The following is a 144,179-nucleotide window of genomic DNA, read 5'->3' as shown; positions in this document are numbered from 1 at the left end:
AAGTAGTGTTGATCACGAATATTCAAATTGCAAATTTTTATCGCGAATATAGGTACTTCGAAAATTCGCGAATATTTAGAATATAGTGATATATATTCGTAATTGAGAATTTTTATTGCAAATTTTTCAATTGCCGAGTAAAAACATGATTCCTCCCTGCTTCTTGCTTGTGGGCCGATGACTCATTGGCCCACAAGCAAGAAGCAGGGAGGAATCATAACTTTAAATGGGAAAAATGATGAATATTCTAAAAAACTAATATATAGCACTATATCGAATATATTAGTTTTTTAGAATATTCGTAATATTCTAAAACAAGAATATATAGCGAATATTCGAAAAAAACAAATATAGAGCAATTTAGCTAATATAGTGCTATATTCTTCTTTGTCTAATAGTTGTAATTTTTTTCTCATCTGAAGTTCAGATTGCAAAAAAATTTCAACTATTGAAAAAAAAATTGTAGCACTATATTAGCTAAATTGCTCTATATTCGTTTTTTTTCCCCGAATATTCGCTATATTGCTATATATTCCTGTTTTAGAATATTACGAATATTCGAAAAAACTAATATATTCCTTTTTTCGAATATTCGTAATATTCTAAAACAAGAATATATAGCAATATAGCAAATATTAAAAAAAACTAATATAGAGCAATTTAGCTAATATAGTGCTATAATCTTCTTTGTCTAATAGTTGTAATTTTTTTCTCATCTTAAGTTCAGATTGGGAAAAAAAATTCTACTATTGGAAAAAAAGATTATAGCACTATATTAGCTAAATTTGTCTATACTTGTTTTTTTTTCGAATATTCGCTATATTGCTATATATTCTTGTTTTAGAATATTACGAATATTCGAAAAAACAAATCTGTCTCATTGGCCCACAAGCAAGAAGCAGGGAGGAATCATGTTACGAAAATTCGCATATTACACGATCATTACCTTGTCGATTTTTTGAGTAAAAAAATCATAGAATATAACGAATATTCGAATTCACGAATATTCAGCGAATATTCTACAAAATATTCGCGAAATATCGCGAATTCGAATATGACCCCTTACGCTCATCACTACATGTAAGCTGAATATCACACATGGTAACAGCTATAATCACCCCTATGAACAAAAATATACATTATGCTGCCCCATGAATAAAAATATTACTACTATAATACTGCCTGTTATGGACAATAGTGTAACTACTATAAAACTGTCCCTTATGGATCACAAATGAACTTTTATAATACTGCCTTTAATGGACATGATTATGACTAATGGTTAAGGCTGCAGCGCAGCCTGTAATTGTGGGAGGGGCATGCAGCATTTAGGCCGGCTCGCACCTCCTCTCCAGCCTGGCGTTCCTGCGGCGTGCTCAGCGTGCAGTCCGGTCCTCAGCAGTGTCCTCACTTCCGGGTCCGCCCCCTCAGCTTCCTCCAGCTGCGTCTCCAGCGTTCGGCTCTCCTCCGCTCCTGGCGTGTCAAGGCTATCACGGTAGGTTAAGCGCAGGCTCTGCCTGTCACCTCACGCTGCCTGGGTGAAGCGGCCTCCAGGGTATCGGATCCCTCGTCTGCCTGGCCGGGGTCCCTGTCCACTTCATCGACTTCTCCCCTTGTCCTGGGGCATGTAGTCCTCACCACTTCACTGCTGCATTTTCTCTGTCTCACCTGGGCTTGGTTCGGGCCTGGGTGCTTTGTGACGCGCTCCTGCGGGCTGTGTGTCGGCCGACAGGGGGGGGCCATTCATCCCCCGGGAAATGGCTCTCCCCTAGGCGTTTTTTGCAGCACGTGCATCCGTGCTGTGGGACGCCCGACACCCCGGGAGGTACTCGTGCGTCTTTTTTGTGGCATGTTGTCGTGCGTTCCCATAGTCGGGGGGGGGGGGGGGGGCGCGACAATAGGCGTATGTGGTCCTGAGGCCGCATATCCGGCTGCCTACGGCTCGTGCCTGCAGGGCGCGACATCCTGGACGCCCAGGTTTTGAACCAACATCGGGCAGCCCGCCTACCCGCGGCGAGTTGGGGTCGGTCTGTTCCTGCATTCCGCAGGTTCCGTTCCTCGTTTGCGGGTGGATGTGTGGTTCCTGCCGATGTTTTACAACATTCCCGTCCCCCAGCTGTAGCATGTTCTTCCTCCACCTACTGCGGAGTCTTGGTCAGTACTCTGGGTTGCCAGCCTCCGCAGTCACCAGTACACGTATCACGGGCCTCACCTTAGGTTGTCCATTCCCTTACACGACGGCTCTCAGTGTTCCGGCTCACTACATTCTCGCCTCAGTCCCTGTCGTTGCTTGGTCTTCCCGGATCGCCCGGGCTCTCTCTCTCACACGGTGTTCATCCTGTCTCAAGCCTTGGATCGCCCAGGGTCGTTTCTCTCCGGTTCACCCGGTCCACGTTTTTCTCTCCTGGATCGCCCAGGTCTCTTCCCTAGTCCGCCTGGGGGCTTCTTCTTTCTCCTGGATCGCCCAGGTCTCTTCCCTAGTCCGCCTGGGGGCTTCTTCTTTCTCCTGGATCGCCCAGGTCTCTTCCCTAGTTCGCCCGGGGTTTCTTCTTTCTCCTGGTTCGCCCGGGTTTCTTCCCTAGTTCGCCTAGGGTACTTCTTCTCCTGGATCGCCCAGGTCTCTTCCCTAGTTCGCCTGGGGGTACTTCTTTCTCCTGGATCGCCCAGGTCTCTTCCCCAGTTTACCTAGGATTCCTCCTTCCTCCTGGTTCGCCCAGATCTGTTTCCAGTTTCTCGGCCATCTGGTCGCTCTACATGTCACGGGTGTGGGTTGTCCATGCTTCTTGTTTCCAGTCGGCATGTCCCTCGTGCCCTGGGTCATGTCTCAGGCTCTTTCGTTCCCTGGGCCAGCCTGGTCGACTGATCTTTCAGCGTCTTACCTGTCACCACTTCCTTTAGGGGATCGCCTCCCGTTTTTCTTCCCAGCTGTCGGTCACCTGGTCCTCATACACATTATCTTCAGATCGCAGGTTCCGGTCCGTTTTTCGGCTCACGTCAGTCAAAGGTTTAAATCCTTTTTAAGGTAAGTTCAGGTCATGTTAGTTCCTCTGAGGACCGTATTTTCGTTTGCTCTTCCCTTCTGAAGGTCTGGGCTTTTCTTTAGCTTACCGGTTCGTTATCGGTTTTCGGATCTCCGGTTCCTTGGTCTTGGGCTTCTTCTGGTAAGTATTTTTGAATGGTTTTGTTTCCCTCACCTTTCATCTTCATTTTAAGCTGTCCCTTCGTGACCGCAGCTTCGTTTTCCCTCTCATTTTCCTTTTCCGCAGGTTAAGGATGTCGCACGTGTCGGAGATGGAAGACAATATTTCCCTTCCTGGAACATCGGCTTCGGGTCACTCCGTCAGCGCTTCCTTGTGGAGCTGGACTGTGCCTAGGCTAGTCACCGAGCTTAACCGCAGGGGGATTCGTCATCCCGCGTCAGCCCGCAAGGCGGAATTATACCGCTTGTTGATGACGGCCCCGAGTTCAGTGGAGGGTCAGTCTAGCTCACCTTCCATCCAGCAAGCCCTGTCCCAGATTCAGTCCTCCATCAACGGACTTGCCAGTTCTTTATGCGACATTCAGGCCAGGGTTGCAGCCCTCGAGTCCAGACCCTCGGCAATCCCACCCTCCCCAGTGGTGGCACCCTCCCCACCTTTAGATGTGGCAGGTAGGCCAGCTTCTGGTCCTCTGATTGCCCCGTCTCACTTCATTCCCGAGCATATTAAGAAGGACATCCTGGCTGGGAAGGATGTGAATTTGGCCTCCATTCTCATCGCCTCCCAGGACATCTCGGAGAATCGGATCATCAATTGCGGGGAGGTTTCGGTGGTCTTGAAGGCCAAAGACGCCAGACTTAACCGCAAGTTGTCCATTCCCGAGTTTCTCCTGGCCTTTAGCCTGTATCGGGACATTGTCTGTTCTGCCAATCCGTCCAGGAGGGAGGAGCTTGATACCTACCTGTATCGGGTATCGGACCTGGGCCACAAATACGGTGGCTCAGCGTTCTACGATTATCACAGGTCCTTTTCCGCTAAGGCGGCAGCAGCCCTGTCGCAGTTTCAGTTCATGACTAATTGGGCTGATCTCGACATGGAGCTGTTCTGCCGTCATTTCGCCGGTCTCAGAGCTCCCTCCTGCACCTCTTGCCAGTCCATATTTCATTCCTCTGACTGGTGTCCCAATCGGGCTCATCCTTCCCAGCCAGGAGCTGCTCCTAGTACCTCCGGGGCCACCAAGGCCTCGGCAACTCTGGACAAACTGGGCAGACCAATCGTCTTTTTAGGTAGCAGCCAGGTCTGCAACAATTTTAATGCGGGGGGTTGTGCCTTTAACGCCTGTCGAGCTCTTCACATCTGCTCGGCATGTTTTCGGGCCCATCCGCGTTCGGCTTGTTCCAGGAAATCTTCCAAGAGCTCCTGACTAGCCGACATTGATATAGACCTTCTGGCTGTTCTGCTGCAGGATCACCCAGACCGTCTTTTCGTGGCCTTCCTCTTGGCCGGGTTCAAGGAGGGCTTTCACACAGGGCTCATCACCCTGCCTCACGGGTCATGGGAGGGTCCCAATTTGCGCTCAGCGTTCGGTGACCCGGAGGCCGTGGATGCCCTCCTTCGATCCGAAGTTGAAAAAGGGTTCATCATTGGTCCCTTTCTCCACATTCCATTTCAGTCCTGGCGGATCAACCCTATTGGGCTGGTTGTGAAACATTCTTCGAATAAAAAACGCCTCATTTACGATCTGTCAGCGCCTCATATGTCACCCATCCCAAGCCTGAATTCTCTTATCCCTTCTGAGGAGTATTCTATGCAATACTCGTCAGTTGAGGAAGCCATTCAGCTCATTCTCCAGTCGGGGGTTGGGTCTTGGCTTGCCAAGGTAGACATAGACGATGCCTTCAAGCTTCTCCCGGTCCACCCGCATCTTTGGAGATACTATGGCATCAATTGGTCGGACAGGTTTTATTTTGCCAACCGCTTAACCTTTGGGTCCAAGAGCAGCCCCTGGCTGTTCGACCAGTTTGCCAGGGCTCTCCATTGGATCCTGGTGCATCACGGAGGTCTTCCTATGGTAATTCATTACCTGGACGATTTTTTGCTCATTGAGAACCCTCATCCGGTCCCCTCAATTCCCGCTACCCTCTTGGAGTTTTTTTCCCTCCTCCAGGTGCCCGTGGCCTCCACCAAGACCGAGGGCCCTGCCACCAGGGTAACCTTTCTGGGCATCACGTTAGATTCCATCAAGATGGAGGCCAGTCTGCCCCCTGAAAAGTTGACCCGGATCCGCTCTGCCATCTCCCGGGCGGTCAGCGCTCTGTCCCTGACCAAGGCGGAGCTTCAGTCCTTACTGGGTCTGCTGAATCATGCCACGAAGATCATGCCCCAGGGCCGATCTTTTCTGGCCAGCCTGTTGCATCTTCTTTCCACAGTTCCTGACCAGGATTCTGTTGTCCACCTGGACGGCCACGCCATCTCGGACCTTGCCATGTGGAATACCTTCCTTGCAGGTTGGAACGGCATTTCCCTTTTCGTTCCCCGCTGGGACTCGGCTTCCCCGATTATTTTCTCGGACGCAGCCGGTTCCATCGGCTTTGCCGCCATCTTCAGGTCCCACTGGCTGGCGGCCAGGTGGCCTCCGGAAATTCTAGCAGACCCAGCTGCCATCAGTTCTTCTCCCCTCCTGGAATTATACCCCATCGTGGCGGCCGCCTTGGTCTGGGGCAGCTCCTGGTCCAACTTGCCGGTTTTGTTCGTCACGGACAACCTGTCCCTGGTCGATATCATCAATTCCGGCAGGTCCAAATCTCTCCGGGTCATGGCCCTGCTGCGGAAATTAGTGTGGCTGTCCCTCACCCACAACTTTCATGTCCGTGGTGCTCACATTCCAGGGGATTCCAACACTGCCGCTGACGCCCTCTCCCGTTTCTGTTTTTCCACTTTCTTTCAGGAAATGCCCGAAGCGGATCATTCCGGCACTCAGGTTCCTCCACTCAGCTCATTCATCCTGGATTAGCATCTCTGGTGATCCAGGCAGAGAGACTGGTCGAGAGTTCCCTTTCTCACAATACGGCTAGGAACTACCGGGCAGGGTTTACGGCTTTCAGCAAGTTTGCTCGAGAATTCCCGAGGGGTCAGCTGGAGGAAACCTCATATGTCATGGCGTTCATTGCATTTTGCCACACCCGCCTCTCCTTGTCGCACAGCACCATCAAGCTATACTTAGCAGGGCTCCAGCATTATCGCTTGATCGCCAGGCCAGATGGGGGTTCCATCCTCGCTTCACAAGCCGTCAAGGCAACACTCAGGGGTCTGCAGAAGAAGGGGAAGGGTCCACGCACCCGTAGGCAGCCGGTGTTGGGGGAATTGTTCAGAGCCCTATCCTCTGCCTTAGACGGCAGTCCTTTTGGGCCCTCTCTCAGCACGGTTCTGAAGGCGGCTATTTACCTCGGGTTCTACGGCTTCCTCAGGCCTGGTGAATTTACGTCGGGCTCCGGGCGTCATAGCTTCCTCCAGAAACGCCACCTAGTCTGGTCCACAGACCATTTTGTCCTCCATCTCCCGTCCTCCAAGACCAACCAGTTTGGTCCCCCCTCCGAGATCAAGTTTTTCCCTTCAGGTAACCGTTGGTGCCCGGTCGAGGTTCTGTGGCAATTATCATCCTGCTTCACGGGCTCTCCACCAGACTCCCCTCTTCTGCCTTGTGTAGGTAAGCCACTCACCACATCGAAGTTCATGTCCCTTGTCCGGTCCCTGATGCAGGGGTTGGGTCACGACCCCAGTACTATTTCGGGTCATTCCTTTCGCATTGGGGCTGCGTCGGCAGCTTCTAAGCATCAGGTCCCCGCACATGTCATTCGCTGCATGGGGCGTTGGCGTTCGTCCTGCTTCGCCCGTTACATACCAGATCCCCAGGCAGAAATCTCTCAGGCCTTCCGTACGCTAGCTTTGTAATGTATTCAATAAAACTATGTTACCTATTCAGAAGTCTTTGGCCCCTTTTCTTGGCGTACCCGCGATCGTGGCTCCCGGCACACCCCAGCCACTAGGTTCAGGATTAAGGGTTTCCCCTTTCCCACGTCCACCATCCTTAGCCCTGACCACAAATGGTTAAGGCTGCAGCGCAGCCTGTAATTGTGGGAGGGGCATGCAGCATTTAGGCCGGCTCGCACCTCCTCTCCAGCCTGGCGTTCCTGCGGCGTGCCCCTCCCTCCCTCCCCTTTTCTTCCACTCTCACCTTGGGTATGCCCCCTTTTCTTGGCGTACCCGCGATCGTGGCTCCCGGCACACCCCAGCCACTAGGTTCAGGATTAAGGGTTTCCCCTTTCCCACATCCACCATCCTTAGCCCTGACCACAAATATAATATTGTTTTTAGGCAAGTATATAATTACTATAACATCTTCCCTTTATGACCAAGAACATAACAACTATAATATTTACCTCGTATCTACAAGAATATTACTCCATTTACCATTTGCCCCAATTTTCCATTTACCCCAATGGTAAGTAATTCACCTTCTATAATACTGCGCCCTACATCATAGAATATTCCTGATATACTACTACCCTTATTGACAGAATTTAGTGTCGTGACTTACTGGTGATGTCTCCTCCAAAGTTATTGTCCATCTGGTTCAGACCACCATGATGACTTCTCCAAGCCATTACTCGTCTCTGCTGATTTTGGTAGTCTGTGGCCCCTTTATATAGTGCCGCCTGCATTGTGCTCCCTTTATATAGTGCCTTATGCTCTGTTCCCCTTTTTATAAAATGCCTCTTCATCCAGCGATGCAGGCCTGGCCTCTTTCGGCCAAGTCTGCTCCTGCTGAGCGTCGCAGGTGGTGTAATTACATCATCACATTGCCTGCATCACAGAATAGAGCCAGAATGGCAGGGCAGGGGCCCTACAAACCCTGTAAATTGACCCGGTGATTGGGTGCTGGGGAGAAAGGGTCCAAAACACCGATGACTCACTGGAAAACCAGGAGAGTTGGCAGCGCTGTACAACATAACAAATATGTATGTAACCTATGACAGTGTCACTTTTAAAGTAATTGAGACCTTCAGTACAACCCATTGGTTATATGGATATTGCATGGCTATCTGTGTGCTTGATTTTATGTATCTGTTGACACCTGAATTCAGAGGGGTGTCCCCATACTTTTAGCTATGTAGTGTACTTTATGTTTCTACATGTGTAGTCATTTTTATTTATTTTTTATTGAAAACACCTTTATTACAATCAATCGTCATACATACATACTTTAGTACTGTGACGCAGCACAGGCCACGAGGCAGCACTTAATAAATTACTTACAATCTTCTTTGCGAGCATGGTATTGTTATTTAAAGCACAGGCTAACCTACAGTCGTGGCCAAAAGTTTTGAGAATGACAAAAATATTAGTTTTCACAAAGTTTGCTGCTAAACTGCTTTTAGATCTTTGTTTCAGTTGTTTCTGTGATGTAGTGAAATATAATTATATGCACTTCATACGTTTCAAAGGCTTTTATCGACAATTACATGACATTTATGCAAAGAGTCAGTATTTGCAGTGTTGGCCCTTCTTTTTCATGACCTATGCAATTCGACTGGGCATGCTCTCAATCAACTTCTGGGCCAATTCCTGACTGATAGCAACCCATTCTTTCATAATCACTTCTTGGAGTTTGTCAGAATTAGTGGGTTATTGTTTGTCCACCCGCCTCTTGAGGATTGACCACAAGTTCTCAATGGGATTAAGATCTGGGGAGTTTCCAGGCCATGGACCCAAAATGTCAACGTTTTGGTCCCCGAGCCACTTAGTTATCACTTTTGCCTTATGGCACGGTGCTCCATCGTGCTGGAAAATGCATTGTTCTTCACCAAACTGTTGTTGGAATGTTGGAAGAAGTTGCTGTTGGAGGGTGTTTTGGTACTATTCTTTATTCATGGCTGTGTTTTTGGGCAAAATTGTGAGTGAGCCCACTCCCTTGGATGAGAAGCAACCCCACACATGAATGGTCTCAGGATGCTTTACTGTTGGCATGACACAGGACTGATGGTAGCGCTCACCTTTTCTTATCCGGACAAGCCTTTTTCCAGATGCCCCAAACAATCGGAAAGAGGCTTCATCGGAGAATATGACTTTGCCCCAGTCCTCAGCAGTCCATTCACCATACTTTCTGCAGAAGATCAATCTGTCCCTGATGTTTTTTTTGGAGCGAAGTGGCTTCTTTGCTGGCCTTCTTGACACCAGGCCATCTTCCAAAAGTCTTCGCCTCACTGTGCGTGCAGATGCGCTCACACCTGCCTGCTGCCATTCCTGAGCAAGCTCTGCACTGGTGGCACTCCGATCCCGCAGCTGAATCCTCTTTAGGAGACGATCCTGGCGCTTGCTGGACTTTCTTGGACGCCCTGAAGCCTTCTTAACAAGAATTGAACCTCTTTCTTTGAAGTTCTTGATGATCCTATAAATTGTTGATTGAGGTGCAATCTTAGTAGCCACAATATCCTTGCCTGTGAAGCCATTTTTATGCAACGCAATGATGGCTGCACGCGTTTCTTTGCAGGTCACCATGGTTAACAATGGAAGAACAATGATTTCAAGCATCACCCTCCTTTTAACATGTCAAGTCTGCCATTTTTACCCTATCAGCCTGACATAATGATCTCCAGCCTTATGCTCGTCAACATTCTCACCTGAGTTAACAAGACGATTACTGAAATGATCTCAGCAGGTCCTTTAATGACAGCAATGAAATGCAGTGGAAAGTTTTTTTGGGGACTAAGTTAATTTTCATGGCAAAGAAGGACTATGCAATTCATCTGATCACTCTTCATAACATTCTGGAGTATACACTGCGTGCAGAATTATTAGGCAAATGAGTATTTTGACCACATCATCCTCTTTATGCATGTTGTCTTACTCCAAGCTGTATAGGCTCGAAAGCCTACTACCAATTAAGCATATTAGGTGATGTGCATCTCTGTAATGAGAAGGGGTGTGGTCTAATGACATCAACACCCTATATCAGGTGTGCATAATTATTAGGCAACTTCCTTTCCTTTGGCAAAATGGGTCAAAAGAAGGACTTGACAGGCTCGGAAAAGTCAAAAATAGTGAGATATCTTGCAGAGGGATGCAGCACTCTTAAAATTGCAAAGCTTCTGAAGCGTGATCATCGAACAATCAAGCGTTTCATTCAAAATAGTCAACAGTGTCGCAAGAAGCGTGTGGAAAAACCAAGGCGCAAAATAACTGCCCATGAACTGAGAAAAGTCAAGCGTGCAGCTGCCAAGATGCCACTTGCCACCAGTTTGGCCATATTTCAGAGCTGCAACATCACTGGAGTGCCCAAAAGCACAAGGTGTGCAATACTCAGAGACATGGCCAAGGTAAGAAAGGCTGAAAGACGACCACCACTGAACAAGACACACAAGCTGAAACGTCAAGACTGGGCCAAGAAATATCTCAAGACTGATTTTTCTAAGGTTTTATGGACTGATGAAATGAGAGTGAGTCTTGATGGGCCAGATGGATGGGCCCGTGGCTGGATTGGTAAAGGGCAGAGAGCTCCAGTCCGACTCAGACGCCAGCAAGGTGGAGGTGGAGTACTGATTTGGGCTGGTATCATCAAAGATGAGCTTGTGGGGCCTTTTCGGGTTGAGGATGGAGTCAAGCTCAACTCCCAGTCCTACTGCCAGTTTCTGGAAGACACCTTCTTCAAGCAGTGGTACAGGAAGAAGTCTCCATCCTTCAAGAAAAACATGATTTTCATGCAGGACAATGCTCCATTACACACGTCCAAGTACTCCACAGCGTGGCTGGCAAGAAAGGGTATAAAAGAAGAAAATCTAATGACATGGCCTCCTTGTTCACCTGATCTGAAACCAATTGAGAACCTGTGGTCCATCATCAAATGTGAGATTTACAAGGAGGGAAAGCAGTACACCTCTCTGAACAGTGTCTGGGAGGCTGTGGTTGCTGCTGCACGCAATGTTGATGGTGAACAGATCAAAACACTGACAGAATCCATGGATGGCAGGCTTTTGAGTGTCCTTGCAAAGAAAGGTGGCTATATTGGTCACTGATTTGTTTTTGTTTTGTTTTTGAATGTCAGAAATGTATATTTGTGAATGTTGAGATGTTATATTGGTTTCACTGGTAAAAATAAATAATTGAAATGGGTATATATTTGTTTTTTGTTAAGTTGCCTAATAATTATGCACAGTAATAGTCACCTGCACACACATATATCCCCCTAAAATAGCTAAAACTAAAAACAAACTAAAAACTACTTCCAAAAATATTCAGCTTTGATATTAATGAGTTTTTTGGGTTCATTGAGAACATGGTTGTTGTTCAATAATAAAATTAATCCTCAAAAATACAACTTGCCTAATAATTCTGCACTCCCTGTATGCAAATTGCTATTATAAAAACTTAAGCAGCAACTTTTCCAATATTTATGTAATTCTCAAAACTTTTGGCCACCACTGTACACTATACATCATAATGCATGCTACACTAGCATTCCTATTGAATCACAAAACCTTCCAACAAAGCATTTAGACAGTGATGAGGGGAGGGGGGGGGGGGGTAGAAGGAGGTGGTAGGGAGGGGAAATCACATGCCCTCAGCTTTGTTGAGAAGACAGAACCAAATGGGGGAGAGGGGGAAGGAGAGGGGTTTAGTCCTCTTCTTTGTTGTCGTCCAAGATGTAATCCCACAGCAGACTATGGATAAGTCTGCGGCAGTCCAGAATGGACATGTTCTCCCTCCTGAGAATAAGCTGGTTCCTGGCCAGCCATATAGCGTCCTTAAAACAGTTTATAAGGCACCAGGCCTCCTGGATGGCCTCAACAGTATGAATCCCAGGAAATAGTCCGTACAACACCGAAGTGTATTGCAGGCTGTTCCTGGGCAGAGAGTCTTTGAGTTCATTTTCCAGGGCATCCAACAGGCCCTGTGCAAAGGGCCACTCCCAAAACAGGTGGTACGATGTTTCTTCCACGAAAGGGCACCTGGGGCAGTACCGGGTTTTGCACAGGTTGCGGGTGTGCATGAATGACCGAATTGGCAGTCCTCCCTGAATGGCCATTCATGACAAGGCCTTGTGCCCGTTCGTTAACCTGTCTGACGACACATTAGTCCAAACTGTCTCTACGGTGTCGCCATGGATCCCTGGAATTGACTCCACCGCATCCTTTGCTGATGAGCTTGTGGATAGTCTTTGGTTTCCACAAGTCGGGCTTGAGGTTGGTGTTCTCTCAACGAACTTGACGATATCTTCGTAATACCAGGGAGCGTGCCAGTTGTAAGGGATGGAGCTGTCCCACTTGTCCCAGCCCAGACCCCTTCAGAGGGGCAGGAGGAAAAAGCGAGACATAGCCTTGCCCGCAGAGCTGTTAGCTGTTGTCAGAGTCCGACGAACGCTGTCACAAACAAAGGCGATCCGCAGCAAAGTGGGCAGTTCCGGAATGCCCTTTCCGCCCTTGCGGGGCTCTTTGTACATGATGGCTCGCTTCACTCTGTCCATCCCCAAACAAAGCGAAACACTGTCCTGGTGATGGCCCTGGAAACGGAGGCATGAGGGGGCCATGCCTCTGCAGTGTACTGTAGCACAGGTAGAACTTCATTATGCAGGACGAGTGGTTTGCCCTCAATCGTGAGTTGTCTGAGGCTCCACAGTCCAATTCTTTGGTTGACTTTGGCCAAGTGTTCTTCCCAAGACTTGAGGGCTGCGCCTTCCTTCCCGAACTAGACTCCCAGAACCTTGATGAAGTCCAATTTGATGCTAAATGGTAAGGGGGCAGAAGAAGCCAGTTGCCAGTGATATCGCCATTTGCTCCTTTGTCTCGTTCTCACAACCGAAAACGACCGCCAGAAGTACAATCGGGAAATCCTTGGTGTAGTGTGCGTCGATGTGTGCGCAATTCCTCCCAAATAACGTCACAGAGACGTTCTCAAGTAGGATCCAATAATGTGCCTGCTTCCAACAGCTAGGCGAGGTTTATTTATACCAGAAGATGGAAGGCGGTCTTACAATCATGACCAATGGGGAGACAGGTGATTGGCTGGAAGGCGGTCTTACAATCATGACCAATGGGGAGACAGGGATTGGCTGGCGAAGATGTGAATGATCGCGCAAACATAAGTTCCCACACTTATTCGCGCCCTTTTTGTTGCCGCGCTTATCCTCGCGGATGAAGAAATCTTTGTTTGACGGTCCCCATCCCTCCAGCCTCAGCCGGCGCCATGACACTGGTATCCTGTATGTAGTAATACCAGGCCGGGCACAAATCAGCTACAGGTCGGGACGACCAGACCATCGTGTGAAAGTTTCTGCGCGATGCGAACGCGAACGAACCTGGGCATCTCCATAGGATAGATGGCGACCATACTGCGAACAATAATTTTCCACAACACCAGTCCCCGAAGAGCATGGCTTCCGACTTCTTGCAGTTTACTTTGGCCCCTGAAGCTTGTCAAAACTCCTCTCAAGTCTGGACGACTGCAGTCACCGAACGCCGATCAGCGCAGAAGACTGTCACATCGTCCATGTACAGTGAGCACTTGACCTCGTAGTGTCCTCGTCCTGGTGCGGTGATCCCTCTGATCTCTCCATTCTGCCGGATAGACTCTGCGAAGAGTTCTATAACACAAACAAAAAGGAGAGATGAAAGAGGGCAGCCTTGTCTAACCCCAGAGCCCACCGGAAAGGGGTGAGTCTTCCAGCCGTTAACCAGCACCGTGCTGCAAATGTCACGGTACATCAAATTACAAACGAGCAGAACCTCCTGCCTAGACCCAGCTTACGCAAAACCTTGCCCATGAGACACTCGGTCAAAGGCCTTCTCCTGATCAAGTTTGACCAGGGCCCCGTGTACATGGTGGTCTTTGATGTATTGTACAGTGTCTCTCATGAGAGCGAGGCTATCTGCGATCCTGTGGCCAAGAATGCCGCAGGTCTGATCCGGGTGGACGATTCTGCCGATGGCAACCTTCAGCCGGTTGGCTAGCACCTTGGCGAGGATCTTATAGTCCACGTTCAGGAGAGAGATGGGACACCAGTTTTTCAAGTCACATCTCTCCCCCTTCCACTTATACAAGATCGTGATCATTTCTTCCCTCAACGATGGGGGCATTCTAATTCTACCCTCCACCACCATCTCCTCATAGAGTTCCAGCAGGTCCGGACAGATCAGATCTCCCAACGCTACATAGAGCTCCGCTGGGAGGCCATCACTGCCCAGGGTCCTGCCGGACCTAAAGGATCTAGCGGCAGAGAGCACCTCCCCCACCATCAGAGGGTCATCAAGATGGTTAGTGATACTTGACAGGAATTTATCGGCGGCTTTCGGGTCGGTGTTCTTCAGGGAGGAGAGGTCTGTGACGACTCCCATCACTTCCTCCTTCCCTGAACGTATGTTGCCATCCTTGTCATCCTTGTCTCGAAATTCGTTCAGGGACGTGTGGCCGGCGTGGAGTTTCTCTTCTCCAGGTTCTCCACTTTGGAGCGGAAGATGATTCACTTGGATTCCTCCTCAAAGTGCCTTTTCAGGTTCCTTTTGGTCTCCTCCAGCTCCTTTCTAACGCTCCAGCTGCATCGGTGAAGATCTTGCAGGGACCGCAGCTCACGCTCCAGTTCTCTGAAGGTCCTCTTCTTCTCACAAGCCTGTTGTTGTTTGGCCTGAAAGAAACAATGAAACTAGAATTTAACATACTCCCACTAGTCACTAGTCCATTCAAACAAGAATTTGTCATTTCACCAAGCTATGTAGACCTCTCTAAGCTCTGCAAGCACGTCCTCCCGATTCAGCAGAGCGCAGTTCAGTTTCCAGGATTCAGGGACTGGGGGGAACCCATTCCCAAGGATGCACTGGACCTGAAGGCTCTGTGATCGGAGAAGAAGCAGGGGATTATAGAGTGCCTATACCGCCTGACTGCCCGAGAGGTAAACACAAAGTCTATCCGAGAATGTAGTGAGCCATCGGGTCGGCTCCACGTATATTTAATGGAGCCTTTCCCCATGGAGCCCACAACGTCCTGCAAGGACGCTTCGGTCACCATCTCAATAAGCAGTTTGGAAGTGGCATCTAACTTGCTCGACCGTCCTCCTCGATCGGGCAGTTGAAGTCCCAGGCCATCACTACGGCCCTAGTGGTAGCTAGATGCATTCGTAGGGCCTGGAAAAGCTCCAGTCGCTCACCCTTGTCAGGGGAAGCATACACATTGATGAGCCTAACCGGCTCTCCCGCCCAGGAACCATCTACGACAAGTAGCCTGCCGCAGACTAGCTCCTGGACAGAGTCAAGTGTAAAAGCGCTTCCCCTGAGGAGGATGGCCAACCCGGCCGACTTACAGTCGCTACCACCGAACCAGTAGGACGGGCCATGGGACCACCACCTGGCCAGATGGTTGTGATACCTAGAGGGGGGCAAAGCACACTCCTGCAACATGTACACATCGGCAACCTGGGAAGCAAAAAAAGTTAGCATGGGAGCATGGCCTAGGGCAGGTGCCTGCTTACTCGCCTTCCTAGGTGGTTTCACCTTGGGTTTGGTCACCGCCGAAGTTGAGGCTGGGGTGGGGTTCCCGCTGGCCGGAGCTCTGGCTGAGACAGCTTCCTAGGTGCGTTCCCTTCTCGGGCAGTACTTGTAGGCGCGGGAGGCCAGAACGCACAGATTGCATACCGTCTTCTTGGGGCAGTCCTTGAAGTCGTGCCCTGCCACATGACAGATCCTGCAGGTGTCCTTCATCTGGTGGCCCTTCTTGCTGCACTTCCTGTAGACCTGCAGCATATCGGGGTAGTAGATGAGGGCCGAAGAGTTGCCCAAGGAGAATGACTGTGGCAGGTGCTGTACGGCATCCGGGTCTGAAGGGTCTTTGTTGAGGCGGACGATGACAGACCACTTGCCGGTCCAGAAACCGTTTCCGTCCAAGATGTGGGTGGGATCCCTTACCATGGTGCAGAACCGCTCCAGGAAGGTGACGATGTCCTTGCCTGGGATGTGTGGATTCCGCATAGAGATGATCACTCTCCTTTCTGCCCACAAAGCGCCTGAAAGGGGATTCCGGTCTGACCATCTCCCAGTACCTTTTGCAGATGGCCACGGAGGCAAAAGTGATCCAGAACATCCCTGCGAAGAGCGAATGGATGCTCACCACTTCTGGCTTTGCGAATCCCTGTTCCAGGACCATCTTTTTTCCAAACACGTCCTGGCTCATGTCCGGCACTCTCCCGTCCACTTTCTTTAGCTTCAGGACGACGGTCTGCCTCATCCAAGGCTCCAGGGGTGGGGAGCCGGGGCTGGGCTTCTTGCCTTACTGTTGCTTCAGGGGAACGGGTGCCGCAGCGTCAGTAGCCGATGAAGTGGAGGCTGAAGGGTCCTGGTGGGTTTCTTCCGTGGCTTTCCTTGGTTGTCTGGCATTCTTCTTGTTGGTCTTGGTCCGCTTGGAGGTTGAGGCCATGGCTTCTTCCTTCTTGCCTTATTCCTGGAGAATCTTCACAAAGCGTCTCAAGTGGGCGGAGCTATGCAAATATTCTCCTTCTTGCAGGGCAGAGTCCTTCCAGGGAAGGTCTTCACCGAGCTTCTTTTCTTCACCAGGGTTCCCCGAAGTCGAAGACCTTCAGGCCAAAGTCTTCAGTCCTCGTTGTCGGGGCTCCTCTTCGAGTCTTCGCAAAGATCTTCTCCTTGATTGCAGTTGGAGAAAATATTCCAGTCATCCAGAAAGCAAAGCTGTTAAATATTTTTTCCTCCAATGTATTCACTGAGGAAAACAAACTGTCAGATGAAATGCTGAATGTAAAAATAAATTCCCCATTAAAAGTGTCCTGTCTGACCCAGGAAGAAGTACAACAGCGACTTAAAAAGATTAAAATAGACAAATCGCCAGGACCGGATGGCATACACCCCCGTATCCTAAGGGAATTAAGTAATGTGATTGCCAGACCCTTATTTCTGATATTTGCGGACTCTATACTGACAGGGAATGTCCCACAGGATTGGCGCATAGCAAATGTAGTGCCAATATTCAAAAAGGGTCCAAAAAAAGACCCCGGAAACTATAGGCCGGTAAGTTTAACATCTGTTGTGGGTAAACTGCTATCTTAGAGCATCTCAATGGAAATAAGCAAATAACGCCATATCAGCATGGCTTCATGAGGGATCGGTCATGCCAAACTAATTTAATCAGTTTCTATGAGGAGGTAAGTTCTAGACTTGACAGCGGCGAATCAATGGATGTCGTATATCTGGACTTCTCCAAAGCATTTGACACTGTACCACATAAAAGGTTAGTATATAAAATGAGAATGCTCGGACTGGGAGAAAATGTCTGTATGTGGTGTAGGAGAGTACCTGGGGTGGTGGTAAACGGGAGGTACGTGCCAGCGGGGGTCCTGGCTCCGCTGGAGTAAGAGCCGGAAAAGTGCATTTTTTGCAGCGGTTACGCTGTTAACAACGGATCCGGGCCGGCTCTTATTGGGAGCAGGCAGATATGCGGGCGGGTGCCTGTCTCCCCACGGTCCAGGCCAGGTTTTGCAGGGAAGGGTTAAAACCTGACCAGCAACAAGGGTGTGGTGCACAGTGTGGAGCTTCTGTGTTCTCTGGCTGTGAGAGGGAGGAGTGGAGGTGAGCTGGGCTGCGTGCTGAGGCCTGTAAAGGAGTGTGCAGGGACCCGCAGCTGAATCCAGGAGGGATCCATGTCCTGTGGCTAGGAGCCGGACCCATGGACTTACTTCCCCAAGGAGAAAAGGTGACATTACTCCTGGCTTTAAATAGACTTTGCTTTATGTGACTGAAACAGGCCTCAAGCAGCCTGCAGCAGGGACTTGCTGTGTTTGAACTATTATTTTGCTGTGTGTGACCACCCTCCCTATGAACTGCACCGTCTTTCACAAATATGCACCGTGTGAATAAACAAAGCATTGTGTTTTACACTAAGACCGGTCTGTGATACCTCTATACTGCACTCGCTACCACTGCCTACCAGAGCGGATCCCCACAATTGGTGGAGGATGCGGGCAAACAGCAGTGAGGCCGAAAAATTGTGTTGTTTGAACTGTACGTCATATATTAAGCCGGCAAGTTTTGTGGCTCCAGATAAGATGGAGGAAGCCATTAGACACTTGGTGCAAAGTAATGAGGAGGCTACTCGGAGACATGAGGAAGCCCTGAGAGACCAGCGGCAGTTAAATAGTCTACTGGCCCAGCAACTGGCGACTATGCAGGAATCCATGCGTGTGTTACAACAACAAGCCGTCCCAGGGGGAACCGCAGTTCTACCTGCTGCCCGGGATAAGGTGGGCTCAGCGTTAAGAAAGATGGGCCCCGAGGATGATATCGAGGCGTTCCTGATGGTCTTCGAACGCACTGCGGAACAGGAAAGGTTACCTGCAGAACAGTGGGCCGAAGTAGTAGCACCATTTTTAGTGGGAGACGCACAAAAGGCCTACTTCGACCTCAGTCAGGAGGAAGCCAAGAGCTATAAGAGGCTGAAGGGGGAGGTGTTGGCTCGTCTTGGGGTTAATACCTATGTGCGTGCACATCGAGTCTACCATTGGGCCTTCTCTGAGTCCCGGCCTGCTCGGTCCCAGGCCTATGACCTGTTACACCTAGTAAGAAAATGGCTGCAGCCTGAGACATTGAGCCCCTCGCAGATGGTGGAACGGGTGGTGGTCGATCGTTTGGTGCGGACCCTGCCAAGGGCCATACAGCGCTGGGTTGGTCAGGGAGACCCCGGCAACCTGGATCAGTTAGTAAGCCTAGTCGAGAGGTATGTGGCGACCCAGGACTTGGTGCGGGACTCAACGCAGGTACGGGAATCCCGTCAGGCTCCCTCTCAGGCTAGGGATCCGGAAAAAGGGACCCAACCACAAAGGGGGGGGAAGGCTAGTCCTACTCCAGGGAAGAGAGACCGGAGAGGGACCACGGGGATTCAATGTTGGCACTGCCACGGCCTGGGACATAGGGCAGCGAACTGTCCTCAAACACCTGAACCCATGGACTGCGGGTTCGCTCGCCGGTCCTCTTTCTTTGCCCGGCCTGTATGTACCGCAGATGCCTGGCCGGACGCCGATATGCCACCTCTGTGCCAAGTCTTGATCGATGGGCATCCGATTAATGCTTTGCTGGACTCTGGGAGCCTGGTAACCCTAGTGCATGAGTCCTTAGTGTCTGAGACACTCCCAGAGAAGCAAACCCTGTCCATTGTCTGTATCCATGGGGATCGCCGGGAGTACCCCACTGCCAGGGTTACCATGTCCGTGTTGGGCAAAGAGGTGCAGCATGTCGTCGGAGTGGGACGCCAAATCCCTTATGCCGCCATACTGGGAAGGGATTTTCCTTTATTCTGGACTCTATGGAAGAGCGATATGCCTTCCCTTAGGGACAGACGACAATCTGGCCCAGTGCCCGAGGATCCCGATGCGGGGATACCAGCCGTAGGGGTCACCACATCACCTGTAGAGTGTCATCCCGATAGGTTTCCCCTAGAGGTGTTGGCAGGCGAATCAGTGGAAACCCCGTCCATCCCGGACCTGGAGGTATCCCGTGACACGTTCGGGACCGCCCAGCTCCAGGATCCGACATTATTGCGGGCGAGGGAAGGGGTGACAGTGGTAAATGGGGTGGCTCAGCACCCAGGGGCCGACTCGGTGTTTCCCCATTTAGCTTTTAACCAGGACCTGCTGTATAGGGTGGACAAAGTGCGGCACGAGGTAGTGGAGCAGCTGGTGGTACCCCAGCCATACCGCCGTGTGGTACTGGACTTGGCCCACTCCCACGTGCTGGGAGGACACTTGGGCGTAAAAAAAACCCAAGAGCGGATTCTGCAAAGGTTCTATTGGCCAGGGGTTTATGAGGAGGTCAAAAGGTTTTGCCAATCCTGTCCAGTGTGTCAGATGACGAGCCCCCAACCCCACTATCACAGTCCCCTAGTACCCATGCCCATCATTGAGGTCCCCTTCGAAAGAATAGGGATGGATCTGGTAGGCCCCATAAACAAGTCGGCCAGAGGGAACCAGCATATCTTGGTGGTCTTAGACTATGCCACCAGATATCCTGAAGCGATCCCACTACGTCATACTTCAGCTAAGCTCATAGCTAAAGAACTCATGGGCATGTTCGCAAGAGTGGGGATTCCAAAAGAGATCCTGACCGACCAGGGGACACCCTTCATGTCTAAGGTGACGAGGGAGCTCTGCAAGCTTTTAGGGGTTAAACGGTTACACACGTCCGTATACCATCCTCAAACCGACGGACTAGTGGAGCGCTTTAACAAAACCCTAAAAACTATGCTTAAAAGAACCGTAGCCAAAGACGGAAAGGATTGGGACTTGTTGCTGCCGTACGTATTGTTCGCAGTGCGAGAAGTGCCCCAGGCCTCTACGGGATTCTCGCCCTTCGAGCTATTGTACGGTCGACGGCCAAGAGGGTTGCTGGACATCGCTAAAGAGGCGTGGGAGCAACAGCCCACCCCACACAAGAGTATTATAGAGCATATAGAAAAGATGCAGGACTGTATCGAGACAGTCCTACCAATCGTCCGGGAACACATGGAGGCTGCCCAACTGGCACAGAGCCGGGTATACAACCGGTGTGCCCAGGTCCGGACATTTAACCCGGGTGACCGGGTACTGGTGCTAGTCCCCACCATTGACAGTAAGTTTTTGGCACGATGGCAAGGTCCCTACGAGGTGAAAGAGAAGGTAGGGCCAGTGAATTACAAGATATCCCAGCCAGGCCGGCGGAAGCCAGAACAGGTATATCATGTAAATTTACTGAAATCGTGGAGAGATAGGGAGTGTCTCATTGGGGACGGCCCAAGCACTGTCTTGTCTGCGGGGAAGATCCCAGCTCCACCCGAGGTCCCGGAGGGCACCTCCACGGTAAAGATAGCGGGTGGTCTGTCGACCAAACAAGCTCAGGAAGCCAAAGAGTTGGTGAGTCGAAATAGGGACGTGTTCTCTGAGCTTCCTGGTCGAACTTCGGTAGTCCGACATGACATCGTCACCGAGCCCCACGTCAGGGTACGGTTAAAGCCGTATCGTGTACCGGAGGCCCGGCGACAGGCCATTTCAGAAGAAGTAAGGTCGATGTTGAGGTTAGGGGTGATTGAGGAGTCAAGGAGCGAGTGGGCCAGCCCCATAGTCCTCATCCCAAAACCTGACGGTACTCTGCGCTTCTGCAATGACTTTAGAAAGCTCAACGAAGTGTCGAAAATTCGATGCCTACCCCATGCCCCGGGTAGACGAGCTCATAGAACGGCTAGGGAAAGCTCGCTATTTCTCGGTCCTCGACCTCCCAAAAGGATATTGGCAGGTGCCTCTCACGGAGGCGGCAAAGGAGAAGACTGCCTTTGTCACCCCCGAGGGGTTATTTCAGTACCAAGTTTTGCCCTTTGGCCTGCATGGCGCTCCAACCACCTTCCAGCGATTGATGGACGTAATACTACGGCCCCATCGTCCATATGCTTCGGCATATCTGGACGACATCATCGTGTTTAGCCAGGACTGGGAGAGTCACCTGCCCAAGGTACAGGCCGTAGTCGATTCACTTAGAAAAGCCGGACTGACGGCCAACCCGAAAAAAAATGTTCGATCGGGTTCGAGGAGGTCCGGTACCTGGGATACGTGATTGGGCGGGGAGTTGTCAAACCCCAGGTAGACAAGGTTGAGGCGATCAAGAGCTGGCCCAGACCTCTTACCACCAAGCAAGTACGTTCGTTCCTAGGGATGATAGGATATTACAGGCGCTTTATCCCCAACTTTGCCACAGTAGCGGCCCCATTGACAAGACTTTTAAAGGGGAGGAAGACTGTGATGGTCCGCTGGGATGAGCAGGCGGAAGAGGCGTTCTCCCGTTTGAAGTCGGCTCTGTGTGGGTCCCCGGTTTTGGTGACACCAGACTTCACACGGGAATTTGTCGTTCAGACGGACGCCTCTGGAGTGGGCCTAGGGGCAGTACTCTCTCAGGAAATCAGTGGGGAGGAACACCCTGTTGTCTTCCTGAGTCGCAAACTCACCCCAGCGGAAACCAGGTACAGCGTGATAGAGAGAGAATGCCTGGCCATTAAGTGGGCCCTCGAGTCCCTTAGGTACTATCTGTTAGGGAGAAGGTTCCGTCTGGTGACCGACCATTCCCCTCTTCAGTGGATGAGCCGGGCCAAGGAGGGGAGTGCCCGGGTCACCAGGTGGTTCTTATCCCTCCAGAATTTTAAGTTCAGTGTCGAACACAGGGCAGGCCGCTTACAGGGGAATGCCGATGCCCTATCCCGGGTACACTGTTGTACGTGTGTCCAACCGCTCAGGATTGCACAGGGTGTGCAACCCTTCAGGGTTGAACAAAGGGGGGGGATATGTAGGAGAGTACCTGGGGTGGTGGTAAACGGGAGGTACGTGCCAGCGGGGGTCCTGGCCCCGCTGGAGTAAGAGCCGGAAAAGTGCATTTTTTGCAGCGGTTACGCTGTTAACAACGGATCCGGGCCGGCTCTTATTGGGAGCAGGCAGATATGCGGGCGGGTGCCTGTCTCCCCACGGTCCAGGCCAGGTTTTGCAGGGAAGGGTTAAAACCTGACCAGCAACAAGGGTGTGGTGCACAGTGTGGAGCTTCTGTGTTCTCTGGCTGTGAGAGGGAGGAGTGGAGGTGAGCTGGGCTGCGTGCTGAGGCCTGTAAAGGAGTGTGCAGGGACCCGCAGCTGAATCCAGGAGGGATCCATGTCCTGTGGCTAGGAGCCGGACCCATGGACTTACTTCCCCAAGGAGAAAAGGTGACATTACTCCTGGCTTTAAATAGACTTTGCTTTATGTGACTGAAACAGGCCTCAAGCAGCCTGCAGCAGGGACTTGCTGTGTTTGAACTATTATTTTGCTGTGTGTGACCACCCTCCCTATGAACTGCACCGTCTTTCACAAATATGCACCGTGTGAATAAACAAAGCATTGTGTTTTACACTAAGACTGGTCTGTGATACCTCTATACTGCACTCGCTACCACTGCCTACCAGAGCGGATCCCCACAGTGGGTAAGTAACTGGCGAAAATGTCTGTATGTGGGTAAGTAACTGGCTGAGTAATAGAAAACAGAGGGTGGTTATTAAAGGTACACACTCAGATTGGGTTACTGTCACTAGCGGATACCTCAGGGGTCAGTATTGGGCCCTATTCTCCAATATATTTATTAATGATCTTGTAGAAGGCTTGCATAGTAAAATATCAATTTTCGCAGATGACACTAAACTGTATAAAGTAATTAACACTGAAGAGGACAGTATACTACTACAGGGGGATCTGGATAGATTGGAGGCTTGGACAGATAAGTGGCAGATGAGGTTTAACACTGACAAATGTAAAGTTATGCACATAGGAAGGAATAATGCAAGTCACCCGTACATACTAAATGGTAAAACACTCAGTAACACTGACATGGAAAAGGATCTAGGAATTGTAATAAACAGCAAACTAAGCTGCAAAAACCAGTGTCAGGCAGCTGCTGCCAAGGCCAATAAGATAATGGGTTGCATCAAAAAGGGCATAGATGCCCGTGATGAGAACATAGTCCTACCACTTTAGAAAATCGCTAGTCAGACCACACATGGAGTACTGTGTACAGTTCTGGGCTCCTGTATACAAGGCAGACATAGCAGAGCTGGAGAGGGTCCAGAGGAGGGCAACTAAAGTAATAACTGGAATGGGGCAACTACAGTTCCCTGAAAGATTATCAATAATAGGGTTATTCACTTTAGAAAAAAGGGGAGATCTAATTACTATGTATAAATATATCAGAGGTCAGTACAGAGATCTCTCCCATCATCTATTTCTCCCCAGGACTGTGAATAGGGGATATCCTCTGCGTCTGAAGGAAAGAAGGTTTGTACACAAACATAGAAAAGGATTCTTTACAGTAAGAGCAATGAGACTATGGAACTCTCTGCCTGAGAAGGTGGTGATGGTGAGTACAATAAAGGAATTCAAGAGGGGCCTGGATGTATTTCTGGAGTGTAATAATATCACAGGCTATAGCTACTAGAGAGGGGTCGTTGATCCAGGGAGTTATTCTGATAGCCTGATTGGAGTTGGGAAGGAATTTTTTATCCCCCTAAAGTGGGGAAAATTGGCTTCTACCTCACAGTTTTTTTTTGCCTTCCTCTGGATCAACTTGCAGGATGACAGGCCGAACTGGATGGACAAATGTCTTTTTTCGGACTTATGTACTATGTTACTATGTTACTAATGTGTGCCATTACGGCCCGAACATTCGACTGGAATTATAAAAATGTAGTATGGGCCCCCTCCCCAACCGAGCAATTTAAATACTTCAGTGATTGGCTGAGCATCAATCCCAGCCATTTCCTACATGCTGAGACAGGATCAGGAAGTAGAGCGCAGTGAGCACAGTGGCACCTTCGGAACAGCAATGTCGGGGATTCGACGAGTAAAAATGCTTTACATTTTTTATAACATTTCCTGCTCAGGAGAATTCTTTTAGATTCATAAACACAGAATTTTAACTGCACTGTATCTTCTTGTTTTTGATTAATATCCATCTGTCCTGTATTGTTACAAAACTATATGTTGCATATTTCCCTCATTTCTTATTTTTATTGAATACAGACAATAAAAAAAAACAACAGACAATAAAAAAAATTAACGGTCATTTACTGTACTAATGCAAAATTATTTGGTGTTGTAAAGGGGGAATGTTAGGGGTAGGTAGAGGCTAGACAGGTAGATACTTAGCCCTTCCAGGGTTACTAGGCCTTCTCCAGGTGCACGTCATGGAGCTGCTCTCTCCCATGTCTCTCTCTTTGTAGTCCAGTTCCAACAGCCCCTTGTTCCTGGCTTGGGGCTCATATATCAGCCTCAGAAACAGCCCACCTCCCCCCTCCTCAGGGATGTGACATCATAGTGTGACTGTGACGTATGCCTGCACTCAGGACAGCCAATTGGCCCCCTGAGGCTAGCAGCACCACACGCCCAGCCATGTCACAAACACAAGGTGGGGCAGAGCATAGTAACTAGGCTGATAAACTCAACAAAAGGCCTCAGATCTATTGATCCTTTAGCCTTTAAAGTCACCAGCCACCTGGAGACATATCCACCCCACTGCAGGAGCTGGCATTTAGGAGGGGGTTGGTTATGAAACAAAAACCGCCCCACCTCCTGGCTCTAAACGCTGCCCCTATGGGGGGCATTTAAGTATATATATGTATATAGATACTTGGGGCGCATCTATATACACATATATACTCATTATAAATCTGGGGCATACATGGGCAGTTATAGGCCCATATATATATATATACCTGGGGGAGAGCCATGGCAAATACACATATACAGATGTATGCACTGCATACACACATCCCCATATATATACAGTCGCAAGAAAAAGTATGTGAACCCTTTGGAACAATATGGATTTCTGCACAAATTGGTCATAAAATGTGATCTGATCTTTATCTAAATCACAACAATAGACAATCACAGTCTGCTTAAACTAATAACACACAAAGAATTAAATGTTATCATATTTTTATTGAACACACCATGTAAACATTCACAGTGCAGGTGGAAAAAGTATGTGAACCCCTAGACTAATGACATCTCCAAGAGCTAATTGGAAGGAGGTGTCAGCCAACTGGAGTCCAATCAATGAGATGAGATTGGAGGTGTTGGTTACAGCTGCCCTGCCCTATAAAAAACAGTTCTGGGTTTGCTTTTCACAAGAAGCATTGCCTGATGTGAATGATGCCTCAGACAAAAGAGCTCTCAGAAAACCTACGATTAAGAATTGTTGACTTGCATAAAGCTGGAAAGGGTTATAAAAGTATCTCCAAAAGCCTTGCTGTTCATCAGTCCACGGTAAGACAAATTGTCTATAAATGGAGAAAGTTCAGCACTGCTGCTACTCTCCCTAGGAGTGGCCGTCCTGTGAAGATGACTGCAAGAGCACAGCGCAGACTGCTCAATGAGGTGGAGAAGAATCCTAGAGTGTCAGCTAAAGACTTACAAAAGTTTCTGGCATATGCTAACATCCCTGTTAGCGAATCTACAATACGTAAAACACTAAACAAGAATGGATTACATGGGAGGATACCACAGAGGAAGCCACTGCTGTCCAAAAAAAACATTGCTGCACGTTTACAGTTTGCACAAGAGCACCTGGATGTTCCACAGCAGTACTGGCAAAATATTCTGTGGACAAATGAAACCAAAGTTGAGTTGTTTGGAAGAAACACACAACACTATGTGTGGAGAAAAAGAGGCACAGCACACAAACATCAAAACCTCATCCCAACTGTGAAGTATGGTGGTGGGGGCATCATGGTTTGGGGCTGCTTTGCTGTGTCAGGGCCTGGACGAATTGCTATCATCGAAGGAAAAATAAATTCCCAAGTTTATCAAGACATTTTGCATGAGAACTTAAGGCCACCTGTCCACCAGCTGAAGCTCAACAGAAGATGGGTGTTGCAACAGGACAACGACCCAAAGCATAGAAGTAAATCAACAACACAATGGCTTAAACAGAAGAAAATATGCCTTCTGGAGTGGCCCAGTCAGAGTCCTGACCTCAACCCGATTGAGATTCTGTGGCATGACCTCAAGAAAGCGATTAACACCAGACATCCCAAGAATATTGTTGAACTGAAACAGTTCTGTAAAGAGGAATGGTCAAGAATTACTCCTGACCGTTGTGCACGTCTGATCTGCAACTACAGGAAACGTTTGGTTGACGGTATTGCTGCCAAAGGAGGGTCAACCAGTTATTAAATCCAAGGGTTCAAATAATTTTTCCACCTGCACTGTGAATGTTTACATGGTGTGTTCAATCAAAACATGGTAACATTGAATTCTTTCTGTGTTATTAGTTTAAGCAGACTGTGATTGTCTATTGCTGTGACTTAGATGAAGATCAGATCACATTTTATGACCAATTTGTGCAGAAATCCATATAATTCCAAAGGGTTCACATACTTTTTCTTGCAACTGTATATATATATATATATATATATATATCTACATGAGAGGGAATATATACACGGCCATACAGGAAATATATACTAACTATAAGGGGACACATATAAGGGGGGCACAGATCATATAAGGGGGCACAGATCAACCAGGGACCACATATTTCCCACAGGGGCCACAATGAGCCCCTGTGGGCCACCAAGGGCAGATGTGCGCAGATGCTGGGCATATCTGCGCACATCATCCTATGATGTTGCAGTCAATGCATGCATATATATCATACATGCATGCACGTGTTTGCATGCATATATGGATATATATGCATACGTCTCAACCCTTCCTCAACAGTGTATTCTGCTTTCAGTCTAATTAGTATGGCTGGCTTAAACCGTCTAGTGGCATGCTCAACCTGCGGCCCTCCAGCTGTTGTAAAACTACAACTCCCACAATGCGCTGCTGTAGGCTGATAGCTGTAGGCTGTTCAGGCATGCTGGGAGTTGTAGTTTTGCAACAGCTGGAGGGCCGCAGGTTGAGCATGCCTGGTAGTCAGACCACCTGGTTACATACTAATATGTGTCTGAAATCTCTGTAAACCCAATCTTACTAAAACATTTATCTATACGGGATGGTAACTGATGTCTAAATCGATACTACACATTGAAGAGTCACTAATCCCCAATATAATGTGTTTAAATGTGTGAAAAAAAATTAACTACCAAGTGGCACCCAGACTCTTCTTGGACATATGCCTGTTCACCACCTTAGCTTAATTAGGCCTGGTGCATCTCCAAATATATTTAAGAATAATCTGGCTGTAATCTTGCCAAGTCTTTTTGGCAGACAAATCACTTTTACAGTCTTTATAATAGTACCAGGCAGGAAATTTCATGCTTCTTCAGTTCCTGTTATAATTATGGATATAGTTGGCTGGAATATGCCTAGGGTACAAAGGTTAATCTATTTATTCTTAAGATAAAAGCAGTCAAGCATTAGAAAAGATTAGAATGGTACTTTTCGGATTGCTTCACGCAGTTTTTGTGGCAGAGTTTCATGTAGATTTAGGGCGCAAAGCCAGAAGTGGATTCAAATTGAATGGGAATTACAATGGAAGAACTTATACATCTCCTTCCTACTGGAACCACTTCTGGCTTTGGTTCAAAAAACTGCATCTAATACTACAATGCATTTTTTTTGCCAAAAAAATGCTGTGTGTGAAACCTATCTTAAGGGGCGTTTGTCGCCACATACTTCTCAATTAAACCAGCTGACAACGGAGATGTGCACTTGTTGGATGAATAAAATGCTGTTTGTCCCATCTCGTTTAGTGGCTGCAATGTGGAGAAATCAACATTTTTATAATCTGCAAATTAGCTCCTTGGTGCCATTGCACCTCATTGCACCCAGAGGCTCTGCTTCCTTGCTTCTAGTCCATGCCCCTACCACTTTGACTGTACATGTGCCAGCCATCTTCTGTACTCTACTGCGTCTCCACCGATTGTGTAGTCAAACATCCAATTGTGTGACTTCAAGCAGGGACGGACTGGGAACTTAAAGTGGCCCTGGAAAATAAAATAAAAATTGGCCTATGTTTTAGGTGGGTCCAAACTGACGGAACGTGTGGCAACACAAGTAGGGCCAACATAAGTAGGCAGGGCCAGCAATACTGTAGTGCAGGACCATTCACCAGGACCTGCGCTGATGTCACCACGCTCACCACGTGGTGAGCGCGATTACATCATCAAAGCTCCTTTTGCAGGTCCTGTAAGAAAAAGAAAGAAGACGATGGCGGCTGATGAGGTGTGTTAATTTTTTAAATTTTTTAACCCCTCAAGGCACATTTTACTAAGCATTCTGTATTAAGAATGCTATTATTTTCCCTTATAGCAATGTTATAAGGGAAAATGATAAAATCTACACAACACCGAACCCAAACCTGAACTTCAGTGAAGAAGTTCGGTTCTGGGTACCAAATTCAGTTTTTTATCACACGCTTGCAAAATGCATTGCACTTGCGCGAAAAAACTGACTGAAATTGCGTGCGCACTCACGTGGGTTTCCAGCGATGCACCCGGGACGCATCCAGAGAAAATCCGGGATGCCAGTCTGAAAGAGGCCTTAATGTTCTGAAATTCTGGATATTGTAGAGTACAATACTTGATACTGGTTCATAATAATGCTTTTTAAAATTGTCTCTTGAGAACCTTTAGAATTTTATTCAGTTTTTCATTATTATACCATGAAATTTCTGAATAAATTTGAAATACTCATTGGACTTCATCTCACATGACAATCATCTCATATTAGTTTAATAAGATACATTTATTAATACATTTAAATAAAAATCAGATATTTTTTTTTTTAATTAGAACAGGTATAATGTCAAAAGATCAATTAACTATGAGTCAGGGATTAATCTGTGCCCAGAGAGGGAGACGAGACCTCTTGGTGACCAGGGAAATTGATTTAAAATCGTCGTATTTAGTGCTTTTATAGATGATCCGCATTTAGCCTCGGTTAATAAAGAAGAGAAAGGTTGCATGTAAGGGTACTTTCACACTAGCGTTATTCTTTTCCGGTATTAAAATCCGGTAAAGGGTCTCAATACCGGAAAAAAACGCATCAGTTTTGTCCTAATGCATTCTGAATGGAAAGCAATCCGTTCAGTATGCATCAGGATGTCTTCCGTTCCGTCCCTTGCACAGTATTTGACCGGACAAAATACAGCAGCATGCTGCAGTATTTTTTCCGCCCAAAATCCTGGAACAATACCGCACTTGCCGACTCCGGCATTCATTTCCATAGAGCTGTATTAATGCCAAGTGTTCCGGAAATTGTCGCATCGCCGGACCTGCCGTCTAACAGATCTGGAAAAGAAAGCTTTCCGTTTGTACACGGCTTGCCGGATCTGGCAGGCAGTTCCGTTGCCAGAACTGCCTGCCGGAATCAAAAAACGCTAGTGTGAAAGTACCCTAAGCCAAGGGCTAAGATTTCTTTAAAATGTGATATTCATCTTTGAACACCATTTTATACTGTAGTATACATATAGAATTACTCATATCATTATTTTGCAGGCTTCAGAGCTCAAATCTCAGAGCATCCGTTCAGTTCTTCATATCTCATCATCTAATTGACTTGATGCAGAACTGGCAGCTATCTCTGTATGCACAACAATATGGGGAATGCTGTCAATCTAAGTAAGGCTATCCACAGAACTAATAAGCGTAGAACGAGCAGGAATTTAAATGAGTACAAGTACAAATTATATTAAATCTGTTCCTACAAATCTGTAAATTTGCTCAGCTCCTCCTGCACAATAACAGGTTGCCTGCAGATCAGACACTGTGTTCAGTGTCACAACTTCCCATTAGCAAAATACTATGAAAGTTGGGCATGTTTTCTGCACAGGATGGTTTTAAAGCTTGATCGCCACTAGGAGGGGCTATGCGCATGTAATATATAATAAGCAGAGCTCTATAAATCAATGCAAACCATGCTAAATCATTTTACAAAAATGTGATGCTTTGTACATGATGATAGACTTTGTAATAAAGAGCTGGTATACAATATAAAACATTTCAATTTTATTTTTCAGCTACAAATGTTTCATTTTTTTTTTGCTACTTTTCCGTTAGCAGCCTTTATTAAAGCTCCATCATTTTTAGATGAGTCTTGTCACCTTGAAGAACATTTACCTATAAAAAAATCACTCTCGTCTTACTCACATGGTTAAGAATTATATTCAGCTGTTTCTCAAAGGGCATAAAACCATACAAGATAACTGCCAGCAACTGATATAATGATATAATTAGTATAAGAATTATATGACCATGACATCGAACCATACAACTAAACCTACAAAAATTGCTAGTCTGCATGATAATCATGAAAAATGCTTTATTAAACAATTAATGAAGAAAAGTTTAAAAACAGTGCCGGAAAAATGGCGACATCACTGCAGCAAACCATATGGGCAATAACATGCATCAAATGAATATAAAGATACCACAACACATTGCAAGTGCAAGTAATGGCCGTAATAATATAAAAAACTGAATGGTTGCCCATAGTGTATCTCCGTCCTTCATCTGGGGGTGGTGTCATCACTGCAGAGCATGATTTAAATGGCACCCAACCAATCAAACATAAAGATAGTCACCTGTTTTACATTTATATAAGATGAGATGTAATCAATACCCTCCTCATGGGTCACATGATTAGCCATCCTCTCACATGATGACATGGACGGTTCTGCGAGATCTTGACCGCGGCATTAATTTATTTGAGGCACCTGCTCAGGCTAAAGTAGTACCATATTGCCCCCTCTGGTGAAAAAGCATAATGCATCTCCTCCCAGACGAAGGATCGTGAAACGTGCGTCGTGGTTGGCGCCATCCTGCATGATGCCACTGCTTTTTGTCTGGTAAAATCACTAATGTGACCTGCCAACCATCACATCTGTATGGCTGCTGCTGCCGCCTCCGTCATGCCACTAACACAACCTTCCTACCATCATTTTCTGTACGCCTGCTGCTGCCGCATCCTTATTGCCGCTAATGCGACCTGCCAACCATCATGTTCCTTATGGTTGCTACCGCCGCCGCCAACATGCCACCGCCGCGACCTGCCGACCATCATCTTCCATAAGGCTGCTCCTGCCTCCATCATGCTGCTGAAGTAAACATATAAAAGTCTCTCTTTACAGTACAAAATATAACGTGTAGCTCCTCTAGCAGCAGTAAATACAAAGTGTAAAGTCTGGCACCAGATGAGGAGGTATTGTGACTGGTTGGATTGCAGTTTAATAGCACTTGCAGGCACTTGTGGAGATAGGTGTCCACTGTGATACAGGCTTCATGTTTGTCTTGCCTAGTGGTTGTTTAGGTAGGTGATGGTGTCTGAGTTGTAGCCCCTCACCTTGTAGCAGTGTCTGTAAATCTGTAATTTCGCTAATTACTCTGCTGTCTTGTGACACATGCTTTTTTGAAGCTATGCTCTTAATTTTGAAGATCTCTCTGGATTGTTGGTCTCACAGGAGAGGTGAATCTGGTTTCTGAATATCTCTCTCTGGAGTGTTAGGGTACTTTCACACTAGCAGCAGGACGGATCCGACAGGCTGTTCACCCTGTTGGATCGATCCTGCTGCTATTTCGCCTGCTGCTATTTCGGAGTGGCGGTCTGGCGGCACGGCGAAATAACGGCAGGACAAATCCGACAGGGGGAACAGCCTGTCGGATCCGTCCTGCCGCTAGTGTGAAAGTACCCTAAGTCTCACAGGAGAATTGAATTTGGTTCCGAGGAGTAGGAGCTCTGACATGTGCTTCCTCACTCCTTGCTCTCCTGATAGGAACTCCCTCTCCTTAGCCCTGGTCCTGCCAACCATTCCTCCTCTGGCTGGAATAAAGGCATAAACACTTGAAAATACATAACATAACAATTCATAACATATAGAACACAGTGCATGTCTGGTATTATAGCTTATATTGATTCATAGGGCTGATATGCAATACCTGACTCATGGACAAGAGCAAGTGAAACAGGTAAAAAAAAATGCTGATTGCATTGTCACCCAAAACGAAGTAATGAAGTGACTGTCAGATTAGTGATAAGTATCCTTTATTGCAATGTGTATATCTGTAACTTGTTTCGGGGAATACAAATCCCCTTCTTCACACTAGACAGACATACTGGTAAGCACATAATATAAATTTAAATACACTTAAAAAGCTCCAAGAGCATCAGTGGGTGGAACCAAGGTGTGACTTTGTTAATTAGCCCATAGGACAAAAACGTTGAGATAAAATAACCAATAGTACAAATAGTTTATGTATAAACAATTAAAGGGTTTCTACCACCAGAAATACTGTTATGTAGCTGACTGATATAGCGATGCGCTAATGTCAGCACTACATAACAGTATGTTTCTAACATTAGTCCCTGCAGCCGTTTTTGTTAAAAAAGCACTTTTATAGATATGCTAATGAGCCTCTAGGTGCTATGTGGGCGTCATTAGCACCTAGAGGGCTCCGTCCCCTAACCATTTCAGCCGCCCATCGCGTCCCTCTAGCCCGCCCCGCTCCTGTTGATTGACGTGAAACTTCTCAGTATCTCGTACCAATTCCCGCGCCTGCGCCGTGCGCTTCTGTATTCTTCCGGCGCCGACTTCCTCACTGCGCCTGCGTCAACTGCGTTACAATGAGGAAGCCGGCACCAGGAGCGCGGCATTCACTCACTGCGCCTGCGCCGAATACAGAAGCGCACGGTGCAGGCGCGGGAATTGGTACGAGATACTGAGAAGTTTCACGTCAATCAACAGGAGCGGGGCGGGCTGGAGGGACGCGATGGGCGGCTGAAATGGTTAGGGGACGGAGCCCTCTAGGTGCTAATGACGCCCACATAGCACCTAGAGGCTCATTAGCATATCTATAAAAGTGCTTTTTTAACAAAAACGGCTGCAGGGACTAATGTTAGAAACATACAGTTATGTAGTGCTGACATTAGCGCATCGCTATATCAGTCAGCTACATAACAGTATTTCTGGTGGTAGAAACCCTTTAAGTTTATGAAATCAAATTAAAAAAGATACCAATTCATACGTGTTTAGCAATGATAATAAATAAATATAAAGTATAGGGCGCATAGCAAGGGGACGATCTTTTTAACAATAAATCCATGGCGAGGAGGGGGAGAGGACAGCACATGTGCTCTGTCATTCCTCCTGCAGACAAGTGCTTATAGGTAAAGGACTCCTAGGAATACTATCTGGATGAAAATGGGGCCAGTGATTATCAGGTGAAAAAGATTGTTTTACAGGTCTGCAATGTAGTCTCTTCTTTGTCCTATACTGTCCTATATTGACTATTTGCAATGCACCTATCATGGATTATTTATTATGGATTATTGAGTGTCTCGTAAAGCATGTAAAGAGAGGGTTCGAGGTTTACAGTATATAAGTATGTGATGGATCATACTGCTTCTACAGTACCTTATAATTCTAGGAAACATTGGAAAAGGGATCTGGGATCTATTTCAGAAGAAACATGGGAGATTATGCAAAACTCAGTATATTGTGGTTCACAGAACTCTAACCATAAAATGTGACAATATATGATTTTACATAAGTTTTATTATTATCCTCTGGATTTATATTCTTTGGTTGTAGGGATTCCTCTAGGTGTCCTACATGTGATGGGATGGGAGCCTTTTTTCCCATATGTATTGGGTGTGTTAGTAGGAAGTTGTAGAGACAAGTTTAATTGACTTTGAAGGTTAAGATGGGACATGAATTGGAACAAAATGCCTTTTGCTGCGTATTTAGCAGCCTCTCTACATTCCCTGGTAATACTGTGGTTAGGCCTCATGCACACAGCCGTTGTTTTGGTCTGCATCCGAGCCGCCGTTTTGGTGGCTCGGATGCGGACCCATTCACTTCAATGGGGCCGCAAAAGATGCGGACAGCACTCCGTGTGCTGTCCGCATCCGTTGCTCCGTTTCGTGGCCCCGCAAAAAAAATATAACATGTCCTATTCTTGTCCGCGCTTTGCGGACAAGAATAGGCATTTATATTGAAGGCTGTCCGTGCCGTTCTGCAAATTGCTGAAAATTCATGATTTGCCGGAGGCAGATTGTACTGTCTAATCACGATCTGCTGCCAGCAAATAACTAGACAGCATGGGGATGAGCGATGGCATACCGATTGCTCCTCCCCATGCTGTGGAGGAGATCATTGAATGTGATAGCAATGGTCTCCTCTGCTAGCAAGCAGGCGATTACCAGAAAGGAATGCTTCCCTCCCGACAATTGCCTTCAGAATCGGCTGGTGTAATCCAGCCTTAACTCTCCGCACTCCGTTAAAAGGGCCTAAGAAGAAATATCTTGAGGTTTTTTACAAGCCTTGGGACATGACAAGGGAAAATAGCCAAGCCAAATATCCATCCATAGGCAGCTGTATAGGTTTAACAGGCTTGTAAAAAAGTTGGTTTGATAGGGAGTAACTTCCACAAGGTGACGCTAGCAAGATGATTCTCTCACCTTGGGAGATACCTCTTTGTATATTATTTTCCTATGTGCAGTACGCAGCCCTGCAGGGTGAGCGAATGTGAGGTCACAGGCGTAGTTAACAAACCGAGGGTTGCTCTTGGTACTCACAGTTTTTGTATACCCTGGGCAGGCGTACAGCAGTGATGGAGAGGCTGGCACATGGATCCTCTGGGGCACTCTCTGTATGTAGGGACCAGGCCAGGTGGTAGGTGAGGTGCCCTGGGTGTTGCAGGTTTAATGTGCCGGTGGCAAGATCCCTTTAAGTTCGTGACGTCAGTGCCGGTAACGGTGGCACACCGATTTTCTTGTAGTAATAATTGAGGAACACAAGTTGCAGTGAACCAAAACTTCCTTTTACTGAACAGTTTAACTATTTACAGTCTTTGGTCAGTTCCACATGTAAAAGGTGGTGACAGGCAGGCTTCATACATCAAATGGCAGGCAATGTTCTTGCAAGATACTCAGAGGGTTAAACACTTACAGATCAGGCTGCACTTTTCCTCAGAATCCTGTCTGTCTTTCTCCAAGGCCCGTATGCCCTATTGCTGGCTTTATCCTTGGTTAGGGAAAACTTCCTCTCGTATATGTCTCCTTGCTTTAAATATAGCCTTCTGCCCTTCAGCTCTCTGTTTGGCTGGAATAAACTTGGCTCTGCACTGTACTTTTATAGGAACTTAGTTTCTCAGGAGGCAGACTCTTCTCCTGGTGCAACTTCTGAGCTTCTTTTTGCTCAGGACCCTCAGGCAGGCTAGACTGTACTCACTAACCTCCTGGAATATACTGCACTAACTCCTTTCCTGTCTGGGCCTAACTATATATACTAGGGGGTGCCCTAGCTCCCTCTACAGCTTGGGAGGAGAAACTACACCCCTAACCGGCCTGGTACACAGGAATTAACATGGCATTACAATGCAATACAAAACACCATTCTTCCACAGGAGGTGGGAGCAACATAACCCTTAGTAGTGTCCACCTTTACGTAGTGGGACACTATATATGGAGCATTGTCTATAGGTCTCCATACCATGACGAGCGTCTAATAAGTCTCCATCCACAGCTGGTCTCTTTAAGAAGACCTAGCACCCTGCCTAAGTTATCGTTTTCTTTGATTTCATGGACTTTATACATATGCATATGAATTTGCATTACTCGTTACTTTAGCTCAATAGATTTATACTATGGGCTAATGAACATAGTCATGTTACAGATTTACAGATTGCAATAAAGGATACTCACCACTAACCTGACAGTGTTGTGCTCCCATCATCACTTCGTTTTGGGTGACCGATCTACAGTATTTTACTATATAATACTGGGACCAGCTCTGTAGCAGTATTCTTCATTCAGTCCATATAGAGGCATAACTAAAATTCATAGGCCCCATAGCAAAAATAGGGTCCCAACACCTAGTGTAGGAAAATAAAAACAGCAGCTAGGTATAATTGTACCAATAATAGTACCATATATCAGAAAAAACACATTCTAACAAAATTCCCATAAAAAGAGCACAAGGTTCTTGCACCTGATAACCAACCCCCCCCCCCCCCCCCCCTCAAAGTCTGGACCCCAGAGGAAATGCTATGGCTGTAGTTACACCCATAAGCATCAACTCTGACGTTACAACAGCTACCGGAGTTAATTAATATTTCAATACTTCTTAGGTTTTCAGGAGAGCTCATAGATACAATTTCAAAGTGACAATGAGTAATTTGACCCAGTCGCTCCACCAAAGCCCCATCCTCTTACCTGGAGAGGGATAAAAGCAGGAGCATTGCAGCAGGTAAGAGAGACCAAAATTGTCTAATTTTTTTTTTATTAATAAAATGGCGAGATAGGAATGATGTAAATATATGGTACGTTCCTTTCGCTGCTTTGCTTTTCTTTTTGCTTTCTTTTATAGACCAGCCTGATGGTACAAAAGTAAAACACTAGGTGCTTAGAGTAGACTGCCGTGAAGGCTGCTAATCCTTCTTACAAAGTTTTGCTTACATCGATTTCATTGTTATATCAAGGACAGACAACTTTTCCATCATTACTGAATTACACGACATTTACTGACACCTCCACTTATCCTAATCTGATTAATATTACAACTCCTACTATTCTGATTTGTAACCTCTTCTCAGATAGATGCCACTGTCATGCATACAGTCTATCTTGTTAAATGGCTTAGACAAGAAGACGAGCATAATGTTTTATGCAGAAAGGCTCTTGAGATATTTCAGTGCAATTTGGCAATCTATCATATAGGTTAATTACTTCTATCTATTCTCTGTGTATTCATTTCTCTATATCCAGTGCCATAGAGAAAATGCATTGTCTATATTTTACAGCTGCATGCACGGCTGTTTGTAGTATGCGGATTGGAATCCCAGTAGGACTTTTAACTTCCATTCACTAGTGTTTCAACTACCATGTATCGCCTTTAATCCAGGCTAGTGGAGGTCCTGGCCAAAAATGTCGGTCCCCGTAATAGTGTCATATAGTAGCTGATGACAATCTAATATGTACCAGGGCAGTACCACACTGTCCTCAGATGTCTCCTGTTGGGGGAAACAAGGCATGTTAGATTTTATTATTATTATTCCCTATCTTTTATTATAAAAGTGAATGCATGCTTGCTTTCCAGGTTTCTCCTAGTTAGAAGCACAGGAAGGAGAATAGAGCTGTACCTCTGTTAATAAGTGTTAGTAAAAGTTGCATGATTTTGCATGAAGCCATATTGAGATGCGCTCCTAGGTGTAACCTCTTCATAATCATCTGCTATGAGACCCAGAAGTTGAGGGAGCCCACCCAGGTGCAAGCACTATATACTTTTGTGCAGGGAATAAGTAACACATTGGTGGCATTTTACTATCTTTTGTTACTTTATGGGTTGTCCGATATTCAGTGCTATTATCCATACTGTTAATTATTGTTACTTATGCTGCTGTTTCGGTTTTACCAACATTTTGTGGTGGGGCACCACCTGCAGTACCACAGAATAGGCTACTTGCAAAATAGTTTATTGTTATGTAATGTCATTTGATGTATTGTATTGTACCTGCATAGTTGTACCTGTATGGATAAGTCAGGGTTAACAATCTTGTAGTAGGCTAGGAGATGAACTTAAGTCTGCCCCTAGCTTAGAGTGTGTGAGTCTATTGTTAGCTGAAGAAGAGAGTAGCTAAATGTGCTCGCTCCTCAGTAGACTAGGCCTGAGTCCCAGAGAGTCAATATATCTGAGATAATTGCATCAGGAAAGCCATCTCTACTTTGCTGTACTCCAGAAAGAGAAAGAAAGAGCTAGAAGGTCTAGAATCTTCATGGCGGAGCACTGGAGTCAGTCAGTAAGGTATTCATTGCTTAAGGCTACTTTCACACCAGTGTTTTTGCTGGATCCGGCAGGGTTCAGCAAAAACGCTTCAGTTACTGAAAATACAACCATCTGCATCCGTTATGAATGGATCCGGTTGTACTATCTTTAACATTGCCAAGATGGATCCGTCATGAACTCCATTAAAAGTCAATGGGGGACGAATCAGTTTTTTTACTGTGTCAGAGAAAAACGGATCCGTCCCCATTGACTTGCATTGTGGGTCATGACGGATCCGTTTTGCTCCGCATCCCAGGACGGAAAGCAATCCGCAGCATGCTGCAGTTTGCTCTCCGGTATGAAAACGGAACGGAATGCATTTTGAAGCATTCCGTTCTGTTCCGTTACATTTTGTCCCCATTGACAATGAATGCAGACAAAACTGAAGCGTTTTTTTCCGGTATTGAGACCCTATGACGGATCTCAATACCGGAAAATAATAACTCTAGTGTGAAAGTAGCCTAAGGCTGATTGAGACTTTACTACAGTAGGAGGGACATTGCTAAGACACCCTTAACACTTTGACACGGTCCTGGCCAACTGTATCTTAATACTGTACCTCTCACCTGGGAATTATAGACACTTTTTGCAAGAACCTTATTTCCAGCCTTAGATTCTGCAGAGAGAGACTTTAGAAAGATTTAAAGAAGGGGCAGTACAATCCCCATCATTGCTTATATACATACATAGCTATTGGGGATGATTTGCACTGTGAATTGTTTGGAAATCTGTTTTGATACCGTTAGATGTACTACTACTACCATTCTTCACTTTTGTAACAAGAGACTTGTTTATTCTCTACAACTCACATGGTTACTGACTCAAGCACCATTTGCCGGCCACAGCACCTACATCTCCTGCCTTCAGTGGCGGCTTGACCACCACCAGGACCACGCAGCCCTCTGGGCCCTCTTAGCTCAGGCTTTAGGGAATAGGAGCCAACAGCTGCTGTCCCTGCTGTTCAATCTTACAGGCCTACGAATCAGTGCAATGGCACAGGCGGTCGTGTTCAACGTGACCTCTTGCACCAAGTCTTTGGGCAATGCAATGACGTTGTCACTTCCGCCTGCACCCGGATCCGAATACTTTTGTATTTGCATGTAATAAAAAATTTAGCATAGCCACTGAATTATTCAACAAAATGTATCTATATAGCGCCACCTGCTGCTTTTTTTTTTTTATTTCTTTGTCCTGCTCACTTAGAAGGCCGCACATGCTCAGTTTAATCCTTCTACTGCCCCCTGAGCTGTGATAGGGAGAGCTGAGACACGCCCCCTGAGCTGTAGCAGAAAAGACACTCCCCTTCAGCTGTCAGCTTGATATAAATCTTGCAGAGCAATGAATGTGGAAATCTCTGGATCCATGTGAGGTACAGGGCTGGGTCTAGCTTTGTTGGAAAGAGATTGTCATGTACTATATGATGTCTGATTCTCATTTTTTACATAAGTCATGGGATAACCCCTTTAACATCTTCACCGTCTCTAGATTGACCTGCAGTTAGAGTCTGGCTATCAATACAGTCAGCCTCTAGTATATATTACTGCCATTATTGAAGTACATCACTAGTTGATACATATATTTTACTGTCAGGAAGCTGATTATTACCTGCCTTGATGAATTATAAATGAACAGTGGATTTAGTTTCTTACAGCTGAAAGCTTAATCTGACCGGTTCAAGAATAGAACACCAATTTATAAAAATTTACAAAGTAATATACTTCAACCTATTATTTCATTTTGTGATTTAATATTTCAATATGTCTCTTAACATCAAGTTTTAGAAAACCTCTCTGTGTTCAAGAGCAAAAAAAAAAAAACAGCATAGAACACCAGGGTAACTGGAACGAGGTATTTATTGGCCTACATAAAGAGAAATAAGAAACAATAAGAATAAATTGAATTGATGCTAAATCGCTTAAGCTGTAAGCCAGTCAATAAAACATGAAACAGAAAGGAAATGAATAATGAACTTTATCACCTATAATTGCCATTAGATTTCCCTAAGGCATATAAGCTTTGGCTGGTGGAGTTAGTTTACAGAACAGCAACATAATTCCTTAAGGTATCATACAACACAAAATTGAAACTGCTGTGTTCACAATTGCAAATCGAAGTCATTATACGTGTGTTATTAAAATACAGACTACAGATCACAATATGTTTTACTACTTTGGATGCTTTATTCTTACGCTTTTATTGAATTTTATTCTTACATGTAGACATTTGCTCTAATTTGGCCAATTCAGTCTAAAAAACCATGGCTGCCTTATTCTAGAAACAGCGCCATTCTTGTCCAGGAGCTGTGTGTGGTGCTGCAGCTCACCCCATGGGTGCAACAAACAGGGATGGACTGGCAATAGACTCTATTGGAAAATTTCCCTGTGGGCTGATGCCCAGGCCGCCCTCTGAGCCCTCTACACTGCCACTGGCCAGGAACATAGTGATCTGACATTCTCTATGTTAATTAACGCTGGGAGAAACAGGTACCTATGTACCAGGCCGCCAGCCACAGATGCCCTCCTGTCATCCTCACAACGCTGAGACAGTTGAATACTGCAGGTATAGGAATATATAGTAATACTGTGGTACAGTATTTTCTGCTGCACTGTGGTATGTGGTTCTGCTAAGGCAGTATTCTCTGCTACACTGTGGTATTTGGTTCTGCTGGGGCAGTATTCTCTGCTGCACTGTGGTATTTGGTTTTGCTGAGGTAGTATTCTCTGCTGCACTGTGGTATTTGGTTTTGCTGAGGTAGTATTCTCTGCTGCACTGTGGTATTTGGTTTGCTGAGGCAGTATTCTCTTCTGCACTGTGGTATTTGGTTCTGCAGAAGCAATATTTTCTGCTGCACTGTGGTATTTGGTTCTGCTGAGGCAGTATTCTCTGCTGCACTGTGGTATTTGGTTTGCTGAGGCAGTATTCTCTGCTGCACTGTGGTATTTGGTTCTGCTGAAGCAATATTTTCTGCTGCACTGTGGTATTTGGTTCTGCTGAGGCAGTATTCTCTGCTGCACTGTGGTATTTGGTTTTACTATGGTAGTGTTTTCTGCTGCACTGTGGTATTTGGTTCTGCTGAGGCAGTATTCTCTGCTGCACTGTGGTATTTGGTCCTGCTGAGGCAGTATTCTCTGCTGCACTGTGGTATTTGGTTTTACTATGGTAGTGTTTTCTGCTGCACTGTGGTATTTGGTTCTGCTGAGGCAGTATTCTCTGCTGCTCTGTGGTTTTTTGTTTTACTGGGGCAGTGTTTTCTGCTGCACTGTGGTATTTGGTTCTGCTGGGGCAGTATTTTGTGTTGTGCTGTGGTATTTGGTTCTGCTGAGGCAGTATTCTCTGCTGCACTGTGGTATTTGGTTTTACTGGGGCAGTGTTTTCTGCTGCACTGTGGTATTTGGTTCTGCTGGGGCAGTATTTTGTGTTGTGCTGTGGTATTTGGTTCTGCTGAGGCAGTATTTTCTGCTGCACAGGCTTGGACTGGGCCACGGGGAGCTGGTGAAATCCTCGGTGGGCCTTTTGCCTTCATATCTATATTAATAATCACATAGTCACTAATCAATCGCAGCTCCAGCTGCCTGCTGGAAAGCGCCACTGCCTGTCGCTGTAATAAGCAGTGAGGCACTCACTACAGGGCCAGCAATGAGCATGAGGGTGCAGCAAGCGGCCAGATAATCTCTGAGATCATCTCACCACTCCTCACCTTCTATGGCTGCTGCAGTGCTGGGGGGCCCAGCAGAATATAGAACACGCTGCGATTCTCACACAACACAGAAATGATGCATGAAAAACAACGCTCATGTGCACAGACCCATTGAAATAAAAGCGTCAGGACCCGCACGGAAAACTCACTTGTGTGAAAGGGGCAAGGACTTCAGGCTTTTGGCCATGCAGCAGCCGCTACTTGGGACAACATGGAGGCAAATGGCACCCTTCTACATTGCTATAACTTACCGCTAAAAATAAACACACAACTACTTCTTTGGAATAAAATGGTCACAATGCTTTTTAAGGGTAAAACCATAATAAATAATTTAATAAATAATTAAAAACCACCATCATCATAATTTAACGAACCAACAAACCATTAGATAAATACCGGAATCCACTCAGAAACACTGAGTGATACAGCCCCTCTAATAAAGCAAAGCAACAGATAAGAAAAAATAATTAGGGAGGGAGGGTGGGGCGACGATCCGGTCTTCTTCAAATTGACCCAGAAGCGCCACCAAACCCCACAACTTAAAGGAGAAATCCTTCCCGCCGAAAGCAGGACAACAAATCAGGATCCGGTGTTCTCCCACAGCAACAGCGTCAGCCAATCAGCTGTGGAGCTTCAGTTGCCTGGAAGATCTGTTCAAACCAGCTGGAACTGGTCCATATTTCATCCTGAGGTAAAATCAGAAATAAAAGAGCGGGAAAGGGGGAGCTAAACGCTCTGGGAGGCCCATAACATTCTTACGGCTGGGATAAGAGATAATTACCAACCCTACAGTTTAACCCCTAAGCTGCCACCAGTCAATACCAGCCATGGCACCTCAGGGTAATATAGATAATATAGCATTTACAGTCCATGCACATCCACAGGCACACGTAAAATATAAAGATTAAAAAAAAAATCTATTCCACCCAAAAATGTAATAAAAAATCAAACTGCATTTTATATGTATTATAGTGACATAGTGCTAAAGAGAGCTGAACACTGTACATTATACTGCACAGTGTATGCAATAAATAAAAAAAAATAAGCAATAGATTTACTTTCTTTGCCATTCTCTTGTGAACAAAATGAACAAGTTCAATTCACACAACAATGGAAAACATTTTTATTTTTTTTTACAACCGCCATTTTCAGTACCATTGCAGACTATGGGGCCATTCACTTGGCCATTTTTTTTTAGTGGTCATCAATAAATAGGACATGTCCTATTTTTTGGTCCATTTTGACAGCCAGGTGAACCCCTTTGAATTCAATAGGCCAATTGCCGTTTAGACAAAAGTGCGCAGGTATATGAGTGGCACGGAAGGCAGGGACTTAAAAAAAATATAGTGCCCCCTGTGTATGAAATGCCCCAATACTACCCCTCATCTATAAACCCATGATAATGACAACAAATAAAAAAATAAATACTCACCTCACCACAGGCATAAACAGGAACACTTTAGGCAGCAGGACCTGGCACTCTCAGCAATGTGACATCACAAGATCACTCTTTTAGGCTGGCTGAGGGACTGGGTGGTTAGTCTAGGACAAGGAATTTCCATGTGTGACTGCTGTCCATACTGACTGTAAATGGCAGACTAAGGGGTGATTTATCAAGATTGGTGCTTTCTACGCGTGATATCTCCTGCACTGCTTTAGGATGTGCCTAATTTTATTACGAGGTGCAGGCCTCGTCATAAATTAGGTGCATCCACCTGCAGTCTGTGCACCTAAACAGAAATTTACAAAAGCTCAGAGCTGCCATACATTTCTGCAAGGGCGGACTGGGAACAAAGTGGCCCTGGAAAAAAACCTCAAAGTGGCTCCAATGTTGTAGATGGGTCCAAATTGACAGAAGGTGGGGCAACACAAGTAAATGGGGCCAAGACAAGTTGGCAAGGTCAGTATTACCATAGTGCATCACAGAATACTATTCCACAGAACCAAATACCTCGCCATAAGCTGTCTTTTTGTGATGGCATCAATATGCCATGTTCTGTTCTCCTTCTCCAATTGTCTTTAGTATGTAGCAGGGGGCTTAGGAAGTGAGATGTGGGCCACAACACCAAGCCAACCCTACCTTCAGTATTGTGCCTGGACTTTCTATGATAATATCCCCTATAGTTCCCCCAGTAGTATGTACCCGGACAGCAGAAGTGAGGAGGGATTGGGTGGCCCTATGGGCATCAGCCCACTGGAAAAATTCCCTGTAGGGCTTTTGGCCAGTCTGCCTCTGGATTTCTGTATTTATTTGCATCTGATAGATTTGTCTCTGCTGATGGCTACGCCCATTTTCCACCCTTTTCATGCTCCCTTTTGGAAAAGTGGTGAGTGCAGAATAAAAAGAGGCATATGTGACCTTGTTTTTTCCAATAAGTCACTTTTCTGGCGCAAGGGAGATGATAAATCTTCCCTTAAGTTATCAACTAATTGAGTTGCTTAATGAGAAACACTTTGATATTGTGCAGTACACAATACAGTTCTGTTCTGCATGCTTTGTGTGCTAAAATGCACACGTTCATGCATGTGAGGCCATTTCTGTTTATACTAGTGGTAGAGTGGGCCCCCAAAATCAATTCCTCTGGTGGGCAGCTAGGCACCCCAGTCTGACACTGCTGCTGCACTGTAGTATTTGGTTCTGCTGAGGCAGTATTTTCTGCTGCACTGTGGTATCTGGTTCTGCTGAGGCAGTATTTTCTGCTGCACTGTGGTATCTGGTTCTGCTGAGGCAGTATTTTCTGCAGCACTGTGATATCTGGTTCTGCTGAGGCAGTATTTTCTGCTGCACTGTGGTATCTGGTTCTGCTGAGGCAGTATTTTCTGCAGCACTGTGATATCTGGTTCTGCTGAGGCAGTATTTTCTGCTGCACTGTGGTATCTGGTTCTGCTGAGGCAGTATTTTCCGCTGCACTGCGGTATTTAGTTCTGCTGAGGCAGTATTTTCTGCTGCACTGTGGTATCTGGTTCTGCTGAGGCAGTATTTTCTGCTGCACTGTGGTATCTGGTTCTGCTGAGGCAGTATTTTCTGCTGCACTGTGGTATCTGGTTCTGCTGAGGCAGTATTTTCTGCTGTACTGTGGTATCTGGTTCTGCTGAGGCAGTATTTTCTGCTGCACTGTGGTATCTGGTTCTGCTGAGGCAGTATTTTCTGCAGCACTGTGATATCTGGTTCTGCTGAGGCAGTATTTTCTGCTGCACTGTGGTATCTGGTTCTGCTGAGGCAGTATTTTCTGCAGCACTGTGATATCTGGTTCTGCTGAGGCAGTATTTTCTGCTGCACTGTGGTATCTGGTTCTGCTGAGGCAGTATTTTCCGCTGCACTGCGGTATTTAGTTCTGCTGAGGCAGTATTTTCTGCTGCACTGTGGTATCTGGTTCTGCTGAGGCAGTATTCTCTGCTGCACTGTGGTATCTGGTTCTGCTGAGGCAGTATTCTCTGCTGCACTGTGGTATCTGGTTCTGCTGCGGCAGTATTTTCCGCTGCACTGTGGTATTTAGTTCTGCTGAGGCAGTATTTTCTGCTGCACTGTGGTATCTGGTTCTGCTGAGGCAGTATTTTCTGCTGCACTGTGGTATCTGGTTCTGCTGAGGCAGTATTTTCCGCTGCACTGTGGTATTTAGTTCTGCTGAGGCAGTATCCCCTGCTGCATTGTGTTTTTTGGTTCTACTAGGGCAGTGTTTTCTGCAGCACTGTGGTATTTGGTTCTGCTGGGGTAGTATTTTCTGCTGCACTGTGGTATTTGGTTCTACTGAGGCAGTATTTTGTGCTACACTACAACATTGATGATTGCACCTACTTGTGATAGCCCCATCCACTTGCATTGCCCTTCCATATGTCAATTTGGACCTGTCTACAACATAGGGGCCACTTTTAGATTTTTTTCCAGGTCCACTTTAAAGGGAACCTGTCACCAGTTTTATGGTGTCCTAACTAAGGGCAACATAAATAAGTGACTGATTCTCTTAGCAAAATGCTGGGTCACTTTCTTTAATTGACCCAGTCAATCTGCCAACATCTTGTATTTAAAGCTCCAGCTGATAATGATGAGTCCTGAATATTCATGAGCTCCTGACTCTCCCCGCCCACCTGCTGCTGAATGACAGTTTTTTTCCATATGAACCAGCAGCAGGTGGGCAGGGGAGTGGCTATAGCTCTGAATTAAATATACGCTGGACTCAATGACATCACGTCGGACTCCAATCAGCTCATTAGCATGCGGCATCTTTGTGTGTATATTATGAGGTAACTATCTGTCACACCAGTAAGTGAATACATCTAAGGCACTTTTTAATAGTTAATGATTGTATATAATTAGTTAGATTATAATCAAATATCCACATGACAGGTCCACTTTAAGTTCTCAGTCTTAACCCTTGTAGCAAGAGACAATAATTCTCTCTTTGTTGGGCCTTGTGTAATGCACTCCCTCAAACCTTGCATTTGGTATAATTTTATCCTGTGTTAAAAAATAACTGACATTTTCTTCGATTTCTGACATTTAAAATGTTATATTAGGGAATGTGTTATCAGAAAGTGACCTATTGTTGAAATTACATTTTTATTTTAGACATATTTTGAAGATCTTTTTTGTGATATTATTTTTAATTTTCCATGTTGCTATCAATTAAAAAAAACCATTATAAAATCTTACAGTTTTTTTCTGGCAACTAAGCCTAAAAATAGATGTTACATCTTGGTCGGTACAGAACACTTTACTCCAGTTATCTGCTTATCATTACAGGCAGGATTAGAATGGCACACATATGTAGATAACACAAGATCTACTATTTACAATAGGTGATCACAGCTTTAATCCCTCCTGACCTCTGCACAGGTCACAAAGCAAGATGGAAGCCCCCATAATCATAAAAACAGATTAGAAAAAAAAGCAACACATTGCCTTTAATTTGATGTAATAAGGTACATAGGGTACACATCTACAAAAATTTCTTAGCACATTATAAATTCATAAATCTTCTTTTAGACAGCCTGATTTCAGCTCATAACAAGCACTGATTGGCTATACAACAAATCCATCGGTGCTAAGGAACTATTAAAGGGGCCTACGCACTCTGAAGAGGGGGGGGTATATGTGTGAACAATTATTAGTACTATCATTTATCCCAACTCAGTTTGCCTAGTGTCGCCAGCATTTTTCTGCTCATATAAAATATCTGATCAGCTTACAAATAAGTGCTTGCTCGCTTTTTTGACCGCTTGCTGCCCTGTTTACACTGGAAAATGACCGAGAACAAGCATTCTTGTTCATTTAGCCACTGAAAACAATAACTTAATAAATAATTTAGAATGTTTGTTTTATTTTTACTTCTATTTAGTCAAAGCATTTTCGTTGAAAAATGAAAAATTATTTTACCTGAATGTTTTCCAGGTGAAAATGTCCGAACAGAGGCAACGTTCTTTGTCCACATCTGGAGAGGCTTTATATCAAATTCTTGGCTTAGAGAAAGGGGCAAGTCATGATGAAATCAAGAAATCTTACAGGTACTTTTTTACTAGCATTTACTTTAAATGTGACAAATAATTAGTTAGGGAAGTTACTGCTTAGGGCTAGAGATGAGTGAAACTACTCAACATGATTGATGATTATTTGATAATGGCAGCCACCATTTTACCGGAAAATAGATAGAGAAGAAAGAATCTACCACCAAAAAGGTATCACTTTTGGACCATGCTCTAATTAAAGAAAAATCTGACAGTGCAGTGTGTTACCTGCTACCGTCCATTTACCCACAGCCATATACACTGCTCAAAAAAATAAAGGGAACACTTAAACAACACAATGTAACTCCAAGTCAATCACACTTCTGTGAAATCAAACTGTCCACTTAGGAAGCAACACTGAGTGACAATCAATTTCACATGCTGTTGTGCAAATGGGATAGACAACAGGTGGAAATTATAGGCAATTAGCAAGACACCCCCAATAAAGGAGTGGTTCTGCAGGTGGTGACCTGACCACTTCTCAGTTCCTATGCTTCCTGGCTGATGTTTTGGTCATTTTTGAATGCTGCCAGTGCTTTCACTCTAGTGGTAGCATGAGACGGAGTCTACAACCCACACAAGTGGCTCAGGTAGTGCAGCTTATCCAGGATGGCACATCAATGCGAGCTGTGGCAAGAAGGTTTGCTGTGTCTGTCAGCGTAGTGTCCAGAGCATGGAGGCGCTACCAGGAGACAGGCCAGTACATCAGGAGACGTGGAGGAGGCCATAGGAGGGCAACAACCCAGCAGCAGGACCGCTACCTCAGCCTTTGTGCAAGGAGGAACAGGAGGAGCACTGCCAGAGCCCTGCAAAATGACCTCCAGCAGGCCACAAATGTGCATGTGTCTGCTCAAACGGTCAGAAACGGACTCCATGAGAGTGATATGAGGGCCCGACGTCCACAGGTGGGGGTTGTTCTTACAGCCCAACACCGTGCAGGACATTTGGCATTTGCCAGAAAACACCAAGATTGGCAAATTCGCCACTGGCGCCCTGTGCTCTTCACAGATGAAAGCAGGTTCACACTGAGCACATGTGACAGATGTGACAGAGTCTGGAGACACCGTGGAGAACGTTCTGCTGCCTGCAACATCCTCCAGCATGACCGGTTTGGCATTGGGTCAGTAATGGTGTGGGGTGGCATTTCTTTGGAGGGCCGCACAGCCCTCCATGTGCTCGCCAAAGGTAGCCTGACTGCCATTAGGTACCGAGATGAGATCCTCAGACCCCTTGTGAGACCATATGCTGGTGCGGTTGGCCCTGGGTTCCTCCTAATGCAATACAATGCTAGACCTCATGTGGCTGGAGTGTGTCAGCAGTTCCTGCAAGACGAAGGCATTGATGCTATGGACTGGCCCGCCCGTTCCCCAGACCTGAATCCAATTGAGCACATCTGGGACATCACGTCTCGCTCTATCCACCAACGTCACGTTGCACCACAGACTGTCCAGGAGTTGGCAGATGCTTTAGTCCAGGTCTGGGATGAGATCCCTCAGGAGACCGTCTGCGACCTCATCAGGAGCATACACAGGCGTTGTAGGGAGGTCATACAGGCACGTGGAGGCCACACACACTACTGAGCCTCATTTTGACTTGTTTTAAGGACATTACATCAAAGTTGGATCGGCCTGTAGTGTGGTTTTCCACTTTAATTTTGAGGGTGACTCCAAATCCAGAACTCCATGGGTTAAAAAATTTGATTTCCATATTTTTTTTTTTGTGTGATTTTGTTGTCAGCACATTCAACTATGTAAAGAACAAAGTATTTCAGAAGAATATTTAATTAATTCAGATCTAGGATGTGTTATTTTTGTGTTCCCTTTATTTTTTTGAGCAGTGTACAATGCCAAGGCCGTAGCTAAATGCTCATGGGCCCTTGTGCAAGAGTTCAGCTTGGTCCCCCTTCCCTCGGTGCTTTGTGGCAAGGGGCAAGGGTGCACCTAGCCTTTCTGCTGCCTGAGGTAAAAATTTAAATTGCACCCCCATGCCAAATTCTCAACCTAACCCCTTCCCTCCAGCCCTACTGTTAAATATATACTTGGAAAACATAAAAACATACAGCGCTCTATATACCCTATAAAACAAATAAAGTAATACAGTGCCACATACCTCTTACATCAAGTGATGTAGATATTCTCTTTCCTCTACTTCTCCATTCAGACCAGACCACCATAATGATTTCTTTCACTCATCTCTTGTCTCTGCAGAGTTTGACAAACAGACATCTTCATTTCCTACTTTTTCATCATCTTTCCACCTGCTCAACACCCCAATACTGTGCCCACTGTTCGCCCTAATACTATACTACAAAAACAGATAATCCCCCTGAAAATATGAGTACCACACAGATAGCGCCCTGTCACACAGTGCCCTAAAAAGTAACTGCGCCAAGCAAATAGTGTCCCTGACACTAATAGTGTAAAAATAATGTCCCCCAAAAATAATTCTGCTACGCTGATATTGTGCCAGTGTGCCCCCCACAGTAATAGTGCTCCCACCAGTCCCACCAATAGGCAAAGAGAGAGTATAGGCGTGCTCAAACCCTGTCACACCAAGCACGGACCACGCCAAGAACCACAGCTTTGCTTAAGTAAAAAGAGAAAAAGGTCCAGCTCAGTTAAAATGTTACCTTTATTTTTCAGTGCAGATAAAAGCCAGTTACAGTCCCACCAATAGAAATAATTATCTCCCAGAGTTCATAGTGTTAACAGTGACCCCAATAGTAATGATGCCCCTATTGTGCCCATACTAGTAATCATGTTGCCCATAGTCCCCCAGTAGTAATAATTATAATGTTTGCCAGTAGAAAAATCCCTCCTAATATGTGCAAGTACAAAAAATCCCCCTTATAATATGCGCCAGTACAAAAAATCCCCCCTTATATTGTGCACCATGCAAAAAATACCTCCTTACCTGTCAGATTAGACCTCCATATTAGATCCTCATATAAGTGTCACGATCAGTGTGTGTGTGTGTGTGGGGGGGTCTCCACACTGAACACAGGAGGGAAGGGGAACAGTAACTGGGCCTGGAAACTAGGGAAGAAACAGGTCACCTCCTAAACAACCCTAATCCGGGACCTAACTACCTATCAATATGAATAGACCTTGAAGGTAGGAATATTCATATGCTGGAAACCTAGGCCCTTATATCCCTATAAGGCCCTGGAATGAGGTTAGGACCAGAGACAACCCATTCCTCCCCAGATGGACGAATGGAAGTCTCTGTCTCAGGCCCAGATACAAACAACAGGGAAAATAACAAACACAAAACAATAAGGAAAGACAAGACTTATCTGAAAGTAGAAAACTGGCAACTCCAGAAGCACCACAGAGTACAACCGACCAGCTAGTAAGAAGGCTGGAAGAAAATCTATAAACCGCACGTCCAAGAGTGAGAAGCGGCTACTTATGGGAAAGGTCATTCACCAACAAGCAACACCTGAAGCAAGGGGTGTGGCATTCACCAAAGCACAGACACAATAAGATCCACAGTGAACTTGACAATTTAACCCACAAGTTGTCAGTCTCTTCGATCTCCTGGTACCTACCACAGGAACGTCCGTGAGAATAAGATCCCCATATCAGACCTCAAATTAGGCCCCCATATCATATCCCAAATTAGACCTCCATATCAGATGACCAGAACAATCCGATTACACTTTGCTGCGCTGACTGGCGATACAAATTGCCATTATACAGCTCTGTGATTCCAGCAAACCGTCCTCATTAGGGTGCAAGTGTTGTTTGATACAGGCATTAACAGGGTTCATGACAAGGAAATATTTATATGTTTTATTTGCCTTTGTGCGGTGCAGTTATATGTTCTGGTAGCCAAAAGCAAGAGTGGGTACAAAACACAGAAGACATGCAAATATTCCGTTCACTTGTCATCTCTGTTTTGGATCTACTCCTGTTTTTTTAGGCATTAGCAATACTGATGGATTACTGACCAAATGCTGACCGAGTGAAGGCGGATGCTCCACAGACAGGATCCGTTTTTTGTGGGTTATTGTTCTGACAGATCGGAGGAAGAGCAAAATAATCTGTGACGTCAACACACACTTACTGCTGACACCCTCTCCACTCTGTCGGGGGGGGGGGGGGGGCTCTACTTGTATATGCGTTTAATAGAACAGGTTCTGTAGACATCTATGTGGAATCAGCAGACGATGGTGTAAAAGGAGTGCGCTTCTTCTTGGCGCTAACATCGACCTGTAAGGCTGAGTTCATACTTGAGTTACGTGGTTAGTTTTGGCCCCGTGACTGCCCAAATAAGTGAAGTGTGCAGTGATTCTAAGTGCGACGCCTGTCATCTGCATACCACAGCCGACTCCCTATGCGTGTTACTGCAAGGCACAGTGTTCTACACCACTATAATGGCTCTGTGCAGCCAGGAAATAGCAGTTTTTAACGTAATTCATCGCAAATTTATTTGGATCAAACCAAATTTTCCCCCAAAAATATGGGGAACCGGCGAATCGAATTTTTGAAAAATTCGTTCATCTCTAATGAAGGGATATCCTTCATCTCTGACCACAGAAACGTCCGGCTCACATATGGATAGTGGTTACACAACATTTAATTTCCTATAAACTGGATCATAAACCTTTTATTATGAAAATCACTATATAAAATTATAAATTATAATTATAAAGTGATGGCCTATGTCTTGTGGTGTCACAAATTTTCTAATTGTTACCACAAACTTTAATTTTATTATGGTAAAATCCACTCCCCAAGATTTGCAGTTCATGGAACTGTAAAAATGGAATACAAATATTTGTAATATTTGTAATAAAATGTATGATTATCATCAGAGAACAATGCTGTGCTAGCAGAGGCCGTCTGTGGAACATGGAATAGCCCTCTAATGAAATCTAATGGTGTATAATACACTGTGACTCACTCGAATACACTGCATGAAATAAGTATATTTACTGATGCTCAATGTAATGGTCATTAGAAGAAGATAATTTTATTTCTGGAGGTTAAAAGGCAGAGAGACATTTGGCACATTAAACAAGGGCATCTCTAATATTTTCATAAAGGGTTAATTCAAATGGGTACAAGAACCACTTGCTATACAGCAAGAACCAGAGTTTGGACTGTATAGTGTGCATGTAATCTAGCTGGAAAGGACAGAATATTATGAGCTGCTGCCTGTCATCCCTCTGCCAATCAGCTTTCCCAAAAGTGGTGTCCACAAAACTGATTGGCTAACAGCAGATAGATAGATACTCGCCTTACTATTTGTAATTTTCAGCTGCATGACAGAAACATCATACATTTACTCACAGCCTTATAATGGGAACCCTTAGCACTGGCTTAAAGGCTATGAACAGTAGAGCAGGGGCGGACACAGACTCAGAGGGTCCCTGTGCAAGGAATGTACCTGGGCCCCCCTAAAACCACACATACAAATAAACGTATACGTGCAAATAAAAAACATCTTGTTAATATGGGTCAATATGTTTACAGTATGTATATATACACTGCTCAAAAAAATAAAGGGAACACAAAAATAACATATCCTAGATCTGAGTTAATTAAATATTCTTCTGAAATACTTTGTTCTTTACATAGTTGAATGTGCTGACAACAAAATCACACAAAAATTAAAAAATGGAAATCAAATTTTTCAACCCATGGAGGTCTGGATTTGGAGTCACACTCAAAATTAAAGTGGAAAAACACACTACAGGCTGATCCAACTTTGATGTAATGTCCTTAAAACAAGTCAAAATGAGGCTCAGTAGTGTGTGTGGCCTCCACGTGCCTGTATGACCTCCCTACAACGCCTGTGCATGCTTCTGATGAGGTGGCGGACGGTCTCCTGAGGGATCTCCTCTCAGACCTGGACTAAAGCATCTGCCAACTCCTGGACAGTCTGTGGTGCAATAGAGCGAGACATGATGTCCCAGATGTGCTCAATTGGATTCAGGTCTGGGGAATGGGTGGGGCAGTCCATAGCATCAATGCCTTTGTCTTGCAGGAACTGCTGACACACTCCAGCCACATGAGGTCTAGCATTGTCTTGCATTAGGAGGAACCCAGGGCCAACCGCACCAGCATATGGTCTCACAAGGGGTCTGAGGATCTCATCTCGGTACCTAATGGCAGTCAGGCTACCTCTGGCGAGCACATGGAGGGCTGTGCGGCCCTCCAAAGAAATGCCACCCCACACCATTACTGGCCCAATGCCAAACCGGTCATGCTGGAGGATGTTGCAGACAGCAGAACATTCTCCACTGCGTCTCCAGACTCTGTCACGTCTGTCACATGTGCACAGTGTGAACCTGCTTTCATCTGTGAAGAGCACAGGGCGCCAGTGGCGAATTTGCCAATCTTGGTGTTCTCTGGCAAATGCCAAACATCCTGCACGGTTTTGGGCTGTAAGCACAACCCCCACCTGTGGACGTCGGGCCCTCATATCACCCTCATGGAGTCTGTTTCTGACCGTTTGAGCAGACACATGCACATTTCTGACCAAAAGTGACCAAAACATCAGCCAGGAAGCATAGGAACTGAGAAGTGGTCTGTGGTTACCACCTGCAGAACCACTCCTTTATTGGGGGTGTCTTGCTAATTGCCTATCATTTCCACCTGTTGTCTATCCCATTTGCACAACAGCATGTGAAATTGATTGTCACTCAGTGTTGCTTCCTAAGTGGACAGTTTGATTTCACAGAAGTGTGATTGACTTGGAGTTACATTGTGTTGTTTAAGTGTTCCCTTTATTTTTTTGAGCAGTGTATATATATATATTTTTCATACTAGGTGACGCCTCTAACTCTGCCCAAAGGATAACTATATACAACCAGTCCCCTTAATGCCCCCACCTAGTAATTATTCCCCCTTTGTATCTGCACATAGTAGTAATGCCCACACTGTGCTCCCTTCACAATAGTTATGCCCAGAGATGCCCACTTCACAGTAGTTATGCCCAGATATGTGCCCCCTTCACAGCACTTATGCCCAGATATGTGCACCTTCACAGCACTTATGCCCAGATATGTGCACCTTCACAGCACTTATGCCAAGATCTGTGCCCATTTCACAGTAGTTATGCCCAGAGATGCCCCCTTCACAGTAGTTATGCTCAGATATGTGCCCCCTTCACAGTAGTTATGCCCAGATATGTGCCGCCTTCACAGTAGCTATGCCCAGATATGTGCCCCTCAGGCCTGTCGCTAACAGACAGGCAAAACAAGCAATTGCTTGGGGCTCCGAGCTGGCCCGGGCCCCAAGCAGAGCCGGTGCTTGTTTTGCTTCCTTTAAGGCTGCAGCCGCCTGAGCGCTCTAAAGAGAGCCTCAGGCGGCTGCAGCACTCCTGGTTACCTCCCGAGTTCCTCCTCTGCTGACTGCTGCTCTGTAGCGTGGCTGAGCTCTCCTCCTCTACCTCCTGGCTGTCACTCAGTCCGGCCGGGTACCGCACGGTACAGGAACAGGGGATTCAGTTTCCTGTTCCTAGCCGGACTGACAGGAAGTGTACACTGAGTGCTCACTTCCTTTTAGTCCGGCCGCGGCCGGGAACAGGAAACTGAATCTCCTGACCTGTACCACGCGGTTCCCGGCCGCACTGAGTGACAGCCAGGACTGGAGGTAGAGAGCGAGGAGCTCGGCCACGCTACAGGGTCCAGGGAAGGAGCCGGAGGACTAAATTAACTTAGGAACTTATCTAAGGTAGGGTAGGGAGTAAAAAAAAAAAAAAACAGGGAGGGGGAGAGTAAGTAGGACATTTGTTGAAAATGTTCAAATTTCATGCACATTAAATGCAACAGCAGTATTTGCACTGTAAACCTCCTTTTTTATTTATATAAAGTGTGGGTGAACTTAAACTGTATGGCTATACTGTGGTTCCTGTAGGCTTTGCGTGCATAAGGTGGGGAGGGCGTGGAGGGGGGGGCCTCCATGTCTATTTTGCTTGGGGCCCCCAAATTCCTTCAAACGGCCCTGGTGCCCCTTCACAGTAGCTATGCCCAGATATGTGCCCCCTTCACAGTAGTAATGTCCAGATATGTGCCCCCTTCACAGTAGCTATGCCCAGATATTTGCCCCTTCACAGTAGTTATGCTCAAATATGTGCCCCTTCAAAGTAGCTATGCTAGATATGTGCCCCCTTCACAATAGTTATGTCCAGATTTGTGCCCCCTTCACAGTAGTTATGCCCAGATATGTGCCCCCTTCACAATAGTTATGTCCAGATATGTGCCCCCTTCATAATAGTTATGTCCAGATATGTGCCCTCTTCACAATAGTTTTGTCCAGATTTGTGTCCCTCACAGTAGTTATGTCCAGATATGTGCCCTCTTCACAGTAGCTGTGCCCAGATATTGTAGCCCCTTCACAGTAGCAGTGTGATGTCTGACACCAAATTGTGCTGATGCTGTGGAGCCAGGGCCATATTTAGATTTTATGCTGCCCCAGGCACTTTAGTGCCGGCTTACTCCCGCCAATGAAGTCCATATTTTTTAGATAGCTGATGGTAAAATGCTCTCCAGGCCTTCAGCTATCCCTCAGGACTCCCTCATATGCTTGCACAATCAAAGGTCTGACCTGTTACATGTACACTTGGCATCTGGAGGCATCTGTGTTGGTCCCATGTTCATATGAGCCCGCATTGCTGAGAAAAATGATGTTTTATTATATGCAAACAGGGGCGTTACGATTACTACTAAAGGATCCACTCTCTCTGTAACTGCCACGCCCTCTGCACTTTGACATGGCCAGTTGTGATGACATTTTCACTGCCAGGCCCTGTCAAAGTAGACTAGAGCGGCAGTTGCAAAGAAACCGGAGCCTCTAGGTGTAATGGGATCATTTTTCTCAGCAATGTGGACACATATGAACATGGAACCAACACAGATGTCTTTAGCTGCCAAGTGCACATGTAACAGGTCAGTCAGTTTCATATGTTCAAAACTGCGGACAGATGCCCTTTAAAAGCAGTTGTCCAGGTTTAGAGCTGAACCCGGACATATCCCCTTCTCCCCCCACTCTACCCCTCTGACATTTCATACTCTGATGCTCTCCCTTGGCCCGCGCTGTAAAGCGTAGGGCAAGGGCTGTTTCGTTTACAGCCCTAGCAGTGTTCCCGACACTGATGGGTGGCTTTACAGCAGGGGTGCACAACCTGCGGCCCGGGGGCCACATGCGGCCCTTGATACCATTATGTGCGGCCCCCAACCATCTGGTAACAGACATGTATGCCTATGTCTTGTGGCTGCTTACATGTAATTTTCATGTATTTATCCCATTAGATGAGAGTCCTGGAAGTGTAGCTACACATTAATGGCATATAATGTGTGTTCAATATGCCATAAGTACAAAATTTCAGTTGTTAATACACCTTTAAATTTTAATTTCGGCCCTCGTCATTGGTTCAGTCTGGCAATGTGGCCCCCAACCAGGAAACGTTGTGCACCCCTGCTTTACAGGCTAAGGCAGCACTAAAGCCCGTCCATTAGTGCCGGTGATGTCACCAGACTCACTGCTAGGCGGAAGCCCCACCCCCCACCATAGTACGCCTACAGTGCTGAACAGTGCTGAACCAGCTGCACAGGCGATATGTCCGCCCCTGCTGTAGAGTATCTTGCTTTCAGTTCCACAATGAACCTGCCAGGTTGCTTTTCTGACAGTTGGATATATAGTCATTTGTTACGGCAGTAGGTATGGAACCACAGTGCTAACCAACAGATTTGACTCTGGGCTAATCCTAGGGGCTTCCTGGCAGTCCACTGATATTCATCCTTTAACCTCTGTACAGGGGAACCACCAGATCGATACCTTTTGGAGTCTCTGTGTGGTTAACAGCTGACCCACAGGGGTCAGAGACACCAATGCAGGGTAATGGGTAATGCAAAAATGTAGTCAGAAAAAGGATGATGTCAAGCGAGGCAAAGTATAACCTTAACTATTAACGGTCAGGTCATACAACACAGGGTTAGAGCCCACTAAACAGGCAGAAGTCAGAACATGGGCAGACAAATACAGCATACCTTCATAAGAATTAACAAGCTATAGAACCTATTGCTCAAGCACCTTCTCACCGCAGGGATTACTAACCATTGGCTGGTGAAGATCAGGGTGTGCACTAGCCCTTTATGAGCTGGAGGGAGCAGAAATGCACACCCTATGGTCAGAAGAGGCCAGCCAAAGTCCGTTTGGAGAGACAGGGCAGATCCAGTGGCCGGACCCTCTGGAATGAAGACAGTGGGAGGCGATCCAGTCCTCTGGGCCGAGTAATCGGATCAGCAGCAGCTCACTGGTGACTCCTGACAGCTCTTAAACACTAATTTAAGCTTAAGAATTTAGCTTTAATAAATGTTTATTAGCTGTCAGGAGTTCAGAGATAAGTGCTATAAATCCAGCTGTCAGAGCATCAACCAGATGGTTTCAGTGTGGGACTGAAAGCAAGATACTCTGCAGATAGACGGAAATTAACCCTGTAGAACAAAAACTGTTGATTTTTTTTTTCATAAAGACCAATTGAAAAAAAGATTTTTAGCCCAAAATTAGAAAAATGCAATCATAAAAAATTGCCCCCAAAGGTGTTTATAGCCTTTAACCCTTTATGAACATCATATACAGAAAATATTTGGAATGCAAAGAAAGCAACTATCCATTTGGTAAATAATTTGCATACTAAAAGGAAAACTCTTTATTGTTCTTTATTAGTGTCTTTTCTAGTGTTGAGCGAGCATGCTCGGCCGAACTGCTGTTTCGGCTCGAGCATCTCTATGCTCGACCGAATACTGCGGGTGCTCGAGTAAAATTTAATACAATGAAAGTCAATGGGAGACCCGAGCATCAAACCAGGCACCCCTTGCTCTGAAGAAGAGAGTGTCTGGTTCACAAAAAAAGGTTAGAAATTGATGGAAACCCCATCAAAATGGTTTGGAACCAGCCTTAAAAGGATGGCTGGATGCATCTTGGACTTCTATTATCTACGACATACAGTAGACAACCACACAAAGGCTATATGCCAAAAGCCAGGTATATGCAAGCCATCAATCTATCCATGAGACAGATAACAGGCTTAGTCAGCATACCTTACAATGGCAGCCTTGTGCACTATGAGACATTCCAAACCAGCTCTCATCTGACTGAGAGCCAGTAAGCCTCAAAGTTACTTCGGATCTGTTGGATGGCTTGGGTAGACCTGCGCACCTAGATCAATATCATTAGGGTGACAAAAAGTTTTCTGATTGTTCTAACACAATATTTAATAACTTTTCTATACAGTTTTGTCATGTAAAAACTCATTTGCATAAACATGGGAATATGGGAAAGACATTTTCAGCTGAAAAACTATTTGCATGGAAAATTTGCGATCTACACTACTCATGAACAGCGCCATCTATTGGTTTCATAGTCTTATGGCAAGACTAATAGTTTTATCATAAGAATATGAAACCATTAGATGGCGCTGTTCATGAGTAGTGTAGATCGCAAATATTCCATGCAAATGGTTTTTCAGCTGAAAAACAAGGCAGATTCTGCTCATTTGCATGTCTTTCCCATATGTCCATGTTTATGCAAATGGGTTTTTACATGACAAAACTGTATAGAAAGGTTATTGAATATTATGTTAGGACAATCAGGAAACTTTTTGTCACCCTAATGATATTGATCTAGGTGCGCAGGTCCACCCAAGCCATCCAACAGATCTGAAGTAACTTTGAGACTTACTGGTTCTCAGTCAGATGAGAGCTGGTTTGGAATGTCTCACAGTGCACAAGGCTGCCATTGTAAGGTATGCTGACTAAGGCCTCATGCACACGACCGTTGTGTGCATCTGCGGCCGTTGTTCCGTTTTCCGTATTTTTTCGCGGACCCATTGACTTTCAATGGGTCCGTGGAAAAATCGGAAAATGCACCGTTTGGCTTCCGCGTCCGTGATCCGTTTTTCCAGTCCGTGAAAAAAATATGACCTGTCCTATTTTTTTCAAGGACAACGGTTCACGGACCCATTCAAGTCAATGGGTCCGTGAAAAATCACGGATGCACACAAGATAGTCATCCGCGTCCGTGATCCGTGTCCGTGATCCGTGTCCGTTTTTCCTATCATTTTCAATACAAACTTGACTTAGTTTTTTTTTTCACTTTTCATGTCCGTGGATCCTCCAAAAATCAAGGAAGACCCACGGAAGAAAAAACGGACACGGATCACGGAACTACGGAACCTGTTTTTGCGGACCGCAAAAAAAAACGTTCGTGTGCATGAGGCCTTAGTCTGTTATCTGTCTCATAGATAGATTGATGGCTTGCACATACCTGGCGTTTCCAAACCATTTTGATGGGGTTTACATCAATTTTTTACCTTTTTTTTGGGAACCAGACACCCTCTTCTCTTCCGAGCAGGGAGTGCCTAGGGTTCTCCCATTAACTTCCATTGTGCATTGAGCATACCGATGTGTTTGGCCAGAGCACACGAGCACTTTGGTGCTCGATCAACAATAGTCTTCCACAAGTGCACAGATAATATCGACAAGCCCTCATTTCCATTAATAACGTTAGCAGTAGATAAATATACTCATATTATCACTACTGATTAGGGTCTGCATATGCTATAACAGGTTTTCACATAAGTCTAATTGACCAATTCATATTCCTTAGACTAAGATTTGTTCTGAAACCCAGTGAGAATAGAAATGACACAGGCAGACAGACCCTGCTTAGATTAAATATTGCTGGATAACAAATCCTCAGAGTATGGAACCCACTCTCCATAATTTGCTTTATTTTCCTTCTGTTACTTTACTGAGAAAATCATTTATTTAAGCAATATTGGTTTTACTCTTACATACTTTTAAAATGATTCCGCCAATCAGCATTTGATGAAGAACTTGAGCAGATGGTATAGAACTCACCATCATGAGTTGGATTTTTTTCTGCCAAGGTACGGTTGTGATATTACTGCAGTATTTACAGTAATCTGTGTTTTTTATTAACACTACATCAGTATTCATGATCAGATATACTGAATGAATGGTATGATCGAGCAGCTTACGATATTAAAGCATAGGATATTGAAAAAGTCCATGTGGTCTACCTTTTTTTTTTTTTTTCCTCTTAGGCTATATACACACGACCGTTGTGTGTTTTGCAGTCCTCAAATTGCGGATCCGCAAAACACGGATAGCGTCCGTTTGCGTTCCGCAATTAGCGGAACGGCACGGACAGCCATTAATATAACTGCCTATTCTTGTCTGCAAAATGGACAAGAATAGGACAGGTTATATTTTTTTGGAGGACCACGGAATGGAGCAACAGATGCGGACAGCACACGGAGTGCTGTCTGCATCTTTTGCGGCCCCATTGAAGTGAATGGGTCCGCATCCAAGCCGCAAAAATTGCGGCTTGGATGCGGACCAAAACGGTCGTGTGCATGTAGCCTTAAAATGTTGTTTCTTGCATATTTTGTGTGTTTCTTTCTGCATCTCTTTCTATCTACATGCTTGATGTTTGATCTGTTTGAGGGTGGGTGCTAGGACCCCTATTGATTGCTGGACTGGAGAAGCAAGCAACAGACTAAGGCCTCTTGCACACGGGCATCATGGATTTTGTCTGGATGCGTTGCGGGTGCATTGCGGAAAACCAGCGCTAGTAGGCACGCAATTTCAGTCAGTTTTGTCTGCGATTGCGTTCCGTTGTTCAGTTTTTCCGGGCAAGTGCACGCGCGTGATAGAAAACTGCATGTGGTACTCAGACCCAAACCCGGATTTCTTCACTAAAGTTCGGGTTTGGGTTAGGTGTTCTGTTGATTTTAATATTTTCCCTTCTAACATGGTTATAAGGGAAAATAATAGCATTCTTAATACAGAATGCTAACTAAAATGTCCATTGAGGGGTTAAAAAAAATATATATAAACTCGCCTCATCCACTTGATCGGGCAGCCGGTATCGTCTTCCTTCTTCTTCCTGCAGGACCTGCAAATGGACCTTTGATGACGTCATAAGGTCCTTTTGCAGGTCCTGCAGGAAGAAGAAAGACGATACCAGCTGCGCGATCAAGTGGATGAGGTGAGTTTATTTTTTATTTTTTTAACCCCTCAATGGACATTTTAGTTAGCATTCTGTATTAAGAATGCTATTATTTTCCCTTTTAACCATGTTAGAAGGGAAAATAATACAGTTAATTGACTTTAATGGGGTCCGAGGTTGCTTATCCCTATTTACTAACATTATCTCCTTGCAGCCATGCGTGAAAAGTAGTGCATGTGGACCGTCAGATGCTGATCGTGTACCCCATTCAAGTGAATGGGTCCGCGATCCACATGCAGCGGCCCCATGGTCGGTGCCTGTGAATTGCGGACTGCAATTTGCGGTCCACAGCACGGGCCCGGCCAGCACAAGGTCGTGTTCATGAGCCCAAATATAAAGTTTTTAGCTTGTGCACCACTAGTCCCACATCCAACAGAATAAGCATATAATTGGGAACACATTGCACATTGAACTGGTTCCAGGAAATATTATGGTGAGCTGGTTTCTTTTTTCTGTTTGAATGGGGAACAGCGCGCAGCTGAGTATTTCTGCCCGTTTGTTCTAGTGAGTAGTGGGGAGTCTCAGCTCCTGAACCTCCACTGTTTAAACCTTCTGACATGTCACTGCTGTGCTGTGTTTAATACATTTCAGTACTTCTGGACCTTTGTCAGGAATCAGGAATGTCTCCAGATTGCTTCAACTACAGGAGTACACCACATCCGGCATAGCCATGTACCTCAGGATCCCTACTGACTCTAATTGGATCTGAAGGAGATCTGGCAGGTTTCTGGCCTAAATGCCAGCTATCTGACAGACAAATACAGGATACCTGCTGGATCCCATTATGGTCCATGGAGATCCGGAGGTGACCTGCAATGTCTGGCTATGCTATACACAGTGTACTCCAGTAGTCTGTTACTCTGCTGGAATGAATGTGAATGTAGCTTAATATGCAAGGTCACAAAATTTCAAAACAGTGCTAACATTTCATGGTTAGGGTCCTTTTACATGAGCACCAATTGGCGCTCGTTAAATGCCATTTACTTGCAGCAGTCACTATGAGTTTAGGGATGAACTTAAAAGGTATCTGTCAGCAGATTGGTACCTGTTAAATTGGAAGGCTTTAGGCTTTCACTGCCTGGACCTGTCAAAGTTCAGAGGGCGCAGCATTTGCGGAGAAAGCACAGCCTATAGGTGTAACGGCAACACCCACATTGCTCCTAGAAGCTCATTTGCATATATTAAAGCATCATATGAAAATGGGACCAACACAGATACCTTCAGCTGCCAAGCGCACATGTAACAGGTCAGCCAGTTTCATAGGTACAAATCTGGTGAGAGATGCCCTTTGTTGTGACCAACACCCTGACTCTCCAACTGACACAGCGTCTCATGTGTGGACAGGAAGTCAGTTTCTCTATTCATTCCTATAAGGGCTCGTGCTCACTGCCGTAGCCTATTTTGCAATTCGCAAATTGCGGATCCACAAAACACAGATACTGCCCTTCTGCATTCCACATTTTGAGGAATGGAATGTCCATCCCATAATAGAACAGTCCTGTCCTTGTCCTTAATGCAGACAAGAATAGGACATGTTCTTTATTTTTGCGGGTGCCACAGAATGGACAAAAGAGAAACCGTGAAAGAGTCCGCAAATGACCCACAAAAAAAGTGGATCAGATGCAGACCAAAAAAATACATGCGTGTACATGAGCCCTAAGACTAACATTAAAGCGGTTGTCCCATGGAAAATATTCTACAGTTTTTAATCCAGCATCTGGATCAGAATTCTTTTGTAATTGCATGTAATTAAAAAGTAGTATATTATAGCCAGGGAGCTATTCAATAAAATGTATCTGTATAGCGCCACCTGCTGTTTATTTTTTTATGTTATTTCTTTGTCCAGCTCACTGACATGGCTGCACATGCTCAGTTTCATCCTTTAGCTGCCCCCTGAGCTGTGATAGGAAGAGCTGAGACACGCCCCCTGAGCTGCAGGAGAAAAGACACTCCCCTTCAGCTGTCAGCTTGATATAAATCTAGCAGAGTAATGAATGGGTAGATCTCTGGATCCATGTGAGGTACAGGGCTGGTTCTAGCTTGTGAGATTGGCATGTGCTATATGATGTCTGATTTTCACTTTTTACATTAGTCATGGAATAACCCCTTTAATTAAGAAGATCAGTCTGTACCTCAGGGTTCTGTCTGTTTAAATCAGTAAATAATTGTCGCTAACACCAAATCGGTCTGTCGATGTCGATTCACTGTATGCAAAAAGAAAATCGCAGAAGTAGGATAATAAGAACAATAATAAATAAAATGATGATTACACTTATCGGTAATCGGATTTTCCTGACCCCACGACAGCACCTTAGAGAGATGGCTCCGCCCCAGGACAGGAAACCTGCAGCATAAAAAGGTGGAGCCGCTCTCCCACCTCAGTGAGTTTCCAGAGCATGAGAGGGACTCCCCTTTACGTTAGTTTAGTTATTAAATATTTTTTTTTTTTTTTTGCAACACCCGTGAACACACAACCCTACACCAACAGGGAGGGAATAAAGAGGTGCTGTCGTGGGGTCAGGAAAATCCGATTACCGGTAAGTGTAATCATCATTTTTCCCCTCCCCCACGACAGCACCTTAGAGAGAGATTTCAGAGATCATCCTCAGGGTGGGAGACAGTGCTCAAGACTTTTGTACCAAAGAGAAGGTCAGAAATAGAGTCAAGCTGAAGCCTATGGTGTTTATAGAAGGTGGATGGAGAAGACCAGGTGGCAGCCCGACAGATCTGTTCAATAGATACGCTGGCCCTCTCAGCCCAAGAAGTGGACACCGCCCTTGTGGAGTGAGCCCTCACAGAAACAGGGGGAGACGCCCCGGATACTGAATACGCCAAGGATATAGCTTCTCTGATGCAGCGGGCAATAGATGCCTTAGAGGCTGTATTACCTTTTCTAGCCCCACCGAACAGGACAAATAAGGCGGAAGATTTTCTCCAGTCTTTAGTCACATCCAGGTACTGCAAAATACACCTCCTAACATCAAGGGAATGCAGCTCCTTCTCTCTGTCATCTTTTGGTTCTGAAAAGAAAGCTGGAAGAACTACCTCCTGAGTCCTATTTGTCCTAGAAGGGATCTTCGGCATAAAACCAGGATCTGGTCTGAGAACTACCCTGTCTTCTCTAATGGACATAAAAGGGGGATTAATGGAGAGGGCCTGAATCTCCCCAACCCTCCTGGCTGACGTTAAGGCCACTAGCAGAACTAGCTTAAGGGAAAGAACTTTAACCGAGCAAGAGACTAGAGGTTCAAAAGGATGTCTGGTAAGGACATTTAACACTAGGTTAAGGTCCCAGGGAGGAAATCTAGGACCTGCTACCGGGGTAATCCTATCTACTGCCTTAAAAAACCTAACGACCCAAGGGTCCATGGCTAAACTCCTTCTCCCTAAGACCGACAAAGCTGACACCTGTACTTTTAGTGTACTTTTTGCCAACCCGAGCGACAATCCCTTTTGTAAAAAATCCAACACCTGAACCACTGAAAATTCTAACGGCCAGGAAACCCTTACTGCGCCTATAAAGGACAGGAACTTTCTCCAGACCTGCGCATAGATAATATTCGTCACCTCCTTCCTACTTTTCATTAGAGTGGAAATGACCTCCTTAGAAAATCCCTGACTGGCTAGAAATTACCTCTCAAATTCCATGCCGAAAGATGTAGAGACTCTACTTCCGGGTGGAACACTGGGCCCTGTGACAATAGGTCCGGAATTCCTGGCAGGATCCATGGATCCGAAATCGACATGGCTCTCAACAGGGAAAACCACGCCCTCTTGGGCCAGAAGGGAGCTATCAGAATTACTCTTGCCCCTTCGTATCTGATCTTCCTTATCACTAGAGGAATCAATTGTAGCGGGGGAAAGGCATAACCTAGAGGAAAGTCCCATCTCTGGAGGAAGGCGTCCACCCCAGATGGGCACTGCTCTGGACTGAGGGAGTGTCATGGTCTTACCTTCTTGCTGTTCTCCTTCGTTTGACATGTGCTGGCGGCCATCTTGGTTTCTGGGTTTCTTGTAGCCTTCCACCCTGCGGCTCCTCCTTCCCACTGGGAGGAGCTGGATGCCTAGCTCATATATATATAGGAGGTCTGTGGCTTCAGTTCCTTGCTTGGTCCTCTTGTGTTCACATGCTTCTAAGACTGCTGCTGCTTCTGGTTCCTGATCCTGGCTTCGTCTGACTACCCTGCTGGTTCCTGATCCTGGCTTCGTCTGACTACCCCTCTGGTTCCTGACCTCTGGCTTCGCAAAGACTCTGCTCGGTTTCACCATCCGTTCGGACTTTTGCTTTACAGCTTTATTTTCAATAAAGCCTTCTTATTTTCACTTATCTCTTGTTGTACGTCTGGTTCATGGTTCCGTGACATTAGGACCAAGCCATGAATTCTGACGGTACAGGGCCATCCTCGCTACCCACGCTGGTTGCCAGACTTGATCAGCAGGATCACCTGTTGGGTCGGTTCGCTGTGGCGTTGCAAACCCTGCTTGAACGCACGGCTCATTTCGCTCCCGTTGCCGATGGGTCGGTTGTCGCTCCTGGGCTCGCTCCTACTGCCGCTCCGGTTGTTGCGCCAGAGTCTACCCCGACACCTGTTGTTGCGCCTGTGGTGTTTCGAGGTATGACCGGTTCTGCCCCTCTTCCACAGCACTTTGGGGGAGAGCCAACTCAGTGCCGAGGTTTCCTTAACCAGGTGGGCATTTATTTCGAGTTGCTGCCACATGCCTTTCCCACTGAGAGATCAAAGGTGGGCTTCTTGATCTCGCTGCTCTCGGACAAGGCCTTGGCCTGGGCCAGCCCTTTATGGGAGAACAACAATCCGGTGGTTGCCGAGTTTTCCGGTTTTGTTGCTTCTCTTCGGAAGGTATTCGATGTGCCGGCTCGTGCTGCCTCTGCTGCGAAGCTCCTTATGTCCATCAGACAGGGTTCACGATCCGTAGATGAATACGCCATTGAGTTTCGTACCCTGGCAGCAGAGGTGGGCTGGAATAATGAGGCTCTGGTCGCTGCTTTCTCTCATGGTCTCTCGGATGCCTTGAAGGATGAGGTTGCAGCTAAGGACCTACCAGTTGAGCTCGAGTCTCTTATTTCTTTCCTGATTTTGATTGACACCAGACTCAGGGAGAGACCTTCCTTTAAGGAGAACCTGCGGAGGTCTTCTAACAGATTGGTGCCTACGTTTGCTGTCCCACCCGTGCCTCCCTCTCCTCCCACGCCTCCTGGGGATGACTTGTCTGGGGGTGAACCCATGCAGCTGGGGTTTGCTCGCCTGTCCGAGGGGGAAAGGGCACTCCGGAGACGCGAGGGCCGATGCATGTACTGTGGTCTCGGTGGGCATTTTCGGTTGGCATGTCCGAACCGTCCGGGAAAACGCTCGTACCTGAGATCCTGTCGGGGGCAGATCTTGGGTGGAGTCTCCTCGTCCCCGGTTTCCCGTGTTGACAAACCACTGATTACTGTTGTCCTCTCCTGGGTCGGGGGCTCGGTGACGACCCAGGCGTTGGTGGACTCTGGTGCTGGTGGTTTGTTCATTGATAGTGTGTTCGCTGCCGCCAATTCCATTCCTCTGCAGGCTCGAGGTTCCCCACTGGCTCTTGAGGCGATAGACGGCAGACCCCTTCTGCCGCCACTCGTGACTCATGAGACCCTTCCAGTGGGGATAGCCATTGGTGCCGTTCACAGAGAGTCGGTCTGCCTCCAGGTTATTTCGTCTCCACACTACTCGGTGGTCTTGGGGTACCCCTGGCTCCAGAAGCATAATCCGACTTTCGATTGGAGATCGGTCGAGATCCTCTCGTGGTCACCGCAGTGTGGGGCTAGTTGCATCCATGGGTCTGTCAAGTTGCTGTGTACTTCCTCGGACTCTCTGTTGCCTCCTGAATACGAGGAGTACCGGGATGTATTCGATAAGGTGCGCGCGGTTGCCCTACCTCCGCACCGCCCATACGATTGTGCCATAGAGTTACAATCTGGTGCCGTTCCTCCTCGTGGCAAAGTCTATCCACTGTCGGTAGCGGAGAATGAGGCCATAGAGGAGTACGTGAGGGAGGCGCTTTCACGCGGACACATTCGCAAATCTTCGTCCCCGGCAGGGGCTGGATTTTTCTTTGTGAAAAAGAAGGGCGGTGAGTTGAGGCCTTGCATCGATTACAGGGGTCTCAATCGCATCACGATCAAGAACGCTTACCCGATACCCTTGATTTCCGAGCTGTTCGATCGCCTTAAAGGGGCCACGGTCTTTACCAAACTCGACCTGAGGGCGGCATATAACCTGGTAAGGATCAAGGCGGGCGATGAGTGGAAGACCGCGTTTAACACCAGGACCGGTCATTACGAATCCTTGGTTATGCCCTTTGGGTTGTGCAATGCGCCCGCAGTCTTTCAGGAATTCATCAACGATGTTTTCCGTGACCTGTTGCAGCAGTGTGTGGTGGTCTATTTGGATGACATCTTGGTATATTCTGAATCCATGGAGGCCCACATTCTGGATGTCAGACGAGTGTTGCAACGGTTATGAGAGAACAAGCTGTTCGGTAAGCTTGAGAAATGCGAATTTCACCGATCCCAGGTAACCTTCTTAGGTTACATCATTTCCGCTGAGGGGTTCTCCATGGATCCTGAGAAGGTTTCGGCTGTCTTACAGTGGCCCCAGCCCAGTGGTCTTCGTTCCCTGCAGCGCTTTTTGGGCTTCGCCAATTATTATCGGAAGTTCATCAGGGACTTTTCCATGCTGGCCAAGCCTCTCACGGATCTGACCAGGAAGGGCAGTAATTCCCAGGTCTGGCCGCTCGAGGCCATCCGAGCTTTTGAGGCCCTAAAGTCCGCCTTTGTGTCGGCTCCGATTCTGTCGCATCCCAACCCTGGGTTGCCCTTTGTCCTCGAGGTGGACGCGTCTGAGACGGGAGTAGGCGCCCTTCTGTCTCAGCGTAGAACACCAGAGGGTCCTCTGCTTCCTTGTGGGTTTTACTCCCGGAAACTGTCTTCCGCGGAGTGCAACTATCAGATAGGTGACAGGGAGTTATTGGCCATCGTGCAGGCCCTTAAAGAATGGAGGCACTTGCTCGAGGGTTCGGTGGTTCCGGTTCTCATCCTGACGGACCACAAGAATCTGACCTACCTTTCTGAGGCCAAGAGATTGACACCACGTCAGGCCAGATGGGCTCTGTTCTTGTCACGTTTTAATTACGTGGTCTCCTACCTACCCGGTTCCAAGAACATCAGGGCGGATGCCTTATCACGGCAGTACTCCGAGCTGTCCAGGGAGGAGTCGATTCCGACTTCGGTCATACCTCCGAATCAGATCCTGGCCGCCATTCGCACCAGCCTGACCTCTCCCCTGGGTGAGCAGATTTTGGCGGCTCAATCTGGTGCTCCCTCTGGGAGACCCAACGGCAGATGTTTTGTGCCTGAGGAGTTGCGCACTCGGTTGTTGCGAACCTACCATAACTCCAAGACCGCGGGGCATCCTGGAAAGAATCAGCTGTCCTGGGCTGTTTCACGTATGTTCTGGTGGCCTTCCCTACGTTCCGACATCGCCGCATATGTAGCGGCATGCTCCATTTGTGCCCAGAGTAAGTCCCCTCGGCACCTTCCGTTGGGCCTTCTGCAACCCATAGCCACCGGGGAGCGCACATGGTCACACCTGGGGATGGATTTCATTGTGGACCTCCCTGCATCCCGAGGCCATACGGTCATTCTCATGATTGTGGATCGGTTTTCCAAAATGTGCCACTGTGTTCCTCTCAAGAAGTTACCCTCTGCACAAGAGTTGGCCACGATTTTTGCCAGGGAGGTCTTCCGGTTGCACGGTTTGCCCAAGGAGATTGTGTCGGTTCGGGGGAGTCAGTTTGTGTCTAGGTTCTGGCGCGCCTTTTGCTCCCAGTTGGGGATTCATCTCTCCTTCTCCTCGGCCTACCACCCTCAGTCCAATGGGGCCGCAGAACGATCCAATCAGGCCTTGGAGCAATTCCTTCGTTGCTATGTCTCCGATCACCAAGACAATTGGGTTGACCTCCTGCCTTGGGCTGAGTTTGCCAGGAACACGGCGGTGAACTCTTCCTCTGGGACGTCTCCCTTCATGGCCAATTATGGGTTCCAACCTGCCGTGTTACCCGAGGTATTCTCTCCCCAGGATATTCCGGCTGTGGAGGATCACCTTTCCGTCCTACGTGCTTCTTGGGTACAGATCCAGAAGTCCCTTGAGGTCTCTGCGCAGCGCCAGAGACTCCAGGCTGATCGCAGACGAGCGCCTGCTCCTTCCTACCAGGTCGGAGACCGTGTATGGTTGTCCACCCGCAACCTCAACCTTCGAGTGCCCACTCCCAAGCTGGCGCCTCGCTTTGTTGGTCCCTTCCGAGTGCTTCGCAGGGTAAACCCGGTAGCCTATGCCCTTGCGCTTCCTCCTGGCATGCGGATCTCCAACGTGTTTCATGTCTCCCTGTTGAAGCCACTGGTGTGTAATCGTTTCACTTCCTCAGTGCCTCGGCCTCGTCCGGTCCAAGTGGGCAATCGTGAGGAATATGAGGTGAGCAATATCCTGGACTCACGCCTGGTCCGCGGTCGGTTGCAGTTTTTGGTCCATTGGCGTGGTTATGGTCCAGAGGAGCGTTCCTGGGTTCCCTCCGCAGATGTCCATGCTCCTGCCTTGCTCCGAGCCTTCCACGCACGCTTCCCTCAGAAACCGTTTTGTGCTCCGCGGAGGAGGGGCCCTTGAGGGGGAGGTACTGTCATGGTCTTACCTTCTTGCTGTTCTCCTTCGTTTGACATGTGCTGGCGGCCATCTTGGTTTCTGGGTTTCTTGTAGCCTTCCACCCTGCGGCTCCTCCTTCCCACTGGGAGGAGCTGGATGCCTAGCTCATATATATAGGAGGTCTGTGGCTTCAGTTCCTTGCTTGGTCCTCTTGTGTTCACATGCTTCTAAGACTGCTGCTGCTTCTGGTTCCTGATCCTGGCTTCGTCTGACTACCCTGCTGGTTCCTGATCCTGGCTTCGTCTGACTACCCTGCTGGTTCCTGATCCTGGTTTCGTCTGACTACCCTTCTGGTTCCTGACCTCTGGCTTCGCAAAGACTCTGCTCGGTTTCACCATCCGTTCGGACTTTTGCTTTACAGCTTTATTTTCAATAAAGCCTTCTTATTTTCACTTATCTCTTGTTGTACGTCTGGTTCATGGTTCCGTGACAGGGAGAAGAATTTCCGTACCTTTCTGTTCTCCCTTGTGGCGAACATGTCTACTGAAGGCAGACCCCATAAATCTACTATCTGGGAAAAAATCTCCTGATTCAGAGACCACTCCCCCTGACGTAACCTGTGGCGACTCAGGAAGTCCGCTCGATAATTCTCGACCCCTCTGATATGAATGGCCGAGAGATGAAGCACTCTCCCCTCTATCTCTTCAAAAATCCAATTCGTCTCTTTTTGTAAGGAGTCTGACCTGGTTCCTCCCTAATGATTGAGATATGAGACCACCGTCCGATTGTCGGACATCACTCTCACATGTCTGTTCTGGATCAAAGGAAGAACTGCTCTCAAGGCCAGCAAAACCGCCCTCAGTTCCTTTCGATTTGACGAGAACAGTCTCTGACCCTGGGACCATTCTCCCTGAAAATTCTGATCTTCCACGTGAGCCCCCCATCCCCAGGGGCTGGCGTCCGTAGTCACAACTACTGGTTCTGGAAATAACCAGGGAAGTCCCTGAGTCAGATTCTCTACTTCCTTCCACCAATTTAGGGATGAAAGCTGACTGATAACTCTATACCTGACTCCAGGGACGTCCCTGCCCGTCTCGAGGCGGCCAAGATCTCTCCCTGCAACTGTCGAGAGTGTCACTGCGCCCACTGGACCGCTGGCATGCAGGATGTTAGAACTCCTAACAGGGACATAGCTTTCCTTACGGATAGGGCCTCTCCTGACTGAACCCTGTGAACTCTTCTCTGAACTCCAGCTACCTTCTCCTTTGTGAGGAAAGTTTTTTCCAGCCTGGAATTTAAAACCAGCCCCAAAATAATCTGGTTTGTTGACGGCTCCATCCTGGACTTCTGAACATTTAACAGCCACCCCAGGGACTGAAGTACCTCCATCACCCGATTCAGAGCCCTGACACACTCCACTTGAGATTGGGCCACCACCAGAAAGTCGTCCAGGTAAGGCAAAAACGTGATGTTCTCCCTTCTGATGAAGGAGGCCATCTCCGCCACTACCTTGGTAAAGATCCGAGGCGCCATGGAAAGGCCAAAGGGAAGTGCCTGGAACTGATAGTGAAGAAGACCCGCCTCGGTTCTTACAGCTACCCGGAGAAATCTCTGGTGATCTGGGTGAATCGGAATATGATGGTAAGCATCTTTTAAATCCTGAACTGCCATGTGACAGCCTGGAGATAAAAGATATATCGCTGACCTGATAGTTTCCATCTTGAATTTTCTGGCTTTCAGGAATTTGTTCAGGTATCTGAGATTTATTATAGTCCGGTATTACCCATCTGGTTTCTTCACTAGAAACAGGGTGGAATAGAAATTTCTTCCTAGCTCTGACTCTGTGACAGGAATTAACACCTTCTTGCTTATCAATTTTTTTATTTCTTGCAGCATAATGAGAGAAAATCTTGAAATCACAAACCTTTCTGCGGGGAATCTCAGGAATTCCAACCTTAAACCCTCCCGCAGAAGACCTATCAACCATTTTCCTGCCATCTTTTCCCAAGCAGGAAGGAAGAATTTTAATCTTCCTCCTACCGGGATCATGGCGTCATTGCTTTCCTTGTTTTCCTGCACAAGCTGCGGCTGATCTAAACAAAAAGCCCTTATTTCCTGATCTAGGCCTTGCTTCCTGCTCTCTGTCCCCCGTCTGCTTCTTACTTTGAAATCTTGACGGGTTTCGAAAGGGCTGTCTATACTGCCTGAACTGAGTAAAAGATTCCTGGGGAAATTTTTTCTTTCTATCCGCCGCTTTTTCGAGTAGGGAGTCAAGTTCCGACCCGAAAAGAAACTGGCCATCACAGGGGATGCTACATAATCTCAGCTTGGACGGCATATCACCCCCTTTCCAATTTTTAAGCCACAAAGCACGTCGCGCAGAATTGAAAAGGGATGCGGCTCTTGCTTCCAGCCTTACTGAGTCCACCGCGGCATCCGCAATAAAGTCCGCGGCTTTTTGGAAAGTGGGTAGAGATGCTAGTAACTGCTCTCTAGGGCATTTATCCCTAATCTGCCCTTCTAGCCTATCTAACCACAGTGACATAGACCTTGCAACAACGGTGGCAGCTATACTAGGCCTAAAAGCAGCCGCAGCAGATTCCCACGAGTTCTTAAGGGAAGAGTCTATTCTTTTATCTAAGGGATCCCTTAAAAATCCCATATCCTCAAAGGGCAGTGAGGATCTTTTAGAAATCTTAGAAATGGCTACATCCAGTTTCGGGGACTTGTCCCAAGATGTAGAAGCCTCTTCCTCAAAGGGGTACTTCCGTTTACATGTTTTAGAAATGAATGGTTTTTTATCTGGTTTTCTCCACTCTTTCTCTATCACCGCCGAAATAGATGTATGGACAGGGAAACATCTGCGCTTCCTTTCCCTAAACCCCTCAAACACGACATCCTCTACAGATCTATCCTCTTTGGAAACCTCCAACTCCAGGGTAGATCGGATAACTTTTAACAATTTGTCCGTATCCTCTGCTGGAAATAGGAACTTCCCTTTGTAGTGTACGGGAGCTGTAATGCCTGTCACTACAGAAGGGTCACTTGTGTGCTGTCGTTTCCCCTTATTTATGGGGAGGTTGGTATAAGTCATCTTCATAATGTAATGCTATGTACTTTCCTGTTACTGTGAAATGTGCATGTACAGGCCTGCTAGGGGTGTCATTCCAGCTCTGAGTCACTAGAGGGAGCTAGGGAGCCCTAGGTTATATAAGGCCCAGTCAGGGAGAGAAAGGGAGATTTAGACTGTGTTAGAGATCAGACTATGTCTGAGTTAAGTCCAGGCCTGGAGCTTGCAGAGCAGGAGAGGGTATTGCAGTCCCTGTAATCGGGTTCCAGATCCAAGGAGAAGGTTCCCCTCCTGAGTTCATATATGCAGAAGCAGGAACACCACAGTTAACCAGCCTGAGGAAACTGGGAGAGACAGAGGCAAGTCCAGAAAAGCAAGAGGTACTAAAGATAACAGAGGAGGTACTTGATCATTATAAAACCAAGGATATAAGCCAGAGCTAGGGCATTGGGCCTTGGAGAAGAGTTTCTATGTTCCAGGATCAGTCAGGAATAGAGTGCAAGCCGCCTGTACTACAAATCCTGTGTTTAACACTCTGAAGTCACCTTGCTATATATTGCCTGCATCAAATGTACTGAAACCAGCTGTCTGCAAAGGAACTGCGCTTCCATCTATGTCCATGCATGATGACTACTAAAGTTTGAGTTCTGTTTTAACATCACGTGGTTCCTCAGTTATTCCTGCTATCAGCAAACGGCGTGCCACCGTTTAATTGGCACTGGCGTCACAAACATTACTTATCATTACCTGCCTTGCAGAGAGTCAGCTGTCTCAGGTTAGTGGTCACAATTGCACTACAACACCCAGGAACATTATTAACCCTAACTTGACTACGCTGCACCTTCTTTAGTGTTATCTTCAGAAGAGGAGGAATCATTAGAGTCCTCATTCCCGAAGAGAGAATCACTATCTTCCGATTCTACGTCAGACTCCTGCCTCACCGCTCTCTTCCTCTTCCTACCGGCTTTCAGGGTATTTTTAACTTCTGACATAATAGATCTTAGATCCTTCAGAAGACTCGGGGTCTCCTCAGCCACCGTCTTCTTAAAGCACTGTTGACAGAGCTTCTTAGTGTAAGAAGAAGACAGCGAACATTTGCAGATAGGGCACTCTTTTTCGTGGCCACCACCTTGTTATGCACCGTCTAAGAAAAAAGGAAGATACCCAAATCTAAGAAACAGCCTATACCCTTTAAGGACTGAGATTAGGACTCACAATACCGGCGGCAGGATCTCAATATCCGCACTTTCAGACCTTCTCTCTTCATCCATAATGAAGGAAAGACCTGCACTGATGAAACATTGTCAAGTTACCTTCTGCCACCAAGTATTGCTCTCACCTGAGAGATACACAGCTTCCTGCAGACCCACCACTCCACAGATAGCACTGGAACAGAATCTGGTCCACTCTCTGGCACACTGAATTCAGACACCGGTGTCCAGATAACCCAAGCACACTCATACCTGAATAGCTTGTTTTTTTTTTAAAACTGCCGGGCTGCCGAACTTCCGGTCACCTGACCGGAAGCGCTCGGCCGTGGAACGCATGGCACTTCCTGCCGGACGTCACTTCCGGTGGCGTCCTGGCTGATCTGCAGCAACTTGGGGCCTTCTGGCCACACTCAATCCGTTGGTGCGGTCTTTCTCGCCTGAGGGACCGGCACCTTCTGCCTCCCGGAATCTCTGTCCCCGGCATCCTGCCCCCCGACGCCTGTGGGTGAGGAATGATCGGCAGGTACAACACGCCACCGCTAACCCTCCAGCATCTACCGGGACTTCCAGGTTAGGACGACAACTGCAGGCTCCCGTACCAGGACAGGAAACCTCACTGAGGTGGGAGAGCGGCTCCACCTTTTTATGCTGCAGGTTTCCTGTCCTGGGGCGGAGCCATCTCTCTAAGGTGCTGTCGTGGGGGAGGGGAAAATATATATATATATAAAAGAATAAGTAAAGTGATTAAAAAGGTAATATTGGTGGTATGAATGTTATTGAAATAAAATAACAGGTAGTTTGGAGTAGGTTCTCATAGTAGACATAGAGGTAGGAAACTACTAGAACCTCTGCTCACCTGGTATGTTCTATTGCATCTTTAAAAAATCCAATAAATTCTACGACAAAGTGTTTCTCCAATAATTAGCTTGAGAAAGATTAAATAGTTCATAGTCCCTTAGGCACAAGTGTTTGTAATCTGAAGATCCACTAAACTTATTTTTGTTCAAGTAAGAAGACCTCCCTGTCCAGACTGAGTAATGAGTTCAATCATGGAAATGATGTGTTGGACATAGGAGTGGTGAGGAAGATGGAGCGCCCAGTGATTACAATTAGTGTTGAGCGAATTGAAGCCAAACGAATTGACTTCGATCTGGATTTCAGGAAAAGTTCAATTCACAGTGAAGCCAAACTTCCTTGCGTTTTGTGGTAACAAATCTTTTTTCCCTGAAATGGCAGCAAAAAAAACAAAAAAAAAAACATACTGACCTCATCCATTTTCTTGCAGAGAGGCCATCGAGGTTATCTTTATTGAAAATACCGCACAGAATTTTGCACCAGGTGACGTGTGACATCAGTGATGATGTCACCGCGCCTGGCCAGTGTGATGGCGTCATCACATCACCGTTGAAGATTTAGTGTGGTATCTTCAATAAAGATGGATTCGACGGCCTCTCCACAAGCAAATGGATAAATATGCTTTTTATTTAACCGGATTAACCCCTGAGAGCCCACAATTGAAGCATCAGATGCAGCGATCAGCGATGAACGCGGAATCTGAGGGGTTCAATGATGGCCATTCCCCGTCATTGCACCCGCTTTATACAAAGAAATGCACTTCGTGATGAAGTAATTCGTCATGAATCGAATTTCTTTGCGAAATTCGGCAAAGCAGCCGAATCAAAATTTTCATGACTTCGCTCATAACTAATTACAGTGAATAGTTGATTTACATGTATGCTTGGAAGTGCAGTCACGTTTCACTGACATATAATACCACAGGGACACCTACTGTATAGTGTGGGGATTTGCTCTGGTAGACAGGCTTGCGGACACAGTACAGAGGCAATGACAAGGTCTTTAACTTAAACAGTGCAGTGTTTTATTCACACAGACGTAAAGCGACAAAATAACAAGTTCAAGGAAAAACAGTCACCTTTAGTTTGGTGTTTGTTCACACCAGGCTGCAGCACATAAGTCCTTGAATGAAACAATAGTCCACGTGCTTTTGTCCACAAACAATGTAGTATGCCTTAATCCCAGCCCAGACTCTCAGGCTCCAACACCGAGACTGACAGAGCTCCACTGTCAGATGGAGGATAATCCACACAGCTGAACATGCTGGCTGGGTTTTTATAGCCCAGCCCAAAACCCGGCCTGGAACCGTGGGGAACAGCCACACACCCTGCTCTTTGGCTTCTCCCAATAAGAACCGGCCCGGATCGGCTTTACAGCCATACTAACAGCTGAAGTGTCGGCCTGCAATTGCAAAACTGACACTTCAGGGAAAAATCTGGTTCTTACCTCACCGAGACCAGAAACCTCGGTGACACGTATCTTCCGTCAATGACGGCTCCTTGTTCCTTCTTACATACCTCCCCCCTTTGTTCAACCCTGAGGGGGTGAACACTTGCCAGTCAGTGTACGCGGGACAGGGCATCCGCGTTTCCCTGTAACCTGCCTGCCCTGTGTTCCACGGAAAACTTAAAGTTTTGCAAAGATAAGAACCATCTGGTGACCCGATCATTCCTCTCTTTGGCCTGGCTCATCCATTTGAGAGGGGAGTGGTCAGTCACCAGATGGAACCTTCTCCCCAAAAGATAATAGCGGAGAGACTCGAGTGCCCACTTGATGGCCAGGCATGATGGCCAGGCCGGCTGGGATGAGCTTCTGGCTGAGGAAGACAATGGGATGCTCCTCCCCGTCAATATGTTGAGACAGTACAGCACCGAGACCTACATCGGAGGCATTGGTCTGCACTATAAACTCACTTTTGAATTCGGGCGTCACCAAAACCGGGGACCCACACACGGCCGACTTCAAAGCGGAGAAAGCCTTTTCCGCCTGCTCATTCCAAAAGGCCTGTCAATGGTGAGGCGACTGTAGCAAAATTGGGGAAAAACCTCATATAGTACCCCACCATACCCAGGAATGACTTTACTTGCCGAGTAGTGACAGGTCGGGGCCAATTCCTAATTGCCTAAATTTTGTTTACCTGAGGTTTGATCATTTCGCGCCCAATTACATACCCCAGGTACTTGGTCTCTTCTAACCCTATCAAGCACTTTTTTGGGTTAGCAGTTAAGCCAGCCTTCCTAAGGGAGTCCACTACAGCCTGTACTTTAGGTAAGTGACTTTCCCAGTCGGTGCTATGGACAACAATATCGTCCAGGTACGCCGAAGCGTATCGACGATGTGGACAGAGTACAATATACATTAGCCTTTGAAACGTGGCGGGAGCGCCATGTAGACCAAAGGGTAATACCTTGTACTGATACAGCCCCTCTGGCGTGACGAAAGCCGTTTTTTCTTTGGAAGCCTCCGTCAAGGGTACCTGCCAGTACCCTTTGGTGAGGTCCAACACAGAAAAATACCGGGCTTGGCCCAACTTTTCAATAAGCTCATCGACTCGGGGCATGGGATACGCGTCAAACTTGGACACCTCATTAAGTTTGTGGAAGTCATTACAGAACCGCAATGTCCCGTCTGGCTTGGGTATTAATACTATCGGACTGGCCCACTCACTTTTTGACTCCTCGATGACACCCAGCTGGAGCATTAGCTGCACTTCTTCCGTGATGGCTTGTCGCCGAGCCTTGGGTACCCGGTACGGTTTTAACCGGACTTTCGCCTGAGGCTCAGTGATAATGTCATTCCGGATTACGGACGTGCGTCCAGGGAGGTCTGAGAACACCGTGTTCCGACTAATGAACTCCCTGGCTTCCTGAGCCTGTTTAGAGGAGAGGCTGTCAGCAATTTTCACTGTGGCAGCCGCTTCCCCTGCTTCAGACCGAGGGGCCGAAACCGCTTCCCCTAGGAACCCTTTTTGTGGGCTGTCTTCCGTACAGGTTTCCCTTTCCTTCCATAGTTTGAGCAGATTCACATGGTACACCTGCTGCGGCTTTCGCCTCCCTGGCTGGTGTACTTTGTAATTTTACCTCCAAAGTACCTCGTAGTGCCCCTGCCACCTAGCTAGGAACTTACTGTCTACAGTTGGTACCAGAACCAACACCCGATCACCCGGGTAAAAGTTTAGGACCCGAGCCTGCCGATTATAGACCCTACTCTGGGCTCGCTGTGCTGCCTCCATATGCTCCCTAACCAGAGGTAACACTGTTTCCATCCGTCCCTGCATCTGGGTGACGTACTCAACACTTTTGTGCGGTGTGGTTTGTTGTTCCCACGCCTCTTTGGCGACGTCCAATAAACCACGAGGGTGTCTGCCGTACAGCAGTTCGAAGGGCGAGAACCCGGTAGAGGCCTGGGGCACTTCTCGCACTGCGAAAATGAGATAGGGCAGAAGAAGGTCCCAGTCCCTCCCATCCTTAGACACCACTCTTTTCAACATTTTTTAACGTCTGGTTAAACCTCTCTACCAGGCTATTTGTTTGTGGATGATACACGGATGTCCGTAACGGTTTTATGTGGAGCATCTTACAGAGTTCCCTCATGACCTTGGACATAAATGGGGTCCCTTGGTCAGTTAGAACCTCCTTAGGCAGACCCACTCTAGAAAACATTTTCATTAACTCCTTAGCTATGAGTTTGGCTGACGTATGACGCAGTGGCACTGCCTCCGGGTACTGCGTGGTGTAGTCGAGGATGACCAGGATGTGCTGGTGCCCTCTAGCTGACTTCAGTACTGGGCCTATGAGATCCATAGTGATCCGCTCGAATGGAACCTAAATGATCGGGAGAGGGACTAGAAGTCTACGGAAATGTGGCTGGGGGATGGTTATCTGGCAGGTTGGGCAAGACTTGCAATACTCTTCCACATCTCTGAACACACTGGGCCAGTAGAACCGCTGTAAAATTCGGTCCTGCGTTTTCTGCTGGCCCAGGTGTCCCCCAAGAACATGTTGGGAAGTGGACAGAACACAGTGTGCTGTCTACATTTTTTGCGGCCCCCGTGGCAATGTATAGGTCTGCCTCTGATTCACAAAAGATGCAGAGCAAAAATACAGTAGTGTGAATGGGGCGTAAGCTTCAGAGCTGTATTTTTTAATAAGACCATTTACTGTATTGTGAAACTGTAAAAAAAAATTGGGGTGGTGGAATAGAAGAACAAAAACAATTCCACCATTGTTTTATGGGTTTCGTTTTTTCAGCATTCACTGTATGGTAAAAATAACATCTCGTACTTTGGCTCAGTATGATTACGCCAATACCAAATTTTGCTACTTTAAAACAATAAATTGCCACGTGTTGTCATATTCTAACACCTACAGTATAATCCTTTAATTTCTTTCCATGAGGTAATTTGTTTTGCTGTTTTTTGGTTTTTGAAGGCGAGGTGACAAAATTTATAGCAAATCTGGTGTCTTTTTTTTATAGGTTCAACATGTTAGATATTTAGATATATAATACGATATTTTTATTTACTGATTATTTCAGAGGTGAAATTACCAAGATGGCCTGATGGGATACACCCAAAGCTATTAAAAGAGCTTAGGGGTGAACTAGCAAAACCATTAACAGATTTATTTAACCAATCACTGGTAACAGGAGTCGTCCCAAAAGATTGGAAATTAGCAAATGTTGTGCCCGTTCAGAAGAAAGGTAGTATGGAGGAATCGGGCAACTATAGGCCAGTAAGCCTGACATCAATAGTGGGGAAATTAATGGAAACCATACTTAGGCCTCATGCACACGACCGTTGTGTGCATCCGTGGCCGTTTTGCCGTTTTCCTTTTTTTTTCGCGGACTCCGTGGAAAAATCGGAAAATGCACTGTTTTGCAGCCGAGACCGTGATCCGTGTATCCTGTCCGTCAAAAAAATATGGCCTGTCCTATTTTTTTGACGGACAACGGTTCACGGACCCATTCAAGTCAATGGGTCCGTGAAAGAACACGGATGCACACAAGATTGGCATCCGTGTCCGTGATCCGTGGCCGTAGGTTACTTTAATACAGACGGATCCGAAGATCCGTCTGCATAAAAGCTTTTTCAGAGCTGAGTTTTCACTTCGTGAAAACTCAGATCCGACAGTATATTCTGACACAGAGGCGTTCCCATGATGATGGGGACGCTTCAGGTTAGAATATACTAAAAGAACTGTGTACATGACTGCCCCCTGCTGCCTGGCAGCACCTGCCAGGCAGCAGGGGGCAGCCCCCCCCCTGTAGTTAACACATTGGTGGCCAGTGCGGCCGCCCCCCCCTCCCTCCCCTGTAGTTAACTCGTTGGTGGCCAGTGGGCCCCCCCTCCCTCCCCTGTAGTTAACTCGTTGGTGGCCAGTGGGCCCCCCCCTCCCTCCCTGTAGTTAACTCGTTGGTGGCCAGTGGGCCCCCCCTCCCTCCCCTGTAGTTAACTCGTTGGTGGCCAGTGGGCCCTCTCCCCTCCCTCCCCCTCCTAATTAAAATCTCCCCCCCTATCTGTCACGGCCATGGCTATGACCGTGACTCCTGAACCGCATGCGGTTGTCAGCGGTTTTCATTGGTGTTCAATCACAGGTGAGGGCTGTGGTATTGGCCTCACCTGTGGTTGCCGCTGGCAACAGTATGTATGTGGCAGCGTAGCAGGCTGAGCTGTGCCATGCAGCTCGCTACGCTGCGCATGCGGTTTTGTGTGTGATGTGTGGATGTGTGCACTGTGTTTTATGTTATTGTGTGCACGTTCCCTTTAAGTGGTGTTTTCCCTTCCCTGGTGTTGGAAGGGTTAATCCCCTTCCTAGTGTGTGTGATCACTGGGTGTGTCCGACTGTGGGGTGTGGCTTCTTGGCCTATAAAGCCTCACTGCTTTTGCAGGCCTTCAGGTTGCTTCAGCCATGCTTAGCTGAGAGCAGCCTCATGTATTTATTACCTGCCAGTAAGAGCCACCCCTGTGGTCATAAACCTTAATGTCATAACCATTGTGCTTAAGTTATTTCCAGTTATGTGTGATGTCTGTGTGATGTTTTATATGTCTCCCTTTGTGCAGCTATGGATCTGGGTCCCTGTGTGGGGATGCGTTTATGATCTGCACCCTGCTAACACAGGGATCCAGTCAGCAAGGCTGTGGCAGGTAGGTGGAACTCTAGTTCACCTGCCATATCCATAGAGCTGTTTATGTCTCCCCTTTTCCTGCAGCTTGGCCGTTGAGACTCCTGCTCCTCCGTGTCTAGGAGGAGTGGGCTTGTCTTACTCAGCTCCTAGGTGAGGGTCATCTTGAGGGCCAGCAGGGACTTTTAGGTTCCGGAGCATGGGCCCTCCTACCATCAAGGTTGGCCCATGTAACTAGGAGCTAGGGTCAGGTTAGGGATGCCTTAGGAGGTGACCTGCTCCCTAATCCTGTCTACATGGCCAAGCAGCCGAAACATCACCGGGCTGCACACGGCTGAGGATTTCCCCCATCCTCAGCCGTGACACTATCATTGGTGGCAGCGGAGAGTACCGATCGGAGTCCCAGTTTAATCGCTGGGGCTCTGATCGGTAACCATGGCAACCAGGACGCTACTGCAGTAGCGTCCTGGTTGCCATGGTTACCGATTGGAGCCCCAGCGATTAAACTGGGACTCCGATCGGTACTCTCCGCTGCCACCAATGATAGGGGGGGAGATTTTAATTAGGAGGGGGAGGGAGGGGAGAGGGCCCACTGGCCACCAACGAGTTAACTACAGGGGAGGGAGGGGGGGCCCACTGGCCACCAACGAGTTAACTACAGGGGAGGGAGGGGGGCCGGCCGCACTGGCCACCAACGAGTTAACTACAGGGGAGGGAGGGGGGGCCCACTGGCCACCAACGAGTTAACTACAGGGGAGGGAGGGGGGGCCCACTGGCCACCAACGAGTTAACTACAGGGGAGGGAGGGGGGCCCACTGGCCACCAATGAGTTAACTACAGGGGAGGGAGGGGGGCCGGCCGCACTGGCCACCAACGAGTTAACTACAGGGGAGGGAGGGGGGGCCCACTGGCCACCAACGAGTTAACTACAGGGGAGGGAGGGGGGCCCACTGGCCACCAATGTGTTAACTACAAGGGGGGGGGGGGGGGTGCCCCCTGCTGCCTGGCAGAACCTGCCAGACAGCAGGGGGCAGTCATGTACACAGTTCTTTTAGTATATTCTAACCTGAAGCGTCCCCATCACCATGGGAATGCCTCTGTGTTAGAATATACTGTCGGATTTGAGTTTCACGATGTAACTCAAATCCGATGGTATATTCTAACATAGAGGCGTTCCCATGGTGATGGGGACGCTTCAAGTTAAAATATACCATCGGATTGGAGAAAACTCTGATCCTATGGTATATTAACTCCTGACTTTACATTGAAAGTCAATGGGGGACGGATCCGTTTGAAATTGCACCATATTGTGTCAACGTCAAACGGATCCGTCCCCATTGACTTGCATTGTAATTCAGGACGGATCCGTTTGGCTCCGCACGGCCAGGCGGACACCAAAACAACTTTTTTTTCATGTCCGTGGATCCTCCAAAAATCAAGGAAGACCCACGGACGAAAAAAGGTCACGGATCACGGAAAAATGGAACCCGTTTTTGCGGACCGCAAAAAAATACGGTCGTGTGCATGAGGCCATAAGGAGAGGATTGTGGAACATCTAAAATCCCATGGATTGAAAGATGAAAAACAGCATGGGTTTACTTCAGGGAGATCATGTCAAACTAATCTTATAGATTTTTTTGATTGGGTGACTAAAATAATAGATGGCGGAGGTGCAGTAGACATCGCTTATCTAGACTTTAGTAAAGCTTTTGATACTGTCCCACATAGAAGGCTTGTCAATAAATTGCAGTCTTTGGGCTTGGACTCCCATATTGTTGAATGGATTAAGCAGTGGCTGAGGGACAGACAACAGAGGGTTGTAGTCAATGGAGTATATTCAGACCATGGTCTTGTTACCAGTGGGTACCTCAGGGATCTGTTCTGGGACCCATATTGTTTAATGGTACTCTTGCACACAGTTTTAGAAGGAACTTGGCAGGGAGGTTGTTCCAAACATCTTGGAGAACTAACCACAGATCTTCTGTGGATGCAGGCTTGCTGAGATCCTTCTGTCTTTTAATGTAATCCCAGACAGACTGGATGATTTTGAGATAAGACTTAGTTCTTAATGACATTGGCTGCATGTTTGGGGTAGTTGTCCTGCTGCAAAATAAATTTGGAGCCAATCAGATGCCTGTATGTGTCAGCATTGAGGATACCATTAATCCAGGCCAAATCCCATCTCCATTTGCTGAAATGCAGTCCCAAACTTGTTTTTGAATGTATTTATTTATTTAACACATAAACATACCATAACATTAAAACCACTGAGCCGTTGACAGATGAAGAAAATAAAATAATGTTTATAAAAAATATTCCTACAGTTGTTGGTTGAGACAGTTGTGGCAGAAATCACGTCATAGCTGAAAGAAACAGACGCACAGACTTGTGATTGAAAAACAAATTGAATCCCCTTAGAAGGGAATTCTTATATAAATGCAAATTTCAATTACTATTATGGAATAATAAGTGGAAACTATTACATCACAGCTGTAATAAACAGAACGCCAAAGCTTATTTGTGTATAGTAAATAATTCAAGATAATTCACAAAGCCTTATTACCACTAAGTAGATATTCGAAGAGAAACTTTCTCCTGACTCTCTCCACGTGGTGATGTGCTTGCAGACATTGAAGCAACTAGGTAAACTCCTTACAATGATTTATATCAAGGCCTGGACATACATTTAAGGGGGTTTTCCAATTGTTAGAAGTTATTTCCTATCCACAGGATAGGGGATAACTATTGGGTCGGTAGGGGTCCTACCGCTAGGACCCCCACTGATAATGAGAACGGGGCCCATATCCGCTGCAGCTCCCTGAAATTAACGGAGCGGCAGGTCGCACATGCACATGGCCGCTCCATTCATTTCTACGAGAGTTCTGGAGATAGCCAAGCACACCGATCTAATGGTTATTCCCTATCCTGTGGATAGGGGATAACTTCTAACGTCTGAAATACCCCTTTAAGTGAGCAGTGTGCCTATTTAGTCAGTTGCAAATCTCTTACCCTATGTTCACATCTGTCTCCAGTAGAGGAACAGCCTTCCCGGAGTTCACCGGATCCCTATTGACTACAATATGATCTGATCAGGGATTTGGGATCCATCGCATTCCGCCGTAATGCCTTCTTTCAGCCCGACAAAAAGTTGTGCATGCAGAGCTTTTTGTCTGTCCAAAAGACAACATTTATGTTGGAAAGTGGCCGTATCCCATTGTAGTCAATGGGAACCTGGCGGGTCGCGGTATTATCCAGCTATGCCGAATACGGTGAACTCTGGCAGACTATTCATCTGCTGTAACAGCCTTTCGGATTTCACAATGCAGATACCTAGCCTTAGTATATATTATAAAATGGGTTTAACATGTTAATAATTAAGTGCTGTTTTATTAATCATATTGTAAGGGATCACCTTTCTTTCAAGGGGTCGCAACCACATACTTTTTCAGGACACCAGGATTAAGGTCCAAACAACACTTTTATTTGGCACCAGCACAAACATAAATGATACAAAATAAACACCTGCCCGTCTAGGCACTTGGTAATACAAAATAACGTATCCCTGACTCACCTAAAGAGCCCTGTTCACACGTGGAAATCAAATGCGGCTTTCCTCAGCCAAACAGTCCAGCAGCATCCAGGCTGTGCAAATACGAGTCCTTTGGGGAATTGTGGTCCAGCAGTCTTTCAGACTCTGGCCTTGTGACCCTTGTGCCGCAGGCATCACTGCATCCCCCAAATTACAGGCTGTCACTTAGCCTCGTGGTCCCTCAGCCTACCCGGCTGAGACCACTACAAACCTCTGCAGGTCTCTGTTCCCGGATAACACACTCTCCCCTGACTGACACCCTGAGAGGTGCTTTATCCCATTCTGATTATTGCAGACCTCACCTGCGATCCTCTCTGGACCAAGGGAACACCCGTCCTGAAAGGGTGTGGATTTGCAGTTCCCACTTCCAGTCCTATCTGTCAATCCAACTAAAATCCAGCCCAGAATACACCAAAAACAACCTTGTCTCACCAACCTACATGCTGCTGAGACTATTGCATCCCGGATTTTAGCTATCCCACCCAGCTGAGGTATCTGAGTGGGATATACACACCTTCCTGCACTGTCCACCTTATCACAATATTGATTAGTATTTGCATATAGCAGAAAAGTGAATAGAAGTGCACCTGACAATGCCTGGTCAATGTGCCACGGTGAGCTTCCTTTCAGCAATAGGCAATTAAAAGCTTTGCAATAATTGGGTGGCACTCGAGGCGAAAAGCAGGAAGCAGGAAATGTTTTTTCAGATACTGCATAGACATATATTTAGACCATAAAATGTTGGCTACCTACAGTCACCATTAGAGGGAGCATAGGAGCTCACTGCATCCTTTCTGATCATTGACTTCAATGTATAACAGTATAGGATAAGCTCCTACGCTCCCTCTGGTGGTGACTTCAGGTAACCAACATTTTATGTTTTAAATTTATGTCTAGGCAAAAGATATGGAGCTTTGTATAGAAAAAAAAATAGGGGGTAATTTTCTAACTGATATATGCCAGTTTTCTGGCATATATCTGTCACACCTTTTCTCCGCTCACACAAGGTCTATAAAAGGGGGCGTGGCATGGGCGGGGAAAGGGGTGGTCCAGCAAGTCCAACTCATTTATCATTTTCTACGCTTGTTTTAGGTGTAGAAAATATTATAAATCTACGCCATCAAGGAAGCTGTCGTAGATCTAGACCAGTGGTTTATCCACCAAAGTTATGTAGAGGCTGGCACCTCTACATAACTTCAGCAGATCCACCTCCAGCACAAGGAGTGTTAAGACTGGCGTCTAAAACGCCGGTCTTAATAAATGACTCCCATAGTTTATACCAGTAGAAATTTATATTAGAAAGTTAATCAGCAATGAATTTTGTTGAGAGTACAATGTTTAATTTTAGTCTGATGCTGGCTAAGTATTTATTTCTAAAATTTTCAGAGACTTTTATAGTATTGACCTATCGTCTGGATAGGTCATCAGTATCTGATTGGTGGGGGTCCGGCACCTAAGACCACTGACATTCAGCTGTTTGAGAAGGCATCGGTGCCTGCAGTCAGGGTCGGATTGGGGTGCCTAGGGCCCACCAGTAAAATTTATTTTGGGGGCCCACCATACGGATACATTCAAATATTATCTGCTTCCTGGGCTTCTTCATTCCTTCCCGCTGCTGCACGCAGTGCTGACAGGCACGGGAAGCAGGGTTCTTAGCTGTGTTCTGCACTCCTGCCACCAGCGTTTCCCTCCTGGCTCTGAGCAGATCTTCCACTCTGGCTCAGAGTTTCTTGTGTGTATTTAGGGTGTGTGCAGGTGTGTCTCTCCTCCATTTGTGAGGCAACCTGCACACGCCCTCTATCTTCCCCAGCCTATAGCTGGTCTGCAGGAGGTATTTAAAGGCGCCTCCTTCTACAGGAAGGCGTCTGAGCAACTTAGGTTCCTAGCAAGTCTAGTTTCCTGTTTTTGCTAAGGTGTTCTGTTAGTTTTTGTCATTCTGTGTACCGGACTTTGGATTACGTATTACAGACTTTGCCTGATTTCCGCCTGCTCTGACCCTGATCTACGTTTACGGACTTTGCCTGACTTCTGCCTTCGTACCCTGACTACGCCTCTGTCTGATCAGCCTCTGGCCTCCTAACATCCACTGGGTGTATTGTGTCACATGGAGGTCATTCCAGTGGGTTCACACTCTGGTCCTGATTCCCTCGTGTTCCAATTCCCCTCTGAAGTAACACCTGGTACTCCCCTCGGGAAAGTCTCTTCTCACCATCAGAGGTATCGTGTGAAGAATGAGGGGTGTGCTCAGAAGGAGTTGATCACGTGGTCATAACACACAGAGCAGCAAGATGCTACTAGATGATTGAATATGGGGGTCCCTGCTGCAACTTTGAGAAGGTAGGTCCTGGGGAAAAGAAGACACTGGCTAGCGTTCCTCTATACCTAGAAGTCATCTCAGCTCTGATCGTGTCTATAATAATAAACTGGGGAGTCTCTTGAATAATCTATCAATTTTTTTTATATGAACATAGGCTGGTTGAGGTGCTGTAAATTGAATATAAGTATGTAGTGCAGTAAGTCTATTATGTTATGTGCCACCTGTGCAGGGGTTGGGAAACTAGGGGCCCACCTTGCTCAGGGGGCCACTGGGGGATTCACCTGTACGCCTGTGCGCCAGTCCGAAGCTGCTCACAGTAGAGCAGTGGCCTTCTCTCTGCTCACCAAGCACAGCGCCGTAGATTGTATAGTTTCTGTGCTTGATATCGCAGCTTAGCCCTATTTACTTCAATGGGGCCGAGCTGTGCCTAGGCCACGTGACCGATGAACGTGATGTCACATGGTCTAGGAAAAGCTGCAAGAAGGCCACAAAGCTACTGCGAGCGCTGGTGTCTCCCGGGTGTCAGACCTCCACTGATCAGATACTGGTGACCTATCCTGAGGATAGGTCATCAAAATAAAAGTCTCAGAAATCCCCTTTAAAAGAAAGAAATAACAAAGGGCACAGGAGATACCTAGTACGTTAATCTCATAACTCTGTGTGCAGTCTAATGTTTGCAGTATTCTCCAAAGAATAGTTTCAAGATTATTATTATTTATTATTAAAGCGCCATTAATTCCATAGCGCTGTACATATGAAAAGGGGTATACATACATAATACAGACAATTGCATTAATCATAAACAAGACGAGATGGTGATATACTTATTTAAAAAGCTCTTTGGAAAATAACCCATCTAAACAGAATTCGGAATCACAATATTATCTGTTGTATCACATAAACTGCTTGTATTAGGCCTCAAGCACACAACCGTATTTTTTCACGGTACGCAAAACGGGGTTCCGTTGGTCTGTGATCCGTGACCGTTTTTTCGTCCGTGGGTCTTCCTTGATTTTTGAAGGATCCACGGACATGAAAAAAAAGTCATTTTGGTGTCCGCCTGGCCGTGCAGAGCCAAACGGATCCGTCCTGAATTACAATGCAAGTCAATAGGGACGGATCCGTTTGACGTTGACACAATATGGTGCAATTTCAAACGGATCCGTCCCACATTGACTTTCAATGTAAAGTCAGGAGTCCCCTGAGTTTTCTCCAATCCGATGGTATATTTTAACTTGAAGCGTCCCCATCACCATGGGAACGCCTCTATGTTAGAATATACTGTCGGATATGAGTTAGATCGTGAAACTCATATCCGACAGTATATTCTAACACAGAGGCGTTCCCATAGTGATGGGGACGCTTCTAGTTAGAATATACTATGAACTGTGTACATGACTGCCCCCTGCTGCCTGGCAGCACCCGATCTCTTACAGGGGGCTGTGATCCGCACAATTAACCCCTCAGGTGCTGCACCTGAGGGGTTAATTGTGCATATCATAGCCCCCTGTAAGAGATCAGGGGCTGCCAGGCAGCAGGGGGCAGACCCCCCTCCCCAGTTTTAATATCATTGGTGGCCAGTGTGCGGCCCCCACCCCCGGCCCCCCCTCCCTCCCTCTATTGTAATATCATTGGTGGCCAGTGTGCGGCCCCTCCGGCCCCCCTCCCTCCCTCTATTGTAATATCATTGGTGGCCAGTTGCGGCCTCCCCCCCCCCCCATCATTGGTGGCAGCGGAGAGTTCCGATCGGAGTCCCAGTTTAATCGCTGGGGCTCCGATCGGTAACCATGGCAACCAGGACGCTACTGCAGGCCTGGTTGCCATGGTTACTTAGCAATATTACAATATTAGAAGCATCATACTTACCTGCTGCGCTGTCTGTGACCGGCCGGGAGCTCCTCCTACTGGTAAGTGACAGGTCTGTGCGGCGCATTGCTTAATGATCTGTCACTTACCAGTAGGAGGAGCTCCCGGCCGGTCACAGACAGCGTAGCAGGTAAGTATGATGCTTCTAATATTGTAATATTGCTAAGTAACCATGGCAACCAGGCCTGCAGTAGCGTCCTGGTTGCCATGGTTACCGATCGGAGCCCCAGAGCGATTAAACTGGGACTCCGATCGGAACTCTCCACTGCCAACAATGATCGGGGGGGGGGGGGAGAGGGGAGGCCGCACACTGGCCACCAATGATATTAATACAATAGAGAGGGGCCGCACACTGGCCACCAATGATAATACAATAGAGGGAGGGAGGGGGGCTGGGGGGGCCGCACACTGGCCACCAGTGATAATACAATAAAGGGAGGGGGGCCGAGGGGGGGCGCACTGGCCACCAATGAAATTAAAACTGGGGAGGGAGGGGGGTCTGCCCCCTGCTGCCTGGCAGCCCCTGATCTCTTACAGGGGGCTATGATATGCACAATTAACCCCTCAGGTGCAGCACCTGAGGGGTTAATTGTGCGGATCACAGCCCCCTGTAAGAGATCGGGTGCTGCCAGGCAGCAGGGGGCAGTCATGTACACAATTCGTAGTATATTCTAAATAGAATCGTCCCCATCACTATGGGAACGCCTCTGTGTTAGAATGTACTGTCGGATATGAGTTTTCACGAAGTGAAAACTCATCTCTGAAAAAGCTTTTATGCAGACGGATCTTCGGATCCGTCTGTATGAAAGTAACCTACGGCCACGGATCACGGATGCGGATGTCAATCTTGTGTGCATCCGTGTTCTTTCACGGACCCATTGACTTGAATGGGTCCGTGAACCGTTGTCCGTCAAAAAAATAGGACAGGTCATATTTTTTTGACGGACAGGAAACACGGATCACGGATGCGGCTGCAAAACGGTGCATTTTCCGATTTTTCCACGGACCCTAAAATGCAGCAATGACTAATAGAATATGACTGCAAAAAAATACATGTAATCTACCAACATCCAACCGCAATGCTACTTGCAGTGCAATCAGCTAGGCATCCTTTGAACTCACTAATATCTTGGCTAGCTATTTGGAGGAGGTCTATGGTATTTAGTAGTGTTGATCAAGCACCAAAGTGCTCGGGTGCTCGAGTAGAACACCTCGGGATGCTCGGGTGCTCTACCGAGCACCAGAGCACAATGGAAGTCAATGGGAGAACCCGAGCATTAAACCAGGCACTCCATGCTCTGAAAAGGGGAGGGTGTCTGGTTCACATGAAAAGGTCAGAAATTTATGTAAACAACACTGAAATGGTTCAGGAACAGCATGGGGATGATGTCTGGAAGCATCTTGGACTCCCAGGTCGCTGCTGAGAACGATGTTGTCCAAGTAGTATACCAATTTTACAGACTTACAATAATATGCACAAAACCGAAGATAAAATCGATTTTAGATGAAAAATTGTTAGGAAACTTTCTTTGCTATATATTTACTTGTATATAAAGTGCAAGTGCTGCCAAAAATTACAAGGAAGAGGCACTCCGATACACCTGTATATCACATTATGGAGGGCCTCATTCACATTGTGGTACAATTGTTCAAGTAGAGGGACTCCTACACTCATAAAGCCTATGCACTAAGTAAAAGGGCTGCCAAAAATTACAAGGAACCGGCAGTCCAATACACCCTTTATTACACATAAAGGAGGGCATTATACACACTCTTGAAAAATTATGATTCATGGCCTGCTGGTGACCCTCAAAAACATTAGGAGCAAGGGCCTGCTGGTGACCCTCTAAAACATTAGGGGCGAGGGCCTGCTGCTGATCTGGCCATCTAAAAAATTAGGGGTGAGGGTCTGCTGCTGAGCTGACCATCTAAAACATTAGGGGCGAGGGCCTGCTGCTGAGCTGACCATCTAAAACATTAGGGGCGAGTGCCTGCTGCTGAGCTGACCATCGAAAAAAATTATGGTTGAGGGCCTGTTGCTGAGCTGACCCTCTAAAACATTAGGAGCGAGGGCAGCCTAATAAGCATGTTGATATGATGGAGGAGGAGGACGAAAAAAGGAAGATTGAACCATATACCCTTTTTTGTGGTGGAAGGGGTGCATGGGAATACAGTGTATTCAATACACCATAAAAGCCACATTTAAAGTGCCTTTATGTTCAGCCGCTTTCCTCTGGTGGAGTAGAGACGTCATGGGCAATCCGGGTCTTGACCATTTTGATAAGAGTCAACCTGTCAGCATTTTCAGTTGACAGTCGGATACGCTTATCGGTTATTATGCCCCCAGCAGCACTAAATACCCGCTCTGACATGCCACGTGTCCAGCTTGGACACCCAATAGTTGTAAGGCACAGAGGGATCATTGAGGACGCTGACACAGTCTGCTATGTACTCCTTCACCATCTTCCAAAACTTTTCTCTCCTTGTGACACTAGGCCGCGCATCTGGGTGAGGTTGCTGACGGGGTGTCATGAAGCTGTCCCAGGCCTTGGAGAGTGTTGCCTTGCCTCTGTTGGAACTGATGTGTGTTCCCCTCGTCTCCCCTCCTCGGTTGCCCAAGGAACTACGTACTCTGCTGCCAGCGTTGTCAGCTGTAAATTTTTGGAGCAATTTTTCCACAAGGACCTTCTGGTATTGCACCATTTTGTCCTAGTCCTCTCCACCACATGAATGAGAGTTGAGAAGTTCTCTTTGTAGCGGGGGGCAAGAAGGGTGAACAACCAGTAATCGGTGTTGGCCAAAATGCGTATAACGGGTCCCAACAGACAAGACTTCACTGTCCTCATCAGGAGGATGATGCTCAATCTCCTCATCCTCTTTGGCCCATCCACGTTGAACAGATGGAATAAACCTGCTATGGGTACTACCCTCTGTAGCGGAGGCAACAGTCTCCGGCTCCTCCTCCTCATCCAATTCACCCTGAGAAGACGAACGGAGGGTGGTCTGGCTATCACCCTGTGTACTGTCTTCTCCCATTTCCACCTCTTCAACATGCAAAGCGTCCTCCTTTATTTTGAGCAGCGAGCGTTTCAGTTGACACAGAAGTGCGATGGTTACGCTGATAATAGCGACATCGCCGCTCACAATCTGTGTTGATTCCTCAAAGTTGTGTCAAACCTCACAGAGGTCAGACATCCATGCCCACTTGTCGCTTGAGAAGAGTGGAAGCTGACTGGAAAGGTGACGACCATGTTGCAGCTAGTATTCCACTACTGCCCCCTGCTGCTCACAAAGCCTGGCCAACACGTGGAACGTGGAGTTCCAGCGTGTGCTCACGTCGCACAACAGTCGGTGAGCTGGCAATTGCAAGCGCTGCTGCAGAGTTTCCAGAACGGCGGCAGCTGTAGATGACTTTCGGAAATGGGAACACACACGGCACACCTTCACCAGTAGCTCAGGCAAATTGGGGTAGGTTTTGAGAAACCGCTGAACCACTAAGTTGAACACGTAGGCTAGGCATGGTATGTGTGTGAGCTTGCCGAGCTCCAAAGCCGCCACTAAGTTACAGCCATTATCAGACACAACCATGCCTGGTTCTAGGTTGAGTGTCGAGAGCCACAGCTCAGTCTGGTCCCTTATACCCTGCGACAGCTCTGTGGCGGTGTGCTGTTTGTTACCTAAACATATTAGTTTAACACACGGCCTGTTGCCGCTTCCCCACTGCAGTGCTACACTGCATCCAGCTACTGACTGATGGCTGACTGGTGCTGCAAGATGATAATGCAGGGGTGGAAGTGGAGGACGAAATGGAGGAGGAGAAGGGGGGGTTGCAGCCACTAATGTAGGTGGTGGCGGGGCCCGCAATCCTTGGTGTCGGTAGCACCTGTCCCATCCCAGAGTACGACTCGCTCCCGACCTCCACAACGTTCACCCAGTGTGCCATCAGGGAAATGTAGCATCCTTGGCCACAAGCACTTGTCCATGTGTGAGTTGTTAAGTGGACCTTCCCAATAACTGCGTTGGTCAGGGCACGGGTGATGTTACAGGACACATGCTGGTGTAAGGCTGGGACGGCACACCGGGAAAAATAGTGGCGGCTGGGGGACTGAGTATCGAGGGACCGCCACCGCCATCAGACTGCGGAAGGCCTCAGTGTCCACAAGCCTAAATGGCAACATTTCCAGGGCCAGCAATTTGGAAAAGTGCGCATTTAGTGCTATGGCCTGTGGGTGGGTGGCTGGGTATTTGCGCTTTCGTTCAAAGACCTGGGGTATGGACATCTGTACGCTGCGCTGGAACACAGAAGTGGATGTGCTAGCTGATGGTGCTTGCGAAGGTCCAGGTGCAGGGCAGGAGGCATCCTGGCCTGTGTCTTGGACAGGGGATTGGCCAGCACGTAACACAGGGGAAGAGGAGGCAGTAGTGTGACCCACAGACACTGATTGTAAACCCAGGCGCTCGGCCCACCTATTACAGTGCTTTAATGCCATGTGGCGGATCATGCTGGTGGTGGTGAGGTTGCTAGTGTTCATGCCCCTTCTCATTTTGGTACGGCACAGGTTGAAAATGACAATTCTTTTATTGTCCTCAAAAAAGCGCCAGACTGTGGAACACCTAGCCCTTGGCAAGGGAGATTGCCGCAAGGGGCTGCTCCGGGGAACAGTTACGGGCCTGTTTGGTGTGGCCCGCCTTCTCCCTTTTGTCACCCCACTGCCTCTTCCAGCCTATTGTGGTCCTGCGGATCCCTCCCCCTCTGTACTGCTGTCCTCGCTCGGCTTGCCACCTTCGCAGGTTGGGTCAGTGATTTCATCGTCCACCACCTCATCTTCCACTTCCTCACTCTGGTCATCCTCCTGACTTGTTGACCTAACAACAACCTCACTTATTGACAACTGTGTCTCATCCTTATGATCAACCTCTTAAGACACTAATTGCCGTTGACCTATTGGCAACTGTGTCTCATCATCATCATTCACCTCACACTAACTGCTGTTCCCCACCGTCATCTTCTTGTGACTGTGGATGCTTAAGAGTTTGGGCATCAGTGCACACAATCTCCTCATGTCCCTCTTCAAACGGGCTTGGCGAGAGGCCCAAATCAAGGAATGGCGATGAAAAGAGCTCCTCGGAATATCCGAGTGTGGGATCACTTGTTTGCCAAGACTCTCCATGGTGAGAGGAAGGAGTATCAGGGTGAGGAGTCTGTTGACCAGACTCTTGGCTACTGAGACTGGACTTTGTGGAAGACAGGGTGGTGCTTAACCGACTGGATGCATTATCTGCTGCAATCCAACCGACCACCTGGTCGCACTGGTATGACTTCGAGAGTGGTGCCCTGCGCCGCCCTGCAAACTGGGACATGAAGCTAGGTATCATGGATGAGTGTGTTTTTTGTGCTCTGGCAGCAGGCACAGTTTCACCGCTGCCAGATACAAAAATAGCCCTTAAAAGGACTTTTGGGTCTCTAGCACCAACCCTGCCTAACCAAAAAATAAAATTATATTCCCTACACTATCTGTCCCTTCTACATCACAGCTCTCTCTGTCTAAGACTGGCTGAACCACGTGTGATCGGGTGCTTTATAGCAACCGATGACGGTTCCGGCCAGCCAATCACTGTAATGCCAGTAACCAACATGGCTACGGCATTACATTGAGTGGCAGTACCTACCTGCATGTTTATTGGCTGCGTAGCAGCAAACAAACGTGCGGGGAGGAGACTCGATTATGGCGCTCGAGCACACGCAGTATTCGGCCAAACACCGGTTTGTGCGAGCATCACGATGCTCGAGGCGAACTTGTGTTCGGCCGAGCATGCTCGATCATCACTAGTATTTAGTCAATATGAGTGCATTTCTGTGGGTCAATGCGTGATGCTTATTTTCTCTAATGCCCTTGTTATTCCAAATGTGTTGGAAATATAAAGCCCTCATAATATCCCAATGTCTTGTCTCCAATGTAATGAATTTTTATGACACTGCTTCTACTTCAAGATCCAAAAAGTATCTTTTTTGGCTAGCAAGAAGCATAGATAGCACTCTTGATAACTTTAGGTGTAAAGGGCATAATGCACTTAGGTATTTGCACTGATTGCACACTATATCACCCCAGCCTATTGGAAATTGTGGATGGCCCTTAGTTGGTCAACCTGCTTGACATTATTAGGGCATATTATAGATACTGTGATACATTGTTGGACTTTGTACATTGGGCCCACCGGAGGAAATGATGGCGCACCTTTCATTTTTGTCACAAATTTTATTAAAAATAATATTGCCCATATAATACAATCTAAATATATAAATAATATTAGTATGTACTGTACATATAAGTTCTGCTCATATCACTTTGGTGCCCAAATTAATGTGGATGTCTGGAATGTATACATTTATCAAACAAACACCATAGAAGGATGCATGTCACGGCCTTTGGTTTACGCTGTGACACTGTTGCCACACTTGCGGTTGCCCGCGGCAACGCGTTGCTGTGTGAGCATGCGGTGGCAGTGTCTCGGCCTTCTGGGTGATGGCCGTGACATGGTTTGGTATGCTTGTGTGTGCACTTCCCCTTTAAGTGGCTTCCTTCCTCTGTCTGGTGTTGGAAGGGTTAACTCCATTCCTAGTGTTTTGTGAACACTGGGTTTGTGTGTGTGTGTGTGTGTGTGTGTGGCTGCTTGAGCTATTTAGCCTCTACTGGATGCTTGAAGCTCAGGGTTCCTCCAGCCTTGGTGTATGCTGGTGGTTCACTGTTCCTGGCTTTTACCATCTGTTCAGTGAGGGCCACCCCTGTGGTCATTGATGTTATTGTGGTGTCTCTTTCCCTTCCTATCTTTTGGTTTGTGTGGGTTAAGTTCAGGGTGTTGTATGTCTTGTGTTGTGTTACATGGCTGGTGATGTTTGGTGTCCAGCATGTTTGCTAGACATTCCCCTGTCTCACATTTATTGCAGCTATGGGTGTCCTGGGTTCCTGTGTGTTTGTGGTTTGTGCTGTGTCCTTTAATGTTGGTGTGGACAGCAGGTTCCAGTCAGTGTGTCTGTGGCAGGTAAGGGTGTTATGGGTTTCGCTTACCTGCCAACTCCATATGCTGTCTGTGTTCCCCTCTCCTTGCAGCCTGGCCTCAGATAGAGACTCCTGTTCCTCCATGACTGGGATGAACAGGTCGTCTCTTCCCTGCTCCTTAGTGAGGGATTACTAGGGCGACTCAGGGTCTCTAGGAATCCAGAGTATGAGCCGTCCTACCATCGGGGTCCGCTCATACGGTGAGGAGTCAGGGAGAGGATTAGGGACGCTGTAGGAGGTGACCTGCTCCCCTATTACTCCTTTTGGCCAGGCTTATACCCTTTTACCCTTTGACACCGCACGGTGGGGGGTTTCCCCCACTCCCCACCGTGACAATGCAAAACAGTGACATTTATAGATGCTTTCCAAAAATTCTATATTGAAGACCTACAGTATATTTAGGATAGGTCATCAATATTTGACCGGGAGGGGGTCCGATTCACAGAACCTCTGCCAATAAGCTGTTTGAAGGGCCACAGCACTCAAACACTCAAACAAGCGCGGCGGCTTCTTCATAGAATATCAAACACAGTGCCATATATTTTGTAGTGGCTGTGCTTGGTATTGCAGCTCCAACTCATTAACTAGAACGGCACTCAGATGCAGAAAGGTGGTCAGCCAGAAGTCTGATCCCACTAAACAGATACTGATGATGTACGCTGAGGATAGGTACTGAATGTAGTTGTATGATATACCAATGTATACCAGCCAGATAGAGACCAAAAGCCCACTCGTTTAGCCTTTGTCTGGCTAATATAAACCTATGGACATTTTCACCATGTACGTTGGCAGCTTTCCCTTTTGTACATGCTAAACATACATCACAAACATATCATGAACCCAGCCTATATAATAAGATATCTTTACTTACATGTATATATATTTTTATACACTCCTCAACAATGAAATTGCAACACCAAGAAGGACAATCTGTAAGGTTATGCAGATTGAGAAAGCAGCAGATCTGCAAATGATCAAATTTTAAGCACCTAGCTCCAAACTGTGGCACCAGAGCTTTTTAGCCACCTGAAACCTCAAAAAATTGGATCCAGTCGTGTGCGATGCATCCTGTTCTATGACATTCCAGTTGTTGCCGCATCCTTAACCTGAGAGACATCGGCTGGCAGATCCTGGGCCAAGCTGCACTCCAATGCCTTTGCCACAAAAGAGGTCACCATTGTTATAAATTATATGTTGGCGGGTGGAAGCCTAGATTTTGGAAAAGTGCTAACAATCTTTAAGTTACACCAGTTTTTTTTTGTAACATATCATGAAAGTGTGCAATATTATGACATTTTAGGGCTGCTTCAGTGTGAAACCTTGGGGCACTATTTTTTCTAATTTCTCCATTCAGGTGTTTGACATCATATACACCAGCTGTTTTTAACCAGCAGCCATGCAAAAATGCTTTAATCATTCAGCAAGTGATTGCAGGCATCCATCTTGTGCTTCTCATGTGAAGCACTATCTGAAATCGACAGAAGCATTTACATATATTGAAATATGTGATAGATTACAGATCTAAATAAAGTCACCGCACTGTGGAAGGATGTTACCTTTAAATCCATTCAATAAGGCTCTTAGCTTAAATAAATGCATTGTGTTATTATAAAAACCCTTACTCCAGATTTTTAAGAACAGAGAGCCTTAGACAGGGGTGGGCACACCATATGAGTGCAACCTATAAATATCCTGTAGGTAGGGGGTGCCTACTACTGCCACCATACAAGAATCTTATCTGTATGTAAGGAAATGAGCTAATGAATTTCATAGCTCACGATTATTGGTAGATTTTTAGAGATATAAGAGGCACTTATGCAATGTGCCGCCCCATTTAGCAATGCAGAGTGGTGTGGTGCGGCCTATGTGTCATGGTGCTCCTACCTGGATACAGCGGGACCCCAGGCTTAGGCTTCGAGGCAAATAAATGGGGATAGTTAAGTTAGGGGATGAAGTACAACTTGAGTCCAGACCATGATGAACTTGAACAGCAGTTTTACTTGGATAAACTTGATTCCAGACAATATTCAGGCTTTTCCTACCTTCAGGCTTTCTCTTTGTTCCAGCAAGCTTTGGCATAAGCTGGCAGCCATACTTGGTAACTGTGCTTTCTCTCTTTCTTTGCTGGGCTGACAGGCTTGATTAACAACCCTGCTTTCTTTCTCTCTGCTGTCCTAAACTCTGCTTGGGTCTGGTTACTTGACTTTTGGTTGGTTCTGGTATCCTTGGATTGGGGTGCCTTGGGCTGTTGTCACCATCCTGACACTCATTAAAGTACCATATTGTTTGCCCTATAAGTCGCACCGGCCCATAACACGCACCTTGGTTTTAGAGGAGGACAATAAGAAAAAATCTTTTTCATTAGACCTCAGGTCAGACCAGCAATCAGACCCCCAATGTTAATCAGACCCCAATAAGACCTCAGCTCACACCCAAAAGTGAATGACCCCAAAAAAGACCTCACATATGAGCCCCAATTTAAATAAGACCCCATTCAGACCTCAGATCAGACCCCCAGTCACAAATCAGCCCACCATGCCTCATTTGATCAGTCCCCAGCCTCATATCAGCCCCGATGCCTCTTTTGATCAGCCTCCAGTCTCATATTAGCCCCCATGCCTCTTTTGATCAGCCCCAGTCTGATATCAGCTCCAATGCCTCTTTTGATCAGCCCCCATTGCCCCAGATGTGCCCCATGCCTCAGATGACATAAAAAAAAAATAATCACTTACCTCTCCTGCTCCGGGTGCCGTCGCTCCACACCACCCAGTGCTATTCTTCCTTCTCCTCCGTCGGCTGGGCTGTGAACCGGCGCTCACAGCGTGAGGTCACAGAGCACCCTCACCTTTTGCACAGCCTCAGCACAGCCGACAGCGGAGGACCAGGAAGCGGTGAGTACAGAGCCTTCTCCTCTTCTCAATTCTCCGGTACTAATGAGCGCTTCCATAATGGTAGCTCTCATTAGTATTCACCCCATAAAAATTGCTTAACATAGAGTCCTAATAAAACATGCTCCAGAATTGTAATTTCATGTGGAATAGGATTATTTACCAAAACACGTCAGGAGAGGTGATGGGTCCTCTTTAGGTTTTGCATGATATAACAGAGTAATGTAATATGTATATGTGGGACAAAAACCCTTTCACCAATTTATTAATTTCCAATTTATTAATCTTCAAACCTGTTTGATAAATTCTTTAAATGTTGGAACACATTTTCATTAGTTGGAAACAATACATTTCAACACCGTCTTAAAGCCTACTGTATATTGCCTATCTCCTTCGAATATATATTGAGGTCAGCAGAAGAGGATATAGAATATATAGAAAAACAATTTTTGAAATAAACTGCTGTAACAACACGATTTGGCCCCTGTTACCTTATTAGAAAGACAGATGGTTTGATTAATCTGACCACCACTAAATAAAATCATGAAACATATATGGTGCCAAGAGCCATAACATTTTCTGTTAAATACTATACAGTAACATAGTCTGTTGGAAAAATAAATGTCCCCCAGTCAATATTAATATAATATAACCCTCATATTATGAAAAAAAAAATTACATTTTGTTTCGGAAAATCAATCATCTCCTTTTCAAGCTACTACACAGTAGATAAAAGAGTTCCACAGATGCAATTATTTTTCTTTGCCAAAAGTAGTATTAACCGATCTTGCAATTATTTGTTTTTGCATTCTTGTTTTTTACTCCTTGCTTTCCCAGGCCCTAACTTTTTTATTTTTCCATTCACATAGCCATATAAAGGCTTCTTTTGTTATATTTTTTATTGGCCCTATTTAATATTGCATACAATGTAGTGGAAAATGAGGCGGAATTGGAAAAAAAAATAATTCTGCCACAGTTTTATGTGTTTTGTTTTTGCGGCATTCCCTATGTGGTAAAACTGACCCATTCCCTTTATTCTCTGGGTCAGTATGATTACAAGACTACCACATTTATATCGTTTTTATTGTGTTTTAATACTGAAAAAAAAGTTTTTTTCCTTGCATCGTCATATTCTGGCCGCCACAGTTTTTTTTATAGTTATGTTTTATTGATACCATGTTGGAGTGTGTATGACTTTTTGATCACTTTTTATTTAATTTTATTCGGAGGTGAAGTGATGAACAAATGAAATTGGCCATTTTGATTTGTTTACGTCGTTCGTCATATGGCATAAATATTTTTATATTTTAATAGTAGAGGCATTTAAGGATGGGGCAATGTGTATGATGTTTATTTTTTGTTTATTGATTTGAATTTAATTTAATTTTTTATTTTTTTCAAAACTTTTTTTAACCTTTTTTTAGGACCCCAATTACCTAACAACATGCAATCATCAGATTGCCATTTCTATTTAGCAATAGGATACTGTACATTGCTAAATTAAAAATTCTGTATATTCCAATGTAGGCTGCCACCTACAGGCCTACATTTGAATATACCTGTGAAAGGCTTTTAATCTTCATTCATTCTTCTTCTAGTTTCATACTTTTGTCATGTGTGTGCAGTACCTCAGTTTAGTGTTTGGTATGTCATTTAATGTCATGTATACCCAGTATGGTTGTGTATGGAAGTAAATCAGCAAGGAAGTTCCAGGATCTGGAAGGCTAGGTCTACACGACGACATTTGTCGCAGGGACAATAAGTCGCGCAACAGATAGGGCACAACTACACTGCAACATTTGGCAGTGCGACACCATAGACTGCCATTATAAAAATTGCCGCGCGACAATAGTCGCGCAACAAATGTCGTTGTGTAGCCCTAGCCTAAAGGCCGAGCAAACTGGTTGCTATTTTATGCTATGAGAATAATTTACATTCTGTAGGTATATACAGTATATAAATAATGACAATGCCTGCTGATAGACTGTTAATATCCCCTTGCATCATTGTCAATTTTCTAGGGCCTGGCATATGACATACAACTATCCATGAACTGTGTCTGATAGTGCAGCCCTACCCCATTCAAGCAAATGAAGCTGAGCTACAATACTAGACACAGCCTATGGAGAAGAGGGGCCCTGTTTTATAGATAAATATAGAAATATAGAACCTTTTTCTTTTTTTCAAATCTTGGACAGCCTCTAAAATTGAATAGTATTATCTGTACATAGAATCATTTGATTGTCAAGCACAATTTCAGGTCTGCACATAGTTCTTTGTATTTTACTTATTTGTGGTGCGGCATAGAACATCTTGCCTTATTAACCAACCACATCATTTGCATAGACAAGTTCATTAGGAAACGTTTCATATAAATGAGCGTCTCATTGTTTATTTGCTAATGATGAAATCTGCTATGGAAAAATTTACTTTGAAGAGAATTGAATTTAATGTAACAGACAGCGATGGCATATTTACATAGCAATCATTGTTAAAATTGACAGTGTTGGTTGACTCTGCATAATGAGTAATTATGAGGATATTAGAGAGCACTTATGAATTAAGTAGATATCTCCACGGCATTACTTTGGAGCTGAATTGTTGAAACTACTTGAGAGTTCTCTGATTCATTCTGAAATGTTTAATTACTATGATAATGCATGCTAATATATTGTCACACATTTTTTTCATTAGAAGAAATAGTTTTCTTGTAGTTTTGTACTAATTCACCTCTTAATTTATTTTGTATCCTATCATTGTAAATTGATTTGGTATTTTTTACAGCATGATGTCTAATTTGGAATTAATTGTGATGACATGGATGCATCTGTGTTAAGACTCTTTAATTAATGAAGTTATTTTTTCTTCCTATTTCATTTCTTTTGATGTCTGATCAAATATTTCAAACCCTGACTCCACTAGATTATATTATGCCTAGTGCTAAAAATGATATATTTTTAGATATTTTTAACATAAAATGATTTGCCAAATTGCTTTGTTCCAACAAATAGTACACAAGTGTTACGTACTTCACGCTGATCTGATATGGACACGTAGCATTTCAAATAGTATTGCTTTTCATAAATTATGTGTAGACTAGAAAAGGTACCCAGCTTTTCCCAGATATAAAGTATCGGTCTGTCTGTTCATTGAATTTGATCCAAGCAGAGCTGATGCAAGGATTTTTGCCACCCTAGGCAAAAGCTAATTTTGCCACCCCTTGACTCGGCCCATTGATCACGCCCTTTGACCCGCCCTTCGGCCACCTATTTAATGACTGTTGCATGCAACATTTTACTTGGCCAGCTAATTCTAGATATTCTACAGCAGTCCCGTTACAATCCCCCCTCCCCCAATCAGTCTTTCAACCAAATAATAAAAATAGTAAAATAGAACATTTAATTAAAACATTTTCATTGTAAACATTTTCTCATATGCAAAACATAAAATAGCAACATTGCACATATACAGTAGCACGTACCTCTCACATCCAGGGCCTCCAGGTGACGTCTCCTCCAATGTAGATCTTCTCTGTCATCATCTTCTCCATTCGGTCCGCACACTTCTCTTAGCCGCCTTGTCTCTGCAGAGTCCCCACAGTGTTATCCTGCTGCCCGCTGTGCCCCGGCCCCAATACCACAAATACTATCCTGAAGAAATAATAGTGCCCCCATAGTAATAGTTCTCTTCATAGTCCCACCAATAGTAACTCCCTTCTAGAATGCCCTTATTAGTAATACTGCCCCCTACACTACCCCACATTAAGTAATATGCCCGCCACACTGCCTCACAAAGTAATTTGCCCCCACACTGCCCCACATTAAGTAATTTTCCCCCACACTGCCCCACATTAAGTAATTTGCCCCCACACTGCCTCACATTATGTAATTTGCCCCCCACACTGCCCCACATTATGTTATTTGCCCCCCACACTGCCTCACATTATGTAATTTGCACCCACACTGCCTCACATTATGTAAGTTACCCCCACACTGCCCCATATTATGTGATTTGCCCCTACACTGCCCCACATTAAGTAATTTGCCCCCACGCTGCCCCGCATTATGTTATTTGTCCCCCCACTAAGTATTTTGCCCCCACACTAAGTAATTTTGCCCCCACACTGCCCTCCATTATGTAATTTGCCCCCACTAAGTAATTTAGCCCCCACACAACTTAATTTTGCCCCCAGACTGCCCTCCATTATGTAGTTTGCCCCCCCCCCCCGTAATTGTGTCACTGATCCTGTACAGTCTGTACTTGCCGGCTGCGCGAGCATGAGTTCAGTTAAGTTCAGTGTCTTCGGTGCGCAATCCCGTCCTACGGTGCGTGATCCCGCAAGACCCACCTTGGGAGGTCACGGGTCTCGTGGGATTGCGCGCCGAAGTGAATGAACTCATGCCCGCGCAGCCGGTGCGGCCCGCACCCACCTCGCAACGCCACTGGCAGCCAGACTCCAGAGCGCCGGCGCCCCCAGCAAGAGTGCGCTCTACGCGGTGGCCTGCTCTGCTTATGGGTGGCACTGGCCCTGGATCCAAGGGTGCTCAGGAGGCCGATCCATACCCTCGTTTTTTTTGTTTAAAGGGAGTCTGTCACCAACTTGACACGTTTTAAATTGCTGTGGGGGACACATATACATTACACTGATGGTACCATTGTTTGGCTTTTGGGAGTCTGTAAAGCATCAGAAACGAAGTTTGAAGTACAGTACAGACCAAAAGTTTGGACACACCTTCTCATTCAAAGAGTTTTCTTTATTTTCATGACTATGAAGGCATCAAAACTATGAATTAACACATGTGGAATTATATACATAACAAACAAGTGTGAAACAACTGAAAATATGTCATATTCTAGGGTCTTCAAAGTAGCCACCTTTTGCTTTGATTACTGCTTTGCACACTCTTGGAATTCTCTCGATGAGCTTCAAGAGGTAGTCCCCTGAAATGGTTTTCACTTCACAGGTGTGCCCTGTCAGGTTCAATAAGTGGGATTTCTTGCCTTATAAATGGGGTTGGGACCATCAGTGGCGTTGAGGAGAAGTCAGGTGGATACACAGCTGATAGTCCTACTGAATAGACTGTTAGAATTTGTATTATGGCAAGAAAAAAGCAGCTAAGTAAAGAAAAACGAGTGGCCATCATTACTTTAAGAAATGAAGGTCAGTCAGTCAGCCGAAAAATTGGGAAAACTTTGAAAGTAAGGGCTATTTGACCATGAAGGAGAGTGATGGGGTGCTGCGCCAGATGACCTGGCCTCCACAGTCACCGGACCTGAACCCAATCGGGATGGTTTGGGGTGAGCTGGACCGCAGAGTGAAGGCAAAAGGGCCAACAAGTGCTAAGCATCTCTGGGAACTCCTTCAAGATTGTTGGAAGACCATTTCAGGGGACTACCTCTTGAAGCTCATCAAGAGAATGCCAAGAGTGTGCAAAGCAGTAATCAAAGCAAAAGGTGGCTACTTTGAAGAACCTAGAATATGACATATTTTCTGTTGTTTCACACTTGTTTGTTATGTATATAATTCCACATGTGTTAATTCATAGTTTTGATGCCTTCATAGTCATGAAAATAAAGAAAACTCTTTGAATGAGAAGGTGTGTCCAAACTTTTGGTCTGTACTGTATATGCAAATGAGTGTTAAATGTTACAAAGCTGGGATCTCTTAATAAAATAAAACGTAATTTTTATTCAAGGTACTACTAAGATAAAAAAAAAATGAAGGTGATATCAAGTGCATAGTCTGAAGTCTAGGAATTAGATATGGTTATTTGCTGTTATGGCTGGGTTGCAGGTGTTGGTCAAATAGCACGGATGGGTGCCTATGCAACAAGGTAAGTGTACCCTGGCCTTAGTAGCCTCTACCCTAAAGACGCTTACCCTATCAGTTATTAGACTAAGGCCTCATGCACACGGCCACGGCCGTATTGCGGCCCGCAAACAGCGGGTCGGCAATATGCGGGCACTGGCCGTGTGCTCCCCGCATGAATGGGTCCGCAATCTGGAGCTGCAGTGTGGAATGGAGGCACGGAACCCCACGGAAGCACTATGGAGTACTTCTGTGGTGTTTCTGTCCGTGCCTCCGCACCGCAAAAAAATAAAACATGTTCTATTTTTTTACGGTACGGTGCTACCGCACGGATGTTGCCCGTACATTGGAGACTGCAAATTGCAGTGCCCAATGCACGGAACAGCCGCACAACGGCTGTGTGCATGAGGCCTCAGGTAGGGAATAGCTGCATGGCTGTAGTTGGAACACCCGTCCTGCAAAGAGCAACTCCCAGCCATCTGGAATCTCAGACCTAGACTTGCTGACCCTTCCTTAGGGCTCATGCACACGAATGTATTTTCTTTCCGTGTCCATTCCGTTTTTTTGCAGACCGCATGCGGAACCATTCATTTCAATGGGTCCGCAAAAAAACAGAAGTTACTCTGTGTGCATTCCGTTTCCGTATGTCCGCATTTCCGTTCCGCAAAAAAATAGTACATGTCCTATTATTGTCCGCATCACGAACAAGGATAGTACTTTTCTATTAGGGGCCAGCTGTTCCGTTCCACAAAATACGGAATGCACACGGACGTCATCTGTATTTTGTGAGGATCACAAAATACATACGGTCGTGTGCATGAGTCCTTATACTAATCCCTTCTCCTCCAATTGTGGCTCATCAGGGAGCAGCGTGACGGGCAGTATAGAATGGCAGTGGAGCTTGCAGTCTAAATTTAATGCAAGGAGTTCCATTGGTCATACACTTTAGTGATGTGTCAACTCAGGGAAGTAAGCTGCTCAAATGTCCCTGGGAACAAAAGGATTGGCCATCTTCAAATCTAACGTCTCAGTCCTTCTCTCCTCCGATGGCAGATGTCGGAAAGCCCTGATACACATTAGTTTGCTGCTTTGGCCATCATTAAAGGGGTTGTCCGCCTTTTTCTATTGACGACCTATTCTCAGGATAGGTCATCAATATCAGATTGGCGAGGAAGCGCTCACTAGTATTCAAAAATGGGCCCCCCTCCACACTGGGCCCCTGTGCAGCTGAACTGGCAGTATGTCCATCCCTGCTGTGGCTACTTTCAGCACATGTGCCTGGAGTTGCATATGTCCAACATTACTATAAAAAGTGATGTAAAAACATGACATTAAATTGACATTCTCCCGGGGGTCCGTACCTTGTATTGGCAATGGGGTATACCCTATAAATATAGCTGCATGAACCAGTCACCTAACTGGTATCTGAGCCATAGATATAAATAAGAATGATTCCCAAAGGGTAACACATTGAGAGATAGCAGAGAGAGAGTGTGTGTGGGTATAATCGGCGGTGATTGTAGCTAAAATATAATATGCTAAAAAAGGGAATGCGATCCACAGAGTAGGTGCTGCACGAGAAAACTCCTGCAGTCAGGACTGATGAAATCGAGGAGCTACAATATATCATGATGCAACATGGTGGAGAGCTTTAAAGACAAGTAGGGGATCTGTTACTATCATTCTAGAAGAAACCAGGTAACAGGTGTAATCAGAGAGCAGACATTAAGCAGTGTTTTTGAGTGTGTCATGGGATACGGAGCAAGAGGGATCTGTCGAGAAACCCAATGTAAATCAATGGTGCCGGATCAGTTTTCTCGGACACAAAAGAAAACGGATCCGGCGCCCATTGACTTACAATGGTTTTAGTGATGGATATGTCTTTGTCATTTTAGAGGTAATACAACCGGATCCCTTCATAATGGATGCAGCCGGTTGTATTATCCTAACAGATGCGTTTTTTGATACGAACGGTCGTTAGCGATCATCGGGCAGAAAATCTGCCCATGTAAGGCTGAGTTTACACTTCATTTATTTGGTCAGTTATTACCATCAGTTAGGGCTCGTTCCCACGAACGTGTGAAGCCCGTGCTGTGGACCGCAAATTGCGGTCCGCAATGCACGGGCACCTTCCGTGGGGCAGGCGTATGGGGATCGCAGACCCATTCACTTGAATGGGTCTGTTCCGCAAAAAGATAGAGCATGTTCTATCTTTTTGCGGTGCAGAGGCACGGAACGGAACCCCAGAAAGCACTCCGTAGTGCTTCCGTAGTGTTCCGTTCCGTGCTTCCGTTCCGCATCTCTGGATTTGCGGACTGATTGAAATGAATGAATGAGTGATGCGGAATGACAATGGAACGGTGCCCGTGTATTGCAGATCCACTAATGCAGTCCGCAATATGGGAACGGTACACCAACGGTCGTGTGAACGAGCCCTTATTATGAAGCCAAAACTAGGTACGGGTCAAAAACAAGGAACAGGTGCAGATCTTTCCATTATACCTTATCTCTGAGGAGGCTTCACTGCTGGTTTTGGCTCAAAATCACTGATGGAAATAACTGATCAAATAACTAAAGTGTGAACTGGGCCTAATACACCCTTTAGGTATCCCAAAACTGCTGCATGCATTATATGGGTGGCCATAAATGAGCAGATGTTTTACCAATAATAATGGCTGGACAAGGAACCCACAGAATCCACCTTTAGGCCTCATGCACACGGCTGTTGTTTGGGTCCGCGTCTGCATTGGCGGCTCGGATGCGGACCCATTCACTTTAATGGGGCCGCAAAAGATGTGGAGAGCACTCCGTGTGCTGTCCGCATCCATTGCTCTGTTCCGTGGCTCCGCAAAAAAAATAGAACATGTCCTATTCTTGTCCGTTTTGCGGACAAGAATAGGCATTTCTACAATTGGCCGTCCGTTTCGTTCCGCAAATTGCGGAAGGCACACGGGCGGCTTCCGTTTTTTGCGGATCCGCTGTTTGCGGACCGCAAAAAACAGAACGGTCGTGTGCATGAGGCCTTAGAGTCTGTAGTATATGAGTTGAAGTCCGAGATGCATGTGAATGCAGACCTCTAGTGTGCCACAAGGGAAAAGACTTGTGTTGATTAGTAAGTAAAGTAAACATTTTTACCGTGGGTTGATAGTGTAGATAGTGGTGTCGATTATAAAAAAGATGAATACATGTATTCTACTTATTTTTTCTACCATGTTAACACATGTTTTATTTGTGTCTTCTCCTCGTGATGACAGAAAACTGGCTCTCAGGCATCATCCAGACAAAAATCCTGACAATCCCCAGGCAGCTGAAACATTTAAAGAGATTAACAATGCTCACTCCATACTATCTGACATATCTAAGAGGAATATTTATGACAAGTATGGTTCCCTCGGATTGTACGTTGCCGAACAGTTTGGAGAAGAAAATGTTAACACGTATTTCATGCTGTCTAGTTGGTGGGCAAAGGTAAACAAACTAAAAACAATGCTTACTGTATGTAAAACGTCGGTGGGGGTTGACCAGATCTGGCGGAGAGTCTTCATGACAGTTCTAGGTTGAAAATGTTCACCCATAATTTGTCATTAATGGAGACATAAGTTTTTAGAAAAGGGACAGAATGGGTTAAAAAACAAAATAAGCATTACTTATCAAACTTCTGCCACTACCACTCCAATGCTTACCTGGTCCTATTGATCTCTGTTCTCCGTTCTCCGTCTCATCTCAATACACATAAACATGCAGGAAATGCCTGGTCAGCCAATTGCTGGCCACAGAGATCACCTACCTCAATCAGTGATTGGCCGAGCCAAAGTTTTCTACTATTTCCTACACGTTGAGACAGACAGGGGCGGATTGGCCATAGACCTTACAGGGAAATTTCCCGGGGAGCCAATGCTCTTGGGGCCGACTGAGCCCTCCTCACTGCCGGCCAGTGGAAGTCTTTGGGGATGTATTTTGTGATGGACTGTGGTATTTAGCTCTGTTGGGATGGTATAATATGTCACAATATGGTATTGCGGGCCCTGCCTACTTGTGTTGGCCCTACCTTCCATCAATTTGGAACCCGACAGGGCTACTTTTAGTATATTTTCCAGGGCCACTTTAAGTTCCCAGTCTGCCCCTGGAGACGAGACAAGGAAATGCAGTCAAGCAGGAATCCGGTAAGCATAGGAATGGCAGCGGATCAGTGAGGTAACGCTTCTTTTATTGCAGGACTTTTTTTTCCGTCCAAAAACACGAATCTCAGATGGAAATGGCATAAACGGATACCGAATGTGCATGACTGATGCTCAGGATCCGTTGGTTTTTTTTTTCGTTTTTTTTTACAAGATCCATTTTTTTTATTTTTTTTTATTCTGACTGATCAGAAGAATGGAAAAATAATGGTGATGTGAACCCAGCCTAACCTTTATTGTGTTCAATTTATTTAAATATCTCTAAGATAGCAGCAGTGGACCTATATTGTGTATGTTTCCATGGTTATGACCACCCTGCAGTCCATCAGTGGTGGTCGTGCTTGCACGCTATAGGAAAAAACACCAGCCTATGCGTGCTCCTATGGTCTTTTTCCTATAGTGTGGAAGCACGACCACCAATGACAGATTGCAGGGTGGTCATAACCATGGAAACGAGCATGGCAAATGAATCCAGCCAACAAAGGAAGCAATATGGATGGACAATCACAACACATTAGTAAGTGTTGTGATTCTACATAATAAATGTAATTTGCTGAAATTAGACAACCCCTTTAATGCAAGATTCAAAAGTAGAATCCTGTCTTCTAATGTTTAAAGGGGTTGACCATCCTTTAGTAAATCATGGTCATCTAGATGATTCGGGAGCTCTGTCACCAAAGTCAATCGGTGCAGTGCTGTAGTAGTGAGCTTCCTCCACTACAATGTTGACTGTGCGATTTAGTTTTGGCACTGTCTTCCAGTGATGGAGCTACACTCAACAGCTAATCAGTGGGGGAGCGCGATGCTGGACCCCCCTCTCCCTCACACCACCGATCAGCTAGTGATGGCCTGTTTTGAGGATAAGCAATCACTTACTAATGACTGGACAACCCCTTTAAGATCCCATTCACCTGGCTATACTACAGCTCTGTACAATCTTCTAGTTTTACATTGACATAATTAATAGGACACCAATTGACTTCTGTTGGGCTCTGTTGTACCTCTGTATGTCCAAACTTCATACGGCGCTATACACTTTTATTTGCGTGTCATGCACTATATGAGGCCAAACAAAGTGGTTATGACTCTGTAGTACAGATGTACAGGGGACTCCATGTGGAACCATACAGACTTCATCACAAAGCTCTGCAGTGTCCATGAAGCCTAATTCCAACTATTGATTTAACGCACAGTACAATTTCCTCCGGTCAGATACTGGATTTGTCTTTGTCACCAGGGGTTGTTCGCTTTTTGTGGACTTCTGACTGGATGTTACTTTTGTTGCTGTCTCTGCTGTTGCTGCAATTGTTGCTTTGGAAAATGTAAACCGAAATCATCAGCGGAAGAAGATTATGAGTACTATGTGTCACCCGAGGACCTGGAAGAACAGATCAGAACAGACATGGAAGCAGGTGATGTAACTGATATGAAGAACAGTATCACAATATATAATAGAATACATATCACCTTTATTAATTACAAAATAAAATATACAATTTTATATTGTGTACCAGAAAAAATGAAAAACTTGACGTGGACAAATAAAAAAAATAAAAAAACACAAAGCACACAACTGCAGGGTATCGGATGAGAGCAGAAATATCACATATGGGTCAAAAACTGTCTCATCTTGTGTAGCTGTGCAGAATATAAGCACAACATGATATAACTGTCTATGTGTCCCGGTCTTTGGTTTGCGCTGTGACACTGTTGCCACACTTGTGGTTGCCCGCGGCAACGTGTTGCTGTGAGAGCATGCGGTGGCAGTGTCTCGGCCCTCTGGGTGATTGCCGTGATCTGGTTGCCACGCATGCTGTTGCCGGTAGTAACGTGTGGTTTAGTATGCTTGTGTGTGCACTTCCCCTTTAAGTGGCTTCCTTCCTCTGTCTGGTGTTGGAAGGGTTAACTCCCTTCCTAGTTTTTTGTGAACACTGGGTTTGTGTGTGTGTGTGTGTGTGTGTGTGTGTGTCTGCGTGGGCTATTTAGCCTCTGCTGGATGCCTGAAGCTCAGTGTTCCTCCAGCCTTGGTGTATGCTGGTGGTTCACTGTTCCTGACTTTTACCATCTGTCCAGTGAGGGCCAGCCCTGTGGTCATTGATGTTATTATGGTGTCTCTGCCCCTATTTTAATTTTTTTTTGTTTGCGTGGGTTATGTTCAGGGTGTTGTATGTCTTGTGTTGTGTTACATGGCTGGTGATGTTTGGTGTCAAGCATGTTTGCTAGACATTCCCCTGTCTCACGTTTATTGCAGCTATGGTTGTCCTGGGTTCCTGTGTGGTTGTGGTTTGTGCTGTGTCCTTAATGTTGGTGTGGACAGCAGCACTTGTGCACGGGTTCCAGTCAGTGTGGCTGTGGCAGGTAATTGTGTTATGGGTTTCACTTACCTGCCAACTCCATATGCTGTATGTGTTCCCCTCTCCTTGCAGCCTGGCCTCAGATAGAGACTCCTGTTCCTCCGTGGTGATGGAGGAACAGGTGGTCTCTTCCCTGCTCCTTGGTGAGGGATCTAGGAATCCAGAGTATGAGCCGCCCTACCATTGGGGTCCGCTCATACGGTGAGGAGTCAGGGAGAGAATTAGGGACGCTGTAGGAGGTAACCTGCTCCCTTATTACTCCTTTTGGCCAGGCTTATACCCTTTTACCCTTTGACACCGCACGGTGGGGTGTTTCCCCCATTCCCCACTGTGACACCGTCATTTACTTATGATATATATTCTGCCACAGATGTACGTTAGAGAAGTCTCTGACTGGTTGTGAGTGGTAATCTCTGTACAACCAATAGTAGACAGCTGAACTCACTAATATCCCTTAGGTCATGGTACCAGTTGCATGTGAAAATCCAGTGAGGAGAACACAATAGAAATGCTTTGGTAATTTATTGAGTTTACCTTGGGCAAACACATATAGAAGACATTAGAGGATATTAGAGGTCAAAACGAAACGCTCTCACCAGCTCTGAGTCTGCTGCAGAAAATAAAGACACAGGAACAGAACAAACAGGATGTGATGTCACAGAAAGGGAGGAGTAGAACAGAGAGCAAAGACAATGGGATTTAAATAATACATTCAGAAACCTATAACAAGAATGACCACAGGGTGGCAGCATTACATAACATGGTAATGATATGATAACACAAATACAGCCATTAATCTTAAATGGAAGAAATAAATGCTGGGACAGCACAATATAACATGATATAACAGTCATTTACTTATTTGAAATACACCTAAATTAGGCATATTTCAGGCGCAGAACTTTTCCCCGCTCACGTCAGGTCTGAAATTGTGGGCGTGGCATGGGCTGGGAAGGGCCGTCCCGTCTCATTCACCATTTTCTATGCCTGTTTTAGGGGTAGAAAATGGTCTAAATGTAAGACAGCTAGGAAGCTATCTTACATTAAGAACTGGCGCTGGATGCGCCGAAGTTATGGAGAGGCCTTCATAACTTCAGCGGATCCTCCACCAGCTATGGGGCTTTATTAAGACCGGTGTCTAAAACGCCAGTCTTAATAAATGTGCCCCTATATGACTAAATATCAGAAGATATATCCGAAAAACAACAAAACACATATGCATGAATAATATATTTTATTAAATAGTCACATAAAGGACAACATAGACAATAATGAATAAAATTGATAAACAAGTAGCAGTAATGTGGTGGCACTGTGGACCAGCGCCACACCAAGGTTCCAGATGGTGGGTCTATCCCCTAAGCATACGTCACCTGTTAGTCCGAGTAGGCCTAATGGCAAATAACTGAGATAAATGATCTCATATCCAGACCAAATAGTGACGTGTTTTCCATGCTGGTTGTGTATTTAGGTGTTGGGTGCATGTTGCAATTTATCTAGCCATTTGGTGTGAATAATATCATCCACACACTGCACCCATTTACACTTATAACGAGGCTAGCATGGCAACATTTGTATTACTAAGTAAGCTCACGTCACTATTTGGTCTGGATATGAGATCATTTATCTCAGTTATTTGCCATTAGGCCTACTCAGACTAACAGGTGACGTATGCTTAGGGGATAGACCCACCATCTGGAACCTTGGTGTGGCGCTGGTCCACAGTGCCACCACATTACTGCTACTTATTCATCAATTTTATTCATTATTGTCTATGTTGTTGTCCTTTATGTGACTATTTAATAAAATATATTATTCATGCATATGTGGTTTGTTGTTTTTCGGATATATTGAGTTGTTGCTCACATATGATTTTCTCATTTCTTTGAGAAACTATTTTCGGTTCTACTAAATATCAGAAGAGTTGCAAGCCTGGTTACCGGCAGAAGGGTCCTTCAAATCAGTCCCAATGTCCAAATGAGTGTGGAGAACCATGAAACGGCAGCTAATTTGCTCTTGGGCTTCTCAATAACGACCAGATGATCGTGGATATAAAATGGATGTTGTGGGGATTTGCTCTGGTAGACAGGCTTGCGGATGCAGTATACAGTTGAAACTCGAAAAATTAGAATATCGTGCAAAAGTCCATTTATTTCAGTAATGCAAATTAAAAGGAATTGCATTAATGCAGCTTAAAATTAGAATTTTGTGAAAAGGTTTAATAGTCTAGGCTCAAAGTAAGCTAATTAATCCATATCCCCTGAGCAAAGGGTACCTCAAAATTGTGACTTTGGGGTTTTCATAAGCGGTAAGCCATAATCATCCAAATTATAACAAAGGCTTGAAATATCTTGCTTTGCATGTAATGAGTCTATCTCATATGTTAGTTTCACCTTTTAAGTTGTATTACTGAAATAAATGAACTTTGCACGATATTGTAATTTTTTGAGTTTCACCTGTAGGGGCAACAACAACGACTTTAACTTAAACAGTTCGGTGTTTATAAGGATAAGCAAAACAAAAAGTCGGTTTTAAGGAAAACAGTCACCTTGAGTCTGGTGTTTGTTCACACCATGCAGCAATGCAGAAGTCCTTGGACATAGCAGAAACCACCTGCTCTCATGCCAACAAGGTAGCAGGCCTTTACCCAGGCCCAAACTCCCAGGTCCCAACACAGAGACTGACAGAGCTTCACTGTCAGAGAGGAGTAAATTCCTCCCACCCGACAGTGCTGCCTGTGTTTTATGTGTTTTATAGCCCAAACCAAGACCCGGTCTGGAACGTCAGGCTACAGCCATTTTTGCAAACAGTGTAACAGGTCATAATACTGCGGTCTGGCGGGTTCAACTGGGTTAAATTCCCACTGATGCACTCGCTGGGCCCGGACCAACACATTCACCCCCAGTCTTGCCAGGATTTCACCTTTTATGGTCAGGTAGTCGGCCGCTTGATCATCGGGGAGATCGAAAAAAACTTGCTGGGGTCCAGATGCCAGGAACGGAGTGACGACCTCAGCTCACTGGTCTCGGGGTAACTTTTCCCTCATGGCCAGCTTTTCGAACACCGCCAGATAATTCTCAACGTCATTCTAGTGGGTCATCTTAGGGATCGCTGCACGGACAGCTTTACGGGCATTGGGGACGTTCAGGGATGCTCCTGCCGCTTGCAATGCCATCCCATGTTGCAATAGCAGCTGTTTAGTTTCCTGCTGCTGCTTGTTAGCCTCCCGCTGCTGCTAGTTAGCCTCCACCAGGGCCTTCACAACCGCTTCCATTTTGTCAGGGGACACGGGTCGTAACCTTGCCAGCTTAATGTAGGACATACACTTGTGACGGGGAAAACAAAAACTTTACGGCCTGCGTTTGCCCGCATCCGACACCAATTGTGGGGATTTGCTCTGGTAGACAGGCTTGCGGACTGTCACGAGTTGGAGGTCCCAGGAGAGACCACCGCGTCATCAAGCAATAAACGGAAATCAGGTACAGACACATCAAAGTTTATTGCACAAACAAAAACATAAAAGGCACCACTGTCTAGTAATACTCCAGAGGGGCGTAACTAAGCAACTCCTGGTTTTCACTAGAGCCCTAGATGGTAGGGTTAGACTTAGCCGCAGGAAGTTGCCAGGGTCCACTCTGGAGCGTGAACTAGACAGTGACAGCAGGGACGAATGGACAACAGGTACCAGAAGGTACCGACGGCACATAGGCAAACATAACAGACAGGTAAATACAAAACAGGGCAAATAATAACACAAGCAGGAGTTCATGCAAGGGAGCAGGAGTGGCAATGAGCAGAGAAGGACTTGCTCCACCAGTAGTAAACTGCATGGCCTTGTCATGCCACTCTGCTGCAAAGGCTTGCTGAACACAGACATATGAATACAAAACAGAGCAACTAATAATACAAACAGGAGTTCACGCAAGGGAGCAGGAGTGGCAATGAGCAGAGAAGGACTTGCTCCACCAGTAGTAAACTGCATGGCCTTGTCATGCCACTCTGCTGCAAAGGCTTGCTGAACACAGACATCAGAATAAACACAAAGTAACTAAAACATAACTGGCAGAACAGAAAGACAGGAAAAGGACGCAAATGAACAAGTAGGGAAACTCACAGAGCACAGACAGACAGGGATCCCATGGGTCAGCAGCATGGGAGAGAAAGTAGAAACCAGGAGCAGGACAAGACAACACACACCAGGAGAGCTGACCCAGAACTGAGGAAACCTCAGCCTTATATACAGGTTCCATGGGTGTAGCAGAGAAGCCACACCCATGGAGCAGACAGAGAGGATTAACTCCTAATAGGCACACAGGGAAGTTAACCCATACAGAACCACAAATAACACACAGAAACAGAACTTCAGCGAGGAGCGCCGAACGAGCAAGAACGGAAGGTCACAGCCAGAGATAGTGGCCGTGACACTCCCACCCCTCAAAGCCCCTCCCCCCAAACAGAAAGGGGAAGAAGGCAAGGGGACAGAAATCAGGCAAGGGGACAGAAATCAAAGGGGTGACGAGGTACAAGGGCAGGAACACATACGACGACCGCAACCAGCCCAACCCCTGAAAACCAGCCTACACGGAGGGTCCGCAGCCAGTACGCCAGGGGAAGATAGCCAGCCAACACGGCATACACGTCAAGTGAACCGCACCATGCAATTACCTCCCCATCCACTCTCCCTCCGGAGAATGACATGTCTGCCAAGAACTGATTGGCCAGACATGCAGACACCCCCTTCCGGAGGATTGGGACCAGGAACAGGACAAGACAACACACACCAGGAGAGCTGACCTAGAACTGAGGAAACCTCAGCCTTATATACAGGTTCCATGGGTGTAGCAGAGAAGCCACACCCATGGAGCAGACAGAGAGGATTAACTCCTAATAGGCACACAGGGAAGTTAACCCATACAGAACCACAAATAACACACAGAAACAGAACTTCAGCGAGGAGCGCCGAACGAGCAAGAACGGAAGGTCACAGCCAGAGATAGTGGCCGTGACACGGACGCAGTATAGAGGCAACGACAACGACTTTAACTTAAACAGTTCGGTGTTTATTCACACATAAGTATAAGCAAAACAAAAAGTCAGTTTTAAGGAAAACAGTCACCTTGAGTCTGGTGTTTGTTCACACCATGCAGCAATGCAGAAGTCCTTGGACATAGCAGAAACCACCTGCTCTCACGCCAACAAGGTAGCAGGCCTTTACCCAGGCCCAAACTCCCAGGTCCCAACACAGAGATGAACAGAGCTTCACTGTCAGAGAGGAGTAAATTCCTCCCACCTGACAGTGCTGCCTGTGTTTTATAGCCCAAACCAAGACCCGGTCTGGAACGTGGGGAGAAGCCACCCACCCTGCACTTTGGCTGCTCCCAGTAAGAGCCGGCCCGGATCGGCTTTACGGCCATGCTAAATAGCAAAACCATGTCAGCCAGCACTAGCTGCCGCTGACACATGAAATTACCGGCTCTTACCTCACCGAGGCCAGGAATCTCGGTGACACATACCTTCCGTCAATGACGGACCCTTGCGCCTTCCTACAATATATACTGAAACACAATGTTGCACAACACATTTCCACCCCAAAATGGGGTCTTTGTGTGGTACCTGACGCCACTTAGATTTGCCTTTTTGTCTTTCTCCACATTCTTTGTAGGTTGGGAATTGGCAGGCCCTGGGCATATGTAATGTAAACTATATGAAATACATACAGAAGCTTAGTCCATACTTATTCACTGCAACTTGAATGCTGAAGTATTTGGGGTTTTAAATACCTTTAAACTAATATAATGCGTTTTGCACGCGCGTGAGAAAAATCGGCATGTTTGGTACCCAGACCCGAACCCGGACTTCTTCACAGAAGTTCGGGTTAGGTGTTGTGTAGATTTTATTATTTTCTCTTATAACATGGTTATAAGGGAAAATAATAGCATTCTTAATACAGAATGCATAGTACAATAGGGCTGGAGGGGTTACATTTTTATTTTATTTAACTCACCTTAATCCACTTGATCGCGCAGCCCATCTTCTCTTCTGTCTTCTTTTTTGAGGAACAGGACCTTTGATGACGTCACTGCGCTCATCACATGGTCCATCACATGATCTTTTACCATGGCGATGGACCATGTGGCGGACTATGTGATGAGTGCAGTGACATCATCAAAGGTCCTTTTCCTGTGCACAGCAAAGAAGAAGACAGAAGAGAAGCCGGACTGCACGATCAAGTGGATTAAGGTGAGTTATATTATTTTTTAATTTTTTTTTATAACCCCTCCAGCGCTATCTTACTATGCATTCTGTATTCAGAATGCTATTATTTTCCCTTGTAACCATGTTATAAGGGAAAATAATAATGATCGGATCCCCATGCCGATCGTCTCCTAGCAACCGTGAGTGAAAATCGCACCGCATCCGCACTTGCTTGCTGATGCTTGCGATTTTCATGCAGCCCCATTCACTTTTATGGGGCCTGCGTTGCGTGAAAAACGCAGAATATAGAAGATGATGCGATTTTCACGCAACGCACAAGTGATGATTGAAAATCACCGCTCGTGTGCACAGCCCCATAGAAATGAATGGGTCCGGAATCAGTGCGGGTGCAATGCGTTCACGTCACGCATTGCACCCGTGTGGAAAACTCGCTCGTGTGAAAGGGGCCTTAGGCCTCTTGCACACGACCGTATGTATTTTGCGGTCCGCAAAAAACAGATCCGCAAAAAATCACTGTGATTTTGTAGGAAAAAGATCACAGAGAGGCAAATAGCATTATCAATCATGTTAATGCTCCGTGTCTCTGGTGTCCGGAACGGGGCTTGGCTCTCTTTCACGCAGCGATTCCACGCACAGCATTCGCTCGTGTGAAAGAGCCCTAAACAGAAAACCAATCACAGGTAACTGTGGCCAGCAGCTGCTTGATTAAATAGCCCTCTCTTAGGAAGCATGTGACACCAGCACAGAGCCTGATTGATCCGACGTCCCGACTCTCTGATAGGTCAAACTGTGAGTGGGGCTGGTGTCATGCCCCACTCTGACGATGTGCGGAGGTCAGCCAGGATTGCAGCACGAGTCTAGTATTTGTTTTGATGCTGTGCTGGATCCGCCTCGCATCAGGTGCACTGGGTGGAGTCATTAGTTTAAATAGTCTCCAGCTAAAGTGCTCTGAGCGGATTATACTCATCATTGTGGTCTTGGAAGCTAGGAAGGAGGGTTGGCTGTTTGTTCCCGCTCTCAGCAGATAAGTGTCTTTTCTTGTTTGGTTGTTTTTGTCATCTTACCCGTCCAGGTTCTGTGCGAGCTGGCAGCTCCTTTCTCCCCACTTCACCATCTCAGGGAGTTCAGGGTTCTGTTAGTATAGGCTGGTGGACACAGCAAATCTACCATCAAGATTTGTCTGTGGGCTGAGCATTGCAGGGAAAGAGGTCAGGGATAAATTAGGAGGTGACCCTTTCCCTATCTCTCGTTCAGAGCCTGGTTGGTGTGTTATCTGTTAACTGTACACGTCCGCCGTGACATTATAATCCGTCATACTGTGACTGCCATTGCTCAGTGTTTATGTGATGGTGTCAATTGATGCACTGGTTGACCGCATGCAGGGTTTGTCCCTGGAGGTTGCGGATTTACGTAGTACGGTCACACAGTGTCAGAGGGTGTTGGCTTCAGGTACAGGTCAAATTGTTGGGGAGCCTAAAGTCGCTCTTCCGGAGAAATTTGCAGGGGGCACTGATGATTTTTTCCGTTTCAAGGAATCATGTAAGTTGTACTTTCGTTTGTGCCCATTTTCATCAGGTAATGAGGATCAGAGGGTGGGTATCGTCATGTCTTTGCTGAAAGGGGAAGCGCAATCCTGGGCTTTTTCCCTGCCACCCGGTTCTCTGGCTCTCCGGTCGGTGGAGGAATTTTTTAAAGCCCTGGGATTGATTTACGATGACCCAGATCGAGTTTCAATGGCAGAGTCAAAATTACGTAACTTACTACAGGGTAAACATACTGCTGAGGTTTACTGCACAGAGTTTAGGAGGTGGGCTACTGAGTCGGGGTGGAACGACCCCGCGTTACGTAGTCAGTTTTGTCAGGGGTTATCTGAAAGGTTGAAGGATGCTCTGGCTTTTCATGAATACCCTGATACTTTGGAAAATGCAATGTCACGGCGGACGTGCACAGTTAACAGATAACACACCAACCAGGCTCTGGACGAGAGACAGGGAAAGGGTCACCTCCTAATTTATCCCTGACCTCTTTCCCTGCAATGCTCAGCCCACAGACAAATCTTGATGGTAGATTTGCTGTATCCACCAGCCTATACTAACAGAACCCTGAACTCCCTGAGATGGTGAAGTGGGGAGAAAGGAGCTGCCAGCTCGCACAGAACCTGGACGGGTAAGATGACAAAAACAACCAAACAAGAAAAGACACTTATCTGCTGAGAGCGGGAACAAACAGCCAACCTTCCTTCCTAGCTTCCAAGACCACAATGATGAGTATAATCCGCTCAGAGCACTTTAGCTGGAGACTATTTAAACTAATGACTCCACCCAGTGCACCTGATGCGAGGCGGATCCAGCACAGCATCAAAACAAATACTAGACTCGTGCTGCAATCCTGGCTGACCTCCGCACATCGTCAGAGTGGGGCATGACAGCTGGTTGCCGTAGCAACAGCGAGGTGCCACCGCCACAGTGCAGCCAGACTCGTTGTGGGAGTGCAGACAGGTAAGGGCGTGGCAATGGATTTCTGGTGTATGACCTGATTTAAATAATGAAGGGGTTGTGGCCTGGTCAGACAGCTTAGAGTCAGACTACTTTCACACCATGCTTCCGTCATGATAATACAACCGTCTGCATCCGTTATGAACTCCGAAGAACCAGCAGTAAAATGCATTGAACTCATGGATATAATGGAGAGGACTCAAAGAGGAGTCCTCTCAATGCATTTTACTGTTGGTTCATCAGAGCATAGCGTCGGAATACAAGTGAGTACGAAGATAAAAAGTACATAACTGGACCCTGCGTCACTGTAAAGGGGGAATATTAATCACCAATATTTATGCAAATATCGATAATTAATATTCATAAATAGGAGGAGCCGTCTATTGATGACTCTGCCTATTTATACCTTTATATAAAATAACACAATACTTTCACTATACCTTACGCTAATCACTAAGCTAGCTGCATGTGCCTTACTAAACTAACTATCGCTAATAACCACACATTACACAGATAGTTATAAATAAAACAAGATATTTATTAATACCAAACAATACACTAGGCACGCAATACACTAACAATACAGCACTAAATATACAGCACTAAACTACACTACACAATCCCATATTCCACCAACAAACTAACTATACAATACACTCACACATATATATTAGCAGCCCACCCACCTGGTTCTACTTACTGTCCCTATGGGGTACGACAAGGGTTAACGGTGGCACTGCAGGGGTGTATGCAGGCCACAGACACAAATACAGTAATAGGGGTGAGGTACAGTGGGGGTGATCAGGGCTGCACAGCAATGCAAGGGTTAATACCCTGCAAGTGTACAGAGAGGGGGTAATCGTTGGTGGGGTGGTGGTAATCAGGGATAGTTGGTGGGACAGGGTAGGTAAGGGTTAATCAAGGGGAAAGGTACAATGGGGGTGTATATGGGCTGGTTGTGGGTAGGTAGGGGTGAGGTACAGTGGGGACAGCAATGCAAGGGTTAATACCCTGCAAGTGATGGAGGTTGTGTAGGGGATATGGGAGGAGGTATAGGGATAGGCAATGTGGGCAAATCGTTGGTGGGATAGGGGTTATGGGCAAGTAGGGGTTAATAGGGAAACGTTGGTGGGATATGGGATATGGGCAAATAGGGGTTAATAGGAATAAGAAGAGGGGGATACTCAGTGCTCGTTGTCCAGGGTGATCCTGGTCAGCCAGGATGGGGGGACCGCTCCATCCTTCTCCATGAGCGCCGGCTACGCTCTCCTCTAGGGGGGGGGCCGGTAGGGGTCTCTCCCAGTGCAGGGGCCGCCGGATATTTATGTCCGGCGGCCCACACCGCCCACATGGTGGCGCGCGCACCGCCCACATGGTGGCGCGCGCGCCACCATCGGAGACACGTGGGCCGGCGCAGTGATATGACGTCACTGCGCCAGCCCGCGCATCCCCGAACGCGCACATCGGGGCCGCGCCATATACTAACAGGCGGGAGAAGCCTTTGACCTCCCGCCTGTAGCTTTTAGCATTCCGGGCAGCGCGATGGTAATCGCGCTGCCGGAATGCGCATAATAGAAGGAGGGGAGGTTTCTCCCTCCCTTTATCATGCATAATTATCTCCAGCAGCGCTGGAGATAATTAGAACAAAGGACTCCGATTCTGTTGAACCTGAGTCCTTTGTAGCCATCAGGATGACCGGACCCTTGTCCGGTCATTCTGATGCAATCAGCCAGATTGCATCAGGGTGAATGCTTGGGGCACATTCACACTGATGCACCTGGTTTCAGATATTGGGGCCTATGGATATGGGGGGATATCTGTATAATATACATGTGTATGGATGCTTGGGGCACATCCATACACATGTATACACTGATATTGGGGTATATAGGGGATATATCTATAAGGGGGCATAAGGGAGCATACATACTACATAGGACCTATAAGGGGGCACAGCTTCCAGGGACCACATATTTCCCACAGGGGCCACCATGAGCCCCTGTGGGCCATTAAGAGCAGATGTGCGCAGATGCTGGGCACATCTGCGCACATCATCCTATAAGGTGTAAATTAATGCATGCATATATATCATACATGCATGCACGTGTTTGCATGCATATATGTATATATATGCATGCATCTCAACCCTTCCTCAACAGTCACTTACACTATTCATTTTTTCAGTTTGGGGGTTGTTTTGGAGCTGACAGATTCCCTTCAAGGAGTTATTGTAACTTAACACATGATGTTATCATATATTCATGTACGCTAGAATGGTAGATAAATATAATTTCTAATTGCAGGCCCCAAGAAATACAACCAGTGGGGGTCATTTATCAAACTGGTGTGATTTAGAACTGGCTTGGTTAGCAACCAATCAGATTCCACCTTTTATTTTTGACAGCTCCTTTGGAAAATGAAAGGTGGAATTTGATTGGTTTCTATGGGTAACTAAGTCAGTTCTACTTTACATCAGTTTGATAAATCTCCCCCAATGTATTGTTTTCTGGACCTGAAATCCTACTTTTATAGTCAACTATTTTCTACTTACAAGTTGAACAAAATCACTGTAGAATTGCAGTGGCCAATATGGCGGAACTGCTCAGACCCCAAACACTGTAGCGTGTTTCTCATTGGGCGAGCAGTCCCATCGCATGTGAACCACAGAAATATCGTGGCAGATATGGAGGAGCTGCTCAAACCCCAAACACTGTAGCGTGTTTCTCATTGGGGGAGCAGTCCCACCGCATGTGGACCGCAGCAAACGACCATCCCGAGCAATTAATGCGTACAAAGGAGGACGGCAGCGCGGTCCACATGCACCACAAAAGCATCCTGCACAGGCAGAGCATTGTGCGGATGAAAATACAATTATATAAATCACTGAAGAAAATGCACCAAAAGGATATGTCACTGACTAAACTAGCTGGTCATACAAGCAGATATTAAAAGCTGAGACTTCCGCCAATATGTTCCTGTCAGGAAGATATCGGAGCCCATCATTGCACCACGTCACGGTCACTCAGCATGGCAAAGGGTCCTACCACTACGCTAACTGTGGTGTGAACACGGTCTGAAGGTGATGTGATCCAGCTCACAGCCCAGCCTGCACACAAATGCCTAGCAGGACAGCCAGTGCAATGTGAACAAAGCAAGACTGTGAGCCCCACCCATATCAGACCATGTGATGAAGGATTCCAGGTGCAAAAGAATGTTCAATTGCCAAATGAAGGCACATTCAAGACATATAAAACAAAATCACTGTAGAATTGCAGTGGCCAATATGGCGGAACTGCTCAGACCCCAAACACTGTAGCGTGTTTCTCATTAGGCGAGCAGTCCCATCGCATGTGAACCACAGAAATATCGTGGCAGATATGGAGGAGCTGCTCAAACCCCAAACACTGTAGCGTGTTTCTCATTGGGGGAGCAGTCCCACCGCATGTGGACCGCAGCAAACGACCATCCCGAGCAATTAATGCGTACAAAGGAGGACGCCAGCGCGGTCCACATGCACCACAAAAGCATCCTGCACAGGCAGAGCATTGTGCGGATGAAAATACAATTATATAAATCACTGAAGAAATCACTACTTACAAGTTGTGCTCATAAGTTTACATATCTTTGCAGAATTCATGATATCTTAACCATTGTTCAGAGAATATGAATGATAACACAAAAACTTTTCTTTCACTCATGGTTAGTGGTTGGTTGAAGCCATTTATTGTCAAACAACTGTGTTCACTCTTTTTAAATAATAATAACAACACAAAGTACCCAAATGACCCTGATCAAAAGTTTACATACCCCAGTTCTTAATACCATGTATTGCCCCCTTTAACATCAATGACAGCTTGAAGTCTTTTGTGGTAGTTGTGGATGAGGCTCTTTATCTTCTCAGATGGTAAAGCTGCCCATTCTTCCTGGCAAAAAGCCTCCAGTTCCCCTAAATTCTTGGGCTGTCTTGCATGAACTGCACGTTTGAGGTCTCCCCAGAGTGGCTCAATGAAATTGAGGTTTGGAGACTGAGATGGCCACCCCAGAACCTTCACTTTATTTTGCTGTAGCCAATGACAGGTTGACTTGGCCTTGTGTTTTGGATCATTGTCATGTTGGAATGTCCAAGTACGTCCCATGCGCAGCTTCCGGGATGATGAGTGCAAATTTTCCTCCAGTATTTGTTGATACATTACTGCATTCATATTGCCATCAATTCTGACCAAATTTCCTGTGCCTTTGTAGCTCACACATCCCCAAAACATCACAGATCCACCACCGTGTTTCACAGTAGGAATGGTGTACCTTTCCTCATAGGTCTAGTTGACTCCTCTCCAAATGTAGCGTTTATGGTTGTGTCCAAACAGTTCAATTTTAGTCTTATCACTCCAAATGACTTTGTGCCAGAAGGTTTGAGGCTTGTCTCTGTGCTGTTTGGCATTTTGTAAGGGTACTTTCACACTAGCGGCAGGACGGATCCGACAGGCTGTTCACCCTGTTGGATCCGTCCTGCCGCTATTTCGCCATGCCGCCGCTCCGTCCCCATTGACTATAATGGGGGCAGAGCTCCGGTGCAGCACGGCAGTGCGCGATGAGAGGCCGCTGGACTAAAAAGTCAGACATGCAGTACTTTTAGTCCGGTGGCCTCTCACCGTGCACTGCTGTGCTGCGCCGGAGCTCCGCCCCCATCTCCTTTATAGTCAATGGGGACAGAGTGGCAGTTCGGCGGCATGGCGAAATAGCGGCAGGACGGATCCGACAGGGTGAACAGCCTGTCGGATCCGTCCTGCCACTAATGTGAAAGTAGCCTAAGCGGGATACTTTGTGGCATTTGCGTAGTAATGGCTTTCTTCTGGCAACTCGACCATGTAGCTCATCTTTCTTCAAGTGCCTCCTTATTGTGCATCTTGAAACAGCCACACCACATTCTTTCAGAGAGTCCTGCATTTAGTCTGAAGTTACAAGTGGTTTGCAAAAGTATTCACCCCCCTTGACTTTTTTCGTATTTTGGTGCCTCACAACCTGGAATTAACATGGATTGTTTGAGGATTTGCATCATTTAACTGTGCACGTCCGCCGTGACATTATAATCCGCCATACTGTGACTGCCATTGTTCAGTGTTTATGTGATGGCGTCAATTGATGCACTGGTTGACCGCATGCAGGGTTTGTCCCTGGAGGTTGCGGATTTACGTAGTACGGTCACACAGTGTCAGAGGGTGTTGGCTTCCGGTACAGGTCAAATTGTTGGGGAGCCTAAAGTCGCTCTTCCGGAGAAATTTGCAGGGGGTACTGATGATTTTTTCCGTTTCAAGGAATCATGTAAGTTGTACTTTCGTTTGTGCCCATTTTCATCAGGTAATGAGGATCAGAGGGTGGGTATCGTCATGTCTTTGCTGAAAGGGGAAGCGCAATCCTGGGCTTTTTCCCTGCCACCCGGTTCTCTGGCTCTCCGGTCGGTGGAGGAATTTTTTAAAGCCCTGGGATTGATTTACGATGACCCAGATCGAGTTTCAATGGCAGAGTCAAAATTACGTAACTTACTACAGGGTAAACATACTGCTGAGGTTTACTGCACAGAGTTTAGGAGGTGGGCTACTGAGTCGGGGTGGAATGACCCCGCGTTACGTAGTCAGTTTTGTCAGGGGTTATCTGAAAGGTTGAAGGATGCTCTGGCTTTTCATGAATACCCTGATACTTTGGAAAATGCAATGTCACGGCGGACGTGCACAGTTAACAGATAACACACCAACCAGGCTCTGGACGAGAGACAGGGAAAGGGTCACCTCCTAATTTATCCCTGACCTCTTTCCCTGCAATGCTCAGCCCACAGACAAATCTTGATGGTAGATTTGCTGTGTCCACCAGCCTATACTAACAGAACCCTGAACTCCCTGAGATGGTGAAGTGGGGAGAAAGGAGCTGCCAGCTCGCACAGAACCTGGACGGGTAAGATGACAAAAACAACCAAACAAGAAAAGACACTTATCTGCTGAGAGCAGGAACAAACAGCCAACCTTCCTTCCTAGCTTCCAAGACCACAATGATGAGTATAATCCGCTCAGAGCACTTTAGCTGGAGACTATTTAAACTAATGACTCCACCCAGTGCACCTGATGCGAGGCGGATCCAGCACAGCATCAAAACAAATACTAGACTCGTGCTGCAATCCTGGCTGACCTCCGCACATCGTCAGAGTGGGGCATGACAGCTGGTTGCCGTAGCAACAGCGAGGTGCCACCGCCACAGTGCAGCCAGACTCGTTGCGGGAGTGCAGACAGGTAAGGGCGTGGCAATGGCTTTCTGGTGTATGACCTGATTTAAATAATGAAGGGGTTGTGGCCTTGTCAGACAGCTTAGAGTCAGACTACTTTCACACCAGCGTTTTTGCTGGATCCATCATGGATCAGCAAAAATGCTTCCGTCATGATAATACAACCGTCTGCATCCGTTATGAACTCCGAAGAACCAGCAGTAAAATGCATTGAACTCATGGATATAATGGAGAGGACTCAAAGAGGAGTCCTCTCAATGCATTTTACTGTTGGTTCATCAGAGCATAGCGTCGGAATACAAGTGAGTACGAAGATAAAAAGTACATAACTGGACCCTGCGTCACTGTAAAGGGGGAATATTAATCACCAATATTTATGCAAATATCGATAATTAATATTCATAAATAGGAGGAGCCGTTTATTGATGACTCCGCCTATTTATACCTTTATATAAAATAACACAATACTTTCACTATACCTTACGCTAATCACTAAGTTAGCTGCATGTGCCTTACTAAACTAACTATCGCTAATAACCACACATTACACAGATAGTTATAAATAAAACAAGATATTTATTAATACCAAACAATACACTAGGCACGCAATACACTAACAATACAGCACTAAATATACAGCACTAAACTACACTACACAATCCCATATTCCACCCACAAACTAACTATACAATACACTCACACATATATATTAGCACCCCACCCACCTGGTTCTACTTACTGTCCCTATGGGGTACGACAAGGGTTAACGGTGGCACTGCAGGGGTGTATGCAGGCCACAGACACAAATACAGTAATAGGGGTGAGGTACAGTGGGGGTGATCAGGGCTGCACAGCAATGCAAGGGTTAATACCCTGCAAGTGTACAGAGAGGGGGTAATCATTGGTGGGGTGGTGGTAATCAGGGATAGTTGGTGGGACAGGGTAGGTAAGGGTTAATCAAGGGGAAAGGTACAATGGGGGTGTATATGGGCTGGTTGTGGGTAGGTAGGGGTGAGGTACAGTGGGGACAGCAATGCAAGGGTTAATACCCTGCAAGTGATGGGGGTTGTGTAGGGGATATGGGAGGAGGTATAGGGATAGGCAATGTGGGCAAATCGTTGGTGGGATAGGGGTTATGGGCAAGTAGGGGTTAATAGGGAATCGTTGGTGGGATAGTGGATATGGGCAAATAGGGGTTAATAGGAATAAGAAGAGGGGGATACTCAGTGCTCGTTGTCCATGGTGATCCTGGTCAGCCGGGATGGGGGGACCGCTCCATCCTTCTCCCTGAGTGCTGGCTACGCTCTCCTCTAGGGGGGGCCGGTAGGGGTCTCTCCCAGTGCAGGGGCCGCCGGATATTTATGTCCGGCGGCCCGCACCGCCCACATGGTGGCGCGCGCGCCACCATCGGAGACACGTGGGCCGGCGCAGTGATATGACATCACTGCGCCAGCCCGCGCATCCCCGAACGCGCACATCGGGGCCGCGCCATATACTAACAGGCGGGAGAAGCCTTTGATCTCCCGCCTGTAGCCTTTAGCATTCCGGGCAGCGCGATGGTAATCGCGCTGCCGGAATGCGCATAATAGAAGGAGGGGAGGTTTCTCCCTCCCTTCTATCATGCATAATTATCTCCAGCAGCGCTGGAGATAATTAGAACAAAGGACTCCGATTCTGTTGAACCTGAGTCCTTTGTAGCCATCAGGATGACCGGACCCTTGTCCGGTCATTCTGATGCAATCAGCCAGATTGCATCAGGGTGAATGCTTGGGGCACATTCACACTGATGCACCTGGTTTCAGATATTGGGGCCTATGGATATGGGGGGATATCTGTAAAATATACATGTGTATGGATGCTTGGGGCACATCCATACACATGTATACACTGATACTGGGGTATATAGGGGATATATCTATAAGGGGGCATAAGGGAGCATACATACTACATAGGACTTATAAGGGGGCACAGCTTCCAGGGACCACATACAGTCAGGTCCATAAATATTGGGACATCAACACAATTGTAACATTTTTGACTCTATACACCACCACAATGGATTTAAAATGAAACGAACAAGATGTGCTTTAACTGCAGACTGTCAGCTTTAATTTGAGGGTATTTACATCCAAATCAGGTGACCGGTGTAGGAATTACAACAGTTTGCATATGTGCCTCCCACTTGTTAAGGAACCAACCAAAAGTAATGGGACAATTGGCTTCTCAGCTGTTCCATGGCCAGGTGTGTGTTATTCCCTCATTATCCCAATTACAATGAGCAGATAAAAGGTCCAGAGTTCATTTCAAGTGTGCTATTTGCATTTGGAATCTGTTGCTGTCAACTCTCAAGATGAGATCCAAAGAGCTGTCACTATCAGTGAAGCAAGCCATCATTAGGCTGAAAAAACAAAACAAACCCATCAGAGAGATAGCAAAAACATTAGGAGTGGCCAAAACAACCGTTTGGAACATTCTTAAAAAGAAGGAACGCACCGGTGAGCTCAGCAACACCAAAAGACCCGGAAGACCACAGAAAACAACTGTGGTGGATAACAGAAGAATTCTTTCCCTGGTGAAGAAAACACCCTTCACAACAGATGGCCAGATCAAGAACACTCTACAGGAGGTAGGTGTATGTGTGTTAAAGTCAACAATCAAGAGAAGACTTCACCAGAAAGAATACAGAGGGTATACCACAAGATGTAAACCATTGGTGAGCCTCAAAGACAGGAAGGCCAGATTGGAGTTTGCCAAACGACATCTAAAAAAGCCTTCACAGTTTTGGAACAACATCCTATGGACAGATGAGACCAAGATCAACTTGTACCAGAGTGATGGGAAGAGAAGAGTATGGAGAAGGAAAGGAACTGCTCATGATCCTAAGCATACCACCTCATCAGTGAAGCATGGTGGTGGTAGTGTCATGGCGTGGACATGTATGGCTGTCAATGGAACTGCTTCTCTTGTATTTATTGATGACGTGACTGCTGACAAAAGCAGCAGGATGAATTCTGAAGTGTTTCGGGCAATATTATCTGCTCATATTCAGCCAAATGCTTCAGAACTCATTGGACGGCGCTTTACAGTGCAGATGGACAATGACCCAAAGCATACTGCAAAAGCAACCAAAGAAGGGAAAGAAGTGGAATGTTATGCAATGGCCAAGTCAATCAACTGACCTGAATCCGATTGAGCATGCATTTCACTTGCTGAAGACAAAACTGAAGGGAAAATGCCCCAAGAACAAGCAGGAACTGAAGACAGTTGCAGTAGAGGCCTGGCAGAGCATCACCAGGGATGAAACCCAACGTCTGGTGATATCTATGCGTTCCAGACTTCAGGCTGTAATTGACTGCAAAGGATTTGCAACCAAGTATTAAGAAGTGAAAGTTTGATTTATGATTATAATTCTGTCCCATTACTTTTGGTCCCTTAACAAGTGGAAGGCACATATAAAAACTGTTGTAATTCCTACACCGTTCACCTGATTTGGATGTAAATACCCTCAAATTAAAGCTAACAGTCTGTAGTTAAAGCACATCTTGTTTGTTTCATTTCAAATCCATTGAGGTGGTGTATAGAGCCAAAAATGTTAGAATTGTGTTGATGTCCCAATATTTATGGACCTGACTGTATTTCCCACAGGGGCCACCATGAGCCCCTGTGGGCCATTAAGAGCAGATGTGCGCAGATGCTGGGCACATCTGCGCACATCATCCTATAAGGTGTAAATTAATGCATGCATATACAGTGGCGGAAATAATTATTTGACCCCTCACTGATTTTGTAAGTTTGTCCAATGACAAAGAAATGAAAAGTCTCAGAACAGTATCATTTCAATGGTAGGTTTATTGTAACAGTGGCAGATAGCACATCAAAAGGAAAATCGAAAAAATAACTTTAAATAAAAGATAGCAACTGATTTGCATTTCATTGAGTGAAATAAGTATTTGAACCCCTACCAACCATTAAGAGTTCTGGCTCCCACAGAGTGGTTAGACACTTCTACTCAATTAGTCACCCTCATTAAGGACACCTGTCTTAACTAGTCACCTGTATAAAAGACACCTGTCCACAGAATCAATCAATCAAGCAGACTCCAAACTCTCCAACATGGGAAAGACCAAAGAGCTGTCCAAGGATGTCAGAGACAAAATTGTAGACCTGCACAAGGCTGGAATGGGCTACAAAACCATTAGCAAGAAGCAGGGAGAGAAGGTGACAACTGTTGGTGCGATTGTTCGAAAATGGAAGGAGCACAAAATGACCATCAATCGACCTCGCTCTGGGGCTCCACGCAAGATCTCACCTCGTGGGGTGTCAATGGTTCTGAGAAAGGTGAAAAAGCATCCTAGAACTACACGGGAGGAGTTAGTTAATGACCTCAAATTAGCAGGGACCACAGTCACCAAGAAAACCATTGGAAACACATTACACTGCAATGGATTAAAATCCTGCAGGGCTCGCAAGGTCCCCCTGCTCAGGAAGGCACATGTGCAGGCCCGTCTGAAGTTTGCCAATGAACACCTGAATGATTCAGAGAGTGACTGGGAGAAGGTGCTGTGGTCTGATGAGACCAAAATAGAGCTCTTTGGCATTAACTCAACTCGCTGTGTTTGGAGGAAGAAAAATGCTGCCTATGACCCCCAAAACACCGTCCCCACCGTCAAGCATGGGGGTGGAAACATTTTGCTTTGGGGGTGTTTTTCTGCTAAGGGCACAGGACAACTTATTCGCATAAACGGGAAAATGGACGGAGCCATGTATCGTGAAATCCTGAGCGACAACCTCCTTCCCTCTGCCAGGAAACTGAAAATGGGTCGTGGATGGGTGTTCCAGCACGACAATGACCCAAAACATACAGCAAAGGCAACAAAGGAGTGGCTCAAGAAGAAGCACATTAAGGTCATGGAGTGGCCTAGTCAGTCTCCGGACCTTAATCCAATCGAAAACCTATGGAGGGAGCTCAAGCTCAGAGTTGCACAGAGACAGCCTCGAAACCTTAGGGATTTAGAGATGATCTGCAAAGAGGAGTGGACCAACATTCCTCCTAAAATGTGCGCAAACTTGGTCATCAATTACAAGAAACGTTTGACCTCTGTGCTTGCAAACAAGGGTTTTTCCACCAAGTATTAAGTCTTTTTTTGTTAGAGGGTTCAAATACTTATTTCACTCAATGAAATGCAAATCAGTTGCTATCTTTTATTTAAAGTTATTTTTTCGATTTTCCTTTTGATGTGCTATCTGCCACTGTTACAATAAACCTACCATTGAAATGATACTGTTCTGAGACTTTTCATTTCTTTGTCATTGGACAAACTTACAAAATCAGTGAGGGGTCAAATAATTATTTCCGCCACTGTATATCATACATGCATGCACGTGTTTGCATGCATATATGTATATATATGCATGCGTCTCAACCCTTCCTCAACAGTCACTTACACTATTCATTTTTTCAGTTTGGGGGTTGTTTTGGAGCTGACAGATTCCCTTCAAGGAGTTATTGTAACTTAACACATGATGTTATCATATATTCATGTACGCTAGAATGGTAGATAAATATAATTTCTAATTGCAGGCCCCAAGAAATACAACCAGTGGGGGTCATTTATCAAACTGGTGTGATTTAGAACTGGCTTGGTTAGCAACCAATCAGATTCCACCTTTTATTTTTGACAGCTCCTTTGGAAAATGAAAGGTGGAATTTGATTGGTTTCTATGGGTAACTAAGTCAGTTCTACTTTACATCAGTTTGATAAATCTCCCCCAATGTATTGTTTTCTGGACCTGAAATCCTACTTTTATAGTCAACTATTTTCTACTTACAAGTTGTGCTCATAAGTTTACATATCTTTGCAGAATTCATGATATCCTAACCATTGTTCAGAGAATATGAATGATAACACAAAAACTTTTCTTTCACTCATGGTTAGTGGTTGGTTGAAGCCATTTATTGTCAAACAACTGTGTTCACTCTTTTTAAATAATAATTACAACACAAAGTACCCAAATGACCCTGATCAAAAGTTTACATACCCCAGTTCTTAATACCATGTATTGCCCCCTTTAACATCAATGACAGCTTGAAGTCTTTTGTGGTAGTTGTGGATGAGGCTCTTTATCTTCTCAGATGGTAAAGCTGCCCATTCTTCCTGGCAAAAAGCCTCCAGTTCCCCTAAATTCTTGGGCTGTCTTGCATGAACTGCACGTTTGAGGTCTCCCCAGAGTGGCTCAATGAAATTGAGGTTTGGAGACTGAGATGGCCACCCCAGAACCTTCACTTTATTTTGCTGTAGCCAATGACAGGTTGACTTGGCCTTGTGTTTTGGATCATTGTCATGTTGGAATGTCCAAGTACGTCCCATGCGCAGCTTCCGGGATGATGAGTGCAAATTTTCCTCCAGTATTTGTTGATACATTACTGCATTCATATTGCCATCAATTCTGACCAAATTTCCTGTGCCTTTGTAGCTCACACATCCCCAAAACATCACAGATCCACCACCGTGTTTCACAGTAGGAATGGTGTACCTTTCCTCATAGGTCTAGTTGACTCCTCTCCAAATGTAGCGTTTATGGTTGTGTCCAAACAGTTCAATTTTAGTCTCATCACTCCAAATGACTTTGTGCCAGAAGGTTTGAGGCTTGTCTCTGTGCTGTTTGGCATTTTGTAAGGGTACTTTCACACTAGCGGCAGGACGGATCCGACAGGCTGTTCACCCTGTTGGATCCGTCCTGCCGCTATTTCGCCATGCCGCCGCTCCGTCCCCATTGACTATAATGGGGGCAGAGCTCCGGTGCAGCACGGCAGTGCGCGATGAGAGGCCGCTGGACTAAAAAGTCAGACATGCAGTACTTTTAGTCCGGTGGCCTCTCACCGTGCACTGCTGTGCTGCGCCGGAGCTCCGCCCCCATCTCCTTTATAGTCAATGGGGACAGAGTGGCAGTTCGGCGGCATGGCGAAATAGCGGCAGGACGGATCCGACAGGGTGAACAGCCTGTCGGATCCGTCCTGCCACTAATGTGAAAGTAGCCTAAGCGGGATACTTTGTGGCATTTGCGTAGTAATGGCTTTCTTCTGGCAACTCGACCATGTAGCTCATCTTTCTTCAAGTGCCTCCTTATTGTGCATCTTGAAACAGCCACACCACATTCTTTCAGAGAGTCCTGCATTTAGTCTGAAGTTACAAGTGGTTTGCAAAAGTATTCACCCCCTGGAATTAACATGGATTGTTTGAGGATTTGCATCATTTAATTTACAGAACATGCCCACAACTTTGAAGATTTTATTTTATTTTTTATTGTGTAGCAAACAACAAATAGGACAAAATAACAGAAAAAGTCAATGTGCTTAACTATTCACCCCCCTAAAGTCAATACTTTGTAGAGCCACCTTTTGCGGCAATCAGATCCAAGTCGCTTTGGATACGTCTCAATGAGCTTGCCACATCTTACCAATGGAATTTTTGCCTATTCCTCCTTGCAAAACTGCTCCAGCTCCTTCAAGTTGGATGGTTTGCGCTTGTGAACAGCAATCTTTAAGTCTGACCACAGATTTTCTATTGGATTGAGATCTGGGCTTTAACTAGGCCATTCCAACACATTTACATGTTTCCCCTTAAAGGGAACCTGTCACCAGTTTTATGGTGTCCTAACTAAGGGCAACATAAATAAGTGACTGATTATTTTTAGCAAAATGCTGGGTCACTTTCTTTAATTGAACCAGTCAATCTGCCAACATCTTGTATTGAAAAGCTCCTGCTGAATGTCAGTTTGTTTCCATATGAACCAGCAGCAGGTGGGCATGGGAGTGGCTATAGCTCTGAATTAAATATACGCTGGACTCAATGACATCACGCTGGACTCAAATCAGCTCATTAGCATGCGGCATCTTTGTGTGTATATTATGAGGTAACCATCTGTCACACCAGTAAGTGAATACATCTAAGTTACTTTTTAGTAGTTAATGATTGTATATAATTAGTTAGATTATAATCAAATATCCACATGACAGGTTCCCTTTAAACCACTCAAGTGTTGCTTTAGCAGTGTTTTTGAGGTCATTGTCCTGCTAGAAGGTGAACCTCCGTCCTAGCCTCAAATCGCGCACAGAGTGGTACAGGTTTTGCTCAAGAATATCCCTGCATTTAGCACCATCCATCTTTCCCTCAACTCTGACCAGTTTCCCAGTCCTGGCTGCTGAAAAACATCCCACAGCATGATGCTGCCACCACCATGTTTCACTGTGGGGATGGTGTTCTTTGGGTGATGTGATGTGTTGGGTTTGCGCCACACATAGCGTTTTCTTTGATGGCCGAAAAGTTCGATTTTAGTCTCATCAGACCAGAGCACCTTTCTCCATACATTTTGGAAGTCTCCTACATGCCTTTTCGCAAACTCACAACGTGTCTTATTGTTTTTAGCTGAAAGTAATTGCTTTCTTCTGGCCACTCTGACATAAAGCCCAACTCTATGGAGCGTACGGCTTATTGTTGTCCTATGTACAGATACTCCAGTCTCTGCTGTGGAACTCTGCAGCAACTCCAGGGTTACCTTAGGTCTCTGTGCTGCCTCTCTCATTTATGCCCTCCTTGCCCGGTCTGTGAGCGGCCGTCTTTTGGCAGGTTTGCTGTTGTGCCATGTTCTTTCTATTTGGTTATGATAGATTTGATGGTGCTCCTGGGGATCATCAAAGATTTGGATATTTTTTTATAACCTAACCCTAACTTGTACTTTTCAACAACATTGTTTCTTATTTGTTTGGAGAGTTCCTTGGTCTTCATGGCAGTGTTTGGTTAGTGATGCCTCTTGCTTAGGTGTTGCAGCCTCTGGGGCCTTTCAAAAAAGGTGTGCATATGTAATTACAGATCATGTGACACTTAGATTGCACACAGGTGGACATCATTTGACTAATTATGTGACTTCTGAAGGTTATTGGTTGCATCGGAGCTTTTTATGGGCTTACTAACAAAGGGGGTGAATACATACGCACATGCCAATTTTCTGTTTTCTATCTCTAAACAATAGTTTTATTTATATATTTTTCTCACTTCACTTCACCAACTTAGACTATTGTGTTCTGATCCATCACATAAAATTTAGATTAACAAAATATTGAACTTAATGCTGTAGTGTAACAAAATACAAAAAAAGTCAAGGGGGTGAACACTTTTGCAAGGCACTGTATTTGTGGGTTTTTCCTTGCATCCCGAATAATTTTTCTGGCAGTTGTGGATGAAAGTTTAGTTGGTCTACCTGACCATGGTTTGGTTTCAACAGAACCCCTACTTTTCCACTTCTTAATTAGAGTTTGAACACTGCTGATTGGCATTCTCAAGTCCTTTGATATTTTCTTATATCCCTTTCCTGTTTTATAGAGTTCAATTACCTTTTCCTGCAGATCCTTTGACAATTCTTTTGCTTTCCCCATGACTTAGAATCCAAACAACATCAGTGCAGCACTGGATAAAAGATGCAAGGGTCTGTCAGGAGTCAAGAAAGTCATTGACCTTTTATACACACCCACTAATTACAAGCAAACAGATCACAGCTGAAGATGGTTACCTTTAAAGCTATTGTAACCCTTTGTCACAGTCCCTTCTGTGACAGATGTCAGGAGATCAAGGAGACTGGCGGAGCATGGAGGAATCTAACAGCCTCTTTGATTACTCTTTATTCAGTGTTTGTTTGTGACCTCATCCTCTTTCAGGTGTAGCTTAGTACTCTTTACTCTACCCTATTTAGTGTTGCCCCACCCTTCTGACTGTGCGGTAGATAGCTTCATTTGGGTTTGGTGTGAGGTCGTCTCTGGTGTTCCTGCTCGTCCATAACTACAGAAGTTAAGTGTCACGTTTGTTTGTGTTTTGTTTTCCCTTCCTTGCTTGTTGTTACTAGGCCTCAGGGAGACGCCTGTTCCTTCATTGGGGAAGGAACGGGTTGCCTCAGTCCTGACAATATTCTTAGGGATCTCTAGGGTCTCCAGGGTTCCAGGGTATGGGCATTTCTACCTTCAAGGGGTGCCTATACGGTTAGGAGTCAGGGCCAGGAGTAGGGTTACTAGGAGGTGACCTTTTTTTCCCCCTAGCATTGAGGCCTAGTTGCTTTCCTTTTCCCTCCTGGTTGTCAGTTTGGTGTTTCCTCCTATACCTCATCTGTGACACCCTTTTTTGTCAAGTTGTGTGCATGTTATCAGGCCAAATCACCAGGGTATGTAAACTTTTGATCAGGGTCATTTGGATAGTTTGTGTTGTGATTATGATTTAAAAAGAGTAAACACAGTTGTTTGACAATAAATGGCTTCAGACAACCACCAACCATGAGTGAAAGAAAAGCTTTTGTGTTATCATTCATATTCTCTGAACAATGGTTAAGAAATCGTAAATTCTGCAAGGGTATATAAACATATGAGCACCGGGTATTCATATTTAAAAGTGCAAAAATAAATCCAAGGAAACATTAAATAAGTATAAGTGCAGAAGAAACTGTTATGCTGATACTTCACAAAAACATTATATAATTCCTTCATATTCGAGGACAAAACACGTACAAGATACAAGTCACCTTATGTTGCATAGACCTGTGTACTGATTATAACTTTCTTTACTACATAGTTTTACGTAGACTTGCCAAAATGAACATAGGGAGTCTGTGCACTTATCTTTTTTGGATCCAATGCATCTAATAAAGCGGCCAAATTCCCTGAAGGTTTGCAAAAAAATGAAGTCATCTGTGTGTGTGTCACGGATACTTATGCCTGCCGGTGTATTGGCAGTATTATTTCTTCTTCATAGGTCAAAGTAATATCTCTAAGAGATGAATTAAATCTTAATGAACTCAGTCATCCAATGCTTAGCCACAAAGTAAGAAAATGAAATAATGTTCAGTTAGCAACTGACAAATTAAACTTACGGGACTGTGAATTCTACCCACCTCAGCTGCTTTCAAAGACCCCCCCAAAAAACAAACATGAAATAATTTTTTTTATCTGAAGTATGGCCAAGAGATAAGTAAGTTTGGTTCTTGTCTCTAACAGCTGCTGAGCTCTCCATGGTCGCAACTAATAGGCATAAGGGTTATAATTAGTGATGAGCGAATTGAAGTCCATAAATTGGACTTTGATCCGAATTTCAGGATAAGTTCGATTCGCTTCAAAGCCGAATTTCCTTGTGCTTTGCGGTAGTGAATCGATTTAACCTGAAATAGTGAAAACAAAACAAAAAAAACAATACTCACCTGATCCATCTGCTCGCGACGGGCCAGGCGCCGCTATCTTGATTGAAGATCTCAGCTGAAATCCCGTGCGTGGCAACATATGAGGCCACCATGGCGGCTGGTGTGATGACGTCATCTTGGGCCACGCAAGATTGGCGGTGGCCGTCACGAACAAATAGATTAGGTAAGCATTATTATTATTATTATTTTTTTATTTAACACTGGATGATTGCTATCAGATGCCGATCATGGATGAACGCGCCACCTGAGAGGTACAATGACAGGGGTGGCGCAATCGCCGCTCCCTGTCATTGCACCCACTACTTACAAAGAAATGTGGTTCGTGACTAAGTAATTCACCACAAAGTGGATTTTTTTGTAAACTTTGGCAAAGCAGCCGATTTGAATTTTGTTAAAGTTCGCTCATCTCTAGTTATAATTCAGAAGCGCTTCCATAACCTGTCTAAGGCTGAGTTCACACTTCAGTTATTTGATCAGTTATTTCCATCAGTTATTGTGAGCCAAAAGCAGTAGTGAAGCCTACTCAGAGATCAGGTGTAATGTAAAGATCTGCACCTGTTCTGTGTTGACCCGCACCTGGTTTTGGTTCACAATACCTAATGGAAATAACTGACCAAATAACTGAAATGTGAACTAAGCCTTACCCAAACATCTCTTATTATTCTATTCTTTTTGCCAAAAGAGTTCTATCCTAATGATAATCAAAATCCAGGTGTCATGGGTGAGCTTATATCTTATTATGTTTGACTTGCTATAACTGATCCATTTTTGGACAGATACTCACAGATCCCATTGACTTACAGCGGAGTCCATCAGGTTTCTGTTGGGTACCACTAGTTTTGGTGACGAGATTGGTGATGCATATTACACTACTACAGTACAGTACTGCTACAGTAAAAATACTGAACCCCTTGACAGAAAGCAGATAACAAAAATTGCTTTGACCACGCTTAGACCCATATTTCTTGGACATGCTGTTGGTCCAATAAATTAATGAAAACCTATAATATATGTTATGGATTAGAACAAGTTTAGGGAAAAGGAAATCCTATAGGTAACTTACACAGTCCAGTTGGGTTTCTCTGAGAACAAGAGCATTACAGAATACCCTTTAATGACCAATATCCTGGTAGTGGAATCGATATGTTGGTCACATTGAGGGCATGGCCAGTTTAACAAAAAATTTGTGGACATTAGTTTACTAACGTAATAAATGTAGTAAATAATTATATGACAGGTAAAAGAAAAGATGCTGTGGCTTATAAACCGTGGCTGCAATGACACATACCATAAGGAACGGACCAGGAAACCACGATGAAGCCTGTAGTGGGAGGCCAGGCATTGAATTGCATCTTCTGCTGTCACACTGTCATTGCCTTTGCTGACAACTGCCAATAGGAAGGGCTTACTGCATACAGAGATTGCAGCTCCCATTCAGTTCAATACTTGTAGAAATGCATTGAGTACCACCTAGTGATTGCTGCAAGCAGTCAGAATTTTCTCAATACACTACTCACCTGTTAAATCCCCCTCCACCCTAACACAATGCATTGGTGGTCCCCACTCATCTTTTGTTTAAATTCTGGGAGTGTTGCCGTACTGTGATGTGGTGACCATTAGAGTCAATCAGTGGCCTTACTAGTCTTGTACCATACTTACTAGCATCATCATTACTGAGCAATTGTCTTTACGCTCTGTGCCTGAAAAATGCAGTTCTGAGGGGGGAGGTTTGGGGGTTTATTCTTAGTTTTGATTTAGGATGCTATAATTTCTATGAATACCTCTGCCCGGCTGAGATTCTGAGGCTGGCAACACATATTAGAGGCCACAGCTATCTATCCTCAGTTGGATTTCCTCTCCCCATCCTGGACACATGCATGAAATCCAACTGCACAATCTTTAGTTCCCCTGAAATACGTCATCAGGGGAGAATCAGGAGATATCAATACATGTTATGGCAATGGGTGTGGAACCACTGTCTCAAACATTATATTTGACTTTAGACTAACTCTAAGGGTGCTATCCTGGCAGTCCCCTGGTATTCACCCTTTAACCCCTGTACAGGGATATAGACTTCACTGCAGGATAACTACGAGGCGCCTACCTCCTGGAGTAGTCTCTGTGTGATTGACAGCTGATCGACAGGGGTCATAGACACTGGTGCAGGGCACCTAGGGTCAGGAAAACTCAGTCATGGATAGTCTGAAGTCATGGCAGGCAGAGTATGTGCTATACTGTAAACAATCCGATGTCAGGGCAGACAGCGAAGGGTTAGTACAGAGGTCAGGCATAGGTCAGGTTAGGCAGTGGAAGGTCAGAAAACAGTACTTGGGCAGAAAGTCAGTACACAGACAGACAACACAATAGCGCACATCTTTGCAGGAAAGTAGCAAGCTAGACAACCTGTTGCTCAGGCACCTTTCTACAGAGGAAGGTGCCTTAACTACCCCCATCGGCCGGTGAAGAATAGGGTGCACGGGTACTAGCCCTTTAAGATTCTAAGGAAGCGTGCGCTCTACAGGACAGGAATAGCCCAAGCCATCCAGCAGCAATGGGAGAGTAGGAGGCGGTTCCTTGCCACTGGGAAGACAAGACCCGAGACTGGTAAGGGAAGCAGTGGTGGCCACTGGCTACAGTATTAGATAGTCAGCCAGTCTTGCCAAAATCAACAGGTTCATCCAATATTTGTCTAATGTGTGTGGCCTGCTTTAGCTAACCAGATATTTGAACATCAGGACTTTATTTCTACCATTGTTTGCTCTCTGAAAGGATGATTTTGTCCCTTTTACAAAATGCAAATATAAGAATCTGAAGTGTGAGCAATGATATGCAAAGGACTATTGATCTGTTGAATAGTATAAGATACTTTCATCTTCATAACAGGCAGATGGCAGCATTATAAACAGCACTGTTTATTCATTCATAGGATTTTCCAATTAAGTAACAATATATCACTGACGTCATCAACTTCATTCACACTTCATACTATTTATTGACGCCACCTTTTTTAGGACGTCACTTGCAATTCTAAGAGGATGCCTGTAAATCCTTGAGAATTCTCTTATAGCATGTAGCTATTTGATCCTGGAGGAGAAAGAAAAAGAACTAAAGCTTCAGAAATGTATATTCCAGGGCTTAGACTTCAGTGCAGACTGTCATAAGCAATATACGTATGCGTGCATGGCCGAAATTTCATTTCACAAAGCAATAATGGTAAAAGAAAAGTAATCACACACACGACCACCTCCCTGCCAGGTTCTATTTTTCAGAGATTTGCCAAATGATATTTAGGAGCAGAAAAAAAACCATATCAAGATGAATATCTTCATGAGTGCTACGGCTTTCTATTGTCTGTATTTGTATACTTTCAAGAACCATATATTGAAGTGCCAATAGAAGACTCCAGTACTGAAAATGTACATATTAATTAATGTGTCTGCTTCAGATCAGCAAAAAATGCAGATCGGATGCGGAGCAAAAATACGGTCGTGGGTATGGGGCCTAATACTGTGATAAATACTATGATTATGTATCAATAATTCTTATCTTTCTCTGTAGTAAAATTGTACACATACAGTTTATGTACAGAATCATTACATCTATGGAATAATAATTTTTTATGTTATTTTCATCCTAGATGGCCATACTTCTATTGTAATGCAACCAACAAATGCGAATGAGAAAACTCAGCTGATCGGAGATAGTCGCCGTACGTACCAAACGGATTCCTAAAAATGAAAGCAGGACCACGGTTATCTCACTACCACAAGTTATATATTAATAAAGTTCTATGCGGACAGTTACATCGTTCTAGACGCACATGAGCATATGCTGGATTTCTACTAGAAAAGTCTCTTGAAAAATAAACACTCTACATGTACTATCAAAATGAATTGTCTTCAGGATATTTTTGTAGGGCGGTCTAAAAATAAAGTAAACCTTTGCAAATCTGCTCACTTTTCCTTCTGTGTCCTAATGTAAAAAATAAATGACGATTTCATAAACACCTACATTATTCACAGTACACTCCTTAAACAGTTTGTCTCACCTCAGCAAATAGCATTTATCATTCAGGCAAAGTTTTACACTGATGACCAGAGGATAGGTCATCAGTATCAGATCGTTGGGGTCAGACACCCGGGACCCTCGCCAATCAGCTGTTTGACAAAGGCACCGGTGCTTGTATTAGCACTACGCCCTTCTCACAGCTTTCCCTATAGCAGTGACGTCACGTTCATCGGTCACGTGGCCTAGGCGCAGCTCAGCCCCATAGAAGTGAATGGAGCTGATCTAGGATACCAAGCACAACCGCTATACAAAGTATGGCATCTTGTTTGGTTTGCTTATAGAAGGCAGCAGCGCTACTTCGAGCGCCAATGCCTTCTGAAACAACTGATCGGCGGGAGTCCTGGGTAGGTCATCAGTAGAGATGAGCGAAGTTCATATTTTGAAATTCGTTTGCGATTTGTTTACTGGTAAAAGGTGAATTGCATTATGGATTCCGTTACCATGGACCATAACGCAATTCTATGACGGAATGCCTTTAGAGGCATTCCGTTATTCATTCTGTCATAATAGAAGTCTATGGGCTACAAAACGGATCAGTTTTGTTTCCGTTATGCAGGGGAGTCCCATTTGTAGATGGTAGTGTGGGTACCCAGATGTAGGATTGACAGAGTGGTGTAGAGTGGCCTACAGTCTCTCTGAAGGTGTTGTATGCACATGCCATGGTGCTCCTACCTGCATATCCTTGTGCAAAAGGGGGTTGTTGAACTTGATGAAGGTAGTTGAATAAATGGAGTCCAGACTTATTAACGTAGAACTCAACTTTACTTGGCATAAACGGTAATCCAAACAGTTTCCAAACGGTATCTTGGTCATCAGCAGGTATTGGCTTAACTTTGGCAGGCAAACACTTCTGCAACAATCCCAGCTCTGCTGTAGTTTTCTCAGCTCTGCTATGTTATTTGGGTTAAAAAGTAACTTTTCCTCTTCTGCTGGAACTTAGTTTTCTGTAGTCTATCTCTTACTTTATCTTTAATACTAGGAACTTCTTCCTGGCTTCAAGCATACTTAGCTTAGCTTGTAGGCAAGGCGAGCCCAGAAGGGGACAAGCAACCATGTAGAACTTTACAGGCAGGGCCTGCGGGCCCAGCAGAGCAGGCAGTGCTCTGATGGCCGACACACAACCTTTCATTTGGAAGGGTAAGCTAGACTGACTACAACCTGTCCCCAAGGAGGGGAAGGTTAGACTGACTAACTCTAACTAACTCCTCCCTCTGTAGAGAGGGCTGGAAGCAAGGGCGTTGCTAGGTTAAAACATTCAGGGCCTGGGCCCCTGATGTTTTGTCCCAGGCCCCGAATGTTCTGCCTGCCTGCAAGATACAACTGTATTGCTGTCTTCAGGACGGCAATACAATTGAATCTAATGCAGTGGAAGATCTGAAGGACCTGTGGTGACATCACAGGTCATGTGACCAGTAAAATAGTCAGTGGTTGAGAAGGACTTACGATGATGTTACCATCATGTGACCAGTGCAGGAGAGGACAGCAGTGAAGAGGAGAAGTCCCGGGGAAGAAGCTGTGGTGAGGTCTGTACATGAGGAGAGGTAAGTTAAGGGAGAGGCAGAGCAATGCTGGGAGTTGTGGTTATTTAACTGGGACTGTATGTTAGGGCTGAAGGGAGGAATATTATTTGCATGGGACTGTATGTTGGAGGTGGCTGGGTAGGGGGTCATGTTGTTTACATGGGACTGTATGTTGATGGTAGCTGTAGGAGGTACTGATGTTATTTACATGGGACTGTATGTTGGAGGGGGCTGTTGGAGGGAGTGATGTTATTTACATGGAACTGAATGTTTCAGGGGGCTGCGGCAGGGTGATGTTATTTACATTGGACTGTATGTTGATGGCGGCTGTGGGAGGGATTGATGTTATTTACATGGGACTGAATGTTGGAGGGGGCTGGGACAGGGTAATGTTATTTACATGGGACTGTATGTTGAAGGCGACTGTGGGAGGGGATGATGTTATTTACATGAGACTGCATGTCGGAAGGGGCTGGGAAGGCAGTGATGTTATTTATATGGGACTGTATTTTGATGGCGGCTGTGGGAGGGAGTGATGTTATTTACATGGGACTAGTGTTGATCGCGAATATTCTAATTGCAAATTTTTAGCGCGAATATCGCCACTTCGAGAATATATTTGTAATCGGGAATATTCTAGATTTTTTTTCATTAGTAACCTCCCTTCTTGCTTGTGGGCCAATGAGAAGGCTGCAATGTCTTTGTCTGAGCTTAGCAACATCCCTAGCAACCAATAGAAAATTTGCCTAACCCTTACTATATAAGAACCTCCCCAGCAGCCATTTTCTGCTGTTTTTTG

At 45.9% G+C, this 144,179-nt stretch overlaps 1 protein-coding gene across 2 annotated transcripts; it reads left to right on the top strand.

Annotated features, from left to right (window-relative positions):
• Positions 1-36,616: 36,616 nt before the first annotated feature.
• On the top strand, positions 36,617-141,744 carry DNAJC5B (DnaJ heat shock protein family (Hsp40) member C5 beta). Of its 2 annotated transcripts, XM_040433398.1 has the most exons (5): positions 36,617-36,751; positions 47,413-47,525; positions 108,298-108,511; positions 110,459-110,633; positions 141,430-141,744. In XM_040433398.1, the coding sequence occupies exons 2-5, from the start codon at positions 47,419-47,421 to the stop codon at positions 141,522-141,524; spliced, it is 591 nt and encodes a 196-aa protein (XP_040289332.1). In that variant the 5' UTR covers positions 36,617-36,751; positions 47,413-47,418; the 3' UTR covers positions 141,525-141,744. The 2 variants fall into 2 exon arrangements, with proteins under 2 accessions (XP_040289332.1, XP_040289333.1); XM_040433399.1 differs by lacking the exons at positions 36,617-36,751; positions 47,413-47,525 and adding an exon at positions 87,020-87,442.
• Positions 141,745-144,179: the final 2,435 nt, after the last annotated feature.

Source organism: Bufo bufo, chromosome 5, assembly GCF_905171765.1.
Source record: "Bufo bufo chromosome 5, aBufBuf1.1, whole genome shotgun sequence".
NCBI lineage: Eukaryota > Metazoa > Chordata > Amphibia > Anura > Bufonidae > Bufo > Bufo bufo.
This window is presented reverse-complemented; position numbering and strand designations above follow the sequence as displayed.

What these genes read in the sequence shown, in the direction of transcription:
- DNAJC5B (XM_040433398.1), top strand. Translation starts at nt 47,419, where the DNA reads ATGTCCGAACAGAGGCAACGTTCTTTGTCCACATCTGGAGAGGCTTTA. An exon ending in GAAATCAAGAAATCTTACAG is followed by an intron (nt 47,526 to 108,297) that starts GTACTTTTTTAC and finishes TCGTGATGACAG; the next exon opens with AAAACTGGCTCTCAGGCATC. An exon ending in TGTCTAGTTGGTGGGCAAAG is followed by an intron (nt 108,512 to 110,458) that starts GTAAACAAACTA and finishes CTTTGTCACCAG; the next exon opens with GGGTTGTTCGCTTTTTGTGG.